General features: G+C 48.0%; 1 protein-coding gene across 1 annotated transcript; it reads left to right on the top strand.

The window, feature by feature from the left end:
* The first annotated feature begins 61,666 nt into the window (after positions 1-61,666).
* Positions 61,667-142,155, top strand: LOC141167394 (very-long-chain 3-oxoacyl-CoA reductase-like). The gene is made up of 12 exons (XM_073654801.1): positions 61,667-61,795; positions 61,953-62,081; positions 62,153-62,228; positions 62,516-62,626; positions 62,987-63,054; positions 64,677-64,721; positions 84,931-84,965; positions 92,573-92,584; positions 118,856-118,937; positions 123,579-123,644; positions 141,803-141,952; positions 142,036-142,155. The coding sequence occupies exons 1-12, from the start codon at positions 61,667-61,669 to the stop codon at positions 142,153-142,155; spliced, it is 1,023 nt and encodes a 340-aa protein (XP_073510902.1).
* Positions 142,156-144,179: the final 2,024 nt, after the last annotated feature.

The following is a 144,179-nucleotide window of genomic DNA, read 5'->3' as shown; positions in this document are numbered from 1 at the left end:
CTACACCACTACCTGTATATACAGCCCAGATCCTGTATATACACTACTACACCGCGACCTGTATATACACACAGCCCAGATCCTGTATATACACTACTACACCGTGACCTGTATATACAGCCCAGATCCTGTATATACACTACTACACCGTGACCTGTATATACACACAGCCCAGATCCTGTATATACACTACTACACCGCGACCTGTATATACACACAGCCCAGATCCTGTATATACACTACTACACCGTGACCTGTATATACAGCCCAGATCCGGTATATACACTATTACACCGTCACCTGTATATACAGCTCAGACCCTGTATACACACTGCTACACCGTGACCTGTATATACACACAGCCCAGATCCGGTATATACACTACTACACCGTGACCTGTATATACACAGACAGCCCAGATCCTGTATATTCACTACTACACCGTGACCTGTGTATACACACAGCCCAGATCCGGTATATACACTACTACACCGTAACCTGTATATACACACAGCCCAGATCCTGTATATACACTACTACACCGCGATCTGTATATACACACAGCCCAGATCCGGTATATACACTACTACACCGTGACCTGTATATACACAGACAGCCCAGATCCTGTATATTCACTACTACACCGCGACTTGTATATATACAGGACAGATCCGGTATATACACTACTACACCGTGACCTGTATATACAGCCCAGATGATGTATATGCACTACTACACCGTGACCTGTATATACAGCCCAGACCCTGTATATATACTACTACACCGTGACCTGTATATACACAGAGCGCAGATCCGGTATGTACACTACTACACCGTGACCTGTATATACACACAGCCCAGATCCTGTATATACACTACTACACCGTGACCTGTATATACACACAGCCCAGATCCAGTATATACACTACTACACCGTGACCTGTATATACACACAGCCCAGATCCAGTATATACACTACTACACCGTGACCTGTATATACACACATGAATAAAGAGAACCACCGAATGATAGGTCCAATTAGACAAAAGTAATTAATTAAATACCTTTATTAGAGTTATGGTTAAAGTGACACTACATGCACAAGGAGAACCGCATAACAGTGACCATACAATGTAGTTACAAAATATGCTGTAGAATATGCAGGTAAATGCTAGAGTAAATAAATACAATGTACTAAAAATGGAAAACGGTACAAAGTAGACATAGATCACCAAATGGGCAATAGAAGGTAACATAAAAATGTCCACATCATGATAATATATAACACTATGGAGAGGAAAATTCCTCTATACTCCATATCAGTGACAATTCATGTATGCCATACCCATCTATGTAGTAATCAAAGTAATCGATCTACTGACTCAAAGCATGAGCGAATATATGAAAGAGTATATACCTGCACGCTAGTCAGCGTATGTAGACAGGCACCAAGCGGCGTAGCCCCGACGCGCGTTTCGGACACACGTCCTTCGTCAGGGGGTAGCGTCCATAAGAACCAGCGTGTATAAAAATACTGATGCGACCAATCGGCAGGCACCGGATATCCTACATGATTAAGGCCACCCGCAATCATGACCTAAATCGAGGCGGGCGCGTACAGCTGTGTGTCCGCCGATGTATACAGGTAGCGTTTGATGTACACGCATGCGCCGGCCGGAGGGACCGGAAGCCGCGGGCATCGCGTCATGCATCAGCTGACGTCGGGAACACACGTGACCCGGGTCACCTGATGCATAGAGACACGTGACCGCAGCCTCACGGAGCACAGACGGCGCATGCGTGTAAACGCCTACCCGTAGCCATGGGCACCAATCTGTCCACTATATCAATTACACAACGGGAGATCGGGAGGACAGGACCAAGAAATGGGCAGGAGACGAGTGGAAGCGCCACAAATGGAATAGAGGTTACATATTAAAAGTTGTATAAAGTGAATAAGTGCAATGCTGCATAAAGTGACCGTGCAATTCATATAAATATAATCTTATATTAAATCCATATATAAACGACATTAAGGAGTATGTATAGAGAGGAGAGAGATTAAACTTACATAATATAGTGGATGTAGTGGACATGTGCAAATGTGTAAGAGACCTGAGATGGCCAAATACACATTATGATGTATATTATAAAGGGTACCACAGAGTATATATATACATACATAGATATGCATGTGTATATATATGTATCCATATCATAAAGTGCTCACGTGCAGAGAAGTGAATGAAAGAAGGGTAAGAAGAAGAATGAAGACCAGATAAAAAAAGTCATATATTTAAAGATAATATTCAAGGGAGATAATATATCCCAAGTATAGGTTTGATCAAATATAGGCAGAGAAGAGAATTAATAAGGTGTAGAGGTAGATAAGAGAGCCCATACCGAACTTGCTTATATATGTACAGATATGCCATATCGCCATGCATATATGTATGTATACATAATATACAGCACATGTGCAAAATATAATAAACCGGAAAAGGAACATAACTCATATTTATACATGTCATCCATGAACATATAATATATGTACATAGACCACATGTATTTCTCTGGCCATGTGATACATTGATTAAGCAGTGAAAACAATTATATAGAAGAACCATGTATAAAAGGACAATGATAAAAGATATATATAGTAATAATAAATAATGACAGACGTGATAAATATATATATATAAGTAGTGATATGTGCCTATCTCCTCATAAAATTACATATATTACAATACATACATACAGAGATCATACGACATAATTAAACGAAAAAAGGGGCAATTGTAATGGCGACTTCCAATCTTCAATCCCGAAATATATCATGACACTAGAATCCCATTCAGGTGTTAGATCAAATGTCGCATCAGAAATGAACTATAAAGGGAAATAATTAAAGTAAAAATTAATATCATATGGAAAATTAAAACTGTTAAAAACAAACAAACAAAGCAGGTTCAAGGACTAAAATGGTCACAGGAATGGAACGTAACTGATGTTTTCGTTGAGCCCCAGAGGGTAGACCGTTTTCAGTGTCCAGATCCATCTGGTTTCTAACTGGGCCAAGAATTTACTTATCTTACCCCCTCTAATGTTAAATGGAACCACATCAATCCCGATTACCTTAAGTGATGAGGCATCACACCCATGAAATACCTTAAAGTGTCTCGGTAGTGTCTTCAAGAGGGATAGGTCATTGACTTCTTTTGCTGCTATGATACCGAGGACATGCTCACGTACCCTAACTTTCAATTGGCGGGTTGTTAATCCCACATAGATTAATGAGCATGGGCAAGTGGCATAATATACCACAGCAGTTGTGGTACATGTAATGTAGTGTTGGATATTATACATTGTTAGTCCGTCCGAACTTTGAAATATGTCAGATCGCCCCACATTTGGACAGGCCACACATTTTCCACAGGGTCTACAGCCTTTTAATGGTTTTGCTTTAGACAAAAAAGTTGTTCTTTCATTAATGTAGTGACTTTTCACTAAATCATCCCGTAAGTTACGTGACCGACGAAACGTAATATTTGGTTTCGGGCTCAGATATCTCGAGAGCACAGGATCAGAATGTAGAATGGGCCCAGAGCCCAGAGGAAGCTTGAAGGTAATTAATCTAAGCTCTCATTCCTTTTCTCAGAAGGAGATCTCTTTGTTGAACAAGGGTTTGATGTTTTGCCCCTCAGCGCAATTTGATAGATTTACGGCCATCAAGGATCTCCACCTTTTTGCGCGAAAATTACTATTTAAACGACACTTCCATGATGAGGCCGCCTTTTGTTTATTTCCTACAGAGACGGAACAGGAGGCGTTAGCCAATCTGGAGGAACTGGCGGAGGAACACAACAGCCAGATTGAGGGTAAGATCCCTTCTTCTATTAGGCCTCGTTCTCAGAAATTCCCACCCCTGTCCACCTGTCCCACCATTGATGTATTTGTCAAAATGGTGAGCAAAGACTTTGAAAAAATTCCACGTTACCCAACACTGGATAACCTGACTAGGGATGAGAGACAGTGTCTCCAGCGGCTGCGTAAGTTGTCAGATGTGGTGTTTAAACCGGCTGACAAGGGTGGGAATGTGGTGATCTGGCCTAAGTCAATGTACGAGGAGGAAGCTTTCCGCCAACTGAGAAATTTGGAATGTTATAAGAAACTAACTTTCAATCCCACAATAAAATACCAGACGGAACTTTCCTCCATCCTACAATTAGCTAGGGACAATGGAGTTATTTCAAAAGAACTACATCTAGCACTTCAGGTCAGTGAACCCTCCATTCCCACCCTCTATTTCCTACCAAAAGTGCATAAAAACTGTCAAATACCACCAGGGAGACCAATTATTTCAGGAAAAGGGAATTACCTGGAAAATGTAAATCGATTCATTGATACCAAACTACAACCATTGGTGGAATCGCTACCTTCTTTTACTAAAGACACCTCTGAGTTCTTGAGGAAAATAGATGGGCTTCACATAGATAGGGATACTATTCTGGTGACGTGTGATGTGGAATCATTATATACTAACATTCCACATGCAGATGGAATACGGGCTACCCAATTCTTCCTGCATTCTTCATCTATTACAACGAATGTGGGTGATCTCATTATTCAATTATTAGAGTTCACCCTATCCCATAATTTTTTCCTATTTAATGAGTCCTTCTACCTACAGCTCCGGGGCACCGCCATGGGCGCGGCATTTGCACCGGCATATGCTAATTTATTCCTGGGGCTGTGGGAGAGGGACCTATTCCTGTCAGATGGATATCCATCTATGGACCGCGTTCTTTTTTGGACGCGGTACATAGATGATATATTCTTGATCTGGCAGGGGACCACTAAAGAACTACACCAATTTATGAACTATCTGAATCAGAACCACCTGAATATCCACCTCACATATCAATATGATACGGATTCCATTGACTTCTTGGATGTGAAGATTTATAGGGATGCCCATAATTGTTTGCAATCCACTCTTTTTCGTAAAGATACAGCGGTGAATTCTTTACTGCTGGCATCTTCGTCACACCCCCCAGCAATGATTCGGTCAATACCGGTAGGCCAATTCCTCAGATTAAGGAGAATCTGCTCCAGTGATGCAGATTTTATACAACAGGCCGATGCACTGAAGATGAGATTTTTGGAGAGAGGCTATAGTCATCGCTCTATCAAAAGGGCATTTAATAGGGCTAAACATACCTCTAGACATAACGAACTGTATTCAAACAAAACACAGGCAACGAACAGAACTGTTAGATTTATCACACAGTACCATGGTCAAACTAATCTGATGCGTTACTTTCTAGACAAATCTTGGCCCATTCTACATTCTGATCCTGTGCTCTCGAGATATCTGAGCCCGAAACCAAATATTACGTTTCGTCGGTCACGTAACTTACGGGATGATTTAGTGAAAAGTCACTACATTAATGAAAGAACAACTTTTTTGTCTAAAGCAAAACCATTAAAAGGCTGTAGACCCTGTGGAAAATGTGTGGCCTGTCCAAATGTGGGGCGATCTGACATATTTCAAAGTTCGGACGGACTAACAATGTATAATATCCAACACTACATTACATGTACCACAACTGCTGTGGTATATTATGCCACTTGCCCATGCTCATTAATCTATGTGGGATTAACAACCCGCCAATTGAAAGTTAGGGTACGTGAGCATGTCCTCGGTATCATAGCAGCAAAAGAAGTCAATGACCTATCCCTCTTGAAGACACTACCGAGACACTTTAAGGTATTTCATGGGTGTGATGCCTCATCACTTAAGGTAATCGGGATTGATGTGGTTCCATTTAACATTAGAGGGGGTAAGATAAGTAAATTCTTGGCCCAGTTAGAAACAAGATGGATCTGGACACTGAAAACGGTCTACCCTCTGGGGCTCAACGAAAACATCAGTTACGTTCCATTCCTGTGACCATTTTAGTCCTTGAACCTGCTTTGTTTGTTTGTTTTTAACAGTTTTAATTTTCCATATGATATTAATTTTTACTTTAATTATTTCCCTTTATAGTTCATTTCTGATGCGACATTTGATCTAACACCTGAATGGGATTCTAGTGTCATGATATATTTCGGGATTGAAGATTGGAAGTCGCCATTACAATTGCCCCTTTTTTCGTTTAATTATGTCGTATGATCTCTGTATGTATGTATTGTAATATATGTAATTTTATGAGGAGATAGGCACATATCACTACTTATATATATATATTTATCACGTCTGTCATTATTTATTATTACTATATATATCTTTTATCATTGTCCTTTTATACATGGTTCTTCTATATAATTGTTTTCACTGCTTAATCAATGTATCACATGGCCAGAGAAATACATGTGGTCTATGTACATATATTATATGTTCATGGATGACATGTATAAATATGAGTTATGTTCCTTTTCCGGTTTATTATATTTTGCACATGTTCTGTATATTATGTATACATACATATATGCATGGCGATATGGCATATCTGTACATATATATGCAAGTTCGGTATGGGCTCTCTTATCTACCTCTACACCTTATTAATTCTCTTCTCTGCCTATATTTGATCAAACCTATACTTGGGATATATTATCTCCCTTGAATATTATCTTTAAATATATGACTTTTTTTATCTGGTCTTCATTCTTCTTCTTACCCTTCTTTCATTCACTTCTCTGCACGTGAGCACTTTATGATATGGATACATATATATACACATGCATATCTATGTATGTATATATATACTCTGTGGTACCCTTTATAATATACATCATAATGTGTATTTGGCCATCTCAGGTCTCTTGCACATTTGCACATGTCCACTACATCCACTATATTATGTAAGTTTAATCTCTCTCCTCTCTATACATACTCCTTAATGTCGTTTATATATGGATTTAATATAAGATTATATTTATATGAATTGCACGGTCACTTTATGTAGCATTGCACTTATTCACTTTATACAACTTTTAATATGTAACCTCTATTCCATTTGTGGCGCTTCCACTCGTCTCCTGCCCATTTCTTGGTCCTGTCCTCCCGATCTCCCGTTGTGTAATTGATATAGTGGACAGATTGGTGCCCATGGCTACGGGTAGGCGTTTACACGCATGCGCCGTCTGTGCTCCGTGAGGCTGCGGTCACGGGTCTCTATGCATCAGGTGACCCGGGTCACGTGTGTTCCCGATGTCAGCTGATGCATGACGCGATGCCCGCGGCTTCCGGTCCCTCCGGCCGGCGCATGCGTGTACATCAAACGCTACCTGTATACATCGGCGGACACACAGCTGTACGCGCCCGCCTCGATTTAGGTCATGATTGCGGGTGGCCTTAATCATGTAGGATATCCGGTGCCTGCCGATTGGTCGCATCAGTATTTTTATACACGCTGGTTCTTATGGACGCTACCCCCTGACGAAGGACGTGTGTCCGAAACGCGCGTCGGGGCTACGCCGCTTGGTGCCTGTCTACATACGCTGACTAGCGTGCAGGTATATACTCTTTCATATATTCGCTCATGCTTTGAGTCAGTAGATCGATTACTTTGATTACTACATAGATGGGTATGGCATACATGAATTGTCACTGATATGGAGTATAGAGGAATTTTCCTCTCCATAGTGTTATATATTATCATGATGTGGACATTTTTATGTTACCTTCTATTGCCCATTTGGTGATCTATGTCTACTTTGTACCGTTTTCCATTTTTAGTACATTGTATTTATTTACTCTAGCATTTACCTGCATACTCTACAGCATATTTTGTAACTACATTGTATGGTCACTGTTATGCGGTTCTCCTTGTGCATGTAGTGTCACTTTAACCATAACTCTAATAAAGGTATTTAATTAATTACTTTTGTCTGATTGGACCTATCATTCGGTGGTTCTCTTTATTCATGTGTCTTACCGAATGGTCTGCCATTCCATATTGGTCCATATAATAAGCACACGATTATTCATTGGCCTGTTTACTTGCGGGTCTGAATATGGTCAGTGTCTTATACTGCTACATTCAGTGTTGTATATATCTGTATATACACACAGCCCAGATCTGATATATACACTCCTACACCGCGACCTGTATATACACACAGCCCAGATCCGGTATATACACTACTTCACCGCGACTTGTATATACAGCCCAGATGATGTATATGCACTACTACACCGTGACCTGTATATACAGCCCAGACCCTGTATATACACTACTACACCGTGACCTGTATATACAGCCCAGATACTGTATATATACTACTACACCGTGACCTGTATATACACAGAGCGCAGATCCGGTATGTACACTACTACACCGCGACCTGTATATGCACACAGCCCAGATCCGGTATATACACTACTACACCGCGACTTGTATATATACAGGCCAGATCCTGTATATACACTACTACACCGTGACCTGTATATACACACAGCCCAGATCCAGTATATACACTACTACACCGTGACCTGTATATACACACAGCCCAGATCCGGTATATACACTACTACACCGTGACCTATATATACACACAGCCCAGATCCGGTATATACGCTACTTTACCGTGACCAGTATACACACAGCCCAGATCCGGTATATACACTACTACACCGCGACTTGTATATATACAGGCCAGATCCTGTATATACACTACTACACCGTGACCTATATATACACACAGCCCAGATCCGGTATATAGGCTACTTTCCCGTGACCAGTATACACACAGCCCATATCCGGTATATACACTACTACACCGCGACTTGTATATATACAGGCCAGATCCTGTATATTCACTACTACACCGCGACTTGTATATATACAGGACAGATCCGGTATATACACTACTACACCGTGACCTGTATATACAGCCCAGATGATGTATATGCACTACTAGACCGTGACCTGTATATACAGCCCAGACCCTGTATATACACTACTACACCGTGACCTGTATATACAGCCCAGATACTGTATATATACTACTACACCGTGACCTGCATATACACAGAGCGCAGATCCGGTATGTACACTACTACACCGCGACCTGTATATGCACACAGCCCAGATCCTGTATATACACTACTACACCGTGACCTGTATATACACACAGCCCAGATCTGATATATACACTCCTACACCGCGAACTGTATATACACACAGCCCAGATCCGGTATATACACTACTACACCGCGACTTGTATATATACAGGCCAGATTGTGTATATACACTACTACACCGTGACCTGTATATACACACAGCCCAGATCCAGTATATACACTACTACACCGTGACCTGTATATACACACAGCCCAGATCCGGTATATACACTACTACACCGTGACCTATATATACACACAGGCCAGATCCGGTATATACGCTACTTTACCGTGACCAGTATACACACAGCCCATATCCGGTATATACACTACTACACCGCGACTTGTATATATACAGGCCAGATCCTGTATATACACTACTACACCGTGACCTATATATACACACAGCCCAGATCCGGTATATAGGCTACTTTCCCGTGACCAGTATACACACAGCCCATATCCGGTATATACACTACTACACCGCGACTTGTATATATACAGGCCAGATCCTGTATATACACTACTACACCGTGACCTATGTATACACACAGCCCAGATCTGATATATACACTACTACACCACGACCTGCATATACACACAGCCCAGATCTGGTATATACACTACTACACCGCGACCTGTATATATACAGGACAGATCCGGTATATACACTACTACACCGTGACCTGTATATCTGCAGGCCAGATCCGGTATGTACACTACTACAACGCGACTTGTATATATACAGGCCAGATCCGGTATATACACTACTACACCGTGACCTGTATATACACAGGCCAGAGACCTGTATATATACAGCCCAGATCCGGTATATACACTACTACACTCTGACCAGTATATATACACAGCCCAGATCCAGTATATACACTACTACACTGTGACCTGTATATACACACAGCCCAGATCCGGTATATACACTACTACACCGTGACCTGTATATACAGCCCAGATCCGGTATATACCCTACTACACCATGACCTGTACATACACACACAGTCCAGATCTGGTATATACACTACTACACCATGACCTGTATATACACACAGCCCAGATCCAGTATATACACTACTACACCATGACCTGTACATACACACAGCCCAGATCCGGTATATACACTACTACACCGTGACCTGTATACACACACAGCCCAGATCCAGTATATACATTACTACACCGTGACCTGTATATACACACAGCCCAGATCCGGTATATACCCTACTTCACCACTACCTGTATATGCACACAGCCCAGATCCTGTATATACACTACTACACCGTGACCTGTATATACAGCCCAGATCCTGTATATACACTACTACACCGTGACCTGTATATACAGCCCAGATCCTGTATATACACTACTACACCGCGATCTGTATATACACACAGCCCAGATCCGGTATATACACTACTACACCGTGACCTATATATACAGCCCAGATGCTGTATATGCACTACTACACCGTGACCTGTATATACAGCCCAGACCCTGTATATACACTACTACACCGTGACCTGTATATACAGCCCAGATCCTGTATATATACTACTACACCGTGACCTGTATATACACAGAGCGCAGATCCGGTATGTACACTACTACACCGCGACCTGTATATGCACACAGCCCAGATCCTGTATATTCACTACTACACCGCAACTTGTATATATACAGGACAGATCCGGTATATACACTACTACACCGTGACCTGTATATACAGCCCAGATGCTGTATATGCACTACTACACCGTGACCTGTGTATACAGCCCAGACCCTGTATATACACTACTACACCGTGACCTGTATATACAGCCCAGATCCTGTATATATACTACTACACCGTGACCTGTATATACACAGAGCGCAGATCCGGTATGTACACTACTACACCGCGACCTGTATATGCACACAGCCCAGATCCTGTATATACACTACTACACCGTGACCTGTATATACACACAGCCCAGATCTGGTATATACACTCCTACACCGCGACCTGTATATACACACAGCCCAGATCCGGTATATACACTACTACACTGTGACCTGTATATACACACAGCCCAGATCCGGTATATACACTACTACACCGTGACCTGTATATACACACAGCCCAGATCCGGTATATACACTACTACACCGCGACCTGTATATACACACAGCCCAGATCCGGTATATACACTACTTCATCGTCACCTGTATATACACACAGCCCAGATCCGGTATATACACTACTACACCGTGACCTGTATATACACACAGCCCAGATCCAGTATAGACACTACTACACCGTGACCTGTATATACAGCCCAGATCCGATATATACACTACTACAAAGTGACCTGTATATACACACACAGCCCAGATCCGGTATATACACTACTACAACGCAACCTGTATATGCACACAGCCCAGATCTGGTATATACACTACTACACCGTGACCTGTATATACAGCCCAGATCCTGTATATACACTACTACACCGCGACCTGTATATGAACACAGCCCAAATCCTGTATATACACTGCTACACCGTGACCTGTATATACACACATCCCAGAGCCTGTATATACACTACTACACCGTGACCTGGATATACAGCCCAGATCCGGTATATACACTACTACACCGCGACCTGTATATACACACAGCCCAGATCCGGTATATACACTACTACACTCTGACCTGTATATACACACAGCCCAGATCTGGTATATACACTACTACACCGTGACCTGTATATACACACAGCCAGATCCGGTATAAACACTACTACACTCTGACCTGTATATACACACAGCCAGATTCGGTATATACACTACTACACCGCGACCTGTATATACACACAGCCCAGATCCGGTATATACACTACTACACTCTGACCTGTATATACACACAGCCAGATGCGGTATGTACACTACTACACCGTGACCTGTATATACACATAGCCCAGATCCGGTATATACACTACTACACTGTGACCTGTATATACGCACAGCCCAGATCCGGTATATACACTACTACACTCTGACCTGTATATACATGACGCGCCCCCTGGGCCAGTGCTGTTTGGGGGATACCCGGAGCCGGATCAGATGGGGGTTGTAGTCTCCGAGTGGCGGTGACCCGGTCCGTGCCCAGGGTGTCAAACTCAGTGTGTGGCAGTCTTTACAGATGTTATTAGTTCTTAGTGTCGACTACGCCACCCGTTGATTTGCGGTCAAAAGGCCGCCGCTGCAGCAGGGTCCGCTGAGGCTGGTGGTATGTGTGCAGCTGTGGTAGTATAACCCCCAACGGGAGGGGTATAGCCTCAGGGGGTCAGGTGTAGAGGATGGTGGTAGTGGTGGTGCAGTGTGGATGGCAAGAAGACTCAGAGTCGGGCTGTGCAGTTCAGGGTTTTTACTTACTGCTGTTCTGTTGGTCACTCCGGCCTTGAGTGACCGCCCGAGCCGTGCTGCGTCCACCAGGTCCTGGACTCGGCCAACCCCCAAGCAATTCTGGAGCGTGGTCCTGAGCTCCCTTTCTGACTGTCCTCTCTACTGGCCTTTCTCACCAGGGGTCCACTTATGTCCGGCTCCCTCGGGCCTCTTGGTGGGTGCACCTCTTCGGGGTTCCCTGACCCTATACCTGGTGTGCCTTCTTAGTGGACTTGGTGAGGGGCTGCTCCACATGTAATGTCGCAGCCTCCGGTTCTTAGCTGAGGGTTGTTTCTCTCCTCCACTAATTTGGGATCCGGTTCCCTTGCGTGCCAACCCTTCACCCTTCTGGTTGTATACTGGGTTCTTGGGGTTCCTTCTTCTCCCCCTCTGGGTCCTTCTCTTCTCCTCTCTCTCTTCTCTCTGCAGGCGCTCCTGGACCTCTCTCAGGACTGACTAACCCTCTACAGAAGACTGACCCTGATCTAAGATGGTTCCCACCTTATATACTCCCTCTATGTGTGAGCTCAGGTGACCAGCACCCAATGAGCTCCTAGCATTACCCAGACTGCTCCCCCTATCTGCCCCTACACTACTGGGATGTTCCACCCCCTCCCACTCCAGCCAGGGACAGACACTGTCGTACCTGCACATATACCTGGTGGGAGTACCATCGGTCTGTCCCTCGGAAATGGGATGTATGTAGTGTATGCAGCTAACTGAGCTCAGTTCCACGCTCCATCCTTACCCGGGAGTGGAATATCACACTTCTGGGTTGAGGTGCAATACCCCTGTAGCAGCCGAATCCTCAGGGTGCTACATTCCCCCCTGGTAAATCACAGCACGTCCTCGGGCTGTAAGAAAACAAAACATCCACAAACATACAAATTTTCATAACAACATAAACATATAAAACATTATATATATATCATAAACTTTCTTGTTCCTCCGGCCACGGTGCAAATTGTGACCGGGTAAGTGCCACAGTCTCTTCTGGAAGAAAAACAGTTTCCTATAAAACCGGTAGGGGGCGCCTTAGAAAGCGCAACTATATACAAGGGGAGATATGGCCGCTCTCAGTCCTCGGCCAGGTATTAGGGAGGAATGACCGCTCTCAGTCCTCGGTCAGTGGGAATAGGGACACACTGGTTTCAGTTCAATTTGCTGGTCCCAACGGGGACTATATTTTAACTAGCAGCAGTAACAGTTCACTGTACCCCGACGGGTAACTATGTACAGTCTCTTTACCGTACTTTAACGACGGCGTCCTCCTGCTCCTTCTTTGTCTTCAGACCCGTCCGGGTCCTCTTGCTCCTCCTCACACCGCAGCTCCTCCTCCGTCAGGCGATGTACATGGAGGGCGTAGGGTCCTTTGGCACACTTGTGCCGGGTGAACGTGACCTCGTCCCCTACGTACAGGTCACGACCTCTGTGTCCCTCCGGCAGATGGCTTTCTACGTCTCTGCGAGTTACAAAGACGTCGCCGGGGGTATGATGGTCTTTTATGAAGCCCCACCCATGCTGCAGGTTGAATTTAATCACAGTCCCGGTGGTACGGGGACCATGAGCTGCACGGGGGTTCCTCCTGGTCCGGCTCTTCTGCCCTGCGCTCTGTTCCTGCAGCCGCTGCTCACGGATCCGCCTCTCTTTCCGCTCTTGCTCGAAGGCTGCCAACTGCTGGCGGCAGCACTCCACTCGCTCTGCTGCGGCTGCCCGCGTTTCTTGAGTGAACCCCATGAGGTCTCCTCCGGTGGGGTCCCACTCGAATTGTGCTTCTTCTAGCGGGAGCGGGGTTCTCCTGACGGGCTTCGGAGCCGGAATCAGGGGCTCGCACAGGGGCCTTGCTCTTTGGAGTTCCAGTTGGTAGTACTCCTGGGGCCATACAAAGGGCTGCCCATCCGGGCACGTGTGCTGGGCAAATAGATCTTCGCCCAGGTGCGGCACTCGAGATGTTGAGGGCGCGTTGATGGTAGCGGCGCCCAGGTCGACCAGGCCTTGCGACCAGGCTTGGGGCACCCTAAAGGTAAAGGGCACCGTAAGGACGGCGGCGCCCGGGGGTACTCGGCCCTGCGACCAGGCCGGTGGCTTCGCGGAGGTAGGGGGCGCTGTTGGAATTGCGGCGCCCGGAGGTACTAGACCTTGCGACCAGGCCGATGGTATTTCCTGCTTCGCCGCGCTCAGGGTTGAGGCGCGTGACGTCACAGGGGTCGCGGCCGCGGCTTCTGCTTGAGGCCTAGTCTGGCACGGTGACGATGCAGCGACGGGCACGGCAGGGGGAATTTCGGGCTCTGCGACGGGGAGCTGGGACAGGTACACGGTTTCTCGGCTCGGGGTAGAGACGTCCCCTTTACCTGCCTCCGTCCGTTCAGCTCCCTCCTCGGCGCCGTCTCCGGCCTTCATTCCTCCTGCGCCATCCTCAGAGGCGGTCTGTCTCCTCGTCTCGGGCGGCGTGCTCCGCTGACGGGTTCCGGTCTGCTGGGCCATCTCACGGCTCCACTCCGTCAGCGTGTCTTGCTGCACCTGGGCTATCCTCCGTGCGAGGCCCTCCAGCGCGGTCTGTGCACACTCCCGGTCTCGGGGGAGCTGTGCTAGGATCTCCACTAAGCCTAGTGGGGTTGTTGCTTGCAGCAGGCTCCTGACCACTGGGTCGGTGCTGCCTGTCTCTCCCTCCATCTCCAGGTACGCTTTCTCTGGACTCCTCTCCAGACTTCTTGTCTCCGGGTGCGCTCTCTCCAGACTCCTCCAGGCTGCACCCATCTTCGTTCTTTTTTTCTGTCTCCGCCCACATTGAGGGTGGTCCAAGGGCAACTTCGTGATTGTCAGTTCCAGGGGCAGTTCTCTCACGCTGATGGACACTTCCAGCATCACAGTCTCTGTTGGTGGGCGCGGTTTCCGCTTTTGGCGCCATTCTTCGACCTGGCCCACGATGGGAGGTGGCCTTTTGCCACCCTCTGGCACGCCCATAATGGCGTCCGCTCTTCCAAGGCGGGAAATCTTTGGAAATGGCGGGAATCGTCTCCCAGTGGCGGGAAACTCCATGGATGGCGGGAAAAAGCTGCAAATGGCGGACAACCGGCGGGAAACGACCTGTGATGGGGTCCGTTGGCGGGGACCCTCCGGAACCGGCGGGAGACTTCTTTTTGAGGTAACGGTGAACTTTTCTTCAGGCACGCAGTACCCGGTTGTTGCGGGCACGTTATCCTGCCGACTACGCCAAAGTTGACGCGCTCCCTGGGCCAGTGTTGTTTGGGGGATACCCGGAGCCGGATCAGATGGGGGTTGTAGTCTCCGAGTGGCGGTGACCCGGTCCGTGCCCAGGGTGTCAAACTCAGTGTGTGGCAGTCTTTACAGATGTTATTAGTTCTTAGTGTCGACTACGCCACCCGTTGATTTGCCGTCAAAAGGCCGCCGCTGCAGCAGGGTCCGCTGAGGCTGGTGGTATGTGTGCAGCTGTGGTAGTATAACCCCCAACGGGAGGGGTATAGCCTCAGGGGGTCAGGTGTAGAGGATGGTGGTAGTGGTGGTGCAGTGTGGATGGCAAGAAGACTCAGAGTCGGGCTGTGCAGTTCAGGGTTTTTACTTACTGCTGTTCTGTTGGTCACTCCGGCCTTGAGTGACCGCCCGAGCCGTGCTGCGTCCACCAGGTCCTGGACTCGGCCAACCCCCAAGCAATTCTGGAGCGTGGTCCTGAGCTCCCTTTCTGACTGTCCTCTCTACTGGCCTTTCTCACCAGGGGTCCACTTATGTCCGGCTCCCTCGGGCCTCTTGGTGGGTGCACCTCTTCGGGGTTCCCTGACCCTATACCTGGTGTGCCTTCTTAGTGGACTTGGTGAGGGGCTGCTCCACATGTAATGTCGCAGCCTCCGGTTCTTAGCTGAGGGTTGTTTCTCTCCTCCACTAATTTGGGATCCGGTTCCCTTGCGTGCCAACCCTTCACCCTTCTGGTTGTATACTGGGTTCTTGGGGTTCCTTCTTCTCCCCCTCTGGGTCCTTCTTTTCTCCTCTCTCTCTTCTCTCTGCAGGCGCTCCTGGACCTCTCTCAGGACTGACTAACCCTCTACAGAAGACTGACCCTGATCTAAGATGGTTCCCACCTTATATACTCCCTCTATGTGTGAGCTCAGGTGACCAGCACCCAATGAGCTCCTAGCATTACCCAGACTGCTCCCCCTATCTGCCCCTACACTACTGGGATGTTCCACCCCCCTCCCACTCCAGCCAGGGACAGACACTGTCGTACCTGCACATATACCTAGTGGGAGTACCATCGGTCTGTCCCTCGGAAATGGGATGTATGTAGTGTATGCAGCTAACTGAGCTCAGTTCCACACTCCATCCTTACCCGGGAGTGGAATACCACACCTCTGGGTTGAGGTGCAATACCCCTGTAGCAGCCGAATCCTCAGGGTGCTACATACACACAGCCCAGATCCAGTATATACACTACTACACCGTGACCTGTATATACACACAGCCAGATCCGGTATAAACACTACTACACTCTGACCTGTATATACACACAGCCAGATCCGGTATATACACTACTACACTCTGACCTGTATATACACACAGCCAGATTCGATATATACACTACTACAACGCGACCTGTATATACACACAGCCAAGATCCGGTATATACACTACTACACTCTGACCTGTATATACACACAGCCAGATGCGGTATATACACTACTACACCGTGACCTGTATATACACATAGCCCAGATCCGGTATATACACTACTACACTGTGACCTGTATATACACACAGCCCAGATCCGGTATATACACTCCTACACCGCGAACTGTATATACACATAGCTCAGATCCGGTATATACACTACTACACTGTGACCTGTATATACGCACAGCCCAGATCCGGTATATACACTACTACACCGCGACCTGTATATACACACAGCCCAGATCCGGTATATACACTACTACACCGTGACCTGTATATACACACAGCCCAGATCCGGTATATACACTACTACACCGTGACCTGTATACACACACAGCCCAGATCCAGTATATACATTACTACACCGTGACCTGTATATACACACAGCCCAGATCCGGTATATACCCTACTACACCACTACCTGTATATGCACACAGCCCAGATCCTGTATATACACTACTACACCGCGACCTGTATATACACACAGCCCAGATCCTGTATATACACTACTACACCGTGACCTGTATATACAGCCCATATCCTGTATATACACTACTACACCGTGACCTGTATATACAGCCCAGATCCTGTATATACACTACTACACCGCGATCTGTATATACACACAGCCCAGATCCGGTATATACACTACTACACCGTGACCTGTATATACAGCTCAGACCCTGTATACACACTGCTACACGGTGACCTGTATATACACACAGCCCAGATCCGGTATATACACTACTACACCGTGACCTGTATATACACGGACAGCCCAGATCCTGTATATTCACTACTACACTGTGACCTGTGTATACACACAGCCCAGATCCGGTATATACACTACTACACCGTAACCTGTATATACACACAGCCCAGATCCTGTATATACACTACTACACCGCGATCTGTATATACACACAGCCCAGATCCGGTATATACACTACTACACCGTGACCTGTATATACAGCTCAGACCCTGTATACACACTGCTACACCGTGACCTGTATATACACACAGCCCAGATCCGGTATATACACTACTACACCGTGACCTGTATATACACAGACAGCCCAGATCCTGTATATTCACTACTACACAGCGACTTGTATATATACAGGACAGATCCGGTATATACACTACTACACCGTGACCTGTATATACAGCCCAGATGATGTATATGCACTACTACACCGTGACCTGTATATACAGCCCAGACCCTGTATATACACTACTACACCGTGACCTGTATATACAGCCCAGATCCTGTATATATACTACTACACCGTGACCTGTATATACACAGAGCGCAGATCCGGTATGTACACTACTACACCGCGACCTGTATATGCACACAGCCCAGATCCTGTATATACACTCCTACACCGCGACCTGTATATACACACAGCCCAGATCCGGTATATACACTACTACACCGCGACTTGTATATATACAGGCCAGATCCTGTATATACACTACTACACCGTGACCTGTATATACACACAGCCCAGATCCAGTATATACACTACTACACCGTGACCTGTATATACACACAGCCCAGATCCGGTATATACACTACTACACCGTGACCTATATATACACACAGCCCAGATCCGGTATATACGCTACTTTACCGTGACCAGTATACACACAGCCCAGATCCGGTATATACACTACTACACCGCGACTTGTATATATACAGGCCAGATCCTGTATATACACTACTACACAGTGACCTATATATACACAGCCCAGATCCGGTATATAGGCTACTTTCCCGTGACCAGTATACACACAGCCCATATCCGGTATATACACTACTACACCGCGACTTGTATATATACAGGCCAGATCCTGTATATACACTACTACACCGTGACCTATGTATACACACAGCCCAGATCTGGTATATACACTACTACACCGCGACCTGTATATATACAGGACAGATCCGGTATATACACTACTACACCGTGACCTGTATATATGCAGGCCAGATCCGGTATGTACACTACTACAACGGACTTGTATATATACAGGCCAGATCCAGTATATACACTACTACACCGTGACCTGTATATACACAGGCCAGAGACCTGTATATATACAGGCCAGATACGGTATATACACTACTACACTCTGACCAGTATATATACACAGCCCAGATCCAGTATATACACTACTACACTGTGACCTGTATATACACACAGCCCAGATCCGGTATATACACTACTACACCGTGACCTGTATATACACAGACAGCCCAGATCCTGTATATTCACTACTACACAGCGACTTGTATATATACAGGACAGATCCGGTATATACACTACTACACCGTGACCTGTATATACAGCCCAGATGATGTATATGCACTACTACACCGTGACCTGTATATACAGCCCAGACCCTGTATATACACTACTACACCGTGACCTGTATATACAGCCCAGATCCTGTATATATACTACTACACCGTGACCTGTATATACACAGAGCGCAGATCCGGTATGTACACTACTACACCGCGACCTGTATATGCACACAGCCCAGATCCTGTATATACACTCCTACACCGCGACCTGTATATACACACAGCCCAGATCCGGTATATACACTACTACACCGCGACTTGTATATATACAGGCCAGATCCTGTATATACACTACTACACCGTGACCTGTATATACACACAGCCCAGATCCAGTATATACACTACTACACCGTGACCTGTATATACACACAGCCCAGATCCGGTATATACACTACTACACCGTGACCTATATATACACACAGCCCAGATCCGGTATATACGCTACTTTACCGTGACCAGTATACACACAGCCCAGATCCGGTATATACACTACTACACCGCGACTTGTATATATACAGGCCAGATCCTGTATATACACTACTACACAGTGACCTATATATACACAGCCCAGATCCGGTATATAGGCTACTTTCCCGTGACCAGTATACACACAGCCCATATCCGGTATATACACTACTACACCGCGACTTGTATATATACAGGCCAGATCCTGTATATACACTACTACACCGTGACCTATGTATACACACAGCCCAGATCTGGTATATACACTACTACACCGCGACCTGTATATATACAGGACAGATCCGGTATACACACTACTACACCGTGACCTGTATATATGCAGGCCAGATCCGGTATGTACACTACTACAACGGACTTGTATATATACAGGCCAGATCCAGTATATACACTACTACACCGTGACCTGTATATACACAGGCCAGAGACCTGTATATATACAGGCCAGATCCGGTATATACACTACTACACTCTGACCAGTATATATACACAGCCCAGATCCAGTATATACACTACTACACTGTGACCTGTATATACACACAGCCCAGATCCGGTATATACACTACTACACCGTGACCTGTATATACAGCCCAGATCCGGTATATACCCTACTACACCGTAACCTGTACATACACACACAGTCCAGATCCGGTATATACACTACTACACCATGACCTGTACATACACACAGCCCAGATCCGGTATATACACTACTACACCGTGACCTGTATACACACACAGCCCAGATCCTGTATATACACTACTACACCGTGACCTGAATATACAGCCCAGATCCTGTATATACACTACTACACCGTGACCTGTATATACAGCCCAGATCCTGTATATACACTACTACACCGCGATCTGTATATACACACAGCCCAGATCCGGTATATACACTACTACACCGTGACCTGTATATACAGCCCAGATGCTGTATATGCACTACTACACCGTGACCTGTATATACAGCCCAGACCCTGTATATACACTACTACACCGTGACCTGTATATACAGCCCAGATCCTGTATATATACTACTACACCGTGACCTGTATATACACAGAGCGCAGATCCGGTATGTACACTACTACACCGCGACCTGTATATGCACACAGCCCAGATCCTGTATATTCACTACTACACCGCAACTTGTATATATATAGGACAGATCCGGTATATACACTACTACACCGTGACCTGTATATACAGCCCAGATGCTGTATATGCACTACTACACCGTGACCTGTATATACAGCCCAGACCCTGCATATATACTACTACACCGTGACCTGTATATACACAGAGCGCAGATCCGGTATGTACACTACTACACTGCGACCTGTATATGCACACAGCCCAGATCCTGTATATTCACTACTACACCGTGACCTGTATATACACACAGCCCAGATCTGGTATATACACTCCTACACCGCGACCTGTATATACACACAGTCCAGATCCGGTATATACACTACTACACTGTGACCTGTATATACACACAGCCCAGATCCGGTATATAAACTACTACACCGTGACCTGTATATACACACAGCCCAGATCCGGTATATACACTACTACACCGCGACCTGTATATACACACAGCCCAGATCCGGTATATACACTACTTCACCGTGACCTGTATATACACACAGCCCAGATCCGGTATATACACTACTACACCGTGACCTGTATATACATACAGCCCAGATCCAGTATAGACACTACTACACCGTGACCTGTATATACAGCCCAGATCCGATATATACACTACTACAAAGTGACCTGTATATACACACACAGCCCAGATCCGGTATATACACTACTACAACGCAACCTGTATATGCACACAGCCCAGATCTGGTATATACACTACTACACCGTGACCTGTATATACAGCCCAGATCCTGTATATACACTGCTACACCGTGACCTGTATATACACACAGCCCAGATCCTGTATATACACTACTACACCGTGACCTGGATATACAGCCCAGATCCGGTATATACACTACTACACCGCGACCTGTATATACACACAGCCCAGATCCGGTATATACACTACTGCACTCTGACCTGTATATACACACAGCCCAGATCTGGTATATACACTACTACACTCTGACCTGTATATACACACAGCCAGATCCGGTATAAACACTACTACACTCTGACCTGTATATACACACAGCCAGATCTGGTATATATACTACTAAACTCTGACCTGTATATACACACAGCCAGATTCGGTATATACACTACTACACCGCGACCTGTATATACACACAGCCCAGATCCGGTATATACACTACTACACCGTGACCTGTATATACACACAGCCCAGATCCAGTATAGACACTACTACACCGTGACCTGTATATACAGCCCAGATCCGATATATACACTACTAGAAAGTGACCTGTATATACACACACAGCCCAGATCCGGTATATACACTACTACAACGCAACCTGTATATGCACACAGCCCAGATCTGGTATATACACTACTACACCGTGACCTGTATATACAGCCCAGATCCTGTATATACACTACTACACCGCGACCTGTATATGCACACAGCCCAGATCCTGTATATACACTGCTACACCGTGACCTTTATATACACACAGCCCAGATCCTGTATATACACTACTACACCGTGACCTGGATATACAGCACAGATCCGGTATATACACTACTACACCGCGACCTGTATATACACACAGCCCAGATCCGGTATATACACTACTACACTCTGACCTGTATATACACACAGCCCAGATCTGGTATATACACTACTACACTCTGACCTGTATATACACACAGCCAGATCCGGTATAAACACTACTACACTCTGACCTGTATATACACACAGCCAGATCTGGTATATACACTACTACACTCTGACCTGTATATACACACAGCCAGATTCGGTATATACACTACTACACCGCGACCTGTATATACACACAGCCCAGATCCGGTATATACACTACTACACTCTGACCTGTATATACACACAGCCAGATGCGGTATATACACTACTACACCGTGACCTGTATATACACATAGCCCAGATCCGGTATATACACTACTACACTGTGACCTGTATATACGCACAGCCCAGATCCGGTATATACACTACTACACTCTGACCTGTATATACACACAGCCCAGATCCAGTATATACACTACTACACCGTGACCTGTATATACACACAGCCAGATCCGGTATAAACACTACTACACTCTGACCTGTATATACACACAGCCAGATCCGGTATATACACTACTACACTCTGACCTGTATATACACACAGCCAGATTCGGTATATACACTACTACACCGCGACCTGTATATACACACAGCCAAGATCCGGTATATACACTACTACACTCTGACCTGTATATACACACAGCCAGATGCGGTATATACACTACTACACCGTGACCTGTATATACACATAGCCCAGATCCGGTATATACACTACTACACTGTGACCTGTATATACACACAGCCCAGATCCGGTATATACACTCCTACACCGCGACCTGTATATACACACAGCCCAGATCCGGTATATACATTACTACACCGTGACCTGTATATACACACAGCCCAGATCCGGTATATACCCTACTACACCACTACCTGTATATGCACACAGCCCAGATCCTGTATATACACTACTACACCGCGACCTGTATATAAACACAGCCCAGATCCTGTATATACACTACTACACCGTGACCTGTATATACAGCCCAGATCCTGTATATACACTACTACACCGTGACCTGTATATACAGCCCAGATCCTGTATATACACTACTACACCGCGATCTGTATATACACACAGCCCAGATCCGGTATATACACTACTACACCGTGACCTGTATATACAGCTCAGACCCTGTATACACACTGCTACACCGTGACCTGTATATACACACAGCCCAGATCCGGTATATACACTACTACACCGTGACCTGTATATACACAGACAGCCCAGATCCTGTATATTCACTACTACACCGTGACCTGTGTATACACACAGCCCAGATCCGGTATATACACTACTACACCGTAACCTGTATATACACACAGCCCAGATCCTGTATATACACTACTACACCGCGATCTGTATATACACACAGCCCAGATCCGGTATATACACTACTACACCGTGACCTGTATATACAGCTCAGACCCTGTATACACACTGCTACACCGTGACCTGTATATACACACAGCCCAGATCCGGTATATACACTACTACACCGTGACCTGTATATACACAGACAGCCCAGATCCTGTATATTCACTACTACACCGCGACTTGTATATATACAGGACAGATCCGGTATATACACTACTACACCGTGACCTGTATATACAGCCCAGATGATGTATATGCACTACTACACCGTGACCTGCATATACAGCCCAGACCCTGTATATACACTACTACACCGTGACCTGTATATACAGCCCAGATCCTGTATATATACTACTACACCGTGACCTGTATATACACAGAGCGCATATCCGGTATGTGCACTACTACACCGCGACCTGTATATGCACACAGTCCAGATCCTGTATATACACTACTACACCGTGACCTGTATATACACACAGCCCAGATCTGATATATACACTCCTACACCGCGACCTGTATATACACACAGCCCAGATCCGGTATATACACTACTACACCGCGACTTGTATATATACAGGCCAGATCCTGTATATACACTACTACACCGTGACCTGTATATACACACAGCCCATATCCAGTATATACACTACTACACCGTGACCTGTATATACACACAGCCCAGATCCGGTATATACACTACTACACCGTGACCTATATATACACACAGCCCAGATCCGGTATATACGCTACTTTACCGTGACCAGTATACACACAGCCCAGATCCGGTATATACACTACTACACCGCGACTTGTATATATACAGGCCAGATCCTGTATATACACTACTACACCGTGACCTATGTATACACACAGCCCAGATCTGGTATATACACTACTACACCGCGACCTGCATATACACACAGCCCAGATCTGGTATATACACTACTACACCGCGACCTGTATATATACAGGACAGATCCGGTATATACACTACTACACCGTGACCTGTATATATGCAGGCCAGATCCGGTATGTACACTACTACAACGCGACTTGTATATATACAGGCCAGAGACCTGTATATATACAGGCCAGATCCGGTATATACACTACTACACTCTGACCAGTATATATACACAGCCCAGATCCGGTATATACACTACTACACCGTGACCTGTATATACAGCCCAGATCCGGTATATAACCTACTACACCGCGACCTGTACATACACACACAGTCCAGTTCCGGTATATACACTACTACACCATGACCTGTATATACACACAGCCCAGATCCAGTATATACACTACTACACCGTGACCTGTACATACACACAGCCCAGATCCGGTATATACACTACTACACCGTGACCTGTATACACACACAGCCCAGATCCAGTATATACATTACTACACCGTGACCTGTATATACACACAGCCCAGATCCGGTATATACCCTACTACACCACTACCTGTATATGCACACAGCCCAGATCCTGTATATACACTACTACACCGCGACCTGTATATACACACAGCCCTGATCCTGTATATACACTACTACACCGTGACCTTTATATACAGCCCAGATCCTGTATATACACTACTACACCGTGACCTGTATATACAGCCCAGATCCTGTGTATACACTACTACACCGTGATCTGTATATACACACAGCCCAGATCCGGTATATACACTACTACACCGTGACCTGTATATACAGCCCAGATGCTGTATATGCACTACTACAGCGTGACCTGTATATACAGCCCAGACCCTGTATATACACTACTACACCGTGACCTGTATATACAGCCCAGATCCTGTATATATACTACTACACCGTGACCTGTATATACACAGAGCGCAGATCCTGTATATTCACTACTACACCGCGACTTGTATATATACAGGACAGATCCGGTATATACACTACTACACCGTGACCTGTATATACAGCCCAGACCCTGTATATACACTACTACACCGTGACCTGTATATACTGCCCAGATCCTGTATATATACTACTACACCGTGACCTGTATATACACAGAGCGCAGATCCGGTATGTACACTACTACACCGCGACCTGTATATGCACACAGCCCAGATCCTGTATATACACTACTACACCGTGACCTGTATATACACACAGCCCAGATCTGGTATATACACTCCTACACCGCGACCTGTATATACACACAGCCCAGATCCGGTATATACACTACTACACTGTGACCTGTATATACACACAGCCCAGATCCGGTATATATACTACTACACCGTGACCTGTATATACACACAGCCCAGATCCGGTATATACACTACTACACCGCGACCTGTATATACACACAGCCCAGATCCGGTATATACACTACTACACCTTGACCTGTATATACACACAGCCCAGATCCGGTATATACACTACTACACCGTGACCTGTATATACACACAGCCCAGATCCAGTATAGACACTACTACACCGTGACCTGTATATACAGCCCAGATCTGATATATACACTACTACAAAGTGACCTGTATATACACACACAGCCCAGATCCGGTATATACACTACTACAACGCAACCAGTATATGCACACAGCCCAGATCTGGTATATACACTACTACACCGTGACCTGTATATACAGCCCAGATCCTGTATATACACTACTACACCGCGACCTGTATATGCACACAGCCCAGATCCTGTATATACACTGCTACACCGTGACCTGTATATACACACAGCCCAGATCCTGTATATACACTACTACACCGTGACCTGGATATACAGGCCAGATCCGGTATATACACTACTACACCGCGACCTGTATATACATACAGCCCAGATCCGGTATATACACTACTACACTCTGACCTGTATATACACACAGCTAGATCCGGTATAAACACTACTACACTCTGACCTGTATATACACACTGCCAGATCTGGTATATACACTACTACACTCTGACCTGTATATACATGTAGCACCCCGAGGACTCGGCTGCTACAGGGGTATTGCACCTCGATCCAGAGGTGTGGTATTCCACTCCCGGGTAAGGATGGAGTGTGGAACAGAGCTCAGATAGCTGCATGCACTACACTCATCCCATTTCCGGGGGACAGAACAACGGTACTCCCACCAGATAGATGTGCAGGTACGACAGCGTCTGTCCCTGGCTGGAGTGGGAGTGGGGGAGGAACATCCCAGTAGTGTAGGGGCAGTCATGGGAGGGACTCTGGGCATAGGAAGGAGCCCATTGGGTGCTAGTCACCTGGTCTCGGGTGTCAGAGGGAGTATAAGAGGTGGGCACCATCTTTAGACAGGGTCTGTTCGGTGCAGAAAGGAGTTCAGCCAGAGAGGGCTGACAGGGAGCTGTGGCTCCGGCTGGGCCCAGCTCCAGGGCCAGGCCTGAAGCAGAGAGAAGGAGGCAGAAAAGCCCAGAGACGCAAGGAGAGAGGGAACCCTGAGATCCCACAGGAGAACGAAAAGGGTGAAGGGTTGGCAGAGAAGGGTACCGGATCCCAAACTGGTAGAGGCTAATCATCCTCAGCCAGGAACCGGAGGTCGTGGTCAAGCTTGGGCACGACCCTCACCACATCCACCAGGAAGGCACACCACGCATAGGGCCAGGGAAGCCAGGAAAGGTTTCACCACCAAGAGGCCCGAGGGAGCCGGACATAGGTGGGTCCCTGGTGAGAACGGCCAGTAGGAAGGAAGAGAGGGGAGCTCTGGACCACGCTCTGGAACTACCTGGGAGTTGGCCGAGTCCCTGACCTGGTGGACGCAGCATGACTCGGGTGGTCCTTACTGTGCACAAGCGACCGGGTAAAGAACAGTGAGTAAAGCTTTTGAAACTGCACTTCAAGCCTCCGTGTTTTGTGGTCACACCTGCACCTTCAGTACTGGGACACCCACACCATCACTCCCCTCATCCAACTCACAATAGCTGCCCTGAGGCCATACCCCTCCCGTTGGGGGTTATACCATCCACGCTGCTCAATCCTACCACCGGCCTCAGCGGTCTGCCCTGCAGCGGCAGCTCCATAGCTGCATTCAACGGGTGGCGTAGTCGAACAATACAGTATCATCTGCCAAACACTGCCTCCTAGTTTGACACCCTGGGCACGGACCGGGTCACCGCCACGAGGACTACTACTCCTATTCAGATCCGGCTCCGGGTATCCCCTGAACATGGCCCAGGGGGTGCGTCAACTTTGGCGTAGTCGGCAGGATCTCGTGCCCGCAACTACCGGGTACTGCGTGCCTGAAGAAAAGTTTACAAGTACCGTAAGAAGAAGTCTCCCGCCAATTCCAGAGGGACCCGCCATCGGACGCCATCTCGGGTCGTTTCCCGCCGTTTTCCCGCCATCTGCAGCCTTTTCCCGCCATCCGCAGAGTTTCCCGCCATCTGAGACGATTTCCCGCCCTGGCAGAGCGGACGCCATTATGGGCGTGCCAGAGGGTGGCAAGAGACGACCTCCCATCGTGGGCCTGGTCCCAGAAGAGCGCCAAAAGCAAAGACCGCCCCCACCAGCAGAGGCTGCAATGATAGAAATGTCCATCAGCGTGGGGGGACTGCCCCTGGAACTCTCAATCACCAAGTTGCCCCGGGACCACCCTCAGTATGGGCGGATCAAGAACAAAAGAGAGAGGATGGGTGCAGCCTGGAGGAGTCTGGAGAGATCGCACCCGGAGATGGAGGGAGAGTCAGGCAGCACCGACCCTGTGGTCAGGAGCCTGTTGCAGGCTGCCACCCCAGAAGGCCTGGTGGAGATCCTGGCACAGCTCCCCAGAGAAAGGGAGCATGCACAGACCGCGCTGGAGGCCTTGGCCCGGAGGATGGCCCGGGTGCAGCAAGAAGCACTGGCCGAGTGGAGCAGGGAGATGGCCCAACAGGCTGGAACCTGCCAGCAGAGGACACCACCCACAACGAGGAGCATGCCTGCCCCTGAAGATGGTGCAGGAGGGACGAAGGCCGGAGACGACGCCGTGGAGGGAGCCACAGAGATGGAAGCAGGTAAAGGGGACGTCACCACCCCGTGCCCCGTGGCCGTAAGCCTGTCCCAGCTCCCCGTCGCAGAGCCTGAAGTTCTACTCACCGCGCCCGTTGCTGCACCGCCACTGCTCCCAGCTAGGCCTCAAGCGGCAGGAGCCGCAGCCACGCCCCCTTCCGCGCCACGCTCCTTGACTCTGAGTGCGGCGAAGCAGGAGATACAACCGGCCTGGTCGCAGGGCCGAGTACCCCCGGGTGCCGCCGGCTCTAAAGTGCCCTTCACCTTCAGAGTACCACCGGCCTGGTCGCAAGGCCTGGTGAATCCGGGCGCCGATGCCCCCACCGCGCCCTCGACCTCCACAGTGCTGTCCCTGGGTGAAGATCTGTTTGCGCAGCATACCTGCCCGGATGGGCAGCCCTTTGTGTGGCCCCCGGAGTACATTAACCCCCGACTCCGGAGGGAACGGCCCCTGTGTGAGCCCCTGATCCCGGCTCCGGCGCCCGCCAAAATCGTTCCGCTCCCGTTGGAGGAGGCTCAGTTCGCATGGGACCCCACCGGTGAAAATCTCATGGGGTTCACCCAGGAGACCCGGGCGGCCGCAGCCCAGCGTGCGGAGTGCTGCCGACAACAACTGGAGGTCTTCAACAGAGAACGGCGAGAGAGGCGGGTCCGCGAGGAGCGGCTGCAGGTTCAAAGCGCGGAGCAGAAACGCCGGACCCGACGAAACCCCCGTGCGGCCCACGGTCCCCGCGCCACCGGGACCGTAATAAAGTTTCAACTGGAGCACGGTTGGGGCTTCATCCGGGATCACAGAACCCCCGGCGACGTCTTTGTCACCAGCAGGGATGTCGAGAGCCATCTGCCGGAGGGACACCGCGGACGTGACCTTTACCCGGGTGACGAGGTCACCTTCACCCGGCATCAGTGCGCCAAAGGACCGTACGCCCTTCACGTGCACCGGTTGACGGAGGAAGAGCTGCGGTATGAGGGAGATCAAGAGGACCCGGATGGGTTTCAAGACTACCCTCAGGAAGGAGCAGGAGGGCATCGTCACCAATAAGAGGTGAACAGGACTGTGCAAAGTTACCCGTCGGGGTATGAGAACTGTTGTGAATTAAGAGTATGGTCCCGTTGGGACTAGTGAACTGTTACCTGTGTGTCCCTATCCCTAACCAGGCTGAGGACTGTGAGCAGCCATTCCCCTATTCCCCACTGGCCGAGGACTGAGAGCGGCCATACCCTGTAAATAGTTGCGCTTCCTAAAGCGCCCCCTTCTGGTTTTATAAAGAACTGTTTTTCTCTAGTGACTGTTGCGCTTTACCTGGTCCCAAGTTGCACGGTGGCCAGGGATTGAGGACGTATTAGTCAAGAATGTTTTATATGAAAAGGTTTTATATTATGCTAAAAAAGTTGATATATTTTATATATGAGTGCACTTTAAAAATTTGTATGTTTTATATTGTTTTATTCTATTCCAGCCCGAGGACGTGCTGTGATTTACCAGGGGGGAATGTAGCACCCCGAGGACTCGGCTGCTACAGGGGTATTGCACCTCGATCCAGAGGTGTGGTATTCCACTCCCGGGTAAGGATGGAGTGTGGAACAGAGCTCAGATAGCTGCATGCACTACACTCATCCCATTTCCGGGGGACAGAACAACGGTACTCCCACCAGATAGATGTGCAGGCACGACAGCGTCTGTCCCTGGCTGGAGTGGGAGGGGGGGAGGAACATCCCAGTAGTGTAGGGGCAGTCAGGGGAGGGACTCTGGGCATAGGAAGGAGCCCATTGGGTGCTAGTCACCTGGGCTCGGGTGTCAGAGGGAGTATAAGAGGTGGGCACCATCTTTAGACAGGGTCTGTTCGGTGCAGAAAGGAGTTCAGCCAGAGAGGGCTGACAGGGAGCTGTGGCTCCGGCTGGGCCCAGCTCCAGGGCCAGGCCTGAAGCAGAGAGAAGGAGGCAGAAAGGCCCAGAGACGCAAGGAGAGAGGGAACCCTGAGATCCCACAGGAGAACGAAAAGGGTGAAGGGTTGGCAGAGAAGGGTACCGGATCCCAAACTGGTAGAGGCTAATCATCCTCAGCCAGGAACCGGAGGTCGTGGTAAAGCTTGGGCACGACCCTCACCACATCCACCAGGAAGGCACACCACGCATAGGGCCAGGGAAGCCAGGAAAGGTTTCACCACCAAGAGGCCCGAGGGAGCCGGATATAGGTGGGTCCCTGGTGAGAACGGCCAGTAGGAAGGAAGAGAGGGGAGCTCTGGACCACGCTCTGGAACTACCTGGGAGTTGGCCGAGTCCCTGACCTGGTGGACGCAGCATGACTCGGGTGGTCCTTACTGTGCACAAGCGACCGGGTAAAGAACAGTGAGTAAAGCTTTTGAAACTGCACTTCAAGCCTCCGTGTTTTGTGGTCACACCTGCACCTTCAGTACTGGGACACCCGCACCATCACTCCCCTCATCCAACTCACAATAGCTGCCCTGAGGCCATACCCCTCCCGTTGGGGGTTATACCATCCACGCTGCTCAATCCTACCACGGGCCTCAGCGGTCTGCCCTGCAGCGGCAGCTCCATAGCTACATTCAACGGGTGGCGTAGTCGAACAATACAGTATCATCTGCCAAACACTGCCTCCTAGTTTGACACCCTAGGCACGGACCGGGTCACCGCCACGAGGACTACTACTCCTATTCAGATCCGGCTCCGGGTATCCCCTGAACATGGCCCAGGGGGTGCGTCATACACACAGCCAGATTCGGTATATACACTACTACACCGCGACCTGTATATACACACAGCCCAGATCCGGTATATACACTACTACACTCTGACCTGTATATACACACAGCCAGATGCGGTATATACACTACTACACCGTGACCTGTATATACACATAGCCCAGATCCGGGATATACACTACTACACTGTGACCTGTATATACGCACAGCCCAGATCCGGTATATACACTACTACACTCTGACCTGTATATACACACAGCCCAGATCCAGTATATACACTACTACACCGTGACCTGTATATACACACAGCCAGATCCGGTATAAACACTACTACACTCTGACCTGTATATACACACAGCCAGATCCGGTATATACACTACTACACTCTGACCTGTATATACACACAACCAGATTCGGTATATACACTACTACACCGCGACCTGTATATACACACAGCCAAGATCCGGTACATACACTACTACACTCTGACCTGTATATACACACAGCCAGATGCGGTATATACACTACTACACCGTGACCTGTATATACACATAGCCCAGATCCGGTATATACACTACTACACTGTGACCTGTATATACACACAGCCCAGATCCGGTATATACACTCCTACACCGCGACCTGTATATGCACATAGCCCAGATCCGGTATATACACTACTACACTGTGACCTGTATATACGCACAGCCCAGATCCGGTATATACACTACTACACCGCGACCTGTATATACACACAGCCCAGATCCGGTATATACACTACTACACTCTGACCTGTATATACACACAGCCAGATGCGGTATATACACTACTACACCGTGACCTGTATATACACATAGCCCAGATCCGGTATATACACTACTACACTGTGACTTGTCTATACACACAGCCAAGATCCGGTATATACATTACTACACCGTGACCTGTATATACACACAGCCCAGATCCGGTATATACATTACTACACTGTGACCTGTATATACACACAGCCCAGATCCGGTATATACACTACTACACCGTTACCTGTATATACACACACACAGCCAGATCTGGTATATACACTACTACACCGTGACCAGTATATACACACAGCCCAGAGCCCATATATACACTACTACACCCCGACCTGTATATGCACACAGCCCAGATCCTGTATATACACTACTACACCGTGACCTGTATATACAGCCCAGATCCGGTATATACACTACTTCACCGCGACCTGTATATGCACACAGCCGAGATCCGGTATATACACTACTACACTCTGACCTGTATATACACACAGCCAGATCCGGTATAAACACTACTACACTCTGACCTGTATATACACACAGTCAGATCCGGTATATACACTACTACACCGCGACCTGTATATACACACAGCCCAGATCCGGTATATACACTACTACACTCTGACCTGTATATACACACAGCCAGATGCGGTATATACACTACTACACTGTGACCTGTATATACGCACAGCCCAGATCCGGTATATACACTACTACACCATGACCTGTCTATACACGCAGCCAAGATCCGGTATATACACTACTACACTGTGGCCTGTATATACACACAGCCCAGATCCGGTATATACACTACTACACTGTGACCTGTATATACACACAGCCCAGATCCGGTATATACACTACTACACTGTGACCTGTATATACACACAGCCCAGATCCGGTATATACACTACTACACCGTGACCTGTATATACACACAGCCTAGACTCGGTATATACATTACTACACCGTGACCTGTATATACACACAGCCAGATCCGGTATATACACTGCTACATCGTGACCAGTATATACACACAGCCCAGATCCGGTATATAAACTACTACACCGTGACCTGTATATACTGCCCAGATCCGGTATATACATTACTACACCGTGACCTGTATATACACACACAGTCCAGATCCGGTATATACACTACTACATCGTGACCTGTATATACACACAGCCCAGATCCAGTATATACACTACTACACCGTGACCTGTATATACACACAGCCCAGATCCACTATATACACTACTACATCGTGACCTGTATATACACACAGCCCAGATCCGGTATATACACTACTACACCGTGACCTGTATATACACACAGCCCAGATCCGCTATATACACTACTACACCGTGACCTGTATATACACACAGCCCAGATCCAGTATATACACTACTACACCGTGACCTGTATATACACACAGCCAGATCCGGTATAAACACTACTACACTCTGACCTGTATATACACACAGTCAGATCCGGTATATACACAACTACACTCTGACCTGTATATACACACAGCCAGATTCGGTATATACACTACTACACCGCGACCTGTATATACACACAGCCCAGATCCGGTATATACACTACTACACTGTGACCTGTATATACACACAGCCAGATGCGGTATATACACTACTACACCGTGACCTGTCTATACACACAGCCAATATCCGGTATATACACTACTACACTGTGACCTGTATATACACACAGCCCAGATCCGGTATATACACTACTACACTGTGACCTGTATATACACACAGCCCAGATCCGGTATATACACTACTACACTGTGACCTGTATATACACACAGCCCAGATCCGGTATATACACTACTACACCGTGACCTGTATATAAACACAGCCAGATCTGGTATATACACTACTACACCGTGACCAGTATATACACAGCCCAGATCCGGTATATACACTACTACACCGCGACCTGTATATACACACAGCCTAGATCCGGTATATAAACTACTACACCGTGACCTGTATATACTGCCCAAATCTGGTATATACATTACTACACCGTGACCTGTATATACACACAGCCCAGATCCGGTATATACACTACTACACCGTGATCTGTATATACACACAGCCCAGATCCGCTATATACACTACTACATCGTGACCTGTATATACACACAGCCCAGATCTGGTATACACACTACTACACCGTGACCTGTATATACACACAGCCCAGATCCGCTATATACACTACTACACCGTGACCTGTATATACACGCAGCCCAGATCCAGTATATACAGTACTACACCGTGACCTGTCTATATACACAGCCCAGATCCGGTATATACACTACTACACGGTGACCTGTATATACACAGCCCATATCCGGCATATACACTACTACACCGTAACCTGTATATACACACAGCCCAGATCCGGTATATACACTGCTACATCGTGACCTGTATATACACACAGCCCAGATCCAGTATATACACTACTACACCGTGACCTGTATATACACACAGCCAGATCTGGTATATACACTACTACACCGTGACCTGTATATACACACAGCCCAAATTCGGTATATACATTACTACACCGTGATCTGTATATACACACAGCCCAGATCCGGTATATACACTACTACACCGCGACCTGTATATACACACAGCCCAGATCCGGTATATACTCTACTACACTGTGACCTGTATATACACACAGCCCAGATCCGGTATATACACTACTACACTCTGACCTGTATATACACACAGCCAGATGCGGAGTATACACTACTACACCGTGACCTGTATATACACACAGCCCAGATCCGGTATATACACTACTACATCGTGACCTGTATATACACACAGCCAGATCTGGTATATACACTACTACACCGTGACCTGTATATACACACAGCCCAGATCCGGTATATAAGATAAGATAAGATAAGATAAGATAAGATATACTTTATTTATCCCGGAGGAAATTGCGGTATCACAGCAGCAGAACACAGATCTCGAACATGACACATATAATAACATAACATTTGGAATGCTTTAGACATTGCTTTTCAGACATTTGTTAAACACCCCCATAGCTGTTGGAACAAACGATCTCCTGTATTTTTCCTTTTTACACCTTAGTTGTATTAGGCGATTGCTGAATGTGCTCTTCTGTTTCGCAAACAGTTCATAAAGCGGGTGTGTGTTGTTGCCCATTATAGCTCTGCACTTCTTCTTAATCCTATCCTCTACCACCTCTTCAAAAGTCCCAAGCTGTAGGCCCACTGTCGCGCTAGCCTTCTTTATAAGTTTGTTGAGCTTGTTGGCGTCAGCAACACGCACACTGTTACCCCAGCAAATTATTGCCGCAAAGGTGACACTAGCCACAATGGATTGGTAGAACACCTCAAGCATTTTGCCACACACATTAAAAGACCTTAACTTCCTTAGGAAGTACAATCTACTCATCCCCTTCTTGTAGACCTTCTCCATGTGGCACTTCCAGTCTAGCTTGCTATCCAGGTAAACCCCCAAATATTTGAAACTGTCCACCATCTCCACATCCTGACCGTCAATGGTAACAGGTAGGCATACCTTCTTGCACCTTCCATAGCTCATCACCAACTCCCTGGTTTTCTTAACATTTAGTTCTAGATGGTTAGCCTGGCACCATACTACAAAGTCCGCAACCACCCTTCTATATTCCTCTTCATCCTGGTCCTTCCCAATACCGCCAACTATCACAGAGTCATCCGAGTACTTCTGGAGGTGACAATGGTCTGATTTATACTGAAAGTCAGCTGTGTACAATGTAAAGAGGAATGGCGACAGCACTGTTCCCTGCGGGGCTCCGACACTGCTCAGTACACTATCTGATGTAGCCGTCCCCCACCTAACAAACTGTGGCCTATCCGACAGGTAGTCAATTATCCAATTCACAAGTCCCTCATCCACCGCCATTTTAATCAACTTTCCACGCAGTAAGAGTGGCTGTAATGTGTTGAACGCACTAGAGAAATCAAAGAACAAAGCACGCACTGTGGTTCCATCATTGTCCAAAAAGGAATGTACTGTTTGTAGCAGATACGCTACAGCATCGTCCACCCCCATTCCCTGCCGGTACGCAAACTGAAGAGCATCAGTATGCGCCATCACCCTCGGACACAAGTGAGCAAGTACTATTCTCTCCAAGGACTTCATCGCATGCGATGTTAAGGCCACCGGTCTATAGTCCCCCGGGGAAGCCGGGAAGGTAGTCTTGGGAATCGGCACCAGGCAGGAAGTCTTCCATAGCACTGGTACTCTCTTTGATTGTAAGCTCTGGTTAAAGAGATGCTGGAAGACAGTACACAACTCATTTGCACACACTCTGAGGACACGTGGACTGAGACCGTCAGGCCCTGCTGCTTTGCCAATGGCCAGCTTACTAAACTGGTCCCTCACGTCATTTTTGGAGACCGAGAAATGATCTATTTCACCCCTTGTTAATTTAGCTAGTTGTTCCCCGGCCTCCTCCCCCTTCCCTGCTGCTACCGCACCTTTATTGCTGAATCTATTGAAGAACTCATTCATTTCACTAGCCATTCTATATACTACTACACCGTGACCTGTGTATATACAGCCCAGATTCAGTATATACACTACTACACCGTGACCTGTATATACACACACAGCCCAGATCCGGTATATATACTACTACACCGTGACCTGTGTATATACAGCCCAGATTCAGTTTATACACTACTACACCGTGACCTGTATATACACACAGCCCAGATCCGGTATATATACTACTACACCGTGACCTGTGTATATACAGCCCAGATCCGCTATATACACTACTACACCGTGACCTGTATATACACACAGCCAGATCTGGTATATACGCTACTACATTGTGACCTGTATATACACACAGCCAGATCTGGTATATACACTACTACACCGTGACCTGTATATACACACAGCCCAGATCCGGTATATATACTACTACACCGTGACCTGTATATACACACAGCCCAGATCTGGTATATACACTACTACATCGTGACCTGTATATACACACAGCCAGATCCGGTATATACACCACTACACCGTGACCTGTATATACACACAGCCCAGATCCTGTATATACACTACTACATCGTGACCTGTATATACACACAGCCAGATCCAGTATATACACTACTACACTGTGACCTGTATATACACACAGCCCTGATCCGGTATATATACTACTACACCGTGACCTGTATATACACACAGCCCAGATCCAGTATATACACTACTACACCGTGACCTGTATATACACACACAGCCCAGATCCGGTATATACACTACTACACCATGACCTGTATATACACACACAGCCCAGATCCGGTATATACACTACTACACCGTGACCTGTATACACACACAGCCCTGATCCGGTATATATACTACTACACCATGACCTGTATATACACACGCAGCCCAGATCCGTTATATATACTAGTACACCGTGACCTGTATATACACAGTGCCCAGATCCGTTATATATACTACTACACCGTGACCTGTATATACACACAGCCCAGATCCGGTATATACACTACTACACCGTGACCTGTATATACACTACTACACCGTAACCTGTATATACACACAGCCCAGATCCGGTATATACACTACTACACCGTGACCTGTATATACACTACTACACCGTAACCTGTATATACACACAGCCCAGATCCTGCCCCTATTATGTCCCCAGTAACAGTATCAGTCAGAGCCTGCCCCTAATATATTATAGTCTATTATATCTGCAGCATCTTGAAGTGCAGCTTTTCAATTGCACCTCAGAAATATACCAGGAATGTCCCAGAAGTGACCGGAAGTGACAAGTAACCACTGCTTATTAGATGTACTTAGCTTTTCTTTCTCCCCACTCTTACTCTTCCACCATGCTTACATATGGCTTTACAGTTTTCGCTCCCCTACTCCTCACTCTCCTTCGCTATGCCCAAACCCCAGCAACCTCTAGCCAAATAATCATCTCTCCTTCCCTCTTACCTACCAACCTGTCCTCATCTGCGAACCTGCTCCACAACCTCAGATCTGTCCTACTAAAACATAAAACAAGCCAATCTATGTCCTTCTCCCACCTGCTCTCCCTCTCTCTGCTTCTCCTCACTGCTGGCGAAATATCTCCCAATCCTGGACCCCCACAGCTGACACTTCCCATTTATTCCCCCTCCTATCTCTCACAGCCTAATATGAACTACCGCAACCTCTCCTACATAAAACCCGTGCCCTTAATGTCCATCCCCTCCTGTTTAAGTTCCATCTGCTCCATGACCTCTTTACCTCTTCTAATCTTTCCTTCCTGGGCATCACCGAAACATCAAAAAAAAGGATGAGGAAATCCAGCTTCCAAAAATCCAAAAGTTTTGTGTAAAAATAACTTCACACAGTTAAAAAAAGATCCATGGCAAGCAGGAAAATCTCACATAATGAAACAGAGCGACACGTTTCAAACACACACTGGTGTTTTTTCTCAAAGCTTTGAAAAAAAACACCAGTGTGTGTTTGAAACGTCGCTCTGTTTCATTATGTGAGATTTTCATGCTTTTGGATTTTTTGAAAGCTGGTTTTCCTCATCCTTTATTTGCTGTGTACCACATGTGGCCACACGTTTCTCGTGCTTCCATGCACCACAAGCCGTTCAGGTGAGCTGACTGATTTTTTTTCTTCTATATCACCGAAACATGGATGACACCCTCAGACACTGCCTCCCCTTCTGCACTGTGCTTCGGTGGCCTACACTTCACCCACACTTCTCCCCCTGGCAACAGACATGGTGGAGGAGTAGGTCTCTTTTCTACGAACTGCACTTTCAAGCCAATCCCACCTCTGCCCTCCCTTATCCTCCCTTCTTTTGAAATCCACTCTGTCCGTATCTATTCTCCCTCCAACCTCCAAGTGGCCATCATATACCGACCCTCAGGCCCAATTCTCCACCTGACTTCTTCACTTTCTCTCTGCTGGCATTTCCACCATCATCATGGATGACTTCAACATCCCCACTGACATCCACCAGTCAGTAGCCTCCAAACTCCTATTACTTATGTGGCACCCCAGGGGTCTGGTTTCCACAGTAATGTAATGTTATGTCTGAGAGCAGGTGGGAGGTCCTTTGGTCAGGGATCCTGTGCATGCCACACCTCCTGCCCAGTCTTGGGAGGGGAAGAACTTCCCCTATATAAACCCGGGGCTGAAGCAGGGTTAGTGAGTCAAGGAGAGTAGAGACAGAGAAGCAGCATAGGAGGAAACAGCAGAAGCTCAGTGGGAGCAATACTACTACGAGTCAGGGGCTGGCAGCTGCAGAGCTCGCCCTGACTGAGAAGATTTCTTACCGGACCCGGAGTCCGAGGCTGTGGGGACTAACTCCTACCCAGCAGCAGAATCCGTCAGGCAGGGGATTTCAGGTCCTCTGGCCAAGAAGCCCGAAGGCACGGTCACACGCGTGGGACCAGCACCGCCATCGTGGAGCGGAAGCCACTAGAAGGCCCCGAGTCACCGGCCATACGGGTGAGCACCACACGGTACACTCAGGGACGTGGGCTACTTATATCCGCTTCTAGCAAGGTAGCCAGAAGAGTACAGTCAGTTTGGGAGGCCTACAACTCCGCCTGGCCAGGGGAGATCCCATCTGCTCAAGGACTGACCAGGCCCCGTTCGCTAGCAAGTACTCCGGGAGGGTCTATCGTTGTTACCAGTAAAGACCCTGAATTACACCGCACCGTCTCTGAGTGGTTCCTGCTACCCCCATCTTCCACGTCGGCTGCCCTGAGGCCATACCCCTCCCGTTGGGGGTTATACCATCCACGCTGCACCATCCTTTCACCGGCCTCAGCAGTCTGCCCTGCAGCGGCAGCTCCATAGCTGCATTCAACGGGTGGCGTAGTCATCCACCATCTACTGCTAATAGACTGCCACTTAGTCTGACTCCCTGGGCACGGACCGGGTCACCGCCACGAGACTACTACCCCCATCTGATCCGGCTCCGGGTAGGCTCCCGCGTGCGCAATGCTGCGCGACTCAGGCCCAGGGGCGCGTCAACTTTTGGCGTAGTCGGCAGGATTTCGTGCCCGCAACCACCGGGTACTGCGTGCCTGAAAAGCAAAGACTGTTCAAACTTACCAGTGGTGAAGTTTTCCCGCCATCTTCTGCCTTCTTCCCGCCGTCCGCGAAGTTTTCCCGCCATCTGGCGCCATCTTCGGCCTTCTTCCCGCCATCCGTGGAGTTTTCCCGCCATTGGACGCCATCTTGAGGACGCCGCGCGGGAAGAAGAGGGGCGTGGACTTCGAAAGCGCGCGAGAACTGAAGCCCCGCCTCACGTCCGGACGTTGCGTAAGGTCCTGGAAGGAGCCCAGCAGACGCCGACGTCACCGGAGCGCGACGGAAGGTCCTCAACCCTGACGATCTACTGCGGAGCCGCGGCCTACGGAACAGGATCATCGCAAGGTAGGCCACGGTCCACTAGGGGGGAGGAAGATGTCGGATACGGAGGAGAGCTTCACTGCCTCAACCCCCGCCAGCGCCACCGCTGCTGCAGTTATGCCCTTCACCATGCCCTATATCCCGGGAGCAGCTTGGCTACCCCAGTACTCAGGGGAGTCACATACCCTGCATGACTTTAGAGAAAAGCTGGATAGCCTCTTCCAGGTGTACCCCCTCACAGAAGAGCAAAAAGTGAGCATCCTGGTGGCCCAACTAACCGGGGCAGCTAAAAGGGAAGTAAAATCCTGGCCACCTGGGAGGAAGACTGTCGCAGGGATACTAACCCGGCTGAAGGATACCTTTGATACGCGCACCTCAGCCGAGATTAAGCTTAGATTCTACGGGTGCAAGCAGCGAGCGCATGAGAGTATAAGGGACTATGCACTAAACCTACAAGAGGCCCTGAGGGCCATTAAGCAGACCGACCCTGATGGAGTGGGAAACGAGGACAGGCTGTTGACTGAACAATTTATAGAGGGACTGTATTGTAATGCCCACCGAACCCAGTTGCGGGCGATGGCCTTACAGGATCCCCATCTGGGCTTTGCACAGTTCAAGGACAGAGCCATCCGGGTGCTCCGAGAACCGGCACCGGGTGGCGTTATGACCCACAGGCGCCCAGCTATTACTTACCACCAGGAGGCGGCGCCCTTGTCGGCAGGGCCTGTGGGAGCTGATGCGCAGGCTTTGGACAATGACCCGGCTCCAGACCTACACCATCAGGTCCAAGAGCTAGTTAAGAGCGTTGCTGCGCTAACCCGAACTGTGCAGTCTTTACAGGTTTCCACCCCAGGGAAGATCCAGCTGGCATCCGGACCGGAGGACATCCCGTGGCGTCGACCAAGGAGGACCCCACCGGCCAGAGGAAGACCCAGTGACCGATACAGCGAGGACGGACGACCCATCTGCCGCCGCTGCAATCAACCCGGACATATGGCAAGGTACTGTTCTTTAAACGGGCACAACCTGGGGTAGAGGGCCAACCCCCAGGAAAAAGATCACCAGGCCCATCGAACTGGCGCGACAGATATGTGGGAGGACGTCCAGTCTTGCCTGTGGTACTGGATGGCATTCCCATGAGTGCCCTACTGGACACCGGGTCACAGGTCACCACCATCCCGTACGTGCTCTTTAAGCAGTACTGGAATGACTCGGATATTACCCGCTACCCTGACGACGACTTGAGTATCATCGCCAGCAATGGCCAGCCCGTGCCACAGATCGGATTTAAAGAGGTGACCATCAAAATCGGTAGAGTCGAACTGGCAGCACAGGGACTGATCATTGTAGATATTGACAAACATGAGAGTCACCCAAAAATAACTCTAGGAACTAATGTAATTGAAAATTGTCTTGCAGAGGTGATTTTCCTTTTACAGCAGGTTGCCAAGAACGCCAGCTCCGGCGAGCAGCGGGTGCTCCAGAAAGAGATCCGGGCACTGATGCGACGGCAACAGGTGGAACTCTCCGGCGGTGAGATTGGTAGCGTAAGAATGTGTGACCCTTTTCCTATTGCCATGCCCCCAAAAAGTGAAATGATGATTTGGTGCCGGGCAGCTATTGGTCTGAGAGGTAGGGATTACCAGGCAATGGTAGAACCAGTTTACTCGGACAGTAGGCCCACCATTTTGACAGCACGGGGGGTGGTTGATGTACGCCATGGGAGGGTGCCCGTTCGCATAATAAATATCGGGGAGAGGGAAGTGTATCTGCCCCGGTATGCCACGCTAGCTAAATTATATACCATTAACCAAAATTCTATACAATCTGTGGAACCCTTGCCTCCATCTCACCCGGAGGAAGGTAACGGCTCTAAGAAAAACATGGAGGACTGGTGTCAGCAACTACATCTGGGTACTGACTCCACTCCCGCACACCAGAAACAAGGAGTCTATTGGGTGGTTCAAGAGTAGGAGAGAGTGTTCAGTAAACACCCGTTAGACTTCGGGCGAGTCAAGGGGGTAGAACACCACATCCCCACGGGAGACCATCCTCCTATAAAAGAGAGGTATCGACCCGTACCCCCTGCCCACTACCAACACGCCAAGGGGATGCTTAGAGACATGAAGGAGGCTGGGGTGATCAGGGATAGCTGTAGCCCCTGGGCAGCTCCACTAGTCTTAGTCAGAAAAAAAGACAACACCATGAGGATGTGTGTAGATTACCGGAAAATCAACCGTATCACACACAAGGATGCGTACCCCTTACCAAGGATAGAGGAGTCATTGGCTGCTTTAAGATCTGCTAACTTCTTCTCTACCTTGGATCTCACTAGCGGGTACTGGCAGGTTCCTGTAGCAGAGGCGGACCGGGAGAAGACCGCATTCACCACCCCGATGGGACTTAGCGAGTTCACCTGCATGCCGTTCGGACTCTGCAACGCACCAGGAACCTTCCAACGACTAATGGAGTGTTGTCTGGGCCACAGAAACTTCGAGACGGTCTTGTTGTACCTGGACGATGTCATCGTATATTCCAAGACGTATGAGGACCACCTGAAACACCTGGCAGAAGTGTTCGAAGCTCTGGCGAGTTACGGCCTAAAGGTGAAACCCTCCAAGTGTCACCTCCTGAAACCAAAGGTGCAGTACCTGGGACACGTGGTGAGCGCTTACGGAGTGGCTCCCGACCCTGATAAGATCACCGCAATTAAGGAATGGCCAAGCCCCTCCAGCGTAAAAGAAGTGCGGCAGTTCCTCGGGTTGGTAGGCTACTACCGAAGGTTTATTCCCGGTTTCACCAAAAAGGTAGCACCTATGCAGGACCTCCTGATAGGCCAGTCCCGGAAGGCCAAGAACCAGAAGCCGCCCTTCAAATGGGAGGAGCTGGAAGAAGAGTCCTTCCGCCAGCTGAAGATGGCCCTCACGGGGGACGAAATCCTGGCGTACCCGGATTATAGCCAGCCCTTTATCCTCTACACCGACGCCAGTAACATCGGGCTAGGAGCCGTACTGTCCCAGATCCAGCAGGGGAAGGAACGAGCAATCGCCTACGCCAGCCGAAAACTGCGACCCACCGAAAGGAACCCCGAGAATTACAGCTCATTTAAGCTAGAGTTCCTGGCCGTAGTATGGGCAGTCACCGAGCGCTTTAAGCATTACCTCGCTTCTTCCCGGTTCACCGTGTACACGGATAACAACCCGTTGACACACCTGGACACGGCAAGACTCGGTGCCCTGGAGCAGAGGTGGATGGCCCGTCTGTCCAACTACGAGTTCACAATCAAATACCGGGCCGGACGCTCCAATACCAACGCGGATGCCCTGTCCAGGATGCCCAACCTGCCGGACGAAGGAGAAGATCCGGAGGGACTGGAAGAAGTTGAACTCCCTGCGTTCCACCGTCATGGGACTATCCAGTATTCCCACCGGGTAAGGAGTAAGCAGGCTGCTACGTTGAACCCCTTACCTCACTACAACTGGGCGGAAACGCAAGACAGCGACCCTGCCGTCCGACTGGTGAAGGAGATGCTGACTCGCCCGGAGGCTTGCCTTGAACCAGACGCTCCGGAGGAAGCCAAACAACTATGGGCAGAGAAGAGTCGACTGTTCCTTTACAAGGGGAAGTTGTGCCGCAGAATGGTTAACTCCCGGACGCATGAACTACTCTGGCAAGTAGTGGTGCCACGAAGAGACGCAGCCATGGTGATGGAGGCATACCACGACGGAGCTGGACACTTCGGGTGGAAGAAGCTGGAGTTCCTGCTGCGCGAGCGATTCCACTGGGTAGGCATGAGGGGAACCATTGAGAAGTGGTGCAGAGACTGTGGCCCGTGCAACCTGAGAAGGAAGGACCGTGCCAGCCAGAAGACTCCCCTGCAGTCCATCGTCACCCGGCAACCGTTGGAACTGGTAGCCTTGGATCATGTAAAACTGACCCCAAGCAGAAGTGGCTACGTCTACGCGTTAACCATCGTGGATCATTACTCCCGGTTCTTGGTTGTCGTCCCCGTCAAGGACTTAACGGCTCAAACAGCAGCTAGAGCCTTCCAGCAGCACTTTTGCCGTCCACACGGGTACCCGGACCAAGTGCTGACGGACCAGGGACCTGCCTTTGAAGCGGAGGTCTTCCAGGAATTCTGCAATCTGTATGGCTGCCGGAAGATAAGGACGACACCCTACCATCCGCAAACTAATGGACTTTGTGAGAAAATGAACCAGGTGGTAATGGATCTTTTAAAAACGTTGCCCCTGGAAGAACGCAGTCTGTGGCCTGAGAAGTTGCCCGATCTGGTGGACCTATACAACCACATCCCGGTAGGTTCCACCAACTGTACCCCGGCTTACCTAATGAGGGCAAGACCTGGTAAGTTACCTGTTGACCTGGAAATGGGAGTCCTGACACCCGAGGACACTTCACCAGAAACAGACTGGGACACAGAGAGGCAGCAGCAGTACCGAGAGTACAGGAGAGCGTGGAGCGAAGTCTCTGTCAGGCTAGGGAAAGACAAGAGAAAACTTACAACCAGTATGCTCCCGCTGTTCCCCTGGTACCCGGAGAGCAGGTCTTGAAGAGGAAGAGACGGCTCCACAAGTTGGACGACCAGTGGGAAAAGGACCCGTACACCGTACTGCCCTCAAGCCACGAGAACCCGAAGGTTTGTACCATCAGTAAAGACGGAGGGGAAACCACAGCTATTGTATCCCGGGACCACCTGAAGAAGTGTCCCGAACAACTAAGGAACCCTGAAGAGGAACAAGAAGACCATCGACCCGTAGAGGAAAGGGAAGATATGGTTAGTACTGTGCTCGGGGACTTCCCTCGGTCTTGGACTCAAGTCAATGGTGCGGTTGTGGTACCCGTACTCACCTTCCTCCAACCAGCCTCCCAAGCACCTACGGAGCAACAGGTAGAGCTGGAAGAACAGCCGGTCCAGGAGGCAGAAGACCCCACACCCGCAGACCAGGAGGATCAACCCTCTGCTTGCAGTGAGCCTGCCATATCCCTAGTGAGCCAAAGAGCCGGTAGACAGCTGCCCAGTTTACCCTTGACAGCTCCTACACCCTGTACTTCAGGGCTAGGCAGTCAGCTCCGTAGGTCCACTAGGGCCACTAGAGGCCAGTTACCCGCACGGTGGAGGATTTGAAGAGTATAAATTGTTTTATTTATGTTTACCTGTGTATTGTTGCTTGTGTATAATTTTGTGTTTCTAGTTATTTGTAGGAGTCCTTGGCGGATTTACCGGGAATCCTTGTACATAGTTGGAGCGTAACCCAGGACGGACTAAAGACTGTTAAGGACTCGGGGTAGGACAAACCCCTACCTGGTTACGTCTCCCTGTTTTGGTGAAATGGACACCTTGCTTTTCTTCAAAGACTGCACCCGGTTACGGACATGCCGTAACCATCTTTATATGTTTTCCTTATTGTACTACTATTGTTTATACCTTGTTATGTTTTTTCTAAAATATGTTTAGTCCCGGAGTACTAAATTTCACTAGGGGGGAATGTGGCACCCCAGGGGTCTGGTTTCCACAGTAATGTAATGTTATGTCTGAGAGCAGGTGGGAGGTCCTTTGGTCAGGGATCCTGTGCATGCCACACCTCCTGCCCAGTCTTGGGAGGTGAAGAACTTCCCCTATATAAACCCGGGGCTGAAGCAGGGTTAGTGAGTCAAGGAGAGTAGAGACAGAGAAGCAGCATAGGAGGAAACAGCAGAAGCTCAGTGGGAGCAATACTACTACGAGTCAGGGGCTGGCAGCTGCAGAGCTCGCCCTGACTGAGAAGATTTCTTACCGGACCCGGAGTCCGAGGCTGTGGGGACTAACTCCTACCCAGCAGCAGAATCCGTCAGGCAGGGGATTTCAGGTCCTCTGGCCAAGAAGCCCGAAGGCACGGTCACACGCGTGGGACCAGCACCGCCATCGTGGAGCGGAAGCCACTAGAAGGCCCCGAGTCACCGGCCATACGGGTGAGCACCACACGGTACACTCAGGGACGTGGGCTACTTATATCCGCTTCTAGCAAGGTAGCCAGAAGAGTACAGTCAGTTTGGGAGGCCTACAACTCCGCCTGGCCAGGGGAGATCCCATCTGCTCAAGGACTGACCAGGCCCCGTTCGCTAGCAAGTACTCCGGGAGGGTCTATCGTTGTTACCAGTAAAGACCCTGAATTACACCGCACCGTCTCTGAGTGGTTCCTGCTACCCCCATCTTCCACGTCGGCTGCCCTGAGGCCATACCCCTCCCGTTGGGGGTTATACCATCCACGCTGTACCATCCTTCCACCGGCCTCAGCGGTCTGCCCTGCAGCGGCAGCTCCATAGCTGCATTCAACGGGTGGCGTAGTCATCCACCATCTACTGCTAATAGACTGCCACTTAGTCTGACTCCCTGGGCACGGACCGGGTCACCGCCACGAGACTACTACCCCCATCTGATCCGGCTCCGGGTAGGCTCCCGCGTGCGCAACGCTGCGCGACTCAGGCCCAGGGGCGCGTCACTTACTTCATCTTATGGACTTACTCAGTGGTCCTCCACAACCACCCACACAGACAGACATACATTGGACCTTATCTTCACCCGACTCTGCTCCCTATCTAACTTCACAACCTCCCCTCTCCCCCTATCTGATCACCATCTACTCATTTTCTCATCCCTGTCCTCCTCACTTGTCACCCACGTCCAGCAACTAGTACACCCCCGCTGAAACCTCGCACATCTAGACACTCACACACTCTCTGACTTTATTCTACCACTGACATCCATATCCTCACTCAATGACACAGACAGCACCACTGCTTTCTACAATGCCACTCTTGCATCAACTATTGAGCCGGTCTCCCCTCTCGTGCATGGCAGAGTGCGACGAATCAATAGACAACCCTGGCACAATAAACTCACTAAAAAGCTTTGAAAAGTGTCCAGGGTAGCAGAGCGGAGTTGGAAGAAAACACATTCGCAAGGTGACTTCACTGCACTCAAACAAGCAACACTCACATTCAAATCAGCCCACACCTCTGTTAAACAGTCCTACTTCACAAGACCAATGTGAATAACCCTTGACTTTGCCTTGTCCTTCAATCCGCAGATTCAAGCTGTTCACACCTCCTGTTGCCTCCAGCACAAAAATATTTCCAGAATCTGTCCTTTCCTCAACCCTCAATATATTAAAATGATTGCGCATGCCCTCATCATCTCCCACCTGGGATACTGTAACATTCTCCTGTGTGACCTACTGCTAACACTCGCACTTCTCCAGTCCATCCTTAACTTCGCTGCCCGACTAATCCATCTCTAATTGCCTCACTATTCCTCCGCTTCTCCACTTTGCAAATCCCTTCACTCTCTCTCAATTCCCTAGCGTATCCAGTTTAAACTACTAACATTAACCTACAAAGTCATAACCTGTCTCCTCCGTATATCAATATCATCAAAAAGTTAATTTATTTCAATTCTTAAATACAAAAGTGAAACTCATATATTATATAGAGTCATTACACGCAGAGGGATCTATTATATAGAGTCATTACACACAGAGGGATCTATTATATAGAGTCATTACACACAGAGGGATCTATTATATAGAGTCATTACACACAGAGGGATCTATTATATAGAGTCATTACACACAGAGGGATCTATTATATAGAGTCATTACACGCAGAGGGATCTATTATATAGAGTCATTACACACAGAGTGATCTATTATATAGAGTCATTACACACAGAGGGATCTATTATATAGAGTCATTACACACAGAGGGATCTATTATATAGAGTCATTACACACAGAGGGATCTATTATATAGAGTCATTACACACAGAGGGATCTATTATATAGAGTAATTACACACAGAGTGATCTATTTCAAGAGTTTATTTCTGTTAATGTTGATGATTATGGCTTACAGTCAATGAAAACACAAAAGTCATTATCTCAGTAAATTAGAATAATTAACAAAAAACACCTGTAAAGGCTTTCTAAGCATTTAAAAAGGTCCCTTAGTCTGTTTCAGTAGGCTCCACAATCATGGGGAATACTGCTGACTTGACAGATGTCCAGAAGGCAGTCATTGACACTCCACAAGGTCCCAGAGTTACAATTTTCATTTGGAAATCGAGGTTCCAGAGTCTGGAGGAAGAGTGGAGAGGCCACAATCCAAGCTGCTGGAGGTCTAGTGTGACGTCTCCACAATCAGTGATGGTTTGGGGGGCCATGTCATCTGCTGGTGGAGGTTCACTGTGTTTTATCAAGACCAAAGTCAGCGCCGCCGTCTACCAGGAGATTTTACAGCCCTTCATGCTTCCCTCTGCCGACAAGCTTTATGGAGATGGAAATGTCATTCTCCAGCAGGACTTGGCCCCTGTCCACACTGCCAAAAGTACCAATACCTGGTTTACACACAACAGTATCACTGTGCTTGATTGGCAGCAAACTCGCCTGACCTTAACCCCATAGAGAAAATATTATAGAGAATCTATGGGGTCAAGAGGAAGATGAGAGAGACCAGACCCAACAATGCAGACGAGCTGAAGGCTGCTATCAAAGCAACCTGGGCTTCCATAACCCCTCAGCAGCCACAGGCTGATCGCCTCCATGCCACAGGCTGATCCCTCCATGCCACAGGCTGATCCCTCCAGGCCACAGGCTGATCCCTCCATGCAACAGGCTGATCCCTCCAGGCCACAGGCTGATCCCTCCATGCCACATTGCCGCATTGATGCAGAAATTGATGCACAAGAAGCCGACCAAGTATTGAGGCATTTACTGAACAGACATTTCAGGTTTTAAAATCATTTTCCAAGCTGTTGTTATAAAGTATTCTAATTTACTGAGATAATGACTTTCGTGCTTTCATTGGCTGTAAGCCATAATCATCAACATTAACAGAAATAAACACGTGAAATAGATCCCTCTGTGTGTAATGACTCTATATAATAGATCTCTCTGAGTGTAATGACTCTATATATTAGATCCCTCTGTGTGTAATGACTCTATATAATAGATCCCTCTGCGTGTAATGACTCTATATAATAGATCCCTCTGCGTGTAATGACTCTATATAATAGATCCCTCTGCGTGTAATGACTCTATATAATAGATCCCTCTGCGTGTAATGACTCTATATAATAGATCCCTCTGCGTGTAATGACTATATAATAGAACCCTCTGCGTGTAATGACTATATAATAGATCCCTCTGCGTGTAATGACTCTATATAATAGATCCCTCTGCGTGTAATGACTCTATATAATAGATCCCTCTGCGTGTAATGACTCTATATAATAGATCCCTCTGTGTGTAATGACTCTATATAATAGATCCCTCTGTGTGTAATGACTCTATATAATAGATCCCTCTGTGTGTAATGACTCTATATAATAGACCCCTCTGCGTGCAATGACTCTATATAATAGATCCCTCTGTGTGTAATGACTCTATATAATAGATCCCTCTGTGTGTAATGACACTATATAATAGATCCCTCTGTGTGTAATGCCTCTATATAATAGATCCCTCTGCTTGTAATGACTCTATATAATAGATCCCTCTGCGTGTAATGACGCTATATAATAGATCCCTCTGTGTGTAATGACTCTATACAATAGATCACTCTGTGTGTAATGACTCTATATAATAGATCCCTCTGCGTGAAATGACTCTATATAATAGATCCCTCTGTGTGTAATGACTCTATATAATAGATCCCTCTGTGTGTAATGACTCTATATAATAGATCCCTCTGTGTGTAATGACTCTATATAATAGATCCCTCTGTGTGTAATGACTCTATATAATAGATCCCTCTGTGTGTAATGACTCTATATAATAGATCCCTCTATGTGTAACGACTCTATATAATAGATCCCTCTGAGTGTAATGACTCTATATAATAGATCCCTCTGCGTGTAATGACTCTATATAATAGATCCCTCTGTGTGTAATGACTCTATGTAAAAGATCCCTCTGCGTGTAATGACTCTATATAATAGATCCCTCTGTGTGTAATGACTCTATATAATAGATCCCTCTGTGTGTAATGACTCTATATAATAGATCACTCTGTGTGTAATGACTCTATATAATAGATCCCTCTGTGTGTAATGACTCTATATAATAGATCCCTCTGCGTGTAATGACTTTATATAATAGACCCCTCTGTGTAATGACTCTATATAATAGATCCCTCTGCGTGTAATGACTCTATATAATAGATCCCTCTGTGTGTAATCACTTTACATAATAGATCCCTCTGCGTGTAATGACTCTATATAATAGATCCCTCTGCGTGTAATGACTCTATATAATAAATCCCTCTGTGTGTAATGACTCTATATAATAGATCCCTCTGTGTGTAATGACTCTACATAATAGATCCCTCTGTGTGTAATGACTCTATATAGTAGATCCCTCTGTGTGTAATGACTCTATATAATAGATCCCTCTGTGTGTAATGACTCTATATAATAGATCCCTCTGTGTGTAATGACTCTATATAATAGATCCCTCTGTGTGTAATGACTCTATATAATAGATCCCTCTGTGTGTAATGACTCTATATAATAGATCCCTCTGTGTGTAATGACTCTATATAATAGATCCCTCTATGTGTAATGACTCTATATAATAGATCCCTCTGTGTGTAATGACTCTATATAATAGATCCCTCTATGTGTAATGACTCTATATAATAGATCCCTCTGCGTGTAATGACTCTATATAATAGATCCCTCTGTGTGTAATGACTCTATATAATAGATCCCTCTGTGTAATGACTCTATATAATAGATCCCTCTGTGTGTAATGACTCTATATAATAGATCCCTCTGTGTGTAATGACTCTATATAATAGATCCCTCTGCGTGTAATGACTCTATATAATAGATCCCTCTGTCTGTAATGACTCTATATAATAGATCCCTCTGTGTGTAATGACTCTATATAATAGATCCCTCTGTGTAATGACTCTATATAATAGACCCCTCTGTGTGTAATGACTCTATATAATAGATCCCTCTGTGTGCAATGACTCTATATAATAGATCCCTCTGCGTGTAATGACTCTATATAATAGATCCCTCTGTGTGTAATGACTCTATATAATAGATCACTCTGTGTGTAATGACTCTATATAATAGATCCCTCTGCGTGTAATGACTCTATATAATAGATCCCTCTGCGTGTAATGACTCTATATAATAGATCCCTCTGTGTGTAATGACTCTATATAATAAATCACTCTGTGTAATGACTCTATATAATAGATCCCTCTGTGTGTAATGACTATATAATAGATCACTCTGTGTAATGACTCTATATAATAGATCCCTCTGTGTGTAATGACTCTATATAATAGATCACTCGGTGTAATGACTCTATATAATAGATCCCTCTGTGTGTAATGACTCTATATAATAGATCCCTCTGTGTGTAATGACTCCATATAATAGATTGCTCTGTGTGTAATGGCTCTATATAATAGATCGCTCTGTGTGTAATGACTCTATATAATAGATCACTCTGTGTGTAATGACTCTATATAATAGATTCCTCTGTGTGTAATGACTCTATATAATAGATCCCTCTGCATGTAATGACTCTATATAATAGATCCCTCTGTGTGTAATCACTTTATATAATAGATCCCTCTGCGTGTTATGACTCTATATAATAGATCCCTCTGTGTGTAATCACTTTATATAATAGATCCCTCTGCGTGTAATGACTCTATATAATAGATCCCTCTGTGTGTAATGACTCTATATAATAGATCCCTCTGTGTGTAATGACTCTATATAATAGATCCCTCTGTGTGTAATGACTCTATATAATAGATCCCTCTGTGTGTAATGACTCTATATAATAGATCCCTCTGTGTGTAATGACTCTATATAATAGATCCCTCTGCGTGTAATGACTCTATATAATAGATCCTTCTGTGTGTAATGACTCTATATAATAGATCCCTCTGCGTGTAATGACTCTATATAATAGATCCCTCTGTGTGTAATGACTCTATATAATAGATCACTCTGTGTGTAATGACTCTATATAATAGATCCCTCTGCGTGTAATGACTCTATATAATAGATCCCTCTGCGTGTAATGACTCTATATAATAGATCCCTCTGTGTGTAATGACTCTATATAATAAATCACTCTGTGTAATGAATCTATATAATAGATCCCTCTGTGTGTAATGACTATATAATAGATCACTCTGTGTAATGACTCTATATAATAGATCCCTCTGTGTGTAATGACTCTATATAATAGATCACTCGGTGTAATGACTCTATATAATAGATCCCTCTGTGTGTAATGACTCTATATAATAGATCCCTCTGTGTGTAATGACTCCATATAATAGATTGCTCTGTGTGTAATGGCTCTATATAATAGATCGCTCTGTGTGTAATGACTCTATATAATAGATCACTCTGTGTGTAATGACTCTATATAATAGATTCCTCTGTGTGTAATGACTCTATATAATAGATCCCTCTGCGTGTAATGACTCTATATAATAGATCCCTCTGTGTGTAATCACTTTATAAAATAGATCCCTCTGCGTGTAATGACTCTATATAATAGATCCCTCTGCGTGTTATGACTCTATATAATAGATCCCTCTGTGTGTAATCACTTTATATAATAGATCCCTCTGCGTGTAATGACTCTATATAATAGATCCCTCTGTGTGTAATGACTCTATATAATAGATCCCTCTGTGTGTAATAACTCTATATAATAGATCCCTCTGTGTGTAATGACTCTATATAATAGATCCCTCTGTGTGTAATGACTCTATATAATAGATCCCTCTGTGTGTAATGACTCTATATAATAGATCACTGTGTGTAATGACTCTATATAATAGATCCTTCTGTGTGTAATGACTCTATATAATAGATCACTGTGTGTAATGACTCTATATAATAGATCCTTCTGTGTGTAATGACTCTATATAATAGATCGCTCTGTGTGTAATGACTCTATATAATAGATCCCTCTGTGTGTAATGTCTCTATATAATAGATCCCTCTGCGTGTAATGACTCTATATAATAGATCCCTCTGTGTGTAATGACTCTATATAATAGATCCCTCTGCGTGTAATGACTCTATATAATAGATCCCTCTGCGTGTAATGACTCTATATAATAGATCCCTCTGCGTGTAATGACTCTATATAATAGATCCCTCTGTGTGTAATGACTCTATATAATAGATCCCTCTGTGTGTAATGACTCTATATAATAGATCACTCTGTGTGTAATGACTCTATATAATATAGGAGTTTCACTGTTTGTATTGAAGAACTGAAATAAATTAACTTTTTGATGATATTCTAATTTAGTGAGAAGCACCGGTATATCTTGACTTCAGCAAAGCATTTGACAAAGTATATAATACCATCCATATTGAAAAAACTACCAACTATGTAATGGACAAGGCAACTGTTAGGTGGATTCATAACTGGCTTAGTGGTAGGAGCCACTAACAGAATGATATTTAACAGGGAGAAATGCAAAGTCCTACATCTGTGCAAGAAAAATGAAAAAAGCATATACAGAATGGGAGGAATAGAGCTAAGCAACAGCAGGTGCGAAGGAGACTTGTGTAAACTAATAGATCACAGACTACACAGGAGTCAACAGTGTGATGCAGCAGCAAAAAAGGCAAATACAATTCCGGGATGTATTAACAGAAGCATACAGTCTAGATCACGTGAAGTCATTATCGGACTTTACTCCTCTTTGGTCAGACCTCATCTGGAATACTGTGTACAGTTTTGGGCACCACATTTTAAAATACATCGAAAAACTGGAGCAAGTTCAGAGAAGAGCAACCAGAATGGTGGCCGGTCTGCAAACCATGTCCTATGAGGAACGGTTACAGGATCTGGGAATGTTTAGCTTGCAAAAAAGAAGACTGAGAGGAGACTTAATAGCTGTCTGCAAATATCTCAAGGGCTGTCACATTGTAGAAGGATCATCTTTATTCTCATTTGCACGAGGAAAGACTAGAAGCAATGGGATGAAACTGAAAGGGAGAAGACACAGATTAGATATTAGAAAAATAATTGACAGTAAGGGTGATTAATGAGTGGAACAGGCTGCCACGAGAGGTGGTGAGTTCTCCTTCAATGGACGTCTTCAACCAGAGGCTGGACAGACATCTGTCTGAGATGATTTAGTGAATCCTGCATTGAGCCACGGGTTGGACACGAGGACCCCGGAGGTCCCCTCCAACGAGAACATTCTATGATTTACCTGTACGAGACAGAGCATGCTCCTATTGTGTTCCTAGTACCAGTGTAAGTCAGAGTATATCCCCAGTAATAATAGGGGCAGGCTCTGTCTGGTACTGTTACTAGGGACATAATAGGGGCATGCTCTGGCTGGTACTATGTCCTCAGTAACAGTACTAGACAGATCATGCCCCTGTTGTGTTACTAGTACTAGTGTCAGCTGAACATGCCCCTAATATGTCACCAGTAACAGTACCAGACACAGCATACTCCTATTATGTCCCAATTAAGGCTATTTTCACACTTGTTGGGTTTTTCAACATCACAAATCTGCAGCAAAACCTAATCTCTAGCAGGAAATCAGCTGCGTCAAAAACAGAGGTTTTGCTGCGTTTTTTTATGCGTTTTTTTTTAATGTTTTTTTCTGCATTTTTTTCACTGTCCTCCTGTCTCTATTTATGCATGTACATAAAGTTATGTGAAAAAAAGAACCCCATTCTATTTTGCTATTAAAAACACCGAAAAAACGCTGATGCAGATTTTGCTGTGTTTTTTATGCGTTTTTTTCAGCTGAAGGAAGTGACATGCTCTATTTTCCAAAAACCCAATCAAGGCACAAACTACGCAACAACAAAAACCATGATGTGTGAACAGAGAATTCTGGTTTCTCAGACTTTGCTGGTACTTCAAAACGCAGCTGAAAATTTGCATAAAAATCTGTAGCAAAAATCGCTGAAAAACCCAACATGTGTGAAGATACCAGCCAGAGCCTGCCCCTAGTTTGTCCTCAGTAACAGTATCAGACAAGCATTCCCATATTATGTCCCCAGTAACAGTACCAGACAGAGCACGCCCTTAATATGTCCCCAGTAACAGTACCAGACAGAGCACGCCCTTAATATGTCCCCAGTAACAGTACCAGACAGAGCACGCCCTTAGTATGTCCCCAGTAACAGTACCAGACAGAGCATGCCCTTATTATGTCCCCAGTAACAGTACCAGCCAGATCATGCCCCTAGTTTGTCCTCAGTAACAGTATCAGACAGAGCATTCCTATATTATGTCCCCAGTAACAGTACCAGACAGAGCACGCCCTTATTATGTCCCCAGTAACAGTACCAGACAGAGCACACCCTTATTATGCCCCTAGTAACAGTACCAGACAGAGCATACCCCTATTATGTCCCCAGTAAGGTTATGTTCACACATGTTGGGTTTTTCAGCATCACAAAACTGCAGCAAAACCTAATCTCTAGCAGCAAATCAGCTGCGTCAAAAATGCAGGTTTTGCTGAGCTTTTTTATGTGTTTTTTTCAATGTTTTTTCTGCGTTTTATTCACTGTCCTTCTGTCTCCATTCATGCATGTACATAAAGTTCTGTGAAAAAAAGAACCCTATTCTATTTTGCCATCAAAAACGATGAAAAAAGCTGATGCAAATTTTGCTGCGTTTTTGCTGTTTTTTCAGCTGAAAGAAGTGACATGCTCTATTTTCCAAAAAACACAATCAAGGCACAAAATACGCAACTGTGGCGCCCCTGCGGGTCCAGTTGCCACAGAGGTACTGTAACATACCTGGCAGCGTCCTTGCATGGTGGTCCATCTCCCACTGTGCAAGAGCGCGCACTTGATCTCCAGTCCAGAATGTCTCTCTGGCTTCCCTCCATGCTGTCTGTTTGTGTCTGTTTCTGCTGCTTAAGGGCGGCGCCCGATCACTTCCTGCTTTTTGTACCTGCTGTGGGTCACACCCCTTGTGCGTCCTCAGCCTATTGCTGTCTGTCACCTGGTATATAGCTCAGCTGCTCCCATCTATCCCTGCCTGAGCATTGTGTTTCATTCAGTGTGTGCTTGCACTCTGAAGGTGCCAGGTCCCGTTCTGTGTTCTCTTGTCTGCCTATCCTGGAGGCTGTATTTCCAGGCCTGTCTGAATACGCTCCTAGCCTGTTCCTCCCGCCTTCTAGGGGCCGATTACCTAGACCCGCTCCTGTATCTTGTCTGTCCTGTCTGAACACGCTCCTTGCCTGTTCGTCCTGCCTCTCTGGGGGCCGTATTCCCAGACCCGCTCCTGTATTCCGCTGCAGTGTCGGTCTCCTCCGTACTCTCAGTTCCAGTCTGAACTCTCTCCTATCCTTTACCTGTTTTGCCTCTGTGTCCATTCCCTTCCTTTTTCTGCAGAGTCTGAACTCGTACCTAACTCCTGCTTGTTGTCTCTGTACTCCCGTTTGTGAGTTTGTGGTCCACTCGCTACTTCTCTGCTAGTACCCTGTGGGTGTCTGGCTCTGCCTTTCCCTTCCTGTCTGTTCTGTGTGAACAGAGCCCTGTCCCCCCTACTCAGCCTAGCCTGCTCTGACTCCTTTGCTCACCGCTCCGGCGGTTCTAGTCTGCTCTGACTCCTTTGCTTACCGCTCCGGCGGTTCTAGCCTGCTCTGACTCCTTTTGCTCACTGCTCCGCAGCCTTGCTCCACTCTGACCCTTTTGCTCACTGCTCCGCAGCCTTGCTCCGCTCTGACCCTTTTGCTCACTGCTCCGGCAGCCTTGCTCCGCTCTGACCCTTTTGCTCACTGCTCCGGCAGTCCTGTCCTGCCCTGCTTCTGCCCGCTGCTCCGGCAGTCCTGTCCTGCCCTGCTTCTGCCCGCTGCTCCGGCAGTCCTGTCCTGCCCTGCTTCTGCCCGCTGCTCCGGCAGTCCTGTCCTGTCCTGCCCTGCTTCTGCCCGCTGCTCTGGCAGTCCTGTCCTGCCCTGCTTCTGCTCGCTGCTCCTGCAGCCCCGTCCTGCTCTGTTCTTGCCCACCGCTTCGGGCGTTCCCTCTCTACTGTGGTTGTCTACCGCATCTGCGGTTCTGTGACCCAGTCTGTACTGGGTCTTAACCTTTCTGTGCTCCAGCCCGTCCTTTTGGCCAGTACCTCCCTGCCTGCATACTCGCCTGTATCCACCCATCTGCATACCTGCCGTGTTTGCTTACATCCACCAGTCTGTGCCAGCCTAACCTGCCTGTTCCTGAGTCCCAGTGTGTACTGGGTCCTATCCCGCCTGTGTTCCTACCTGCTAGTGCCTCCCTGTCTGCACTCTAGCTGCGCTTGCCTTTACCCGCCTGCCTGCATACCAGTCGTGCCTGCCTATACCCTCCAGTCTGTGCGCCAGCCTAACCAGCCTGTTCCAGTAATCCCTGTGTGGGTCAACCCCCGTGTCCGGAGTTTGACCTGGAGTAGCACCTGGTCCCTCTGCCCGGTTTCTCCCTGGTGCACTGGCGTCGTATGCCGTCGTGCCATCTTGGTCGGATCGGCCAGATACTTAGTCACGCCCCTCCAGGCACTCTCCGGTTCATGGTCCAGTGGAACCACAACACCCGCACACGCCAGTCAGTCCGGGCGTGTGCATAACAGGTACTGCATCTCAGCCAGAGGTACCCCACTCCCAGGCAATGAGGGAGCACTACCCGGGACCCACACACCCACATCCAACACTACATCACTCCATAAGGCAAGGTCCAGATTGCTCCTGAGGGAGAGCACAGGCCCAGGCCCTGTCAGGGGGATGGAACCAAGTAGAGGATGTAGGTGAAGGAAGTAGTTTAGGGGAGCACACCAGTAAGGACTGAAGGTAAAAGGGACCACGTAGAGTGACAGTTAGTGATGTGGGTCACATGACAGACAGTATAAAAAGATGGGTAGAAAGATCTAGAAAGTTAGTTAGTCACTTGGTCAGTCAGAGGAGTTGGTGACAGGAGGCTGTCACAGGGAGTGAAGAGAGAAGACCGGAGCAGTGAGGGGCTCCAGCAACAAAGAGGGGCTCCTAGGGGCACGGAGAGTTCGGAGTCCACCCGTGCGCCCGAATTCACGCCGACCGGAGTCGGGAGGAGGGACCAGGCCACAGTAGGGGACCGGCCCCAGACTAGTGGAGGACTGCTAGCAAACCGAAGGCTGCGGTATCTCTAAGTGCCGTAGCCAAAACCACACATCATTCGCTGAAAAGGTGGCCATATAGGACCAAGGGGACAGAGAGGATGTCGCCAGACAAGGCCCGCGGCCACTGGCTCGGGACACTCTGTGTGAGGCACAGGGCTGGAGGGCGAGAGGCAGCGCAGAGAGACAACCCGGGAAGGGACATAAGAAGGGGGTCCCGATCAAGTGCACCCAAGTTATCTGAGAGTTGGCTGGATCACTTCCCCGGAGGACACAGGACTCGGTGGGCTGTTATAACCTGCTGGCAGTTGTAACCTGGAGCACCGTAAAACTGTGAGTAAACACTTGAAGACTGCACCCCGCTGTTTCCTTGACTTAATTGCTGCCTCACCTGCCTTGCACTACACCAACAACATCTAAAATTATCTCTTTAACTGTCCTGGAGCTTAGCTCTACCCGTGGAGAGCTGAACCATCTCTGCTGCATCACCAACAGCCCCAGTGGATCAGAACAGCAGCGGCGGCCCCTATAGCCGCATACCATGGGTGGCGTCACAAAACTTTATCCCCAAAACATTATTCCCCTCTTTGTTATTGACCGCCCGGGGCCACCGACCGGGTCACGCCGCCGTGACTATCCTAAAAGAACCTACTGGCCCGGCTACCGAGTAAGAATAAAAAACCATGATGTGTGAACAGAGAATTCTGGTTTCTCAGACTTTGCTGGTACTTCAAAACGCAGCTGAAAATTTGCATAAAAATCTGTAGCAAAAAACGCTGAAAAACCCAACATGTGTGAAGATACCAGCCAGAGCCTGCCCCTATTTTGTCCTCAGTAACAGTACCAGACAGAGCATTCCCATATTATGTCCCCAGTAAAAGTACCAGACAGAGCCTACCCCTATTGTGTTCCCAGTACCAGTGTCAGAACATGCCTCTATTATGTCCCCAGTAACAGTTCCAGACAGGGCACGCCCTTAATATGTCCCCAGTAACAGTACCAGACAAAGCATGCCCTTGTTATGTTCCCAGTAACAGTACCAGACAGGGCACGCCCTTAATATGTCCCCAGTAACAGTACCAGACAAAGCATGCCCTTGTTATGTTCCCTGTAACAGTACCAGACAGAGCATTCCCATATTATGTCCCCAGTAACAGTACCACACAGAGCCTACCCATATTGCGTTCTCAGTACAGTGTCAGAACATGCCTTTGCTATGTCCCCAGTAACAGTACCTGTCAGAGCCTGCCCCTATTATGTCCCCAGTAACAGTACCAGTCAGAGCCTGCCCCTGTTATGTCTCCAGTAACAGTACCAGTCAGAGCCTGCCCCTATTATGTCCCCAGTAACAGTATCAGTCAGAGCCTACCCCTATTATGTCCCCAGTAACAGTACCAGACAGAGCCTGCCCCTATTATGTCCCCAGTAACAGTACCAGACAGAGCCTGCCCCTATTATGTTCCCAGTAACAGTACCAGACAGAGCCTGCCCCTATTGTGTTCCCAGTAACAGTATCAGTCAGAGCCTGCCCCTGTTATGTCCCCAGTAACAGTACCAGACAGAGCCTGCCCCTATTGTATTCCCAGTAACAGTATCAGTCAGAGCCTGCCCCTGTTATGTCCCCAGTAACAGTATCAGTCAGAGCCTGCCCCTGTTATGTCCCCAGTAACAGTATCAGTCAGAGCCTGAACCTATTATGTCCCCAGTAACAGTACCAGACAGAGCATGCCCTTAATATGTCCCCAGTAACAGTACCAGACAGAGCCTGCCCCTATTGTGTTCCCAGTAACAGTACCAGACAGAGCCTGCCCGTTATGTCCCCAGTAACAGTACCAGACAGAGCCTACCCCTATTATGTCCCCAGTAACAGTACCAGACAGAGCCTGCCCCTATTATGTCCCCAGTAACAGTACCAGACAGAGCCTGCCCCTATTGTGTTCCCAGTAACAGTACCAGACAGAGCCTGCCCCTATTATGTCCCCAGATACAGTACCAGACAGAGCCTGCCCCTATTATGTCCCCAGTAACAGTGTCAGTCAGAGTATAAGTAGCAGTGCTGGCATCAATAACAGATCTGTTGTGTTAGTGCCGGTAGTCCTCATTGTGACAGTCCATGCAACCCCACACATCAATACTGAATCAGATCTGGTCCTGGACGCCACCTTCTGGTTGGTTCGGGTAATGACTGTCCTCTCTCGTGTCTTCACTGAACAGCTTTCTCACCTCCAATCACCAGTGTCACAACTGGGAGGTCACATAATATCTCTTAAGGTACCAGAATTCCACAATTATTACTTTGGCATGAGCCGGGTAAGATCCGGGCAAGAGATGTCCTCTCTACCCATAAACCCACCAGTCACGTGACACCTATCCAAGGGCGGAGAACCCAAACATTCCCCTGGTATTGTAGGGCGGCCATATCCAGGTAATAGTAAGAGACTTGACCACAGAGTGTTTCCTTTCCCAGACATTAAGCAGAGACCATGATAATGGTAAAGAACTGAAACAATGTATCGTATGCAACAACGGAGCCTTCATTCCTCCCACAGTGGTGACTGGAGCCACCGATGGAATCGGGAAGTCCTACGCGCTGGAGGTCAGTAGCTCTAGGTCAGTCAGTCTATCCACAGTTTATAGGGGTCTCACCCTTCTGCGTCTTCTCTGTAGTTGGCCAGGAGGGGCTTCGATATTGTCCTCATCAGTCGGACTATGGAGAAGCTACAGAAAGTTGCCTTGGAGATTGGTAAGTGGCAAAAAGTTCCCACTCAAGGTACCAAGTCAATATCCACAGTAGAGACAATATGGATAACTACTTCCAAAAGTTGGCAAGTGCTCAGACGGTAAATGGAGAGCACTTGACATGCGGCCACCGCTCCACCCCTACAAGAGCACGGTGGGACCCTCTGTCAGGATAGATATGGGACCTGCATGTATCAGATACTCATAGGGGTTGCCATAGATTGACAGCCCTTTAAGACATCCAATGCTGAGAGATTTGACCTAATTCTCCTATATTTCTTCTATCCGTAGAAAAAGAGACTGGACGAAAAACCAAAATCATCCAGCTGGACTTCACGGGAGGATCAGAGATTTATCCAAAGGTGGAGAAGGCCTTGAAGGACCTGGAAATCGGTGTTCTAGGTAAGGCCTGGACGTGCAACCTTACAAAACATGGGGGCGAAAATCCCATGCCCCTACCAATGAGACTATAAACTTCCTACAGACCCCACTCCTGACTGTTCCGTCCACAGAACCTTCTCGCACCACTCAGGAATCATCTGGAAATTTCTTCCATACTGCGGCATCAGTAATGGTTGATGGGACCTGATACAGAAGAGCAGATCACCAGGGTCTATAATTCAGCACAACAGTATATAGGTTAAGGCTGGTATTGCACATCATGAATCCTGGCTGCAATACCTGAGACAACCCATGGACAGGTGGGGCGCTGCCACGTTCCTCTTGCACAACCTCAATAAGCCATGTCCTCTTGTCCTACAGTGAATAACGTTGGGAAGATTTTTTCCACTGAAGAAAACAGATTTCTTGAAGCCTCAAATATCAGCAAGGTGAGCGCGGTGTCACGATTACTGCTCCTGTGTAATACATACAATGCATTACTATTATTCTAGAAGAAGTCTGTACACCCCGGTGCAGAGAAATGCCATACAGAGGATACAGAGATAACAATGGAGTGTGCGCGGGTGCGTAATGACCGTAGTCAATGCCCGCGACCAATCACCGATTTTGGCGCCACATTTAAACACCGCTGTGCTGATTGGTCGCAGATGCTATTTAAATTTGGCGCCCAAATCGGTGATTGGTTGCAGACAGCGTCCGCGACCAATTATCACAGCAGTGTTTAAATGTGGCGGCCAAATCGGTGATCGGTCGCGGGATTTGTGTGCCACATTTAAATAGCGGCCGCGACCAATCACCAATCTTGCAGAGACATTTAAACACCGCTGTGCTGATTGGTCGCCGACGCTGCCCGCCACCAATCACCGATTTGTGCGCCACATTTAAATAGCGTCCGCGACCAATCAGCACAGCCGTGTTTAAATGTGGCGCCAAGATCGGTGATTGGTTGCGGGCAGCGTCCGCTACCAATCAGCACAGCAGTGTTTACACCGCTGTGCTGATTGGTCGCGGACGCTATTTAAATGTGGCGCCCAAATCGGTGATTGGTCGCAGGCAGCGTCGGCGACCAATCAGCACAGCAGTGTTTAAATGTGGCGGCCAAATCGGTGATTGATCGCGGGATTTGTGCGCCACATTTAAATAGTAGCCGCGACCAATCACCGATCTTGCAGAGACATTTAAACACCGCTGTGCTGATTGGTCGCCGACACTGCCCTCGACCAATCACCGATTTGTGCGCAACATTTAAATAGCGTCCGCGAACAATCAGCACAGCGGTGTTTAAATGTTGCGCAAAGATCGGTGATTGGTCGCGGTGAGAGATCGCGACCAATCAGCGAATCGTATTGGTGAGGACCGGGGAGCGCCGCTGCCTGTGCGGCTACTTCCGCTGCGAGAAGCCGGGACATGAGCGGGCGCTCGCAGCAGAAGTATCCCGACCCGCAGCGCCTCTCCCCGGTCCTCTCTTCACACCCTAGCCACATGGAGGTCAGCGGCGCCAGCGGTCGGGAGATGAACTCCTCGCGCCGTTCATCTCCAGGCTGCATCGCCGCTGAGCTCTGTCCCACAGATGAGCCGCTAACGGCCGCCATCTTTTTTCAGAAATCCCGCGGCGCTGATTGGCCGCTGCCGGACCAATGAGCGATGTGAGATTTCCAGGACAGACAGACAGACAGAAAGACAGACAGACAGACGGGATAAAACGATTATATATATAGATGGGGCCCCTTAGAATTTAAAAGGGGTTGTTAGTAATGGACGATCCCTTTAAATTCTTATGGTTATTAGATTTTACAAATGTAGCAAATGTATCACATCTTAATAAAATACGCAGATGATTTCTGCAGCCCTGGTGCTGATGGATGTGAGCAGAAGGCTCTGCTCCTTACACTGCCTGGTGGTTGTTCTCGGTTCTGCAGCTCCGCTCCTCCTCAAATAAAAGGAGTCTGAGGACTGTCTGTAAATGTCTATGTCCTGCACCCCCCCTCCTGGTAATAAAGGTTGTTAATGACAATAAATTATTATTTTTTCCATTTGCTTAAATTTATAGGAAATAGACGACATCCTGAACTGCAATATATTATCCACAGTGCAAGTAAGTGACCTCCTCATAATAAAGCTCAGGCAGACTCATAGCTCCTCCTATCTGTATCACCCTGCAGGGGGAGGAGACTCATAGCTCCTCCTATCAGTATCACCCTGCAGGTGGAGGAGACTCATAGCTCCTCCTATCTGTATCACCCTGCAGGGGGAGGAGACTCATAGCTCCTCCTATCAGTATCACCCTGCAGGTGGAGGAGACTCATAGCTCCTCCTATCTGTATCACCCTGCAGGGGGAGGAGACTCATAGCTCCTCCTATCAGTATCACCCTGCAGGTGGAGGAGACTCATAGCTCCTCCTATCTGTATCACCCTGCAGGGGGAGGAGACTCATAGCTCCTCCTATCTGTATCACCCTGCAGGTGGAGGAGACTCATAGCTCCTCCTATCTGTATCACCCTGCAGGGGGAGGAGACTCATAGCTCCTCCTATCAGTATCACCCTGCAGGTGGAGGAGACTCATAGCTCCTCCTATCTGTTTCACCCTGCAGGTGGAGGAGACTCATAGCTCCTCCTATCTGTATCACCCTGCAGGGGGAGGAGACTCGTAGCTCCTCCTATCTGTATCGCTCTGCAGGGGGCGGAGACTCATAGCTCCTCCTATCTGTATCACCTGCAGGGGGTGGAGACTCGTAGCTCCTGTTATGATCTGCTTAAGAGACTAAGGAAAGGCAGGAGATCTGTCCCTACAATAGAACTAAACTAGATCCCTACGATGTAACGGGGAACCTGATCCTGCGATCAGACCCGCTAAAGTCCTCGGCTAGTCTGAACGCAGACCTATAGATGTGAGGGAGGGATCCCTACAAGATCTAAGGACTGGGATTTAGTTGGACACCTCCTAGCAGAAATAGAAGCAGTCAAAGACAAACACACAACAAAAAGCGAAGAGGTCAGAAGACCTAGCAAAACTAACAGAGTACGGCAATAGAGCAACAAGCTAGCTCAACAGTAGTAAATACAAATGAAGTCCAGCAAAGCCAGGAGGGCGGAGCCGGATTAAATAGGCAAAATGGTCATGTGACCAGCAAACTAAAAAAAAACTAACAGGAGAGTTGTAACAGCTCCTCCTATCTGTATCACCCTGCAGGGGTAGGAGACTCGTAGCTCCTCCTATCTGTATCACCTGCAGGGGGAGGAGACTCGTAGCTCCTCCTATCTGTATCACCCTACAGGGGGAGGAGACTCATAGCTCCTCCTATCTGTGTCACCCTGCAGGGGGAGGAGACTCGTACCTCCTCCTATCTGTATCACCCTGCAGGGGGAGGAGACTCGTAGCTCCTGCTATCTGTATCACCTGCAGGGTGATAGAAGAAGCTGAATCTCCTCCTGCGGGGTGATACAGATAAGAGGAATAATAAGTCTCCACCCCCTGCAGGGTGATACAGATAGGAGGATCTACGAGTCTCCTCCCCCTGCAGGGTGATACAGATAGGAGGATCTACAAGTCTCCTCCCCCTGCAGGGTGATACAGATAGGAGGAGATATGAGTCTCCTTCCCCTGCGGGGTGATACAGATAGGAGGAGCTATGAGTCTCCTTCCCCTGCAGGGTGATACAGATAGGAGGAGCTATGAGTCTCCACCCCCTGCAGGGTGATACAGATAAGGGGAGCCTAGAGTCTCCACCCCCTGCAGGGTGATACAGATAGGAGGATCTATGAGTCTCCTCCCCCTGCAGGGTGATACAGATAGGAGGAGGAGCTATGAGTCTCCTCCCCCTGCAGGGTGATACAGATAGGAGGTATGAGTCTCCTTCCCCTGCAGGGTGATACAGATAGGAGGAGCTATGAGTCTCCACCCCCTGCAGGGTGATACAGATAAGAGGAGCTATGAGTCTCCACCCCCTGCAGGGTGATACAGATAGGAGGAGCTATGAGTCTCCACTCCCTGCAGGGTGATACAGATAGGAGGAGCTATGAGTCTCCACCCCCTGCAGGGTGATACAGATAGGAGGAGCTATGAGTCTCCTTCCCCTGCAGGGCGATACAGATAGGAGGAGCTATGAGTCTCCACCCCCTGCAGGGTGATACAGATAGGAGAATCTATGAGTCTCCTCCCCCTGCAGGGTGATACAGATAGGAGGAGGAGCTATGAGTCTCCTCCCCCTGCAGGGTGATACAGATAGGAGGTATGAGTCTCCTTCCACTGCAGGGTGATACAGATAGGAGGAGCTATGAGTCTCCACCCCCTTCAGGGTGATACAGATAAGAGGAGCTATGAGTCTCCACCCCCTGCAGGGTGATACAGATAGGAGGATCTACGAGTCTCCTCCCCCTGCAGGGTGATACAGATAGGAGGATCTACAAGTCTCCTCCCCCTGCAGGGTGATACAGATAGGAGGAGCTATGAGTCTCCTTCCCCTGCGGGGTGATACAGATAAGAGGAGCTATGAGTCTCCTTCCCCTGCAGGGTGATACAGATAGGAGGAGCTATGAGTCTCCACCCCCTGCAGGGTGATACAGATAGGAGGAGGAGCCTAGAGTCTCCACACCCTGCAGGGTGATACAGATAGGAGGATCTATGAGTCTCCTCCCCCTGCAGGGTGATACAGATAGGAGGTATGAGTCTCCTTCCCCTGCAGGGTGATACAGATAGGAGGAGCTATGAGTCTCCACCCCCTGCAGGGTGATACAGATAAGAGGAGCTATGAGTCTCCACCCCCTGCAGGGTGATACAGATAGGAGGAGCTATGAGTCTCCACCCCCTGCAGGGTGATACAGATAGGAGGAGCTATGAGTCTCCACCCCCTGCAGGGTGATACAGATAGGAGGAGCTATGAGTCTCCTTCCCCTGCAGGGTGATACAGATAGGAGGAGCTATGAGTCTCCACCCCCTGCAGGGTGATAGAGATAGGAGGATCTATGAGTCTCCTCCCCCTGCAGGGTGATACAGATAGGAGGAGGAGCTATGAGTCTCCTCCCCCTGCAGGGTGATACAGATAGGAGGTATGAGTCTCCTTCCCCTGCAGGGTGATACAGATAGGAGGAGCTATGAGTCTCCACCCCCTTCAGGGTGATACAGATAAGAGGAGCTATGAGTCTCCTCCCCCTGCAGGGAGATACAGATAGGAGGAGCTGTGATTCTCCTCCCCCTGCAGGGTGATACAGATAGGAGGAGCTATGAGTCTCCACCCCCTGCAGGGTTATACAGATAGGAGGGGCTATGAGTCTCCTCCCCCTGCAGGGCGATACAGATAGGAGCTATGAGTCTCATCCCCTGCAGGGTGATACAGATAGGAGGAGCTATGAGTCTCCCCCCCCTGCAGGGTGATACAGATAGGAGGTATGAGTCTCCTTCCCCTGCAGGGTGATACAGATAGGAGGAGCTATGAGTCTCCACCCCCTGCAGGGTGATACAGATAAGAGGAGCTATGAGTCTCCACCCCCTGCAGGGTAATACAGATAGGAGGAGCTATGAGTCTCCACCCCCTGCAGGGTGATACAGATAGGAGGAGCTATGAGTCTCCACCCCCTGCAGGGTGATTGTAACGGGTCTGGGAGGCGGAACCTCTGAGCAACTTATACAAGGGGGCGGTCCTTGTACGGAAGCGGGTGGCGACCGGGGCAGGCAGGCAGATAGTCACAGCAGGTGACCGGGACAGTCTCTGGGTAAACGGGCAGGAGGTCACAGCAAGTGACCGGGACAGTCTCTGGGTAAACGGGCAGGAGGTCACAGCAAGTGACCGGGACAGTCTCTGGGTAAACGGGCAGGTACGACCTGTGACGGCTGAGCCTCCAGGTAGGCTAGCAGGCAGATGGCAGATGAGTGCTCCCTGGTGAGCAGGCGAGAGTCTCTGGACTGGCAGGTGGTCACAGCACGTGACGGCAGAGCCTCCAGGTAGGCTAACAGGCAGGTAACAGATGAGCGCTCCCAGGTGAGCAGGCGAGAGTCTCTGGATAAGCAGATGTTCACAGCATGTGACGGCGGAGCCTCCAGGTTGGTAAACAGGCAGGTAGCAGATGAGCGCTCCCAGGTGAGCGGGTAAGAGTCACTGGACTGGCAGATGGTCACAGCACGTGACGGCAGAGCCTCCAGGTAGGCTAGCAAGCAGGTAGCAGGAGGACGCTCCCAGGTGAGCGGGCAAGCTGGTCCATAGACAGACTGACAGGTGTTGGTAGGCAGACCGTCGGACCTCAGGCTAGCAAGCAGGTAAGCGGATAACAGGCTGGAATCAGACAGCGAACGGGCAGGAAACTGGCAGGTAACTGGCAGGTAACTGGCAACGGGACCTGAGGGCTGAAGCAGAGTAGTGAACAGTGCAACAACATTGCTCGGGCACCTCCATTTTGGAGGAGGTGCCTTATATATGGTGAAGTCCTCCGGCCATTGGCCGGGGACTCCTTAGGACGGCGCGCGCGGCCCCTCTAAGAGGGAGGGAGCGCGCGCGCGCGCGCCCTAAGCACAGTGGCCGGGAAGGAGCGCACGCTGCCAGCAGAGCGGGAGGAGGACGCCGGGCTCGGAGCAGAGGGGTGAGGGGAACAGCGTCCCTGCCTAGCAGAGGGCAGGGACGCCGGCGCTACAGTACCCCCCCCTTTAGGCCCCCCCTTTTTTAGGCCAGAGAGAAATTTAGCTAGGATGAGAGGGGCATGGATGTTCTTTCGGGGCTCCCACGTTCGCTCCTCAGGACCAAACCCCTTCCAATCTACTAGAAAAAAGGTCTTCCCTCTTACCCTTTTGGTGGCCAGAATGTTCTCTACCTCAAATTCGTTTTCAGCGGAAACCGGAGCAGGAGGCGTACCTGTAGACTTGGAAAAAGAGTTAAGTACCACAGGTTTGAGGAGAGATACATGGAAGGAGTTAGGGATCCGCAAGTTGGCCGGGAGTTTCAATTTATAGGCCACCGGGTTGATCTGACTGATGACCTCCAGAGGACCGATGAACCGAGGCCCTAACTTATAGGAAGGAATCTTGAGCCGGACATACTTGGACGAGAGCCAGACCTTATCCCCTGGACGGAATTGAGGAGGATCCAGACGTTTTTTGTCAGCATGTCTTTTCATACGCTCGGATGACAGAAGGAGTGCGGACCGGGTACTCTCCCATATGGAGGAAAATTTGTTAACAAGAGATTCCGCAGCCGGATTGTCCACCGAGGTGGAGACGGGAAATGGGATCCGAGGATGCTGACCGAAGACTACAAAAAACGGGGATTTGGAGGAAGATTCGCTCTCGTGATTGTTGTAAGAAAATTCGGCCCATGGCAGGAGATCCACCCAGTCAGAATGGTGGGCATTAACAAAGTGCCGGAAGTAACTGGTCAGGATCTGATTGATCCGCTCCACTTGACCATTGGACTGTGGGTGGTAAGTGTAGCACCCCGAGGACTCGGCTGCTACAGGGGTATTGCACCTCGATCCAGAGGTGTGGTATTCCACTCCCGGGTAAGGATGGAGTGTGGAACTGAGCTCAGATAGCTGCATGCACTACACTCACCCCATTTCCGGGGGACAGAACAACGGTACTCCCACCAGATAGATGTGCAGGTACGACAGCGTCTGTCCCTGGCTGGAGTGGGGGGGGGGAGGAACATCCCAGTAGTGTAGGAGCAGATAGGGGAGGGACTCTGGGCATAGGTAGGAGCCCATTGGGTGCTAGTCACCTGGGCTCGGGTGTCAGAGGGAGTATATAAGGTGGGCACCATCTTAGGACAGGGTCCTGTTCAGAGGAGAGTCTGTGCAGAGAGGAGCTCAGCCAGAGAGGGCTGACAGTGAGCTGCGGCTCCGTCTGGGCCCAGCTCCAGAGCCAGGCCTGAGGCAGAGAGAGAGAGAGAGAGAGAGAGAAGGAAGAAGAGGAACACGGAGAAAGGCCCAGAGACGCAAGCATAGAGGGAACCCTGAGATCCTACGAGAGAACTAAAACGGGTGAAGGGTTGGCAGAGAAGGGTACCGGATCCCAAACTGGTGGAGGTTAATCATCCTTAGCCAGGAACCGGAGGTCGTGGTCAAGCTTTGGCACGACCCCTCGCCACATCCACCAGGAAGGCACACCACATAGGGTCAGGGAAACCGGAGAGAGGTTTTGCCCCCATAAGGCCCGAGGAAGCCGGACAAAGGTGGGTCCCTGGTGGGGACAGCCAGTAGGAAGGAAAAGAGGGGAGCTCAGGACCACGCTCTGGAACTGCCTGGGAGTTGGCCGAGTCCCTGACCTGGTGGACGCAGCACGGCTCGGGTGGTCCTACTGTGCACAAGGGACCTGATAAAGAACTGTGAGTAAAGCTTTTGAAACTGCACCTCAAGCCTCCGTGTTCCGTCGTCGCACCTGCACCATCGGTACTGGGACACCCGCACCATCACTCCCATTATCATCTCTAACATAGCTGCCCTGAGGCCATACCCCTCCCGTTGGGGGTTATACCATCCACGCTGCACATCCGTACCACCGGCCTCAGCGGACTGCACTGCAGCGGCGGCTTCATAGCCGCATTCAACGGGTGGCGTAGTCGGACACTAATACCATCATAACAATAACGCCACTTAGTTTGACACCCTGGGCACGGACCGGGTCACCGCCACGAGGACTACTACCCCTATCGGATCCGGCTCCGGGTATTCCCCGCGTGCGCAACGCTACACAAACATGGCCCAGGGGGCGCGTCAACTTTGGCGTAGTCGGCAGGATTTCGTGCCTGCAACCACCGGGTACTGCGTGCCTGAAGGAAAGTTCACAGGTACCTTAAAAAGAAGTCTCCCGCCAATTCCAGAGGGTTCCCGCCATCGGACGCCATCTCGGGTCGTTTCCCGCCGTTTGCCCGCCATCTGCAGCCTTTTCCCGCCATCCACAGAGTTTCCCGCCATAAGGAGACGATTCCCGCCATCTGAGACGATTTCCCGCCCTGGCAGAGCGGACTCCATTATGGGCGTGCCAGAGGGTGGCAAGAGGCCACCTCCCATCGTGGGCCAGGTCCAAGAATGGCGCCAAAAGCGGAAACCGCCCCCACCAGCAGAGACTGCAATGATAGAGATGTCCATCAGCGTGAGGGGGCTGCCCCTGGAACTGACTGTCACCAAGTTGCCCCGGGACCACCCTCAAGGGGGGCGGATAGAGAACAAAACAGAGAAGATGGGTGCGGCCTGGAGGAGTCTGGACAGATCGCACCCGGAGATGGAGGAAGAGTCGAGCAGCACTGACCCTGTGGTCCGGAACCTGTTGCAGGCTGCCACCCCAGAAGGCCTGGTGGAGATCCTGGCACAGCTCCCCAGAGATCGGGAGCGTGCACAGACCGCGCTGGAAGCCCTGGCCCGGAAGATGGCCCAGGTACAGCAGGAAGCACTGGCCGAGTGGAGAAGGGAGATGGTCCAGCAGGCTGGAACCCACCAGCAGAGGACGCCACCCGCATCGTGGAGCATGTCTGTGTAGCACCCTGAGGATTCGGCTGCTACAGGGGTATTGCACCTCAACCCAGAGGTGTGATATTCCACTCCCGGGTAAGGAAGGAGTGTGGAACTGAGCTCGGTAGGCTGCATGCACTACACACATCCCATTTCCGAGGAGCAGACCGACGGTACTCCCACTTAGAAATGTGCAGGTACGACCGAGTCTGTTCCTGGCTGGAGTGGGAGGGGGGTGGTACATCCCAAGTAGTGTAGGGGCAGATAGGGGGAGCAGCCTGGGTAAAGATAGGAGCTCATTGGGTGCTGGTCACCTGAGCTCACACATAGAGGGTGTATATAAGGTGGGCACCAACTAAGAACAGGGTCAGTTGCAGAGAGAAAGTCAGCGAGCAGAGGAGAAGAGAGACCCAGAGTGAGAGAGGAGAAAGAGAGACCCAGAGGGGGAAACAGAAGAAAAGGACTCCAAGAACCCAACTTAAATCCCCGGGTGAAGAGTCGGCACAGGGTACCGGAACCCAAGCTGGTGGGGGGCAAAAACACTCCCCAGCCAGAGACCGGAGACCGTGGGCAGCGTTTGTCACGGTCACCCACCACATCCACCACGAAGGCATACCACGAGGAGGGTCAGGGAGCCCAAGGCCAAGGGTCTCCCAACAGAAGGCCCGAGGGAGCTGGACCTGGGTGGATCAATAGTGGGGACGGCCAGAGAACGGACAGAAGGAGAGCTCAGGGTCACGCTCCGGACTTATTTGGGGGTTGGCTGGATCCAGAACCTGGTGGACGCAGCACGGCTCGGGAGGTCACTCGAAGCTGGAGTGACCAGAACATCAGCAGTGAGTAAACATCCTAAACTGCATAACCCGACTCTGTCTCTGATTGCCGTCTACACTGCATCACCACAACTCCCATCCTCTGCACCTGATCCCCCTGAGGCTATACCCCACCCGTTGGGGGTTATATCACCAAAGCTGCACCTACACCACCAGCCTCAGCGGACCCTGCTGCAGCGGCGGCCACAGTGACCGCAATACAACGGGTGGCGTAGTCGACATTAAGAACTTAGTAACATCTGTAGGACTGCCACATACAACTGAGTTTGACACCCTGGGCACGGACCGGGTCACAGCCACTCGGAAGACTACAACTCCCATCTGATCCGGCTCCGGATATTCCCCCTAAAGAATATGGCCCAGGGGGCGCGTCAACTTTGGCGTAGTCGGCAGGATTACGTGCCCGCAACACCCGGGTACTGCGTGCCTGAAGAAAAGAACAAGTTTACCTCAAAAAGAAGTCTCCTGCCGGTTCCGGAGGGTCCCCGCCATCGGACCCCATCACCAGTCGATTCCCGCCGGGTGTCCGCCATTAACAACTTTTTCCCGCCATCTGCAGAGTTTCCCGCCACTGGGAAGCGATTCCCGCCATTTCCAAAGGTTTCCCGCCTTGGAAGAGCGGACGCCATTATGGGCGTGCCAGAGGGTGGTGAGAGGCCACCTCCCATCGTGGGCCAGGACCGAAAATGGCGCCAAAAGTGGAAACCGCCCCCACCAACAGAGACTGTGATGCTAGAGGTGTCTGTCAGCGTGAAAGAACCGCCCCTGGAGCTGACAGTCACCCAGTGGCCCCGGGACCGCCCTCGAAGTGGGAGGAGACGAAAGAAAAGAACGAAGATGGGTGCCGCCTGGAGCAGTCTGGAGCGAGCGCACCCGGAGGCAGGAAGCCTGGAGAAGAGTAGCAGAGAAGCTCACCCGGAGATGGCGAGAGAGCAGAGCAGCACCGGCCCGCTGGCCAGGAGCCTGCTGGAAGAAGAGCAGAGCAGCACCGACCCGTTGGTCAGGAGCCTGCTGGAAACCACGACCCCACTAGGCCTAGTGGAGGTCCTTGCACAGCTCCCCCGAGACCGGGAGTGTGCACAGACTGCCCTGGAGGGCCTCGCACGGAGGATGGCCCGGGTACAGCGAGAGACATTGGCGGAGTGGAGCCAAGAGATGGCCCAGAAAACCAAGACCCGGAGCACGCCAGCCAAGATGAGGAGACAGACCGCCTCTGAGGATGGCGCGGGAGGACCCAAGGCCGGAGACGGCGCCGAGAAGGGAGCCGAACGCATGGAGGCAGGTAAAGGGGACGTCTATACCCCAAACCGGGACACCGCTTACCTGCCCCAGCTCCCCGTCGCAGAGCCCGAAAGTCCCCCTGCTGTGCCCAAAAACGCCGTGTCACCGACGCAGACTAGGCCCCAACCGGAAGCCGCCGCCGCGACCCCTGTGACGCCATGCGCACCGACCCCGAGCGTGGCAAAACAGGAAGTAACACCAGCCTGGTCGCAGGGCCTAGAATTACCGGGCGTCGCATCACCAACAGCGCCCCCTACCTCCGCGGAGCCTCCGGCCTGGCCGCAAGGCCAGGTAGCCCAGGGCGCCGCCGTCCTAACGGTGCCCTTCACCTTCCAGGTGCCCCAGGCCTGGCCGCAAGGCCTGGGCAACCCGGGCGCCACCACCACCGCGCCCGCACCCGTAAAACCAAGGGTGCCGCGTCTGGGAGAGGACTTGTTTGCCCAGCACACGTGGCCGGACGGGCAGCCTTTCATCTGGCCCCAGAAATATTATGAACTGGAGCACCAGAGGAGAGTTGGGGCCATGTGTGCACCCCTGATTCCGGCTCCGAAGCCCGTGATAAGGATCTCGCCCCCGCTTGAAGAGACCCAATTTGAGTGGGACCCCACCGGAAAAGACCTAATGGGGTTCACTCAGGAAACCAGGGCAGCTGCAGCGGAGCGTGCTGAGTGCTGCCGACAGCAGCTCGAGGAGTTTGCGAGGGAGCGGAGAGAGAGGCGGGTCCGGGAACAACAGGCCCAAATAAGGAGCGCCGAGCAGAAGAGCCGAACCAGGAGGGACCCCCGTGCAGCGCACAGTCCCCGCACCACCGGGACTGTAATTAAGTTCAATATGCAGCATGGGTGGGGCTTCATCAGAGACCACAACACCCCCGGCGACGTCTTTGTCACGCGCAGAGATGTGGAGTCCCATCTGCCGGAGGGGCACAGAGGTCGTGACCTTTATATCGGGGACGAGGTCACCTTTACCCGGCACAAGTGTGCCAAAGGACCTTACGCCCTCCATGTGCATCGCCTGACAGAGGAGGAGCTGCGATGTGAGGAGGAAGAGCAAGAGGATCCGGACGGGTCTGAAGCTGAGAACCCCAAAGAAGGAGCAGGAGGAAGACGTTGTTGAGTACAGCGGAGTAGGTGCTGTAAATAGTTACCCGATCGGGGTATAAAGAAACTGTTATTGCTAATATAGTCCCCGTTGGGACCAGCTGAGTGAACTGTTCACCCGTTTACCCTTAATCCCACAGGCTGAGGACTGTGAGCAGCCATTCCCTTTCCCTCCTTAACTGGCCGAGGACTGAGAGCGGCCATATCCCTGTATATAGTTGCGCGTCCTAAAGCGCCCCCTACCGGTTTTATAGGAAAACCATTTTTCTAGAAAGACTGTCGCACTTTGCCCGGTCAACAGTTGCACAGTGACCGGAGGAGAAACAAAAGACGACGAGAATGTTTTATATTTATATAATGTTTTATATGTTTTATATGTTTATGAAAAATTTTGTATGTGATGTGATGTTTTTGTCTTACAGCCCGAGGACGTGCTGTGATTTACCAGGGGGGAATGTAGCACCCTGAGGATTCGGCTGCTACAGGGGTATTGCACCTCAACCCAGAGGTGTGATATTCCACTCCCGGGTAAGGAAGGAGTGTGGAACTGAGCTCGGTAGGCTGCATGCACTACACACATCCCATTTCCGAGGAGCAGACCGACGGTACTCCCACTTAGAAATGTGCAGGTACGACCGAGTCTGTTCCTGGCTGGAGTGGGAGGGGGGTGGTACATCCCAAGTAGTGTAGGGGCAGATAGGGGGAGCAGCCTGGGTAAAGATAGGAGCTCATTGGGTGCTGGTCACCTGAGCTCACACATAGAGGGTGTATATAAGGTGGGCACCAACTAAGAACAGGGTCAGTTGCAGAGAGAAAGTCAGCGAGCAGAGGAGAAGAGAGACCCAGAGTGAGAGAGGAGAAAGAGAGACCCAGAGGGGGAAACAGAAGAAAAGGACTCCAAGAACCCAACTTAAATCCCCGGGTGAAGAGTCGGCACAGGGTACCGGAACCCAAGCTGGTGGGGGGCAAAAACACTCCCCAGCCAGAGACCGGAGACCGTGGGCAGCGTTTGTCATGGTCACCCACCACATCCACCACGAAGGCATACCACGAGGAGGGTCAGGGAGCCCAAGGCCAAGGGTCTCCCAACAGAAGGCCCGAGGGAGCTGGACCTGGGTGGATCAATAGTGGGGACGGCCAGAGAACGGACAGAAGGAGAGCTCAGGGTCACGCTCCGGACTTATTTGGGGGTTGGCTGGATCCAGAACCTGGTGGACGCAGCACGGCTCGGGAGGTCACTCGAAGCTGGAGTGACCAGAACATCAGCAGTGAGTAAACATCCTAAACTGCATAACCCGACTCTGTCTCTGATTGCCGTCTACACTGCATCACCACAACTCCCATCCTCTGCACCTGATCCCCCTGAGGCTATACCCCACCCGTTGGGGGTTATATCACCAAAGCTGCACCTACACCACCAGCCTCAGCGGACCCTGCTGCAGCGGCGGCCACAGTGACCGCAATACAACGGGTGGCGTAGTCGACATTAAGAACTTAGTAACATCTGTAGGACTGCCACATACAACTGAGTTTGACACCCTGGGCACGGACCGGGTCACAGCCACTCGGAAGACTACAACTCCCATCTGATCCGGCTCCGGATATTCCCCCTAAAGAATATGGCCCAGGGGGCGCGTCATCTGCCCCTGAGGATGGTGCAGGAGGGACGAAGGCCGGAGACGACGCCGCGGAGGGAGCCGCAGGGATGGAAGCAGGTAATGGGGACGTCATCACCCCGAGCCCAGTAGCCGTAAGCCTGCCCCAGCTCCCCGTCGCAGAGCCCGAAGTTCCACTCACCGCGCCCGTTGCCGCACCGCCGCTGCTTCCAACTAGGCCTCAAGCGGCAGGAGCCGCGGTCGCGCCCTCTGTTACGCCACGCCCCTGGACCCTGAGCGCGGCAAAAGAGGAAGTGCCCCCGGCCTGGTCGCAGGGCCGAGTACCTCCGGGCGCCGCGGTCCCCACAGCGCCCTCCTCCTGGAAGGCGCCATACCTGAATCCAGACAGGATGCCTACGGCCTGGACGCAAGGCCGAGCGCCCCCGGGCGCCGCTGCCCCTAAAGCGCCCTCTACCTCCACCGTGCCACCCCTGGGTGAAGATCTGTTTGCACAGCATACTAGCCCGGACGGGCTGCCCTTCGTGTGGCCACCGGAGTACATCAACCCCCGACTTCGGAAGGAACGGCCCCTGTGTGAGCCTCTAATCCCGGCCCCGGCGCCCGCCAAAATTGTCCCGCTCCCGTTGGAGGAGGCCCAATTTGCATGGGACCCCACCGGTGAAAACCTCATGGGGTTCACCCAAGAGACCCGGGCGGCCGCAGCCCAGCGGGAGGAGTGCTGCCGTCAGCAACTAGAGGTCTTCGGGAGAGAACGGCGAGAGAGGCGGATCCGCGAGGAACGGCTGCAGGTCCAAAGCGCGGAGCAGAAACGCCGAGCCCGACGAAACCCCCATGCGGCCCACGGTCCCCGCGCCACCGGGACCATAATAAAGTTCCAGTTGGAGCATGGCTGGGGCTTTATCCGGGATCACCGAACCCCCGGCGACGTCTTTGTCACCCGCAGGGATGTCGAGTCTCACCTGCCGGAGGGACACCGAGGACGTGACCTTTACTCAGGTGATGAGGTCACCTTCACCCGGCATCAGTGTGCCAAAGGACCATACGCCCTTCACGTGCACCGGTTGACTGAGGAGGAGATACAATATGAGGAAAGCCAAGAGGACCCGGACGGGTCTGAAGACTACCCTCGGGAGGAAACAAGGAGAGGATACCGCTACTGAAGGAAGTAGCATAAACAAAGTACTGTATATAGTTACCCATCAGGGTATGAGAACTGTTGCTGAAACTGTTGCTAATTGAAGTGTGGTCCCCGTTGGGACTAGTGTGGAATTGTTTAAAGGGACTGTTTCCTGTGTGCCCCTAATCCCTTACCAGGCCTGTGTGCCCCTAATCCCTTACCAGGCTGAGGACTGTGAGCAGCCATTTCCCTATTCCCACTGGCCAAGGACTGAGAGCGGCCATACCCTGTAAATAGTTGCGCTTCTTCAGGCGCCCCCTACTGGTTTTATAAGGAACTGTTTTTCTACTAGTGACTGTTGCACTTTACCTGGTCACAAGTTGCACCGTGGCCAGAAGAACAAGAACGTTCTATATGAAAGAGTTTTATATTGAAAGTTTATGCTGCTAAGATTATAATATAAAAAGTTACCTGTAAAGTTATATTTTCTGATAATGTTTTCGTAATGTTTTATACCCGTAAAGTCAAAAGAGAAAAGTACCTCCCATAAAGGGATGAATTTGTAGTTAATGTTTTATATGTTAGCGTATACTTTAAAATTTTGTATGTTTATTATGTTTTGCTCTTTTCCAGCCCGAGGACGTGCTGTGATTTACCAGGGGGGAATGTAGCACCCCGAGGACTCGGCTGCTACAGGGGTATTGCACCTCGATCCAGAGGTGTGGTATTCCACTCCCGGGTAAGGATGGAGTGTGGAACTGAGCTCAGATAGCTGCATGCACTACACTCACCCCATTTCCGGGGGACAGAACAACGGTACTCCCACCAGATAGATGTGCAGGTACGACAGCGTCTGTCCCTGGCTGGAGTGGGGGGGGGGAGGAACATCCCAGTAGTGTAGGAGCAGATAGGGGAGGGACTCTGGGCATAGGTAGGAGCCCATTGGGTGCTAGTCACCTGGGCTCGGGTGTCAGAGGGAGTATATAAGGTGGGCACCATCTTAGGACAGGGTCCTGTTCAGAGGAGAGTCTGTGCAGAGAGGAGCTCAGCCAGAGAGGGCTGACAGGGAGCTGCGGCTCCGTCTGGGCCCAGCTCCAGAGCCAGGCCTGAGGCAGAGAGAGAGAGAGAGAGAAGGAAGAAGAGGAACACGGAGAAAGGCCCAGAGACGCAAGCATAGAGGGAACCCTGAGATCCTACGAGAGAACTAAAACGGGTGAAGGGTTGGCAGAGAAGGGTACCGGATCCCAAACTGGTGGAGGTTAATCATCCTTAGCCAGGAACCGGAGGTCGTGGTCAAGCTTTGGCACGACCCCTCGCCACATCCACCAGGAAGGCACACCACATAGGGTCAGGGAAACCGGAGAGAGGTTTTGCCCCCATAAGGCCCGAGGAAGCCGGACAAAGGTGGGTCTCTGGTGGGGACGGCCAGTAGGAAGGAAAAGAGGGGAGCTCAGGACCACGCTCTGGAACTGCCTGGGAGTTGGCCGAGTCCCTGACCTGGTGGACGCAGCACGGCTCGGGTGGTCCTACTGTGCACAAGGGACCTGATAAAGAACTGTGAGTAAAGCTTTTGAAACTGCACCTCAAGCCTCCGTGTTCCGTCGTCGCACCTGCACCATCGGTACTGGGACACCCGCACCATCACTCCCATTATCATCTCTAACATAGCTGCCCTGAGGCCATACCCCTCCCATTGGGGGTTATACCATCCACGCTGCACATCCGTACCACCGGCCTCAGCGGACTGCACTGCAGCGGCGGCTTCATAGCCGCATTCAACGGGTGGCGTAGTCGGACACTAATACCATCATAACAATAACGCCACTTAGTTTGACACCCTGGGCACGGACCGGGTCACCGCCACGAGGACTACTACCCCTATCGGATCCGGATCCGGGTATTCCCCGCTTGCGCAACGCTACACAAACATGGCCCAGGGGGCGCGTCATAAGCGGAGGAGAAGTCCAGGGTGACGTCTAGCAATTTACAAGTGGCTCTCCAGAAACGTGAGGTGAACTGTACCCCACGATCCGAAACGATGTGGAGGGGCAGGCCATGAAGACGGAAGATGTGGCGGATAAAGTCTTTAGCCAGTTCGGGTGCAGACGGGAGGCCTGGCAGAGGAATAAAGTGAGCCATCTTGGAAAAGCGGTCAGCGACCACCCAAATGACTGTACAACCAGCAGAGACGGGGAGGTCAGTTATGAAGTCCATAGCTATATGCTGCCAGGGGGCAGCAGGTACAGGAAGCGGAAGAAGGCGACCGGCTGGCAGGTGTCTCGGAACTTTGTTGCGGGCGCAGGACACACAGGCAGAAACAAAGTCTATCACGTCCTTGTGCAGGGTAGGCCACCAGTAGTGCCGGGTAATAAGCTGGAGGGTCTTTTTCTGACCGGCGTGGCCAGCTAGTTTAGACGAATGACCCCAGTGAAGGATCTTCTCCCGATCAGGTACCGATACGAACGTCTTTCCGGGAGGGAGACGATTTAGACTCACGGGAGCCACCTGCATTACTCTGGCGGGATCGATGATATGTTTAGGTTCTTCCTCGAGATCAGACACCAGAAAGGATCGGGACAAGGCGTCCGCCTTGATGTTTTTGTCAGCCGGGCGAAAATGTAGAACAAAATCAAAGCGAGCAAAAAACAAGGACCACCGGGCTTGGCGCGGGTTAAGTCTCTGGGCATGCTGGAGGTAAGCCAAGTTTTTGTGGTCAGTGTAAATTATTACCGGGTGAAGAGCCCCCTCGAGCAGGTAACGCCACTCCTCCAATGCCAGCTTGATGGCCAATAACTCTCGGTCTCCTATGGAATAATTGCGCTCAGAGGAGGAGAAGAGTTTAGAGAAGAAGCCGCAAGTTACCATCCTCCCGGAAGATGATTTTTGAGTAAGTACCGCTCCGGCTCCAGAGGAGGAGGCGTCAACTTCCAAGAAGAACTGCTTGTTGCCGTCCGGGTGATGCAGCACCGGGGCGGAAGAGAAGGCCTGTTTTAAGGAAAGAAAGGCCTCCTCTGCTTCGGGCGACCACTCTTTGGGATTAGTACCCTTACGGGTGAGCGCGGAAATTGGGGCAGTCCGGGAAGAGAAGTGCGGTATGAAGAGGCGGTAGTAGTTGGCGAAGCCCAGGAACCGCTGAATGGCCTTCAACCCCTCCGGTCGAGGCCATTTCTCGATGGCAGACAGTTTCTCTGGATCCATTCGTAGGCCGGTCTGAGAAATAATGTAGCCCAAAAACGGAAGCGAGGTCTGCTCAAAGAGGCACTTCTCATATTTAGCGAAGAGGTGATTCTGCCTGAGCCTGAGCAGGACCTGACGAACGTCCCTCCGGTGAGTCTGGAGATCCGGAGAGAAGACCAAGATGTCGTCCAGGTACACCACTACGCAGGAGTAGAGAAGGTCCCGGAAGATGTCATTGACCAACTCTTGAAAGTCGGCAGGAGCGTTACAGAGACCAAAGGACATTACCAGATATTCATAGTGGCCGTCCCGGGTGTTGAATGCCATCTTCCATTCATCCCCCTGACGGATACGGACCAGGTTGTACGCCCCACGGAGGTCCAGTTTGGTGAAGATTCTAGCCCCCCTCAGACGATCAAATAACTCCGGAATGAGCGGAAGGGGGTACTTATTCTTCACCGTGATCTGGTTAAGGCCTCTATAGTCTATACAGGGACGGAGAGAGCCGTCCTTCTTTTTGACGAAAAAGAAGCCTGCTCCCGCCGGGGAGGTAGATTTCCGGATGAATCCCCTGGCCAGATTCTCCTCAATATATTCGGACATCGACCGGGTCTCAGCAGCGGACAATGGATAAATACGCCCACGGGGAGGCGTAGTACCGGGTAACAGGTCGATAGGACAGTCGTATGGTCTATGAGGGGGTAATGTCTCTGCCTCCTTTTTATTAAAGACATCAGCAAATGACCAATAAGGAATCGGAAGTCCAGGTAGATTAGTTGGGGTAGGAGAAGGACGGACGGGATGAACAGGAACCAAACAAGTCTTATGGCAGTCCTGTCCCCAGCGAAGGACCTCTCCGGTCTGCCAGTCAAGCACGGGTGCATGTTTCTGGAGCCAAGGTAGACCTAGTAAGAGGGCGTGAGAGAGTCCAGGCAGAACATGAAAAGAGATGCTCTCAGAATGCAGCATTCCCACCTGCAGAGTTATGGATTCGGTGATGAGTTGGATGGGACGTGGTAAGAGGCCCCCATCCACAGCAGCGACAGATAAGGGTACATCCAGAGGTTTGGTGGGAATGCGGTATTTTTCTACCAGGGACTGTGAAATAAGATTCCCGGCTGCTCCAGAGTCAAGTTGGGCTAGTTCGAAATAACGATTCTCCCCGCAGATAATTGAGACTGACAGCAGCAGAGATGGAGAGGATTTATTCTTGTCTAGGTCGACCTCTCTGAGCGAACCTAGACACAGGCATTTCCCGACCTCTCTGGGCAGGTACGGATCCGGTGCTCCTTACTGCCACAGTAGAAGCAGCTCCCCTCGGCACGGCGTAAGTCCTGACGGGTTTTGACCATCTTGGTCTGGTCGACCTGCATAGGCTCAGGAGAGTGTACCTGTGGAGAAACGGAGGGAGTGACGGGTTTCTGAAAGGTAGGAGCTAGACGTGGAAACCTCCTCTCACGGGTGACCTCTTTGGCACGCTCCTGGAACCTTAGGTCAATCCGGGTGGCAAGAGTTATTAAGTCATCGAGAGTGGTAGGAATGTCTCGACCGGCAAGTTCATCTTTAATACGGCCGGACAGACCCTCCCAGAAGACAGATACCAGAGCGTCGTTATCCCAGGCCAGCTCCGAGGCAAGGGTACGGAACTGTATGGCATATTGGCCCACGGTGAGACTTCCCTGACGGAGACGTAGCAGAGACGATGCAGATGAGGTCTTCCGTCCGGGTTCGTCGAAGACTTTCCGGAAAGCCGTGAGAAAGGCAGGCAAGTCGGACACCAGGGGGTCTCCTCTCTCCCATAGAGGATTTAGCCAGGCCAGAGCCTCCCCATGATGAAGGCTACTTTGGCCCGGTCGGAGTTAAACTGGTGGGACAGGAGTTCAAAGTGCAGGGTACACTGGTTTATGAAGCCCTGAGCCTGAGCGGAGTCGCCTCCGAAGCGAGGAGGTGCAGAAAGCCGGGGTCCGGAGTAGGATACCACGGTATTGGTGGACAGCGGGGCTGCCGGGTTGCGAGTCATGACACTGGCGGTGGTTGCTGGTGGAGCAGTCAGAGTGTCCAGGCGAGAATTGACATTCCGCAGGTGACCCAGGATGGACTCCTGTTGGGACCTCTGACGGGACAGTTCATGACATAGGTCCGAGAGCGAGGGAGCTTGGGTGCCACCGGGTTCCATGGCCCGAGCAAACTGTAACGGGTCTGGGAGGCGGAACCTCTGAGCAACTTATACAAGGGGGCGGTCCTTGTACGGAAGCGGGTGGCGACCGGGGCAGGCAGGCAGATAGTCACAGCAGGTGACCGGGACAGTCTCTGGGTAAACGGGCAGGAGGTCACAGCAAGTGACCGGGACAGTCTCTGGGTAAACGGGCAGGAGGTCACAGCAAGTGACCGGGACAGTCTCTGGGTAAACGGGCAGGTACGACCTGTGACGGCTGAGCCTCCAGGTAGGCTAGCAGGCAGATGGCAGATGAGTGCTCCCTGGTGAGCAGGCGAGAGTCTCTGGACTGGCAGGTGGTCACAGCACGTGACGGCAGAGCCTCCAGGTAGGCTAACAGGCAGGTAACAGATGAGCGCTCCCAGGTGAGCAGGCGAGAGTCTCTGGATAAGCAGATGGTCACAGCATGTGACGGCGGAGCCTCCAGATTGGTAAACAGGCAGGTAGCAGATGAGCGCTCCCAGGTGAGCGGGTAAGAGTCACTGGACTGGCAGATGGTCACAGCACGTGACGGCAGAGCCTCCAGGTAGGCTAGCAAGCAGGTAGCAGGAGGACGCTCCCAGGTGAGCGGGCAAGCTGGTCCATAGACAGACTGACAGGTGTTGGTAGGCAGACCGTCGGACCTCAGGCTAGCAAGCAGGTAAGCGGATAACAGGCTGGAATCAGACAGTGAACTGGCAGGAAACTGGCAGGTAACTGGCAGGTAACTGGCAACGGGACCTGAGGGCTGAAGCAGAGTAGTGAACAGTGCAACAACATTGCTCGGGCACCTCCATTTTGGAGGAGGTGCCTTATATATGGTGAAGTCCTCCGGCCATTGGCCGGGGACTCCTTAGGACGGCGCGCGCGGCCCCTCTAAGAGGGAGGGAGCGCGCGCGCCCAAAGCACAGTGGCCGGGAAGGAGCGCGCGCTGCCAGCAGAGCGGGAGGAGGACGCCGGGCTCGGAGCAGAGGGGTGAGGGGAACAGCGTCCCTGCCTAGCAGAGGGCAGGGACGCCGGCGCTACAGTGATACAGATAGGAGGAGCTATGAGTCTCCTCCTCCTGCAGGGTGATACAGATAGGAGGAGCTATGAGTCTCTTCCCCCTGCAGGGTAATACAGATAGGAGGAGCTATGAGTCTCCTCCCCCTGCAGGGTGATACAGATAGGAGGAGCTATGAGTCTCCTCCCTCTGCAGGGTGATACAGATAGGAGGAGCTATGAGTCTCCTCCCCCTGCAGGGTGATGCAGATAGGAGGAGCTATGAGTCTCCTTCCCCTGCAGGATGATACAGATAGGAGGAGCTATGAGTCTCCAACCCCTGCAGGGAGATACAGATAGGAGGAGCTATGAGTCTCCTCCCCCTGCAGGGTGATACAGATAGGAGGAGCTATGAGTCTCCTTCCCCTGCAGGATGATACAGATAGGAGGAGCTATGAGTCTCCAACCCCTGCAGGGAGATACAGATAGAGGATCTACGAGTCTCCTCCCCCTGCAGGGTGATAAATATCCTTCTGTTTTGCTCTTACCGTTGATTACCTATTTGTGTTTTTTAGATGACCCGGATTGTGCTCCCTAGAATGGTGCAGAGGTACGGGGGTTGGGATGGGGGATGATATTTTGGTGTTGGTGACTGGCAGGGGGTTGGGGTTGTACTTTATTTTTCTGTGCTATTTAGATGTGTTCGGAGTCTCACAAGTTCCCGCGTATATATGAGAAGATGAGAAGTTTTATAACTTTCTACTATACACAGTGACAGTGCAGAAGTGTCGCCGGTGAGGAAACAAAGCTGCACAGTAACAGGACGATAATAGAGATAACCGATTACCAAAATATAAAGTGAGCCAAGAAAAGAGAAATTACATCCCATCAGTATCTGGTGATGGAGGCGACGGGCGGTCACCAGATACTGATGATGGAGGAGACGGGCGGTCACCAGATACTGATCATAGAATCATAGAATCATAGAATGGTAGAGTTGGAGGGGACCTCCTGGGTCATCTGGTCCAACCCCCTGCTCAAAGCAGGATTCACTAGATCATCTCAGACAGATGTCTGTCCAGCCTCTCTTTGAAGACGTCCATTGAAGGGGAACTCACCACCTGATGATGGAGGAGACGGGCGGTCACCAGATACTGATGATGGAGGAGACGGGCGGTCACCAGATACTGATGATAGAGGCGACTGGCGGTCACCAGATACTGATGATGGAGGCGACGGGCGGTCACCAGATACTGATGATGGAGGAGACGGGCGGTCACCAGATACTGATGATGGAGGAGACGGGCGGTCACCAGATACTGATGATGGAGGAGACGGGCGGTCACCAGATACTGATGATGGAGGAGACGGGCGGTCACCAGATACTGATGATAGAGGCGACTGGCGGTCACCAGATACTGATGATGGAGGCAACGGGCGGTCACCAGATACTGATGATGGAGGAGATGGGCGGTCACCAGATACTGATGATGGAGGCGACTGGCGGTCACCAGATACTGATGATGGAGGCGACGGGCGGTCACCAGATACTGATGATGGAAGAGACGGGCGGTCACCAGATACTGATGATGGAGGAGACGGGCGGTCACCAGATACTGAAGATGGAGGCGATGGGCGGTCACCAGTCACTGGTGATGGAGGTGATGGGTGGTCACCAGATACTGATGATAGATGTGACGGGCGGTCACCAGATACTGATGATGGAGGCGACGGGCTGTCACCAGCTGAGAAGTGGATATAGTCGGGGTCAGACTGACACAGATTTTGGTTTTCACATTTTGCCTTTTCAGTGTTTTCGCTCTTTTAGATGAATGTTTCTCTGGTTAGTAACAGACAATTCCCAGCATTACATAAGGTTTCGCTATTGATGAGAGAGCGTGTTTGTAACTGCTCGGTACTCGCCCGAGCATCTCACTGATCAAGATGCTCAGCGCTCAGCGAGTACTTCCGGGTTGCTTGGGCGGGAGCTCGGGTCTCTGCCCCATATGTTTGGTGCTGTTTTAAAGGCGAATAAACATGCGGGGATTGCCTGCCACTCACTGTAATGCTGTAGCCATGTTGGTTGTGGCATTACAGTGATTGGCTGGCCGCATAGCGTCATCAGGTCTGTATCAGACCTGGCGCCGCCATGCTCGTCACAGTCTACCCTTCAGACGGGCAGAGTAGGGAGAGGTGCTGCTGAGCTAGGGAGAGAATTGGTGGTTGATTTAGTCAGGTATTCCACAGCTATATATATATATACATACATCTAAACTAACAGTCCTTCTGAGGACTAATCCATTTGCTTATATTATTGTTGATAGCAGGAGTTAGGCAGGGTTTGTAGAGAGTGTATACAGCACAATAGGGTCCATTGCACGTTCTGTCTTCTGCTGCTGTTACAGATATCCATAGCCTTACATATTAGAGCTAATTTTTTTTGCTCTTAATCCTGATTATTTGCTTAAAAATCAATACAGTACTCCATTTTACTGCTCCATTTGCTTCTTAGCAGAATACAGCCAGATTTTTTTTATTTTATTCGCATTGCTGTATTGTGAAAGCAGAGAAACTTGTCCATCATCAGACGTGATCAGATATTACTGTGGTAATAAGCGTGACATTTTTTGGAATGTGCCAAATATTACACTCCAGTTAAAGTCTTAAAGTTGTGTGTTGTTCAACCTATTCACACTTGGTCGCTGACCAATACCATATCTCTAACGCCATTGCCTAAAATCATGGTCATCAGACAGGATCCCATATTACTGGGGATATAATACAGACATTTTGTGCAGCGGGCCAAATATTATACTGCATTTAAAATGGGCAAGGCGCGTGACAAAGGACGGGGAAGTGGATGTGATGGTGATGGTGCACGCAGAAGCCGAGGCCGTGGGCAAGATGAGGGAGCACAGCAAACACCCACATCATGTCGAACTACCTTACTACTAGGGGGCCGCAGAACACCACTCTTGAAGCCAGAGCAGTGTAAAAAGGTTGTTAGTTGGACAGCAGATAATGCTTCCAGTCAGTTTGCCACCACCACCACCCTGTCTTCCACACTGTCCAGTCTCCGTAGCCGTGAGTCTAGAGTAGAGATGAGCGAATGTTTCAATGTTCGGTGTAGATTATGATCGTCGAATTTGCAATATTCTCCAATTTATTAGTCGAAGATACACCAAACATAGCCAAACACCATTGGATTCAATGGGGCGGCAAAAAACGAACGCATACACAACACCTTCAAATGGGCCCAAAAGATGCCAAAACACACCAAATTAGGGGCAGACACCAGGAAAGTGCATCAATTGACCCAGAGTACAAGTACTATAATTATTATTGTTATTACAGCGACATTTATTCCGTGGTGCTTTAGATGTGAAAAGGGGTCACCGACTGGTACAAGAGGAGCGAGGACCCTGCCCGCGAGGGCGCACAAACAATGCACAAGGGATTCAGTAGGTCAGGGTACAGCTGGTCGTGCGGCGGTATGCTGGAGCGAGGGTTACCACAGATTGTACACTTGTCAGAAGTGGGTCTTCAGCTTCCTTTTCAAGGTTTCCACGGTAGGCGACAGTCTGATGTCTTGGGGTACAGATACATGGGACAAATCTGCTGAGAGCCTAAATGAGGGGAAGTTTCCAGGAGCTCACAAATCAGCAGATTAACCCTTGCACTGATTAATATGAAGGCGAAAGGCTTCTAATGAGTGCAGGAGTGGGAGGTATCAGATGCTACGGTCTTCTGGCTCCTCTCTGTCACGGTAAACCCGTGACACCTTGCAAGCTTCAACACAATGTTTAAAAGGTAGACAGCAGCGGTGGTCGATCTCCTAGACAATGAGCTAACTCCTTTATGATGATAGAGGCCACCATCTCCTTAGCTTGCTGCTGGTACTTTTCTGTGAGAATGAGCTTGTGTCCAACCAGCCTGGAATATTTCCAGTGAATTATGGCATGCCATGGTATTAGCAGTGCACCCAGTACCGGAAGCAAAGCCATCCACAATTTCCTTCTCATGAATTTTATTTGGTAGACTGAATGGCTGCCAAACATTAGTTTCTCACAAAAGAGCTGAAGACACTGAGTAGGTGCAAGTTTCTCCAGCATGTTAGATATCAGAAGGAGAACAGAGAGAGCAGCACGGAGGCTCAGTGGTTAGCACTGAAGCCTTGCAGCGCTGGGGTCCTGGGTTCAAATCCCACCAAGGACAACATCTGCAAGTAGTTTGTTTGTTTTCCCCATGTTTGTGGGGTCTTCCCCCAGGTTCTCTGGTTTCCTCCTCAGTAAAAAAGCAGCCATACAGTTTCCGAGAACCTTCACACAGACTTTACTTAGCCAGGGCTGCTTCTCGGCAGGGTTGGACGAGCCCACCAGAGAATCCTGTGGTGGGCCCTGGCTTCTCCTTCAGGAGAGTTCATAGCGCAAACCTTGCAGCTGCTATGGGGCTCTTGAGCGAGGGAGGAAGGTGGGCCCTCAGAATCAAATCCTCTGGTGGGCCCAATGTTTTTTAGTCTGACACTGCTTCTCGGTAAGAGTTATATTTCATTTCAGCCATATTCTTTAGGTCGGTGAAAGGACTGGCATAGAGGGAAACCATATTTACTCAAGCTGTAGCAAAGCCATGGTTTAGGCTACTAAAGGTCATCATTAAGTGAAACTCATACAGCTTTCCCACAGACTAAAAGAGGGGTATCAAGACTTCCAAGACAGCCAAGACTTCCCTGTCCACACCAAGAGGACATCTGTCCATGTTCTCCTCCTCATTGTCACCCAATCGGCTTTGAGATGAGATGAGGCTAGGCTGTGTAGCATCACATATAGTTCATTGCTCCGCCTGCAATGCCTCCTCTCTAATTGTGAGCAAGGAGCATTTCAGAGATTCAGAGACAGAAAAACGGGATGATGATGCTAGTTATGGCGTCATCGCCGCTTGGAGTCCTCAAAGTTTTGGAAGACAGCACAGATGTCAGACATCCATGCCCACTCATCAGATCTTATGTGTGGAGCCTGACCTAAATTCCAATGGGCGTGTTGTAGCTGGTACTCAAGAACTGCCCTCTGCTGCTCACAAATCCTTCTCAACATCTGCATCATTGATTTCCAATGTGTGGTCACATTGCACACCATTCGGTGAGCTGGAAGCTGCAAACGCTGCTGAAGCACTGCCAGGGTGGCGGAAGCTATAGCTGACTTTCTGAAATGGGCACACACGAGGCATACTTTCACAAGCAACATTGGCAGATCTGGGTAGGTTTTGAGAAACCGCTGAACCACTAAGTTGAGCACATTTAGTGCTCTCTCATCACTAATGTGTACCCCTGTATGGAGAACAATATCAGCACCAAATAATTAAAAGATGAAATATAGCCTGCTTTATATTCCATGGTAGTAAGAAAACCAATTTCGATTATATAATGTGTACCCCTGTGACATATGCACCAAAGAATTAATTTCTGTAGAGTAGAACTAGTATAATGGGGACCGACAACTCTTCCACTACAGCCAACCCAGCAGATGGAAACCCAACCAGGAGTGTTCACATTTCAAAAAATTAGGGACTGACACCTTCATTTCCGTGGCCAACAGATTGGATATGGTGGAGTTCCACCTCTTAGCTTTGTCATGTGTAGGGGAAACAATCTTTTACGTGACCACAACTACAGGACCAAGGGCTGGCTGCTGTGTTGAGAGAGGGCAAAGTACGGTGAATCGGACAAACTGCTGGACCGTGAGTGAGGTGCAGATGGAGAAGTTACAATGGATTGATAAAGTTGTGGTGTGCTCGTTCTCTGAGATCGGTAAAAACCAGCAGGGATGTCTGCTTCCGTTACAGCTGACGGACTCTCACTCAGCCTGACTGGAGTGGGTAAAGAACTGGAGGTTCTGTGGTCAGAGATCTGCATGACAATACTTGACACGGTAACAGAGGAGGAGGAAGAAGCAGCAGATGCGGTTGATGGGGCGGCTGATGGTTGTTTAGGTCCGCATTTTATCGCATTGAGATTGCCAGAGTAACACATGTTGATTGCGCATGTGAAGGTTCCTGCATGTAGTAGTCAAATTATTGCACTTTTTCCCTGTACTGAGCTTTTTCTTGCAAAGTTAGCAGATAACTTGAGTTGGCTCATCCCTTGCGGTATCACAAAAGGCCCAGGCTAGGCAACCCTTGCTGCCCCTGTGAGCAGCAGACCTGTGACTGGTGCTGGTCACTGCCACGGTTGTGGCTAAGGATGCAGTGCTCCTCGCGGTTGCATCACTCCATGTCTGTGCCGTAGGATGCAACATAACCTTCTCGTCTTCCTCCTCCTCCACCTCCTCAGATGAGCTACTCAGCTGTGTGCCTTTGGGTTCACACCAAGTGGGATGCACAACCTCATCATCATCCAATGTGTTATCCCATTCCTCGTCCTGAGAGTCACCCTTCTCTTCTTCTTGCCCTGACAGCACAGTACAGTCGAGGGTCAGGAAGCTGCTCGGACCCAACCTTGTCTAAACAGTATTTGCCCCAAAGAATTTTAAGCTGAGATGTAGTCTGCTTTATATACCAACTTTGAGTTTATCATGTCTGTGTATCCCTGTGTGGAAAACAATATCTGCACCAAAGAATTAAAAGATGAAATATAGCCTGTTTTATATACCACGATAGAAAGAAAACCAATTTCTATTTCATCATGTGTACCCCTGTGAGAACAATATCTGCGCCAAAGAATTAATTTCAATAGAGTATAACTATTATAATATTGATCGACAACTCTCCCACTAAACCCAACCCAGCAGATGGAGACCCAATCAGGATTCCCCACATTTCCAAAAATTAATAGCAGACACCAGCAAAGTGGCATCAATTTCACTAGAGTAAAAGTAGTATAGTGGAAACCGACACCTCTTCCACTACAGGCAACCCAGCAGATGGAGACCCAATCAGCAGTGTTCACATTTTCCTAAATTACGGCCTAACACCACCAAACAGGCATCAATTTCACCAGAGTAGAAGTAATATAATGGAGGTCAGAATCTCTTCCACTACAGCCAACCCAGTAGATGGAGACCCAATCAGGATTCTCCACATTTCCAAAAATGAGTTGCAGACACCAGCAAAGTGGCATCAATTTCAGTACAGTACAAATAGTAGAATTAGGAACGACACCTCTTCCACTACAGCCAACCCAGTAGCTGGAGACCCACCCAGGATTCTCCACATTTACAAAAATTTGTGGCAGACACCAACAAAGGGGCATCAATTTCACTACAGCAGATATAGTAGAATTAGGATCAGACACCTCTTCCACTACAGCCAACCCAGCAGATTGAGACACAATCAGGAGTGCTCACATTTTAAATAATTCAGGCCTAAAACCACCAAAGTGGCATAAATTTCACTAGAGTATAAGTAGTATAATGGGGACCGACACCACTTCCACTACAGCCAGACCAATAGATGGAGACCCAATCAGGAGTGCTCACATTTCCAAAAAATTTTGTTAACACCTGCAGCAGCAGCAGCAGCAAGAGCATGTACACGAGCCATATCACAGACTGCAATTACAGAAGATCAATGCAGCACACTAAAAGCTACAACATCACCTACTCTGTACAGTCTGCGATTGGGATGCAAAAGTCCTTTGAGATCCATGACTTGTTCTACTTGATGAAAGTTAGGCGATCTACACTTTCAGGGGACAGCTGGCTGCGCTTATCCGTCAGGACACCACCAGCAGCACTGAAGAAGCCTTCTGAGAGAACGCTGGCTGCCAGGCATTATAAAACCTCCAAGGTGTGACAGGCGAGCTTAGGCCATTCATTCATTTTTGAAGACCAAAATGTAAAAGGGTCCAAATCCGCCCCGATTTTATTCATATTGAGCTCTAGATACTCCTGCACCATCCTCTTCAGTTGTTCACCATGTGTCAGACTTGTACTCTGTTGTGCTGGTGCAAGAGCTGTTGTAAAAAAATGTGTGGAAGGACTCACAGAAATTGCTTCTGCCACTTACTTTGCTGCTGCTGCAACTAATGTTTTGGCGTTGACTAACTGATGTGCCGGAGGTTGAAAGACTACAGCTGCGAGGCACACTGTGTGCCTCACTCCTATCTTGGGGAAAACCTCTCTTAAGGTTGCTTAAAAGCTTGTTTCGATACTCCAGCATTAGCGGGTCCCTTTCCAGGGCAGGAAGCATCTGGCAAAATTTACTCTGATAACGTGGATCTAACAGAGTGGCAACCCAGTAGCCATCATTATTTTGAATCATAACTATACGGGGATCATGTTGCAGATAGTGCATCAAGAAGGCACTCATATGTTGGGCTCTTCCAGGAGGTCCAAGGCCATGCTGTATTGATGGCTGGGTAACACTGATGCTTGTTTCCTCCGTCCCCTCCTGCCAACCACGTTCAACAGAGAGGGGATGATTATCCTCTTCATCTTCTGATTGTTGCTCTCCTGTCACCTCTTCCTCCTCCATTTGTTCCTAGGCTCTTGCAACTTCACTAACAGTATGTCTGGTATCACCAACCCCCCCCCCATCACAGTAATCCACATTCCCTTGGCACTCGCCTGTGTGACGACAGTCTGGAACTCAGACATTCTTATCATTTCCGCATCCTCCTCTTCTTCTGGGACCACCACCTTCTGCTGCAGGCTATTCAAAGTCTACTCCAGCATGTAGATGACCGAAATAGTGATGCTGATGATGGCATTGTCAGCGCTAAGTATTTTAGTAGCCATTTCAAAACTGTGCAGAAGGGTGCAGAGGTCCTTAATCTGTGCCCACTCCATAAACGTGATATGACCCACGTCTATACTGCGTTGGCCCAGGCTATACAACATGACATACTGCATCAGGGCTCGTTGCTGTTTCCACAGTCGCTGCAACATGTGCAGAGAGGAATTCCACCGTGTCACATATCAACCTGTTAACTGTCACGGACAAAGATCTCTGTATCGATGCAAGTCGATGACCTGAGGGGTGCGAACGGCAGAAGTGGGCACACAGCTTCCGTGCTTTCTGAAGCAGCTCATCCAGGCCGGGATAGTGGCGGAGAAATCGCTGTACCACCAGGTTGAGGACGTGAGCCATGCAAGGCACATGTATGAGCTCACCTCAGCGTATGACCACCAAGTTTGCACCATTTTAGCACACGGCGTTTACCGGCTCCTGGTTTAGCGGAGAAAGCCATTGCTCAAACTCAGCCTGGAAAGCTGTTCACAACTCTTCAGCTGTATGACTGCGATCTCCAAGGCATATTAATTTGAAGACTGCCTGACTGCGGTAAGCCCTGGCTGTGCAGTATGGAGGTGGTGTGGATTCGCTCTGCACTGTTGAAACACGTGTCTCATTAAGGCAGAGGTTGAGTGCGCAGGTGGAGGCGCTAGAGGAGGTGGAGGACGCAGAAGCAGTGGAGGAAGTGTGAAATACAGAGGTTTCTTCTTCAAGTCTTGGGGATTCCAAGACTTGTGGGGCAGCCCCTTCCCCGCCTGCCCCCACAGCCACCAGAGTCACCCAGTGCCCGGTCAGCGAGATGTAACGCCCTTGGTCATGCTTACTAGTCCAGGTGTCTGTGGTGAAATGAACCCTGGCAGATACATATTTAGTCAAGGAATGGGTGATGTTGTCTGTGACATGCTGGTGTAGCGCAGCTTTCTTAGAGAAGTAATTCTCGACTGGGCAACTGGTACTGGGGGACTGTGACGGACATCAGCTTTTGGAAACCGTCTGTATCTACCAGGCAGAAAGGCAGCATTTCTGTTGCCAACAGATTCGAGATGGTGGAGTTCAACTTCTTAGCTTTCTCATGTGTAGGATGAAACAATCTTTTACGTGACCACAACTGCGGACGGAGGGCTGGCTGCAGTGCTGAGAGAGGGCGGAGTACGGGAACTGGACAAACTGCTGGACCGTGAGTGAGGTGCAGGGGGTGGTGTTACAGTGGATTGAGAGACATGTGGTGTGCTCGGTGAAACAAACACAGCTGATGGGCTCTCACTCAGCCTGACTGGCGCAGGTAAAGAACCGGAGGTTCTGTGGTCAGAGACCTGCGTGACAATACTTGGCACGGTAACAGCGGAGAAGCATCAGATGCGGTTGATGGGGCAGCTGATGGTTGTTGAGGTCCGCTGGTCTGCATTTTAACGCAGTGAGATTCCCAGCGTAACGCATGTTTTTTTTTTAAACAATGTGTTTATTGAATTTTGCACAAAAATCAGAACATACAATCTATAGGGCCAACAGATGCCCAAAACTGTGCCCCAACCTCTGGGCTTACAAGTTGTATAAAATGAACAGTATAAAAAATAAATAAAAGGAAAATACATATACATAAAATAAAACAAAAGAAAAAGAATGAATTAATTACGTTAATTTCCCCATATACTGTATTAGATGGTTGTGAGAAATAATTTATATCCGTAAGTGCTGTGAATGTCGCATGGCTCATATTTACACTATTGCAAGATCGGAGGTGCAAGGTAGGGAGAGGGGCCCAGAATCGTCCCGCGCGTCACCCAAACTCAGAACGGCACACAAAATATCCCGCTTCCTCAACGTTCCCCATGTATAGACAATGGGCTGTTTAACCAAGGTTCCCATATTTTATCAGTTTTCTTCTTTGCCTTGAGTGTGTGTGCCAGAGCCCTTTCATATTGACAGTTCGTGTTTAGTCTGGTCACTATGTCCCCCACCGTAGGGATGCCCACTCCTTTCCATTTAGCCGCGATAGCTGATCTAACTGCGATCAGAATATGTGACAAAATTCCTCTAATTTCCCAGGGGACATCCATTAATCCTATATGAAGTATTCCCATACTAGGTGTTATCTCTAGGTGAGTCCCCAGTACATCCCATATCAAACTATCCAGTGCCCCCCATAGTGATTGAAGTTTTGGACAAAACCACCACATGTGGCCCAACGAGCCTTCCCCATTGCATCCTCTCCAACATAAAGATGATGATTCAGGCCCGAAGTGTACCATCTGTGCCGGGTAGTAGTACCATCTCATGTACGTCTTTTTAAGCTGCTCTAGGTGGTTTAAACACGACGAAACTCGCTGGACCTCATCCAAACCATCCCGCCAGTCCTGAGGGTCCGTCAAAATTCTTAGATCCCGTTCCCAACGAGTCATATACGTCAATTTATCGTCCAGATCTGGGTCGTTTAGAGCCCTATAAAGTATAGAAACCCCCTTAGAACTGGTCTTAGAGTGGAGAAAGCAACCCATAGCTCTTTTATCCTTAGGTAGAATAAAAAAGGGGGATGTCTGTGTAGAGTGGAGTAAATGCCTTATTTGCAAATACTGGTAAAACAAGGGCCGCAGGTTCGGGAATCTCATAACTAGTTTATCAAAAGGAATTATTACATTATCCTCCAACAGGTATGCTAGCGATTGAACTCCAGCTGTCACCCAACGTTGAAGGTTAATATATGGAATATGATATTCTAGAGCTCGTAAAGAGATCTCAGTCCTGGGGAGTAACTGCAGTTTGGATGCCAAATTCCTCCAACAGTGCATAGTAGCCTCCGATGTTGGTAACTCGACGACCATAGTGCTTCGCTTAACTTCGGTCTCCAATATCAATCTGGTAGCATGGTTTCGGGCAAGTAAGGACTCTATTTGCAACCATTTGTGGCCGCTGTCCATGTTCCACCAGTCCCTGAGTCCCGTCAAGACCGCCGTTCTATAGTAGGCTATGAGATTGGGCATGCCCATCCCTCCCATGTCATATGGATAATACAGAAGTCTACTAGACACCCTCGGTCTCCTATTGTCCCAAACGTAATTATTAGCCAGTCTTTGAAGGGTATTTATGATTTTAGAAGGGATGTTAATTGGGATACACCTAAAATAGTATAAAATTTTAGGAAGGACCTTCATTTTAAAAATATTTATCCTGGCTATCCACGATGCAACGTTTTGTAATACCGCCAGCTCCTCCCGCACCGTATTTATCAGTCTAGTAAAATTTACTTCCACCAATTGTTTTGAAAGGGTTAAAGTGATACCCAAATACATCATTCCTTCCTGCGCCCACTGAAAAGGATATGCCTCTTCCAGTCTTTGCCTAAGTGACAACAGAACAAGAATCGGCAGGACAACCGTCTTAGCTGCATTCAGTTTATAATACGAGATGTTTGTAAACGTTTTGAGATCGGACATAATGGCAGAGAAGGACCTGTCCACATCAGTGCATGGGATAACCACATCGTCTGCATATAGACCGACTTTGTGGGAGGACCCCCCCACCGAGATGCCCGAAATCTCTGTGTTATTTCTAATCTTTTCAGCCAAGGGCTCCATACATAAAGCAAATATGACTGGAGATAAGGGGCAGCCCTGCCGTGTCCCGTTTGTTATGGGGAAGGATTCAGAGAGGAAACCAGACGTCAAAACCTTAGCGGAAGGAGTGGAGTACAATACGTTAATCGCAGACAGAATAGGTCCTTTTAGTCCAAATTTAAGCAAAACACTTTTAAGGTATCCCCAGTGCACCCTATCAAATGCTTTCTCAGCATCTAGCGACAGGAGTGTGTGGCGCCCCTGCTGCGCATTAGTGCCACAGATCCTAGAGGGTTGCATGGACGGATTCCTCCACAAGAGGCCCTCACAGCATACATACACCTCCACCTTCCACCTCAGACCACCAGAGGGAGCCCAATAGGGATATAAATAGGGAAGGTGGAGCTAGGCAGTTAGTTCCTGCAGTAGATGAGCCGGAGGGAGGTCAGCCTGCAGTGGAGCTCAGTCTAGTCTGAGAGGAGCTCCTGCAGAAGTCAGACTGCAGTGAAGCTCAGTGAGTTCTAGTTCAGTTCCTGCTCACAGTCAGAGCAGAACAGTTATCAGTCAGTTTCTAGTCAGACTCAAGTAGCTCAGGTTAGTGAGCCTAAGGTGTGCCGACGCCATAAGAGCGGTGAAGCGCGGCAAGCTGCCGCTAGTGTGTATAGCCTAGTGAGGGCCTCGAGCGAGGCCGAAGGCTAGAGGAGTGAGTAGCATTGGGGGCAGAGGAGCTGTACAAGCTCACCCCAGAAAACATATACCGGACACCGGGTCCGCGTCTACAGGGCCGTATACACCCTGTAGAGACAACCGGGGACCCCTGGAAGACTTCAGGTCCCAGGATCACCCAAGAGCTGATACGTACCAGAGCCAGGAGTCATGGAGGCCCCGCAAGCTGGGAGCGTGTACTCCAAGAGAAGGCCCTACCACAAAGTCAGCCGTTGCAGGACAGAGACAAAGTTAGGCCTAGCTCCAGGCAGGTCAGAAACTTACTACACAAAGGCAAGAAACAGGAGGCCCTACACCCGCTCACTGGGGAGGATCCTGAAATGCACCCTTCACCCTACAGTGCTCCGGGATGTGACTGAACTTCCATCAGTAAAAGGTACTAAAGTGAACTGTGTGTTTGCCTGTCCTTCTTCAGACCCGGCTGGGTCCCCTCTGTCCTGCATCCCTACATCCACGCTGCCCTGAGGCCTAGCTCCAACTGTGGGGAGCTATACCACCCAAGCTGCCTTAACACCGGCCTCAGTGGGCTGCCGCAGCGCTGGTGATCCTCACCAGACACCACAGGTGGCGTCACGAACTTTCACATAATTATCCACCCTTTTAAAGAGAGGCCCAGGGTACGGCCCCGGGAGCCGACTACCGCGACATCCCCCAAAACCAAATAACAAGGCCCGGGCGCCGAGTGGTCCCCATCCCCTGGGCGCGACAAGTGCACTGGGGAGGCCGCTCAACTCTGCCACTTTAATCAGATCCAACATCCTCCTCATACCATCTTTAGCTTCCCTACCAGCTACAAAACCAACTTGGTCCGAGGATATCAGGGAAGGAACGACACGATTTAGTCTAACAGCCAATAGCTTGGTAAAGATCTTTACATCACTATTCAAAAGTGCTATTGGTCTAAAATTACCTGGAGAATCAGGGGTCTTTCCAGGCTTAGGCAATGTGACGATCGTAGCCTCCAAATTAGGTACTGCTACCTTTCCCGAGTCTCTCCAGGAATTGTATAACCTGATAAGGTATGGGGTAAGAATTTTTTGGATACCACGATAGTACTCGTTTGCTATGCCGTCTGGCCAGGGGTCTTATGACATTTGGATGAATCTATAACATCTTTCAGTTCTACTTCTGTGAAGGGGGCATTCAATAATTGTAACTGTTCCCGGGAAACCGCGTAACGCATGTTGATTGCGCATGTGAAGGTTAATACATGTAGTAGTCAAATTATTGCACTTTTTCCCTCTAATGAGTTTTTTCTTTCAAAGCCTGCAGATAAAATGAGTTGGCTCATCCTTTGCAATGACAAAAAAGGCCCAGGCTAGGCTACCCTTGCCACCCCTGCAAGCTGCAGACCTGAGACCGCTGCTGGCCATAGCCACAGTTGTGGCTAAGGATGCAGTGCTCCTCATGTTTGTATCACTCTTTGTCTGTGGCGTAGGGCGAAGCGTAACCTCCTTGTCTTCCTCCTCCACCTCCTCAGATGAGCTACTCGGCTGCGTGACTCTGGGTTCATACCAAGTAGGATCTTCAACTTCGTCATCTTCCAATGTGTTATCCCATTCCTCGCCCTCAGAGTGCCCCTGTTCCTCTTGTTGCCCTGACTGCACAGTACAGTCCGCATGAGCCTCAGGTATCTGAGTTTCATCAGGATCACCTCCCTCCCCGGTGGTTAACATCTGCCGACGAGGGTCAGGAACCTGCTCAGACCCTACTTCATCCTGCCCCAAATCCAACCGAAAAAAAATTTGGGCATCGGTGCAGATGCTTTCCTCCTCTTCCCTCTGTGAATGTTTGGAGTACACTTCTGATGCACATGGTATAGAACGGGTGAACAGTTCTACAGACTCACCCGTCTGTGGTTCGCTACAGTCAGTTGGACAGTTGTCACGTGGGGGGAAGCAAGAGTAACTGGGGTGCCACCTCTGTGGACTGTAATGTGTATGATGTTGAGGTGGAGAAAGAAGAGGAGAGGGCACTGGTAGCAGCGCTTGCCATCCACTGGAGCACCTGCTCTTTCTGGCCCTAATCAACAAGGTGTATCACTATGCGGCTGCCAAAGAAAGGGAGTGGAGTAGCCCGTCCAGTAACAGAACTTGTCAGTTGTCTTTTGATAGGATGTGACGGTGTTGGTTCACTAGTGCTTTCACTAACATTACCACCTAACCCACGTATACCTTGAACACCAAGCATATTCCCCCTTCCTCCACGACCTCTCTTTTTCCCACTCATGTTGATCAGATAGTGTGGTAGCACACTATTAGCAAAAAAAATTTTGATTTGTTTCCTCTGCAACAGCTCTGCACACAGCTGAATTTCAGCGACACTAAATGACAAGGTAAGATATGGCTTGCTGTATAACGTTAGGAACAGAAGAAAGTATTTTTTTAGTGTGAATGAGGCCTGTATAACATACGAGATATTCTCCAAACTATTTCAAACTGAGATGTCCCCTGCTGTATAACGTTAGGAACAGAAGAAAGTATTTTTTTAGTGTGAATGAGGCCTGTATAACATAATAAATATTCTCCAAACTATTTCAAACTGAGATCTAGCCTGATGTATCACGTTAGTCACAGCAAAAAATAGTTTTTTTTTTACTCTGCATAAGCTCTGCATTTAGCTGAATTTCACCACCACAAAATGACTAGGTGGCTTATGGCAGACTACATCACGTTTGACACAGAAAAAAAAATGTTTTTGGACTAGCAACAAAATATATATATATTTTTACTGTGCATATAGCTGAATTTCACCCCCCCAAAAATGACAAGGTGAGCTACTATAGCTTGCGCTGTCACATTAGCAAGTGAAAAAATAGATTGGAGGGATACTCATGCATAGAGCACAATACAAGCAGTGCACAACACAGTTCTATGACATGGGCCCTGCTGTTTTTTTCTGGACTTCAGTCACTAATAGCACAAGAAAAAAAAACTGCTGCAAGGTCGATTTCACAGACACACAGGACACAAGTTATGTAAACTATCTGACTTCCAAGCAACCGCCTATCTCTCTAGCTAAAATCTCTCAGTACATAGGAGCAGGTGCCAGCAGCAGCGTCTGTGACCAGTGACATGCAAAAAATGGCGCTCAGAGAACATGTCCACTCTTCATATAGAGAGGACATTTGATTTCAGCAGCCAATGCCAGAAGCCCTTGTCTGGACAATGTGAGATTTGCACACATAAAGTTAGAGTGAAAAAAATTGGAAGCATGGCGCTGCTCTCAGCTTGTGTCTGCTCTCCCCCCAAGTCCCTCCTCTCATCAAACACGTCCCCCAGCTCATCATACACAAGCAGTATGCTAGCCAAACTGTTAAAACACTGTAGTTGCACCGCAATAATTTTCCCACACTTGTTCGCCAAATGTTGCCGATTTAAAGAAAAAATGCTCGCGTTTCTGATCACGAATCCAAATGTGCCATACTTGTGTCGAATTTAACATTTGAGATCGGATTTCGAACATATTCGCTCATTACTTGTCTGGACCACATATTCCTCACCCTGATCCTCCTTTATCCCACCATGCCGAGTGCCCGGAGTCAAGTGATCCCACACTTGGACACTCCGAAGAGCTGTTCACTTTTCCATTTATAGATTCGGGCCTCTCGCTCGGTCCGCTTCAAGTGGGGTAAGAGGAGATCGCATGTAGCGATCCCCAAATATTTGAGCAGCCATGGTCTCATGAAGGCGACAGTGGCAAAGTTTAATTAGTGTCACAAGAGGTGGATGATGATGATACAATTGCCACCAAGTCAGGAGTAGGCCCAGGGTGCATATGTGGAAGACGAGGCTGTGGACGATGAAGTCACTGACCCAACCTGGCAAGGTGAGATGGAGAGCGAGGACATCAGCACAGAAGGGGAGGGAGGTGTTCTACCACAACAGGCAGGAACAAGCAGTGGGGTGGCCACAGACACAAGGCAGGCAACTGTTCCCCAAAACACCAACACGAGGGAAGTTGCCAGTCCAACTGTTAAGTCTTCCAGAGTCTGGCTCTTTTGTCAAGACTGTCCAGATAACCCTAGAAAGGTCATTTGCAACCTCTGCCATGGCAGCGGCAGCAGGGGCAGTAAAACTACCTGCCTGACCACCACTAGCATGCTCAGGCACATGACAGCAAAGCATCCAACTAGGTGGGCCGAATGCCAAGGTCCAGAAACAGTGTCTGGGGGTGACACCACTGTCTGTTCCGCTGTTGTGCGTGCACGTCAATCCTCTGTCCATGGCGCAGGCGAAGATGCCTTCCGTCCTGCACCTGTCGTTGCACACTTGCAACCATCACTGTCAGCAACCACGTCCTTGTCCCAGCACAGCACTCAGTTGTCCCTACCCCAGTCATTTGAACGCAAGTGCAAATACGCAGCCAACGCCCCACAGGCCACAATACTAAACGCCCACATTTGTCGAATGCTTGCAATTGAAATGTTACCTTTTAGGCTCGAGGACACGGAAGCTTTCCGCAACCTGATGGCGGGAGCCGTCCCTCGATACTCAGTACCCAGCCGCCACTATTTCTCCCGGTGTGCCGTCTCCGCATTACACGAGCATGTGTCCCACAACATTAGACGTGCCAATTCAGTTACTGGGAAGGGCCACCTAATCACAGACATGTGGACAAGTGCTTGTGGCCAGGAACGGTACATCTCACTGACGGCATTCTGGGTTAATAATATAGTGGAAGCCGGGACCTAGTCGGACCCTCGGATGGAACACGTCCTCCCAACACCGAGGATTGCGGGCCCTGGGTCAATCAAGGTTGCCTCCACATTCTACAGCTCCTGCACCTCCTCCTTCTCCTCCTCTTCAGCCTCCATCTCCAAAATAATGACATCAGTCAGAAGCTGGAAGCACTGCAGCACTGCCTCGGCCAAGCGGCAACAGGCACTGCTGAAGCTAATATGCTTAGGGGACAAACCGCACTCCACTGCAGAGTTGTTGACAGCTGTAACAGAGCAGGCAGATCTGTGGCTGTGTCTGCTGAATCTACAGCCAGGCATGGTTGTGTGTGACAATGGCCAGAACCTAGTGGCGGCTCTGAAGCTAGGAATGCTCAAACACGTACCATGCCTGGCCCATGTGCTCAACCTAGTGGTTCAGCAGTTTCTCAAAAACTACCGGGATCTGTCTGAGCTGCTTGTCAAAGTACGGTGCATGTGTGCCTATTTTTGAAAGTCATCTACAGCTTCCGCCGCCCTCGCTGTGCTTCAGCAGCGTTTGCAGCTTCCAGCTCACCGATTGTTGTGCAATGTCACCACGCGTTGGAACTCAACCTTGCAGATGTTAGGAAGGATTTGTGAGCAGAAGAGGGCAGTTGTTGAGTACCAGCTTCAACACATTCATTGTTATTCAGGTCAGCCTCCGCACATAAGAGCTGATTAGTGGGAATCGATGTCAGACATCTGTGCCGTTCTCCAAAACTTTGATGACTGAGCGGCGATGACTCCATAATTAGTGTCACCATCCCGCTTCTCTGTCTACTGAAACGCTCGCTGCTCACAATTAGAGAGGAGGCATTGCAAGCAGAGCACGATGAGATGGAGGAAGGAACCATACATGGTGATGCCACACAGTCTCATCTGGCACACATGGCTGAGTTTATGTTCCGCTGCCTTTCCCATGACCCTCGTGTTGTACACATTTTGGATGACAGTAATTACTGGTTGGTCACACTTCTAAACCCATGCTACAAGGAGAACTTTCTCTCTCTCCTTCCTGTGGTAGAGAGGTCTAATAAAATGTCACAGTTCCAGTGTTGTTGTGGAATTATTAAAAAAATTCCCATTTAAAAACGCTGGTGGCAAAGGTCACAGTTCGTTGGACAGGCGAGGGAGACACAATTACAATGCTGCAGATCCAGGGGAACACTGTCAAAGGTCTGGGACAGTTTTCTCAGTCCCTCCCAGCGACCAGGCCCTGATGCGCGGGGTACTCTGACAAGGAGGGAAAAGTTTTGGAAGATGCTGAAGGAGTACCTTGCTGACCATACCAACGTCCTCCGTGTTGCCTCTGTGCTTTACAATTATTGGGTATCCAATCTGGACACGTGGCAAGAACTGTTTCTCTATGACTTGGAGGTCCTGGCCTGCCCTGCCACTAGCATTTTGTCAGAGCGGGTTTTTAGTGCTTCCGTGGGCATTATAACTGATAGGCGCATCCGCCTGTCAACTGAAAATGCTGACAGACTGACTCTTATAAAAATGAACAAGGGCTGGATTGGGCCAGACTTCTCGACACCACCGGATGATAGCAGCGGAACATTAAATTCAAATCCAGTGGCTTTTTTTGGGAGGGTCAATTCCCATGCACCTCTTCACACCCAGATATGGGTATACACTTCCTGATTTTGTCTATTTACTGTTGTTCTACTCCTTTTCCTCATCTTCCACCACCATATCACTAGGGTGACCATGATTCAACACCCAAAATTTTTTTAAGGGTGCTTATGATGCCAGTAGGAAATTTTTTTAGAGGCCTACCTCTAACATTCTGTATGTTATACAGGATGTTCATGTATACCCCTAAGGGGTAAATGTTTTTCAGCCCATGCACTTAGTGCATGGGCATTACTAGTATAGGAGACCCACTCTTTAATAATGGGAACAATAAAGCATAGCAGACTGATGGCTCTCTAACAATAGTGAGGGCCATCTGCTGGCCCTTTAACAATAGTAAGGGCCGCTTGATGGTCCTGTAAAACTAGGCTTTGTGACTTTCAGAGTCCCTCCTTCATAAATGAAACAGGATGTGTGTGATCATGTCTCACACACCACATAGGCAGATAAGGTAGTAAAATGTTAAAATGCTATTTACCAGTGAATGTATTTTTCACAGTTGAAAGCAATGCAAAAGTGCAAAAACACATCAAAAACGCTACGTGTGAACATAGCCCAAGGTGTAGAGAAGTATTTTTTTGTGTTTTTTTGCCTTGTATACAAGTCATTATCCTGGAAAGAATGTTCCTTAATGTTTTTTTTCCAGGAAAATCGGAAAATCCATTTTGGCTTCATTTTTGTATGTTTTATTGTGAGTCCATGAAAGTGGCATAATACTCTGACAACATTGTTGACAGCAGTGACCTGGGAGTCAGAGATGCTTCCAGGAGTCTTCCCCATGCTGCTCCCATGTCATTTCAGCACTGTTCCCATCGATTTAATGCTCGAGTTTCCCTTTGACTTACATTGGGCTCGTTGCTCAGGTTGAGCATCCGAGCATTACGATTTGCTAGGCCCGAGCAACGAGTACATGAGCATTTTAGTGCTTTCTCATCACTAGTTTTTACACTTTTATTGACAAATCCATGAAGTTTCAGTAACGCCTCAATATTCCCAGAGCTGCCCCTTATTCTCCAGACTTCTGCCCTTCCCCCAGCAGCTGGATATCGGCTCCTTGGCCAGATCCTGACTAATGGCTGCCCGTTCTTGTCTCATCAGAATTTATCACAATTCCTGTGTTTTTCTTTGACCACCCACTTTTTGATGATTCACCAGAGATTCTCAATGAGATGAGATCTAGGGAGTTTCCGGACATGGACAAAATGTCAATGTTTTGTTCCCAGAGCCACTTATTTCTTACTTTTCCTACGTGACAATGTCTCATTCATGCGTAAAAAGCGGTGACGTCACTGCTTTCTGGGTCTTCTATCCTTGGATTATGATATCGGAGAGAATGAGACACAGGACAGGATGCATGTGTCAAACAAGCTCTAACTTTATTACAAAGCATAGGGTTTATATACACCCTGAAGGCAGGAAACGGATTTACCATATATGGTCCGATTATACAATTTAGCACACAAAGACTGGTTTCTGTTCTCGTGATTCTATGCTTATGTTGAAACATTCAATCGGACACATTTAATTAGACACATTTAATCAGATACATTCTGATGACTAGCAAGGACACGTTAGTCTCTATTGATACAAGGAAGGAACATTTAGGTGTTGTTTTGACCTAAAGTAACTGTCAGACTTATATAGCATAGATGGGGCCTTTAAACTTGAGGGACCTCATCTTCTGCTGCAACATTCCGTCCTTTTATTCCTTCATTTATCAATATGAATTTCTATATTTTCTTTTAGTACAACGCTGAATACACATTAGAAAAAACTTAAAAACCAAATAAACCGCAAGACACATTAGCAAAACCTGAAAAATAGCTTACACTATACCAGCCAACCACCCACCAATACCTTTAAACCAATTAACGGGATTTAGAAAGGAAAAGGTTTTTGCCCACCAGGAATCCTGATTCTTGAGGTTGGCCTCATCATAAAGTCTCCTTAATTTTACCACGTCTTCTAACTTATGTTTCAGCGTCAATACACTAGAATTGTCTATATAATGGCAGCATGCGGGCCCTATTATCTGGCACATTCCTCCTTGTGCCGCTGTTAAATAATCTAGTACAAGGGTATGTTGGTTCGTGACAATAATCAATTGATTCTGTACTGCAAGAGATCCGTTAACTATTTCTAAAATATCCCAAATCTGGTCATCAAGATAGTCCGTAGCTTCTACTAATTTATCCCACATTTGTGTCAACATAGGGTATATAAACAATGCACTGAAAAATTTGTTTACCCCTCCCATTTGAACTATATGGGGTCTCCCACTTGGTCTTTCTTTATTGTCTGCTGATCTCTTATGCAGTGTATGTTTTGGGATAGACAAAGGATCTAGCTGGTCTGGAGTAACAATATAAGTTGCGGGTGTCAATCTGGCTAAAGTACAAGTTCCTGTTACTCCTACTGGGAGCCACTTGAAAGCCTTCTCTCCACATACCCAATACATGGATAAGGGGAGATTCCATAATGCTGAATGTTGCAGTATTAGACGGTGAACTAAATCAACAAACTTAGAAACATTTGACATCATACACCACCCAGGCACTTGACCTATAGGGGAACAATAGCCAGCATCAGGATTGCCACACGTAGGTGCACCTTTCTGATAACTTGAGCTTTCATTACACTGTAGATTGCCAGGTATTTTGGCACAGGTATCATTTGTTCCGTTTTTAAAATAGACATTATTCACCCAATTAGAAGTGTGTAGATATCTTTCCAACAGGGAAGGTTTAAAGGCATCACTGCTTCCTGAAGTGGCATTAAAACTTATTTTTAATCCTTGTTCAGGTATTTTCCCTAGATCAGTAATTTTTGTTTTGTTACGAGGTACCCACTCCCCTCCTTTAAATGCTATATACAACCTGGGAATTATTTGACCCGTCAGGTTCCCTTGCCACCAGGGAAATTTTGTCCACCCTACTACGGGAATCCCAACAGTGGTATTCCACAATCTCTGTGTGGCATTATTGGCCCAAGTATCTGAACAGTTCACCCAAAAGTTTAACTCTTCCCATGAGACTGGAACAGCGAGAAAGGGTATGCTAGTGGATGTCACAGGGGCATGTGTACATATCCAACAATTAGCAATAGTCTGGTTTTGCTCCTTTAGTCCATCGATTAGAGCAAGATGGTGTTTAATGAATCTATTGTCGCCTCCATCCATGGTGCCCAACGTAGTCCATGCACCTATGGTTGTAAGTATGCAGGTAAGTATAAACAATGTCATCATTCTTTGTCCGCTGGTTCTCCTAGTATCTTTTTGCAATGGGACGCGTGGATCCAGGCCTCTTTTCCCTCTAGCTTAACGGCTGTGCTTGTGGTCAGCAGAACTTGAAAGGGTCCGTCAAACCGTGGATCTAGGCTTTTCCTCACGAGTCTTTTTATAACCACCCAGTCTCCAGGTTGCAGCGTATGGCTGCTAGAGTCTTGATCTGGATTTGGAAGAGAACTGAAGACATTATCATGTACTTGCTTAATCTTTTTGTGTAAAGCCCTCACGTAGGAACTTAGCACATGGTTGTTCACTTCTAATGCTTGTGGATAGAAACACCCTAGGCTGGGTACGTTGCCAAACAATATCTCATATGGAGAGAGTCCAGTCTTTTTATTGGGCGTATATCTTATTGAAAACAGAGCAAGCGGTAAACAATCCGGCCATGGTTTTCCTGTTTCAGCCATGGCTTTCTGAATTTTTAATTTCAATGTCCCATTCAGTCTTTACACTTTACCACTACTTTGCGGGTGATATGGGGTGTGGAATGCTTGTTGAATTCCTAGAGCTGACATGACTTCATTCATTATTTCACCTGTGAAGTGTGTAGCTCTGTCACTCTCAATTACCTCTGGTACCCCATACCTGCAGACCACCTCCGCAAGCAGTTTCTTTGCGGTTGCCACAGCCGTGGCTTTGGCAATTGAGAAAGCCTCTGGCTATCCTGAGAACAAATCAATACAGACCAACACATATTCCCATGATCCTGACTTTGGCAGCTGAATATAATCAATTTGCAGTCTCTGGAATGGAGAGAGGGGCCGGGGGGGGTGTTTGGGTGGTGTTTTAACTACTCTACCCTGATTATGTGTAGCACATATCATGCACCCTTTTATTAGTTGTTCAATACAGGTGGAGAATCCTGGTGCCACCCAATGTTTCTGCATCACACTCATCACAGCCGTTTTAGATTGGTGTGTCGTCCCATGTAGCATCTGGGCAGCCGCTGGGTACAGTGCCCTTGGAAGGCATTGTCGTGTCCCTTTCCCCCATACCCCATTTGCTTCATTTAGGCATGCACCTTCCTTTAACCACTTATCAACCTCCTCCTTTTGAGCCTGAGCCTGCATTTGGGATAAGATGTCCTCCGACACAAAGGGGTTTTTAGGGGCACTTAACTGACGTACTGTTGGCCCTTGTTGCGGCTTACAGGCTGCTGTTTTTCCTGCTGCATCTGCCATCGTGTTTCCTCTACTCACCTGGTCGGTGTGTCTGGTATGTGCTCTTACCTTTATGACAGCTACTTTTTTGGGTAGTTGTAGTGCATCAATTAACTGCTGGACCGCATCAGCATTCTTTATGGGGTGTCCTGCTGCCGTCAGGAAACCTCTTGACTTCCATATGGGACCAAAATCATGCGCTATACCGAATGCGTACCTAGAATCCGTGTAAATGTTAACAATACTACCTTCCGCTAGTTTACAGGCCTCGGTTAGGGCCCTAAGTTCGGCCTCTTGAGCCGATTGGTGTGGGAGCATTGGTTCTGCCTTGATTACTGCATTGAGGGAGACAACTGCATATCCAGTATGGAAAGTACCCGAATCGTCCTGATGACGGGATTCATCTACAAAAAATTCAAAATCTGCATTTTGTAATTCATGTTCAAATACAGTAGGTAAACCTGCCGTTTCTTGTGCCATCATTTGTGCACAGTCATGAGGAACTTCCTCTCTTGGATCTTCCTTATAAAGCACAGTACCTGACCCCTCCTTTAGATCCGAGAGAGGTAACAAAGTTGCTGGATTCAGAGTAGTACACCTCTGTAAAGAAACATTGGGAGGTATTAACAGTGCACATTGTAACCTGAGATGACGTGCTGCTGAGAGGTGAGCAGGTTGCACTTGGTTCAATATAGTGTAGACATCATGAGGTGTTAGAACGGTGAGCGGGTGGTCAAGAACAATGTCTGCGGATTTATGGAGTAATAGTCCAACAGCATGCAGAGCACGTACGCAGGATGGTGCACCTCTGGCTACCGCATCCAATCTGCCACTAAAGTAGGCAACAGGTCTCTGATTATCACCGTGTGTTTGAGTTAAAACTCCTGCTGCATGTCCAGCTTGTTCATGAAGGTACAGAGTAAATGGGAGCTCATAATTAGGGGTACCCAAAGCTGGAGTGGCCAAAATACGTTTTCTAAGAGAATAAAAACAGTCTATTGCCTCTGATGTTAGTACAAAAGGTGTTGGGGTAAGACAGTCATAGAGGGGCTGCATTAAAACAGAGACGGCATGAATCCACTGTCTGCAATAGGAAACAAGTCCAAGAAAAGTTCTGAGGGCTGCAACATTAATGGGGACGGTGAATGCCTGTACTGCTTGTTTGCGTGCATTTGTTAAATGACGGGCTCCTGGTGTAATGCAATGTCCCAAAAAGGTGACTGAAGATTTACAAAACTGAAGCTTATCTTTCGATGCCTTGCAGCCAGCGCAATAGAGAAACAACATAAGCGATATAGTTGCACTATGACATTGTTTCCTGGAGGGGGCACAAATGAGCAGGTCATCGACATATTGCAAAACAACGATATGTGGTTCAGACCATCCCTCCAGTATTTCCTGCAGACTTGCAGTGTACATGGTGGGTGAATTCTGGGCACCCTGTGGCAACACTGTCCATGTATATTGACTGCCCTGGAATGTGAAAGCAAACAGGTACTGGCAGTCAGGATGTAATGGATGGTACACTGAAAAATGCATTTGCCAAATCGACCACTGAAAAACAAAGAGAGTTAGAAGGTATCTATGACAGAAGAGTATGCGGGTTGGGCACAACTGGTGTTAGAAGTTCTGTGGCTTTGTTAACCAACCGGAGGTCATGGACCATTCTATATGCGGCTGGTTGTCCTGGCACGCTCTTTTTCTTTACTGGGAACAGGGGAGTGTTGCAAGGGGACTGGGTTTTGACTAGGACTCCTCTGTGTAGTAATTTTTGGACCTGCTGGGCTATGGCATTCTCCTGAGCCGAGCTAAGGGGATACTGCCTCTGTTGAGGTAAGATGGCTCCTGGTTTTAGATTCACCATTACTGGTTGAACTCTTAACCTACCAACATCTGTGTTATCTGAGGCCCAAAAATCATGTAGCACAGCATGCTCCAATATCAGGGGAAACTCATTTGTCTCTTCTATGCTGGCAATATCTAGCGACATAATTTTGCAAAGGGTACTTGGTTTTAAACCTGGGGTCATGGTGACAGTGCCATCGGGATGATACTCAATATGTGCTTGTAATTGGGACAACACATCATTTCCCAAAAGATTACATTGGCCTCGGGGCGATACCATGAGCTGGCTATGTACAGTAGCTCCTTGAATTTGCAGGGGAATTCTCTTGGTGACAGGGAGCAGGATAGACGGGGAATTGAAGGGGGTGGCAATGACATGATGTGAAAAATCAGTGTCAGTGTATGGCCAATCACCTTGCGTAATTACTGAATTGTCGGCCCCCGTATCTACTTGAAAATCGATTTCATGTCCCCCTGGTAGGTTCACCTGCACTATACAACTGGGAGTTGGGGGTAATGAGATGAGGGGGTTCATGTGCAAGCTACCCTCATCCTATGGGGGTGTTGTTTGGTCGGCTGGAGGACCCGTACTCTGAGCATTTGGATACGGGTTGGTCCTACAGTCCTTTCTAAAATGTCCTGGCTTTTTACATCCGTAACACAGTTTCTGTCCTCCTCCTTCAGTCCGTCCTCTGCCTCTGTTGTTTCTGGGGGTCGTCTCTACTATGTGTATTTTGGCAGCTCTTTTTGCCTGCGCTATGTCATGCTGTGCCCCCTGAGCTATTCTAGCCATATCCTCTGCTTTCACTGATCTCCAGTCCGGTCTACTTGCTTTTACCTTCTCTGCAATCTCCTTCTTTAGTCCATTCATGAAAGCACTTGCTAATACCCTCTCACTAGTCTTATTTTCGGGAATAAATCCCATTTCTGACCAAGTTCTCCTTAATGCCCAAAAGTAATTTTTGGGGTCTTCTTCCTTACCTTGAACCCGGTCTTCTAGTGTAACCTGCCTCTCTGCCTGTCTGTCTTTACATGCCTTTACCAACGCTGCTGCGAATAGGACTCCGGCTGCTGCATCATTAGATTCTGCATCTACGGGTCCGGTCCTATTGGCATACTGTTTTTTTGTCTCATCTATCAACCTATCATAGCGGGCTTCATCTGCCAATTTTCCCTTAATTACCCCTTGTAAATCCAACCTAGTTGCATTGTACGTATCCTGTATGGTTCTTATCATTCTGGCAAAACCCATCGGGGACTGGGACGGATCTGGCAACTGGGAAATCAACGCCAATTGTTCTGAGGGACTCCATGGTCTATACATTAACATTGTACAGGTTTCTTGACCTGGAACAACTGCGTCCCCTACTGCTGCTGCTGCTGCTACTGCTCCCGGTGCTCCTGGCACAACTACCGTCCTCATTGGGAATTGTCTAGCTGGGTGAGGTCTCGGTCCACCACATGCCACACAGATGTCTACTGTCAAGGGGTTCTGCTGTCCACATCTGGGGCAAACCCAGCAATTGGGTTCCTGGGAATTCTGGTACTGGGGTGACGTCGGGGGCAGATAGGGAGAAAAAATCTGTCATTCTGTTTTTTTGTCAGTCTGTAACATCCGTCTCCTAGTTCTTCAATCTTTCCTTCAAAATGAGCGCATGCATTCATCCATACATCCACTGTCTTCAACAGACCCTTATCTTTCAGCCATCCATGACAGGAGTTAAAGAAGGATTTCCATTTCTCTCCATTCATCTCTCCATTTTCATTCATTCCCGCTTTACACAATATTTTGTCAATTCCAATCAGTGCTTGTTTCCCTTCTCTGCGTACTACTAAGTCTTTGGCAGTAATGCCTTCTTTGGCATTTTGGTTCCCCATTCTTTCGGTTCTCCTCACTTAGAGTAGACTCCTCAGTCACTTAGACAATGGGCCACAAAGGTTTCTGAACCAGAAAAACAGACCAAAAACACCGATCCCGAGACACACCCACAACACAATCATCGGATCCATACTGTCATTCTTAAGTTTTTCCAAAGGATAGAAGGCAGGACTGACAATTTATCTGAGGGGATTCTACTGGTTCAAAGGGACCTGAGCCAGACAACAATCTGTGAATTACCTGGGAGCCGACCGCTCGGGGGTGAGGGAGTCTCTTCTATGTAGTGATATAATTTAGGTAGAATATAACAGTTATTCTTACCTCAGCGCTGTATATATCACCAACAGAGAGCTTCACTCGTCCCACGTCTCGGACCGGTCGAGCACCCCTGGGTAGATTAACTCAGGTCCCTGTTCGGGCGCCAGCTGACGTCACTGCTTTCTGGGTCTTCTATCCTTGGATTACGATATCGGAGAGAATGAGACACAGGACAGGATGTATGTGTCAAACAAGCTCTAACTTTATTACAAAGCATAGGGTTTATATACACCCTGAAGGCAGGAAACGGATTTACCATATATGGTCCGATTATACAATTTAGCACACAAAGACTGGTTTCTGTTCTCGTGATGTCTATGCTTATGTTGAAACATTCAATCGGACACATTTAATTAGACACATTTAATCAGATACATTCTGATGACTAGCAAGGACACGTTAGTCTCTATTGATACAAGGAAGGAACATTTAGCTGTTGTTTTGACCTAAAGTAACTGTCAGACTTATATAGCATAGATGGGGCCTTTAAACTTGAGGGACCTCATCTTCTGCTATAACAGCGGCATCACCACATTGTCCTGGATGATGGGAGAACTTGTTCTTTGAGGATGATTAGATTTCATTCTTTATTCTTGGCCGTGATCTTAGGTAATATTGTGAATGAGCCGCCCCATGGATGAGAAGCCCCAATACTAGTGGTCTCCCATTCTGCCTCCATTTTTCCATTCTGCTCCAAATGTCCCCCATTCTGCCCCCAATGTCCCCCATTCTGCCATGTTTCCATCCTGCCCCATGTTTCCATTCTTCCCCAATGTCCCCCATTCTGCCCCCATGTTTCCATTCTGCCGCTATGTTTCCATTCTGCTTCCAATGTCCCCCATTCTATCCCCATGTTTCCATCCTGCTCCCATGTTTTCTGCCCCCAATGCCCTCCATGTTTCCATCCTGCCCCCATAGTGCTGGTTTAAGAAAATGGAAAAAAGTTAAAAAAAAAAGTTTCTCCTTACCTTGCAGCGCTCCAGCAGCGCCCTGCTCTGCCATCACCAGAAGCATGATCGCTGGCGCGCGACAGTGACATCATACGTCAGCGACGTGCCCGCTGATGTCAGCTGCCGGCCTGTGATTGGCCGGCGGCTGTTAATTATTGCCGTGTGGGAAGCTTCCCGCACGACAATAGATTTAAAGTGAACACACGTTCACTGAGCTGCCAGAATCCTGCCACTGGGGCCCGGTGAGCAGAAGAACGGGGGCCCGATCGGGCCCCTTCTGCTCACTATGCCCTATACGCCAGCAAGGGCTGTAATGCCCTGATGGTGGCCCTGTAGATAGCTACAAGAAACGTTTGGAGGCTGTCATCAATGCCAAGAGGTGTGCAACCGGGGGTGCCTTTATTGCTGCACATGCTGTTTATTCTGTTTCATCTTTGAAATTGCAGCATGGAAGTTGAAAAACAATGTTTTATTGTTGTATTACTTTGGACCACTAATTAAAAATCTTGAGGATATAACTTTGGTACATTTTCATTTATTTCTGAAGATATTGTACAGTCTATGAAAAAAATGGAGGGGTGCCAATAATGGTGAGTAGCACTGTACCACCCCCAAAGAAAATCCTTTTAAAAAGACCCACTTGGTAAGAGGTCACCAGCTCGACTACTTGAGATGGAGACTGTAACGTCACAGCTTCTAATCTTAATTAGCCAGACGTCTAGATTTGTTAAGCTAAGAGAAATACACTATTATCTTTGTGTTGGCTTATAAATGTATGTGTATTTTTGTGGCTGGTCAAGAAGGACATATGATTATTTGTATAACCCTGATTGTTGTCTTCTCTTGGTTGTGAAACAATGATGATTGTTACTATGCTAATTACATATTATACTAAAGGAAGCTGAATGTTGATTTAAAGAGCCCCCTGCTATACCAACTATGTAAATTGATTAGCTCAAACAATGAGACCTGAGTGAGCCTTGCACCTTTACCTCTGACCTCTGACTGATGAGCTTAGACACATATGTAAATATGAAAAAAGGGTTTTTCTATCCTGCTGGAAAGAGAATTGAAAGAGACGTGACAAGGAGAATCAATGAGGAGACTCTCGGACCATCAGCTTGGAAACATGGCTTTAACCAAAGATTCACAAATTTGGATTCTACATGATTCCGGCCTAAGGGTATATGGCCCTGACTGGAAAGATACGGATCTACTCCATTGACCATCAGAGAGCCCATGGATACATTTGGGGAGACCAGGTTGGGACGATGAAGTCACTTGGCCCAATGGGTATGTTGTTTGGGGTTGCCAGGTGGAACCCTCCGGTCGCCATGGAGACATTTAGAGAAGCCAGTGTTACGGGTGTGTCAGATGTGACAGACAGTCGCCTGCAGTTGGTTGCAGGAGACCTCTTCGTTTGGCATTACAGACACCTTCTTAGATCTTTCTGACTCTAGGACCCAACGGCTACCTTCCTCTTGCTAATTAACAGCCTGGCTTGGGTGTTTAAATACCTTCAGTGTGCAATAGAGGAGCGACGGTGATATTCACATGTTTCCTGGTGAAAGCTTTGAGCTAGTGCAGTCTGCTTATTTCCTCTCTGGTGCTAAGAGGACGTGTGTGTAATCTCTCTGAAGTCGGCTCAAGCTAAGTTACTTTCCCCTGTGTCTGTCTACCTTGTTGTCTTTAGTTGTTAGTGGGGACTGACTAGTGCTCACCCCCTCCTTCCCTGTCCAGGGAATAGCTCTAGGGAGATACAGGGTTTTAGGTTCCTGTTCGGCGATTGGTGAGAAACCAATATAGTGACTGTAGGGAAGACAGGGTGATATTAGATCCCTCCTGTTCCTTAGTGTCTGGGCTCCCTTCCCCTCATCCCTTCGTATTTCACTTTGTCGTTCCTACACTGTGCGTGACATTATCACCGGCCGAGCACATTCAGAGAAATAAAAAAAAACTGACACTTGGGTTTAATTGTGTTGTTTTTTTTGGGGCGTGTTTTTTTTTCTCCTTTCTCCTTGGTATGGGTTCAATTGCAGAGCTCGAAGAACGGCTGCGCAGTCTGTCTCTGGAGGTGAATGACCTCCGCTGTGAGGTTCAGCAACAGCATCAGCGGCTACAGGTCCTAATGTGGGGGTCTCTGCAGGTAGGCCTGTCCAGCCGGAACCCAAGGTTGCTCTCCCAGACAGGTTTTCAGGAGATAGGGACAAGTTTTTTGTATTCATGGAGACCAGCAAACTGTATGTTAAACTTCGTCATTACTCCTCCAGAAGTGAGGAGCAACGAGTAGGAATTGTGATCCCACTGCTGGAAGGAGATCCTCAGTCCTGGGTTTTTTCTTTGCCACAGGATTCGGTTTGTCTACAGTCTATGGAGGTTTTTTTTGGGGCTCTGGCCCTCATCTATGAAGAACCTGACTCAGCCTTGGCTGAGTCTAGGCTATGTCACCTTCAGCAGGGGAATCAGTCAGTGGAAAAGTACAGCTCTGAATTCCGTAGATGGGCAATGGATTTGAAATGGAATGACTCAGCCCTTAGAAACCAATTTTGTGAGTGGCTTACTAAAAGGTTGAAAGATGCTTTGGTAGTATATGAAACCCCTCAGTCCTTGGAGGATGCCATGTCATTGGCCATATGTCTTGATAGACGCCTTCAGGATAGACGGGTGAGACCACCTTCTCCGGGGCCTTCTTGTCGGGGTTATGTACCTCTGCCGGGGGAGCGGTCTAGCAGTGAACCAGTACTGGGGGAGGTGGAGGATCCCATGCAGTTAGGGGATACCTTTGCATCATACATTTCCCTGGAGATTTGCAAGAAAAAAGGCATCTGTTTTTTTGTGAGAAAAAGGGACATTTTATTGGGACCTGTCCTTCAATTCCTAAACAAAAGGAGACTTTATTAACTCTTGGTAGTCTGGAGTTGGAGAGCAGAGGTGGTTCTAGAGAGCAAAACCGAGAAAATTTCTGTGTTTGTTGACAGTGGAGCCAGAGTCAGCATGGTTGATGCTGAGTTTGTGAAAATTCATGGTCTTGCATGTTGTACTTTAACTGAGCCTATTCCCATCTTCGCCATCGACTCGGCGCCACTTGCGCAGAAAGCATTAACTCAGATTGTACATAATGTTAAACTGAGGGTTGGGTCTGTTCATTGTGAAATAATCCCTTGCTATGTCCTGGACAGACTTCCCACCCCAATTGTTTTGGGTCTTCCCTGGATAGTGAAACATAATCCGTTGGTGGATTGGCAAACTGGGGAGATTATTGAATGGGGAGATTACTGCCATGAAAACTGTTTAGATATTTCCCTTGCTACAGTCTCTACGGAAATATTGCCTGCTTTTCTGTCTGGTTTTGAGGACCTTTTTACTTAAAGGGGGTGTCAGGATTTTCCTCCTCATCGTGCATATGACTGTCCTATTAATCTGATTTCCCGGGCTAAACTACCAAAGTCCAGACTGTATAATCTTTCTGGCCCTGAGAGACAAGCCATGAAGGATTTCATTGCATAAAGTCTGGAGAAGGGACATATCAGACCCTCATCTTCGCCCGTGGCGGCAGGGTTCTTCTTCGTGTAGAAAAAGATGGTGGCCTACGTCCCTGTTTAGATTCCCGGGAATTAAATCAAATTACCATCCAAGATCCATACCCTCTTCCTCTGATTCCAGATTTGTTCAGCCAGGTTGTGGAAGCTAAGGCATTCTCGCAGTTGGATTTAAGGGGAGCCTACAATCTGGTTAGAATCAGAGAGGGGGATGAATGGAAGACAGCATTTAATACCCCAGAAGGGCATTTCGAGAGTCTGGTTATGCCTTTCGGTCTGACCGGTGCACCTGCGGTATTCCAGCATTTCATAAATTATATTTTCCATCATTTGGTGGGGAGGTTTGTGGTGGTCTATCTGGATGATATTTTTGTTTACTCACCTGATTTTGTGACACATCGGGGGCAAGTTAAACAGGTGCTTCAGATATTAAGGGATAACAAACTATAATCCAAACTAGAAAAATGTGTTTTTGCTGTTCAGGAGGTGCAGTTTTTGGGGTACTTGTCATCTTCGCGTTTTTGGATGGATCCGGAGAAGATCTGTGCAGTCCTTAATTAGGACCGTCCCAAGAACCTGAAGGCTCTACAACGTTTTCTGGGCTTTACTAATTTTTAGCGGAAATTCATCCAAAATTACTCAGTAATTGTGAAACCCCTTACTGACATGTCTGATTTTTTTCAAATGGTCGGAGGTCTCCCTCCAGGATTTTTCTTCCTTAAAGAATTATTTTGCCACTGCACCTATACTCAGTCAACCCAATGTTTCCCAGCCCTTTATTGTGGAAGTTGATGCATCAGATGTGGGGGTTGGGGCGGTGTTGTCTCAGGGTCCGTCCCCTGGAAAATGGCGCCCATGCGCCTTCTTTTCTAAAAAATTGTCTTCGGCTGAGAGATATTATGATGTGGGTAATAGGGAACTTTTGGCGATCAAATTGGCGTTTGAAGAATGGTGACATTCATTGGAGGGGGTTGTCCATCCTATTACTGTTATTACTGACCATAAGAAACACCCTGGCCTTTGTGTTTAAATACTTTCAGTGTGCAATAGCGAAGCTCTGCTGATATTCACATGTTTCCTGGTGAAAGCTTAGAGCTAGTGCTTATTCCTCTCTGGTGCTAAGATGACGTGTGTGTAATCTCTCTGAAGTTGGCTGAAGCTAAGTTACTTTTCCCCGTGTGTGTCTACCTTGTTGTCTTTAGTTGTTAGTGGGGACTAACTAGTTCTCACCCTCCCCTCTTCCCTAGCCAGGGCCTAGCTCTAGGGAGATACAGGGTTTTAGGCTCCTGTTCAGCGATTGGTGAGAAACCAATATAGGGACTGTAGGGAAGACAGGGTGATATTAGATCAGCCTAGGAGGTCTCCACCCCCCGTTCCTTAGTGTCCGGGATCCCTTCCACAGATCCCTTCGTGTTGCACTTTGTCTTTCCTACGCTGTGTGTGACAGCCAGATTGGGACCAGCCGGTCATCTGGCCCCATGGAAACTCTTGGAGAGAACAGAGTAGGACCCACTGGTCTCCTGGCCTTGTACCTCGATGGACTGTCAGCTTCCTAAGCTTGCCTCTACCTTCTCTCTGTGGGGGCTCGCCAGTAGTGGGGGGCCACTGGTCGAGGTAGTTGGCCCTGGAAGTCCCAAAGTCGTAGCTGTTCTATTCCCATGTGGGCCAGTGGAAGGGTGAGACTGTGTAATGTTGTACCATCTTGGGTATTTGTTTGGACTGTTCTGTTTGTTTATTGGCCATTTGGTGGTTCAATAAAGTATTGCCACACTGTTTTACCCTCACCTTGTGTTGTCTGAGTAGTGTTACGCCCACGGAAGACCCCAGGTCTTCACACAGACCGTTTAGTGTACACAGCACTGCTGCACTATGTACAGTCTGACCTTTCACAATGGTAATTTTTGTCCCATGTTTTAATAATTAACTAAAAAGACAGGAGCCAAAAATAATCAAATTAAAGGAGAAATACCAGAAAAATAAATGGCGCTGTAGTGCAAGTTGTCTCTGCATTGAGCCAAACATTTGGCAGCCTGGATAAAGATGCACTGAGGCCCTTCGGGCAACCTGTCCCCTTTCGATCTCACAGTCCTTGCGTGCATCAGGATGGCCATTACAAGCCTGGGAGGAAGCAGATTGTAGAGCTGATGGACACGGACTGACACTGTCTTCTTCCTCTTCTTCTTTATAGGAAAAAAGGTCTGATCATAAACCTGTCTTCTGCTGCGGGCGCCCGTCCTTATCCAATGCTGACCATGTATGGCGCTACCAAGGTGCGTACTGAATGTCATCTTCATAAATGGCTGACTACTTGTGGCCCAACAACATTGGTGTCAGCATAGGTGATGCCGCCATCCACGTGCCCCAGCATGTGAATAAGTGTGAGCCTATCCCAGACCAAAAAACATTCACATTCCAAGAGCCGCTGTGTGACAACGAAGTGCCACCATCACTGGGACACACCGCCATTATTACACAATCATCCCTCCATCCTCCTCACACTGATCGCCATCATAATCCCCAACATCACTAACGTCATCTTTATCACTACAACCTTCAACATCACTGTGGTCATCATCATCATTACAAACCCCAACATCACTGTCATCATCATCATTATCACTGCAACCCCCAACATCACTGTCATCGTCATCATTACAAACCCCAACATCACTGTAATCATCATCACTGCAACCCCCAAACATCACTATTAACATCACTGCAACCCCCAAACATCACTGTCATCATCATAATCATTACAACCCTCAACATCACTGTCATCATCATCATCACGGCAGCTCCCAACATCACTATCATCACCGCAACCACAAACATCAGTAATGATCATCATCATCACCGCAACCCCCAACATCACTGTCATTATCATTTCAACCGCCAACATCACTGTCATCATCACTGCAACCCCTAACATCATTGTCTTCATCATCACTGCAACCCCCAACATCACTGTCATCATCATCACTGCAACCCCCAACATGGGGGTGTTGGGAGTCATGATCACCGCAACCCCCAACAACACTGCCATCATCATCACTGCAACCCCCAACATCATAGAATGTTAGAGTTGGAGGGGACCTCCAGGGTCATTATATCCAACCCCCGGCTCAATGTAGGATTCACTAAACCTTCTCAGACAGATGTCTGTCCAGCCTCTGTTTGAAGACTTTCATTGAAGGAGAATGTGAAGACCCAGGGTCCTCCGTGGGCATAATAGAACTCAGACCACACAGGGTGCGGGTAAAACAGCGTGGCTATACTTTATTGAACCACAAATCGGACAATAAACATAGAGAACAGTCCCAGCAAATACCCAAGACAGTCCAACATTACACAGTCTCACAGAACAGCTGCGACTTTGGGACTTCCAGGGCCACTGTCAAAAAGTTTTTTCTAATATCTAATCTGTGTCTCCTCCCTTTCAGTTTCATCCCATTGCTTCTTCGTGTGTGCAAATGGGAATAAAGATGATCCCTCTACACTGTGACAGCCCTTGACATATTTGTAGACAGCTATTAAGTCTCCTCTCAGACTTCTCTTTTTCAAGCTAAACATTCCCAGCTCCTTTAACCGTTCCTCGTTGGACATAGTTTGCAGTCTGCTCACCATCCTGGTAGCTCTTTTCTTAACTTGCTCCAGTTTTTCAATGTCTTTTTTAAAATGTGATGCCCAGAACTGGACACGGTATTCCAGATGAGGTCTGACCAAGTTGTAGAGGGGGATAATTGCTTCACGTGATTTAGACTCTGCTTCTCTTAATACATCCCAGAACTGTGTTTGCCTTTTTTGCTGCTGCATCACGCTGTTGACTCCTGTGCAGGCTGTGATCTATTAGTATACACAAGTGTTTTTCACACGTGCTGTTGCTTAGTTCTATTCCTCCCATTCTGTAGATGTAATTTTCATTTTTCTTGCCCAAAGGTAGAATCTTGCATTTCTCTTTGTTAAATACCATTCTATTAGTCGCTGCCCATTGTTCAAGATTATCTAGATCCTTCTGGATCCTTTTTCTGTCTTCTGTATTGTTAGCTATCCCTCCTAGCTTTGCATCATCTGCACATTTGATTAGTTTACCTTCAGTTCCCTTATCTAGATCATTTATAAAAATGTTGAACAAGACTGGGGCCAAGACACAGCCTTGAGGTACCCCACTTGAAACACTCTTCGAATTGGATGTGCAACCATTTATTACCACTCTTTGCGTACGATCACTGAGCCAGTTATGAATCCACCTAACCGTAACCTTGTCAATCCTATACTTGGTCATTTTCTCAATAATGATAGTATGAGATACTTTATCAAATGCTTTGCTGAAGTCGAGATATAATATGTCTACCGCATTTTCCTGATCTACCCAGTCAGTGTTTCCATGACAGAATAAAAATTAGATTAATCTGGCATGACTTGTATGCTACAAACCTATGCTGGCTCTGGTTATTTACTATATTCTTATCCAAGTACTTACAGTTGTGCTCAAAAGTTTACATACCCAGGCAGAATTTTTCCTTTCTTGGCCTTGTTTCAGAGAATATGAATCATAACGAAAAAACTTTTTCTCCACTCATGGTTATTGGTTGGGTGAAACCATTTATTATCAAACTACTGTGTTTTCTCTTTTTAAATCTTAATGACAACCAAACACATCCAAATGACCCTGATCAAATGTTCACATACCCTGGTCATTTTGGCCTGATAACATGCACAGAATTTGACACAAATGGGTTTGAATAGCTACTAAAGGTAACATCCTCACCTGTGACCTGTTTGCTTGTAATCAGTGTGTGTGCATAAAAGCTGAGTGAGTTTCTGGGATCCAGACAGACTCTTGTTTCTTTCATCTAGCCACTGGTGTTTCTGGATTGTGAGTCATGGGGAAAGCAAAAGAATTGTCAACGGATCTACGGGAAAAGGTAGTTGAACTGTATAACACAGGAAAGGGATACAAAAAAATATCCAAGGAACTGATAATGCCAGTCAGCAGCGTTCAAACTGTGATTAACAAATGGAAAATCAGGGGCTCTGTAAAAACCAAACTATGGTCAGGTAGCTCAACAAAAATTTCGGCCACAACTGCCAGGAAAATTTTTCGGGATGCAAAGAAAAACCCACAAATAACATCATCTGAAATTCAAGACTCTCTAAAAACTAGCAGTGTGGCTGTTTCAAGATGCACAATAAGGAGGAACTTGAAGAAAAATGGGCTGCATGGTCGAGTCGCCAGAAGAAAGCCATTACTGCGCAAATGCCACAAAGTATCTCGCCTACAATACGCCAAACAGCACAGAGACAAGCCTCAAATCTTCTGGAACAAGGTAATTTGGAGTGATGAGACCAAAATTGAACTTTTTGGCCACAACCATAAACGTTACATTTGGAGAGAGGTCAACAAGGCCAATGATGAAAGGAACATCATTCCTACAGTAAAGCATGGAGGTGGATCGCTGATGTTTTGGGGATGTGTGAGCTACAAAGGCACAGGAAACTTGGTAAAAGTTGAAGGAAAGATGAATTCAGCACGTTATCAGCAAATACTGGAGGCAAATTTGCACTCATCAGCCCAGAAGCTGTGGATGGGACGTACTTGGACGTTCCAACATGACAACGACCCAAAACACAAGGCCAAGTCGACCTGTCATTGGCTACAGCAGAACAAAGTGAAGGTTCTGGAGTGGCCATCTCAGTCTCCTGACCTCAATATCATTGAGCCACTCTGGGGAGATCTCAAGCGCGCAGTTCATGCTAGACAGCCCAGGAATTTACAGGAACTGGAGGCTTTTTGCCAACAAGAATGGGCAGCTTTACCATCTGAGAAATTAAAGAACCTCATCCACAACTACCACAAAAGACTTCAAGCTGTCATTGATGTTAGAGGGGGCAATACACTGTATTAAGAACTGGGGTATGCAAACTTTTGATCAGGGTCATTTGGATGTTTTTGATTGTCATTAAGATTTAAAAATAGAAAACACAGTAGTTTGACAATAAATGGCTTCACCCAACCAATAACCATGAGTGGAGAAATTTTTTTTTGTTATCATTCATATTCTCTGAAGCAAGGCCAAGAAAGGAAAAATTCCGCCTGGGTGTGTAAACTTTTGAGCACAACTGTACATACATGCTGTTTAATAATTTGTTCAAAGATCTTTCCTGGTATAGAAGTAAGGCTCACAGGCCTGTAATTACCTGGTATAGAAGTAAGGCTCACTGGCCTATAATTACCTGGTATAGAAGTAAGGCTCACTGGCCTATAATTTCCTGGTATAGTAGTAAGGCTCACTGGCCTGTAATTTGCTGGTTCCATCTTCTTTCTTTTTTTGAAGATAGGGAAACTTGCCCTTCTCCAATCTTCAGGAACTTCTCCTCCTGTTCTCCAGGGTTTTTGCTGCTGCATCACACTGTTGACTCATGTGCAGTCTGTGATTTATTAGTATACCGAAGTCTTTTTTATTACTGTAATATCATCATCATCATCACTGCAACTCCCATCATTATCATCATCACTGTAACTCCCAACATCACTCTCATCGTCATCACTGTAAAGCCCAACATTACTCTCATCATCATCACTGCAACCCCCAACATCACTGTCATCATCATCATTGCAACCCCCAACATCAGTATCATCATCATCAGCAGCACTGCAACCCCCAGCATCACTGTCATCATCACTGCAATCCCAATCATCACTGCCGTCATCATCACAGCAGCTCTCAACTTCACTGTCACCATCATCATCACTGCAACCCCCAACATCACTATCATCATCACTGCAAGCCCCAACATCACTGTCATCATCACTGCAACCCCCAACATCACTGGCATAATTAAAACTAATTCCCAGTGTCACCATCACTGTTATTGTTACTTTGACTATTACTCTCATTTCTCTTTTTCAGGCCTTCCTGAACTTTTTCTCGCGCTCGCTGTACACTGAGTACAGATCTGATGGGATTATAGTTCAGGTACCAGTCCCCGAATCCTCCCCCATACTTCCTATGTCCTGGACCCCCGGATGTGGGGTTCTGTCAGCTCGGACGTCCTCCTGGACTCCCACTCTTCTATAATCTGCAGTAATAATGAGTATTATATTCCACACACATCCAGAGCTGCAGTCACAATGCAGCTGAATGCTTCCAACTGCCAGACAAGTCTACATGCTTCTGCCCCCCACTGGGCATTCCCTACACTGCTCACTATGGGAATTACAGGAGTATGTGCAAACAGAGCTGACAGCAGAGAGGTGACCGCAGCTCTGGAGGTGACTGGAGGATACGACATGATGTAACAGCAGAATAGTGACTGCAGCTCTTGAGGTGACTGGAAGATAAGACTTGATGTAATGGCAAAATAGTGATTACAGCTCTAGAGGTGACTAGAGTGTCAAGGATAACAGCCTGGGGGGTCGCGCAGATCTCATCGCTGACACCAGTTTGTCAGGAAACGCAACTCTGCTGCCTCCCGTCGTCAGGACACCATTGGCTGACAAGTGTTGGACGAGGTCGTGACTGCTTCCACTACTAGGCCGGTTATTGGGGAAGTCACAGTGAGCGTATGGTATGTACACCTCCAATTCCAACGCATGGAAATTGTATATACCCACTGTATGTTCACTGCCAACTCCACAATAACAAAAAGAACTACAGAGCTGTTAAATTTTATATATTTCATCCAGAAAGCTAGGCAGTGTTTATAAAACTATACAAAGATGATACAAAATGGGAACAAAACACTACAATATATACAAATAACGTAAAATAAAAAGGAATAACAAAAGAGAATTACTAAACCTGATGTTGCAGTGATGCCTCTGTGGCGCCCCTGCGGGTTCATTTGCCACAGAGGTACTGCATCTCACCCAGAGGTGTGGTACCCCACTCTCAGGTAAGGATAGAGTACTGCCCGGGACCCACACACTTGCATCCATTACACTCCACTTCAGACGGAAGGGCGAGATTGCTCCTAAGGGAGAGCACAGTCCCTGGTCCCTAGCTGGAGTGTGGAACCATGTAGTGGGTGTGGGTGGAGGAAGAAGCACAGGGGAGAACTTGAGAAGGAGGAGTATATAAAGAGGGAACCATCTTGGAAGAGGGAGTTGAGACCAGTCAGACAGAGGAGAAGGAGTGGGAGCAGGAGCTCTGTAGGAGCTCTGATCAGAGAAGTGGGCCTAGAGTGAGAGGCCCAGGAGGAAAGACTGAGAAAGGAAGGGAGCAGAGGAAGGCTCCAGAAGTGAGGGGATCTCAGGGGCATGGGAAGTGCGGATGCCACCCATGCGCCCGAATCTGCAGGAACGTGGAGGGATCAGGCCGTAAAGGGGACCAGCCCCTAACTAGTGGAGAAATACAAGGCTCAGCTAGAAACCGGAGGCTTCTGTATTTTCAGGGTGCAGCTGCTCACAACCGCAACTACATCGCTAAAATGGTAGCCAAATAGGATTCAGGGGACTGCAGGTTGCTCGCCAAAATCTGAAGTTACCGGCTTGGGACACTGGTTGCGAGGCGCAGGTCAGGAGGGTGAGAGCCAGCGCAGGAAGACGACCGAGGAAGGCACACAGAATGGGGTCCCGTTATGTACTCCAAAAATACCTGAGGGATTGCTGAAACCCTTCCTTGTTAAACACAGGACGGCGTGGGAGGTTACCCTTGTCCTGGTAGCCTGGAGCTCAACAACTGTGAGTAAACCTTGAAGACTTCACCCCACTGTGTCCTAGAATTATTATCTGCACCATCCCCTGCACCACTCTACACAGCAACATCTACCTCATTAATCATCACTGAACCGCCCTTAAGCTTAGCTCTACCTGTGGAGAGCTGAACCAACTCTGCTGCGTCACCATCAGCTGCAGAGGACCTGCTCCGCAGCGGCGGCTCCATATAGCCACATACCACAGGTGGCATCACGAACATTTAACTATAAAAAAACTATAATCCCCTTTCATTAATTCCTTTCATTGACCGCCCTGGGTCACGGACCGGGTCACTGCCACTGTGACATCCCCTGCACCGACCGTCCCGGCACTGAGTACTCCACAGCCCAGGTTGGCTTGTCACCTTTTATCTTTATGGAGGGAAGCACTCTGATTGGGAAAATGGGACACTCTCACTGCGAACTATGTCTTCCAGAATGAACAATGACAGAAACCCAAACTCTGCTTTTTATTAGATCTAGGTTACGCCCATATCTCTCCCCTTGGTGAGCTTATGTAGAGGTTGGTTGTGTTGTGTAGTAGGTCTTTTAGAAGTTTATGAGATTCAAAACTTTTAGGATATCTTCACACCTGGAGGTCCCAGGCAGAAGATATTGTCATCATGTTTCCTATTGCGATTTTACCTTTCTATAGAGATGAAGCATGGCATAAATAGCCTCAGACCAATATTAAGTTGGAGGGGTTAGAATGGTATTATGATGATGGGAGTGAATGCATTATGTTCGTCCTTTCGCTATGACACTGAAAATATTTCTTCCATAAATATTGGATTGATGCAAACCCCAATATTCATCATTGACCACTGGCTCTAAAGTGTTTCAGAACAGTGCTTTGATCAGCGGAAGATCCCGTACTTATCCGCCTCTAAGTAAACAAACCTCCAAGCTCAATGTATGTTGTAATTACCTTGTCATTGAAGGAGGTCACTACTTCAATGGAAGTTGAGGTGTCATTTCTCTCTCACTTCCCAGTTATAATTAATCCCATATGTTCAATGTGAGGGTGATATGTCCCCTGTCCAGAGATGTCTTTATAGATTTTTTATTTTTCTCTATGATATGGAAGACAAGATGTAACAGCAGAATAGTGTCTGTAGCTCTGGATGTGACTGGAGTAAAAGACATGATGTAATTGTAAAGTAGTGATTGCAGCTCTGGAGTTGACTGGAAGATAAGATACGATCTAATGTCAAATAGTGGTTGCAGATCTGGAGGTGACTTGAAGATAAGACATGATGTAAATGGAAGAACAGTGACTGAAGCTCTGGAGGTGACTGGAGGATAAGACATGATGTAACAGCAGAATAGCGACTGCAGCTCTGAATGTGACTGCAGGATAAGACATAATGTAACAGCAGAATAGTGACTGCAGCTCTGGAGGTGACTGGAGGATAAGACATGATGTAACAGCAGAATAGCGACTGCAGCTCTGAATATGACTGCAGGATAAGACATGATGTAACAGCAGAATAGTGACTGCAGCTCTGGAGGTGACTGGAGGATAAGACATGATGTAACAGCAGAATAGTGACTGCGGCTCTGGATGTGACTGGACGATAAGACATGATGTAACAGCAGAATAGTGACAGCAGCTCTGGATGTGACTGGAGTAAAAGACATGATGTAATTGTAAAGTAGTGATTGCAGCTCTGGAGTTGACTGGAAGATAAGATACGATCTAATGTCAAATAGTGGTTGCAGATCTGGAGGTGACTTGAAGATAAGACATGATGTAAATGGAAGAACAGTGACTGAAGCTCTGGAGGTGACTGGAGGATAAGACATGATGTAACAGCAGAATAGCGACTGCAGCTCTGAATGTGACTGCAGGATAAGACATAATGTAACAGCAGTATAGTGACTGCAGCTCTGGAGGTGACTGGAGGATAAGACTTGATGTAACAGCAGAATAGCGACTGCAGCTCTGAATGTGACTGCAGGATAAGACATGATGTAACAGCAGAATAGTGACTGCAGCTCTGGAGGTGACTGGAGGATAAGACATGATGTAACAGAAGAATAATGACCACAGCTTTGGAGGTGACTGGAGGACAAGGCATGATGTAACAGCAGCATAGTGTCTGCAGCTTTGGGTATGACTGGAGTATGCAGAGGTGTAGCTAGTGGTTTGGTTCAGGGGTGCGAAACTTCTGAGTGGACCCCTAATCAGGTAACCCTGATTACAACTATAGTGGTGCACCCTAATTGTGGGCAAAGGGGAACCTCAGCAGATGACCGCGCTGTTACTAAACAAAATCTCTGTACAAAGACCAGCACTGATATTACCGCCATATGGTGACCATATAGTGGTAGATACCGGTGCTGCAGAACATGTAAGAGATTACAGCACAGTTATAGATAATGACTTTACAGCTGATGTTCTTTCTTATGGAGTCGTTCAGTTTTCCTGTCTTCTCCATCTGGCCCAGACCGACACGACAACCTCTCCAGCTAGGACTCGTCTTCAGAGATTACAACAAAGACACATCTGACTCCTCACATTTCAATCACCGTCCACATCTGTCCCCAACCTGCACAAACTCCTCATCCTGCTGATACCCCAACACTGAACCCTTGCTGCCGTATGTGTCCCTATTACTGCTCCTGATGTGTGCCCTCTAGATGGTAAAATAACCCTCTAAAATATTGTAATGCCGTGTGCAGGTGCCCTAGAAAACAGTGCCCACAATTTGCCCCGTAGAAAATAATAATGCCCCCTGTGTGCCCCTTTGACAGTTACAATAACCCGAGTTCCCGTATAACTATAAGAGCCCACTTAACATTTAAAGAAGTTGTACAATACTTTATATCCCCCCCCCCCAATGTATTCCCCCGGGGCCCCTAAGACTTTTTGTAAATACCTTATGTTGCAGATAATGCCTGTGAGCGGAGCTATCGGTGGCTGCTCACAGGCATCACGTGACCCCGCGCTGATGTCACGACAAGTGAAGCGTGACTCGGCACAGGGGATACATTAGGGAGGTAATATAAAGTAGTGTACAACCCCTTTAATAATGTCCCGAATCTCCCCCCTGTACAGCTCCCCTATACACAGCATAATGCACTCCCCATAGTCCTCCATATAGTATAATGCACAGCCCATAGTCATCCATGTAGTATAATACATAGCCCATAGTCCTCCATACAGTATAATGCACTCCCCATAGTCCTCCATATAGTATAATGCACTCCCCAAAGTCCTCCATATAGTATTATGCACTTCCCATAGTCCTCCATACAGTATAATACACTCCCCATAGTCCTCTATAAAGTATAATGCACTCCCCATAGTCCTCCATACAGTATTATGCACTCCCCATAGCCTTCCATACAGTATAATGCACTCCCCATAGTCCTCCATATAATAGAATGCACTCCCATAGTTCTCCATACAGTATAATGCACCCCCCATGGTTCACCATAAAGTATAATGCACTCTCCATAGTCCTCCATACCGTATAATGCACTCCACGTAGTCCTCCATACAGTATAATGCACTCCACGTAGTCCTCCATACAGTATATGCACTCCCCATAGTCCTCCGTATACTATAATACACGCCCCATACTCCTCCATATAGTATAATGCACTCCCCATAGTCCTCCATATAGTAGAATGCACCCCCATAGTCCTCCATACAGTATAATGCACTCCCCATGGTTCACCATAAAGTATAATGCACTCTCCAAAGTCCTCCATACTGCATAATGCACTCCACGTAGTCCTCCAGTCCTCCATACAGAATAATGCACTCCACGTACTCCGCCATACAGTATAATGCACTCCCCATAGTCCTCCGTATAGTATAATACACTCCCCATATACCTCCATATAGTATAATGCTCTCCACATAGTCCTCCATACAGTATAATGCACTCCCCATAGTCCTCCATGCAGTATATTGCACTCTCCATAGTCCTCCATATAGTATAATGCACTCCCCATAGTCCTCCATACAGTATAATGCACTCCCCATATTCCTCCATATAGTATTATTCACTCCCCATAGTCCTCCATACAGTATAATACACTCCCCATAGTCCTCCATATAGTATACTGCACTCCCCATAGTCCTCCATATAGTACACTGCACTCCCCACAGTCCCCCATGTAGTATACTGCACGCCCCATAGTCCTCTATATAGTATACTGCACTCCCCATAGTCCTCCATATAGTATACTGCACTCGCCATAGTCCTCCATATAGTATACTGCACTCCCCATAGTCCTCCATATAGTATACTGCACTCCCCATAGTCCTCCATATAGTATACTGCACAGCCCATAGTCCTCCATATAGTATACTGCACTCCCCATAGTCCTCCATATAGTATACTGCACTCCCCATAGTCATCCATATAGTATACTGCACTCCCCATAGTCCTATATGTAGTATACTGCACTCCCTATAGTCCTCCATGTAGTATACTGCACTCCCCATAGTCCTCCATATAGTATACTGCACTCCCCATAGTCCTCCGTATGGTATAAAACACTTCCCATACTCCTCCATATAGTATAATGCACTCCCCATACTCCTCCGTATAGTAGAATGCACTCCCATAGTCCACCATACAGTATAATGCACTCCCCATGGTTCACCATAAAGTATAATGCACTCTCCATAGTCCTCCATAGTGTATAATGCACTCCACGAAGTCCTCCATACAGTATAATGCACTCCACGTACTCCGCCATACAGTATAATGCACTCCCCATAGTCCTCCGTATAGAATAATACACTCCCCATACTCCTCCATATAGTATAATGCACTCCTCATAGTCCTCCATATAGTATAATGCTCTCCACATAGTCCTCCATACAGTATAATGCACTCCCCATAGTCCTCCATGCAGTATAATGCTCTCCCCATAGTCCTCCATACAGTATATTGCACTCTCCATAGTCCTCCCTATAGTATAATGCACTCCCCATAGTCCTCCATACAGTATAATGCACTCCCCATATTCCTCCATATAGTATTATTCACTCCCCATAGTCCTCCATACAGTATAATGCACTCCCCATAGTCGTCAATACAGTATAATACACTCCACATAGTTCTCCATATAGTATAATGCACTCCCCATAGTCCTCCATATAGTATACTGCACTCCCTATAGTCCTCCATATAGTATACTGCACTCGCCATAGTCCTCCATATAGTAAACTGCACTCCCCATAGTCCTCTATATAGTATACTGCACTCCCCATAGTCCTCCATATAGTATACTGCACTAACCATAGTCCTCCATATAGTATACTGCACTCCGCATAGTCCTCCATATAGTATACTGCACTCCCCATAGTCCTCCATATAGTATACTGCACTCCCCATAGTCCTCCATATAGTATACTGCACTCCCCATAGTCCTCCATATAGTATACTGCACTCCTCATAGTCCACTATATAGTATACCGCACTCCCCAGAGTCCTCCATATAGTATACTGCACTCCCCATAGTTCTCCATATAGTTTACTGCACTCCCCATAGGTCTCCATATAGTATACTGCACTCCCCATAGTTCTCCATATAGTATACTGCATTCCCCATAGTCCTCCATATAGTATACTGCACAGCCCATAGTCCTCCATATAGTATACTGCACTTCCCATAGTCCTCCATATAGTAAACTGCACTCCCCATAGTCCTCTATATAGTATACTGCACTCCCGATAGTCCTCCATATACTATATTGCACTCCCGATAGTCCTCCATATAGTATACTGCACTCCCCATAGTCCTCCATATAGTATACTGCACTCCCCATAGTCCTCTATATAGTATACTGCACTCCCCATAGTCCTCCATATAGTATAATACACTCCACAGTCCTCCATATAATATAATGCTCTCCCCATTGTCTTCCATATAATATACTGCACTCACCATAGTCCTCCATATAGTATACTGCACTCCCCATAGTCCTCCATATAGTATACTGCACTCCACATAGTCCTCCATATAGTATAATTCACTTCCATAGTCCTCCATAGACCATACAGTATAATGCACCTCATAGTCTTCCATACAGTATAATACACTCCCCATAGTCCTCCATACAGTATAATGCACTCCCCATAGTCCTCCATATAGTATACTCCACAGGCCATAGTCCTCCATATAGTATACTGCACTCCCCATAGTCCTCCATATAGTATACTGCACTCCCCATAGTCCTCCATATAGTATACTGCACTCCCCATAGTCCTCCATATAGTATACTGCACTCCCCATAGTCCTCCATATAGTATACTGCACTCCCCATAGTCCTCCATATAGTATACTGCACTCCCCATAGTCCTCCATATAGTATAATGCACTCCACAGTCCTCCATATAGTATAATGCACTCCCCATAGTCTTCATATAGTATACTGCACTCCTCATAGTCCTCCATATAGTATACTGCACTCCGCATAGTCCTCCATATAGTATACTGCACTCCCCATAGTCCTCCATATAGTATAATTCACTTCCATAGTCCTCCATAGACCATACAGTATAATGCACCTCATAGTCTTCCATACAGTATAATACACTCCCCATAGTCCTCCATACAGTATAATGCACTCCCCATAGTCCTCCATATAGTATACTGCACAGCCCATAGTCCTCCATATAGTATACTGCACTCCCCAGTCCTCCATATAGTATACTGCACTCTCCATACTCCTCTATATAGTATACTGCACTCCCCATAGTCCTCCGTATAGTAAAAAACACTCCACACTCCTCCATATAGTATAATACACTCCCCATTATCTTTCATATAGTATACTGCACTCCCCATAGTCCTCCATATAGTATACTGCACTCCCTATAGTCCTCCATATAGTATTCTGCACTCCCCATAGTCCTCCATATAGTATAATTCACTTCCATAGTCCTCAATAGACCATACAGTATAATGCACCTCAGTCTTCCATACAGTATAATACACTCCCCAAAGTCCTCCATACAGTATAATGCACCCCCCCCCACAGTCCTCCATATAGTATAATTGACTCCACATAGACCTACATACAGTATATTGCACTCCCCATAGTCCTCCATACAGTATAATGTACTCCCCATAGTGCTCCATACAATATAATGCACCCACATAGTCCTCCATACAGTATAATTCACTCCCATAGTCCTCCATAGACCATACAGTATAATGCACCCCAAAGTCCTCCATACCGTATAATAATTTAATACACTTTGCATAGTCCTCCATACAGTATAATGCACCCTCCAAAGTCCTCCATATAGTATAATTGATCCCCATAGTCCTCCATACAGTATAATGCACTCCCCATAGTCCTCTATATAGTATAATGCACTCCCCATAGTCCTCCATATAGAATACTGCACTCCCCATAGTCCTCCATATAGTATACTGCACTCCCCATAGTCCTCCATATAGTATACTGCACTCCCCATAGTCCTCCGTATAGTATAATGCACTCCACAGTCCTCCATATAGTATAATGCACTCCCCATACTCTTCCATATGGTATACTGCACTCCCCATAGTCCTCCATATAGTATACTGCACTCCCCATAGTCCTCCATATAGTATACTGCACTCCCCATAGTCCTCCATATAGTATACTGCACTCCCCATAGTCCTCCATATAGTATACTGCACTCCCCATAGTCCTCCATATTGTATACTGCACTCCCCATAGTCCTCTATATAGTATACTGCATTCCCCATAGTCTTCTATATAGTATACTGCACTCCCCATAGTCCTCCATATAGTATACTGCACTCCCCATAGTCCTCCATATAGTATACTGCACTCCCCATAGTCCTCCATATAGTATACTGCACTCCCCATAGTCCTGCGCATATAATTATCCACTCCCCATACTCCTCCATATTGTATAATGCACTCCCCATAGTCCTCCATATAGTAGAATGTACCCCCATAGTCCTCCATACTGTATAATGCACTCCATGTAGTCCTCCATACAGTATAATGCACTCCACGTACTCCGCCATACAGTATAATGCACTCCCCATAGTCCCCCGTATAGTATAATACACTCCCAATACTCCTCCATATAATATAATGCACTCCCCATAGTCCTCCATATAGTATAATGCTCTACACATAGGCCTCCATGCAGTATAATGCTCTCCCCAGAGTCCTCCATACAGTATATTGCACTCTCCATAGTCCTCCATATAGTCTACTGCACTCCCCATAGTCATCCATATAGTATACTGCACTCCCCATAGTCCTCCATATAGTATACTGCACTCCCCATAGTCCTCCATATAGTATACTGCACTCCCCATAGTCCTCCATATAATATACTGCACTCCCCATAGTCCTCCATATAGTATACTGCACAGCCCATAGTCCTCCATATAGTATACTGCACTCCCCATAGTCCTCCTTATAGTATACTGCACTCCCCATAGTCCTCCATATAGTATACTGCACTCCCCTTAGTCCTCCATATAGTATACTGCACTCCCCATAGTCCTCCATATAGTATATAGCACTCCCCATAGTCCTCTATATAGTACACTGCACTCCCCATAGTCCTCCACATAGTATACTGCACTCCACATAGTACTCCATATAGTATACTGCACTCCCCATAGTCCTCCATATAGTATACTGCACTCCCCATAGTCCTCCATATAGTATACTGCTCTCCCCATAGTCCTCTATATAGTATACTGCACTCCCCATAGTCCTCCATATAGTATAATGCACTCCACAGTCCTCCATATAGTATAATGCACTCCCCATTGTCTTCCATATAGTATACTGCACTCCCCATAGTCCTCCATATAGTATACTGCACTCCCCATAGTCCTCCATATAGTATAATGCACTCCACAGTCCTCCATATAGTATAATGCACTCCCCATAGTCTTCCATATAGTATACTGCACTCCCCGTAGTCCTCCATATAGTATACTGCACTCCCCATAGTCCTACATATAGTATACTGCACTCCACAAAGTTCTCCATATAGTATAATTCACTTCCATAGTCCTACATAGACCATACACTATAATGCACCTCATAGTCTTACATACAGTATAATACACTCCCCATAGTCCTCCGTACAGTATAATGCACCCCCCCATAGTCCTCCATATAGCATAATTGACTCCTCATAGTCCTCCATACAGTATATTGCACTCCCCATAGTCCTCCATACAATATAATGTACTCCCATAGTCCTCCATACAGTATAATGCACCCACATAGTCCTCCATACAGTATAATTCACTCCCATAGTCCTCCATAGACCATACAGTATAATGCACTCCATAGTCCTCCATACAGTATAATAATTTAATACACTTCGCATAGTCCTCCATACAGTATAATGCACCCCCCATAGTCCTCCATATAGTATAATTGATCCTCATAGTCCTCCATACAGTATAATGCACTCCCACTAGTCCTCCATACAGTATAATGCACTCCCCGTAGTCCTCCATATAGTATAATGCACTCCCTATAGTCCTCCATATAGTATACTGCTCTCCCCATAGTCCTCCATATAGTATACTGCACTCCGCATAGTACTCCATATAGTATACTGCACTCCCCATAGTCCTCCGTATAGTATAATGCACTCCCCATAGTCTTCCATATAGTGTACTGCACTCCACATAGTCCTCCATATAGTATACTGCAGTCCTCATAGTCCTTCATATAGTATACTGCACTCCCCATAGTCCTCCATACAGTATAATGCACTCTGCATAGTCCTCCATATAATATAATGAACACCCCATAGTCCTCCATACAGTATAATGCACTCTGCATAGTCCTCCATATAGTATACTGCACTTCCCATAGTCCTCCATATAGTATAATGCACACTCCATAGTCTTCCATATAGTATACTACACTCCCCATAGTCCTCCATATAGTATAATGCACACCCCATAGTCCTCCATATAGTATACTGCACAACCCTTAGTCCTCCGTATAGTATAATGCACTCCCCATAGTCCTCCATATAGTATACTGCACTCCCCATAGTCCTTCATATAGTATACTGTACACCCCATATTCCTACATATAGTATACTGCACAGCCCATAGTCCTCCATATAGTATAATGCACTCCCCATAGTCCTCCATGTAGTAAGCTGCACACCCCATAGTCCTCCATATAGTATACTGCACAGCCCATAGTAATCCATATAGTATAATGCACTCCCCATAGTCCTCCATATGGTATACTACACTCCCCATAGTCCTCCATATAGAATACTGCACTCCACACAGTCCCCCATATAGTATAATGCACTCCCCATAGTCCTCCATATAGTGTAATGCACTCCCCATAGTCCTCCATATAGTATACTGCACTCCCCATAGTACTCCATACAGTATAATGCACTCTGCATAGTCCTCCATATAGTATACTGCACTCCCCATAGTCCTCCATATAGTATAATGCACACTCCATAGTCTTCCATATAGTATACTGCACTCCCCATAGTCCTCCATATAGTATACTGCTCTCCCCATAGTCCTCCATATAGTATACTGCACAGCCCATAGTTCTCCATATAGTATACTGCACAGCCCATAGTCCTCCATATAGTATAATGCACTCCCTATAGTCCTCCATGTAGTATACTGCACACCCCATAGTCTTCCATATAGTATACTGCACTCCCCATTGTCTTCCATATAGTATACTGCACTCCCCATAGTCCTCCATATAGTATACTGCACACCCCATAGTTCTCCATATAGTATACTGCACAACCCATAGTCCTCCATATAGTATAATGCACTCCCCATAGTCCTCCATATAGTATACTGCACACCCCATAGTTCTTCATATAGTATACTGCACAGCCCATAGTCCTCCATATAGTATACTGCACAACACATAGTCCTCCATATAGTATAATGCACTCCCCATAGTCCTCCATATAGCATAATTGACTCCTCATAGTCCTCCATACAGTATATTGCACTCCCCATAGTCCTCCATACAATATAATGTACTCCCATAGTCCTCCATACAGTATAATGCACCCACATAGTCCTCCATACAGTATAATTCACTCCCATAGTCCTCCATAGACCATACAGTATAATGCACTCCATAGTCCTCCATACAGTATAATAATTTAATACACTTCGCATAGTCCTCCATACAGTATAATGCACCCTCCATAGTCCTCCATATAGTTTAATTGATCCTCATAGTCCTCCATACAGTATATTGCACTCCCCATAGTCCTCCATGCAATATAATGTACTCCCATAGTCCTCCATACAGTATAATGCACCCACATAGTCCTCCATGCAGTATAATTCACTCCCATAGTCCTCCATAGACCATACAGTATAATGCACTCCATAGTCCTCCATACAGTATAATAATTTAATACACTTCGCATAGTCCTCCATACAGTATAATGCACCACCCATAGTCCTCCATATAGTATAATTGATCCTCATAGTCCTCCATACAGTATAATGCACTCCCACTAGTCCTTCATATAGTATAATACACTCCGCATAGTCCTCCATACAGTATAATGCACTCCCCATAGTCCTCCATACAGTATAATGCACTCCCCGTAGTCCTCCATATAGTATAATGCACTCCCTATAGTCCTCCATATAATATACTGCTCTCCCCATAGTCCTCCATGTAGTATACTGCACTCCCCATAGTACTCCATATAGTATACTGCACTCCCCATAGTCCTCCGTATAGTATAATGCACTCCCCATAGTCTTCCATATAGCATACTGCACTCCCCATAGTCCTCCATATAGTATACTGCAGTCCTCATAGTCCTTCATATAGTATACTGCACTCCCCATAGTCCTCCATACAGTATAATGCACTCTGCATAGTCCTCCATATAATATAATGAACACCCCATAGTCCTCCATACAGTATAATGCACTCTGCATAGTCCTCCATATAGTATACTGCACTCCCCATAGTCCTCCATATAGTAAAATGCACACTCCATAGTCTTCCATATAGTATACTGCACTCCCCATAGTCCTCCATGTAGTATAATGCACACCCCATAGTCCTCCATATAGTATACTGCACAACCCTTAGTCCTCCGTATAGTATAATGCACTCCCCATAGTCCTCCATATAGTATACTGCACTCCCCATAGTCCTTCATATAGTATACTGCACACCCCATAGTCCTCCATATAGTATACTGCACAGCCCAGAGTCCTGCATATAGTATAATGCACTCCTCATAGTCCTCCATGTAGTAAGCTGCACACCCCATAGTCCTCCATATAGTATACTGCACAGCCCATAGTAATCCATATAGTATAATGCACTCCCCATAGTCCTCCATATAGTATACTGCACACCCCATAGTCCTCCATATAGTATACTGCACAACCCATAGTCCTCCATATAGTATACTGCACTCCCCATAGTCCTCCATATAGTATACTGCACTCCTCATAGTCCTCCATATAGTATACTGCACTCCACATAGTCCTCCATATAGTATACTGCACACCCCATAGTCCTCCATATAGTATACTGCACAGCCCATAGTCCTCCATATAGTATACTGCACTCCCCATAGTCCTCCAAATAGTATACTGCACTCCCCATAGTCCTCCATATAGTATACTACACTCCCCATAGTCCTCCATATAGAATACTGCACTCCCCACAGTCCCCCATATAGTATAATGCACTCCCCATAGTACTCCATATAGTGTAATGCACTCCCCATAGTCCTCCATATAGTATACTGCACTCCCCATAGTCCTCCATACAGTATAATGCATCTGCATAGTCCTCCATATAGTATACTGCACTCCCCATAGTCCTCCATATAGTATAATGCACACTCCATAGTCTTCCATATAGTATACTGCACTCCCCATAGTCCTCCATATAGTATACAGCTCTCCCCATAGTCCTCCATATAGTATACTGCACACCCCATAGTTCTCTATATAGTATACTGCACAGCCCATAGTCCTCCATATAGTATAATGCACTCCCCATAGTCCTCCATGTAGTATACTGCACACCCCATAGTCCTCCATATAGTAAACTGCACTCCCCATTGTCTTCCATATAGTATACTGAACTCCCCATAGTCCTCCATATAGTATACTGCACACCCCATAGTTCTCCATATAGTATACTGCACAACCCATAGTCCTCCATATAGTATAATGCACTCCCCATAGTCCTCCATATAGTATACTGCACACCCCATAGTTCTCTATATAGTATACTGCACAGCCCATAGTCCTCCATATAGTATAATGCACTCCCCATAGTCCTCCATGTAGTATACTGCACACCCCATAGTCCTCCATATAGTAAACTGCACTCCCCATTGTCTTCCATATATTATACTGCACTCCCCATAGTCCTCCATATAGTATAATGCACTCCCCATAGTCCTCCATATAGTATACTGCACACCCCATAGTTCTCCGTATAGTATACTGCACTCCCCATAGTCCTCCATATAGTGTACTGCACAGCCCATAGTCCTCCATATAGTATACTGCACACCCCATAGTTCTCCATATAGTATACTGCACTCCCCATAGTCCTGCATATAGTATACTGCACACCACATAGTTCTCCATATAGTATACTGCACTCCCCATAGTACTCCATATAGTGTACTGCACACCCCATAATTCTCCATATAGTATACTGCACTCCCCATAGTCCTCCATGTAGTATACTGCACACCCCATAGTTCTCCATATAGTATACTGCACTCCCCATAGTCCTCCATATAGTATACTGCACTCCCCATAGTCCTGCATATAGTATACTGCACACCACATAGTTCTCCATATAGTATACTGCACTCCCCATAGTCCTCCATGTAGTATACTGCACACCCCATAGTTCTCCATATAGTATACTGCACTCCCCATAGTCCTCCATATAGTATACTGCACACCCCATAGTTCTCCATATAGTATACTGCACTCCCCATAGTCCTCCATATAGTATACTGCACACCCCATAGTCCTCCATATAGTATAATGCACTCCCCATAGTCCTCCATATAGTATACTGCACACCCCATAGTTCTCCATATAGTATACTGCACTCCCCATAGTCCTCCATATAGTATACTGCACAGCCCATAGTCCTCCATATAGTATACTGCACAGCCCATAGTCCTCCATATAGTATACTGCACTCCCCATAGTCCTCCATATAGTATACTGCACTCCCCATAGTCCTCCATATAGTATAATGCACTCCCCATAGTCCTCCGTATAGTATAATGCACAGCCCATAGTCCTCCATGTAGTATAACGCACAGCCCATAGTCATCCATGTAGTATAATGCACAGCCCATAGTCCTCCATATAGTATAATGCACAGCCCATAGTCCTCCATATAGTATAATGCACAGCCCATAGTCCTCCATAAGGAATAATGCACAGCCCATAGTCCTCCATATAGTATAATGCATAGCCCATAGTCCTCCATATAGTATAATGCACCCCCCATAGTCCTCCATATAGTATACTGCACCCCCCATAGTCCTCCATATAGTATAATGCACCCCCCATAGTCCTCCATATAGTATAATGCACAGCCCATAGTCCTCCATAAGGAATAATGCACAGCCCATAGTCCTCCATATAGTATAATGCACAGCCCATAGTCCTCCATATAGTATAATGCACCCCCCATAGTCCTCCATATAGTCTACTGCACTCCCCATAGTCCTCCATATAGTATACTGCACAGCCCATAGTCCTCCATATAGTATACTGCACAGCCCATAGTCCTCCATATAGTATAATGCACAGCCCATAGTCCTCCATATAGTATACTGCACCCCCCATAGACCTCCATATAGTATAATGCACCCCCCATAGTCCTCCATATAGTATAATGCACAGCCCATAGTCCTCAATAAGGAATAATGCACAGCCCATAGTCCTCCATATAGTATAATGCACAGCCCATAGTCCTCCATATAGTATAATGCACCCCCCATAGTCCTCCATATAGTCTACTGCACTCCCCATAGTCCTCCATATAGTATACTGCACAGCCCATAGTCCTCCATATAGTATACTGCACAGCCCATAGTCCTCCATATAGTATAATGCACAGCCCATAGTCCTCCATGTAGTATAATGCACAGCCCATAGTCCTCCATGTAGTATAATGCACAGCCCATAGTCCTCCATATAGTATACTGCACTCCCCTTAGTCCTCCATATAGTATAATGCACAGCCCATAGTCCTCCATATAGTATACTGCACTCCCCATAGTCCTCCATATAGTATACTGCACTCCCCATAGTCCTCCATATAATATACTGCACCCCCATAGTCCTCCATATAGTATACTGCACCCCCATAGTCATCCATATAGTATAATGCACAGCCCATAGTCCTCCATATAGTATAATGCACCCCCCATAGTACTCTATATAGTATAATGCACACCCCATAGTCCTCCATATAGTATACTGCACTCCCCATAGTCCTCCATATAGTATACTGCACTCCCCATAGTCCTCCATATAATATACTGCACCCCCATAGTCCTCCATATAGTATACTGCACCCCCATAGTCCTCCATATAGTATAATGCACAGCCCATAGTCCTCCATATAGTATAATGCACCCCCCATAGTCCTCCATATAGTATAATGCACAGCCCATAGTCCTCCATAAGGAATAATGCACAGCCCATAGTCATCCATATAGTATAATGCACACCCCATAGTCCTCCATATAGTATAATGCACCCCCCATAGTCCTCCATATAGTATAATGCACAGCCCATAGTCCTCCATATAGTATAATGCACCCCCCATAGTCCTCCATATAGTATAATGCACAGCCCATAGTCCTCCATAAGGAATAATGCACCCCCCATAGTCCTCCATATAGTATACTGCACTCCCCATAGTCCTCCATATAGTATACTGCACTCCCCATAGTCCTCCATATAGTATAATTCACTCCCTCGTTGCCCTGCTCCGGTCTCTGCAGTGAGCGCTCTGAAGCGTCCGCACATCTTAGCACAGCAGGTGCCATGTAGTGACGCCATCGCGCACGCTGCGCTGAGACGTCAGACACCGAGGGAGAATGATGGAGGTGGAAGCGTCAGTTGATGCTCCCTCTTTCATCATTGCTTTCAACTGTATCAGCACTCAGGATGCCGATACAGTTGACCTTGCAATGATGGGCGGGGTCCCGGTGGTCCCTCCTCCACCAACCCCCACCTGGCTCATCTAACTGTATCAGCGCACTGCTGCAGCTCTGGATGTGACTGGAGGATAAGACATGATGTAACAGCAGAATAGTGACTGCAGCTCTGGAGGTGACTGGAGTAAAAGACTATATACCAGTAAAGCACTGAATACAGGTACGGTGCAGCAGCTGTGACCTCCGCTCCTCTCTCCCCGCAGTCTGTTCTGCCGCACTTTGTGTCCACAAGTATGACGCTGAATGTGCAGCCCAACATTCTGGTGAAGTCCAGCGACGACTTTGTCCGGGAGGCTCTGAACACGGTGGGCTACACGCACCGCACCAACGGCTGCCTCTCCCACTGCGTCCAGGTACCAGACCACCCTCCCTGCATCCTGCTCCAACGCTGCGCTCCGGGGGTTCACTTACTTACAGCTGTCTTTTTTCTTTTCAGAGTTATTTCCTAGACCTGATACTGATGGAAACCTTCATGAATTCCCGAATTTGTCTCTTTATTGGCGGATGTGTCGTAAGCGGAATTGCCAAAATGATGAAAAACAGCAAAAGCCGTTAATAAATGATGAGGGAAGTCGTACAGTGTACTGCGCCTGTGTGCAAAATATACCGCCATACGGGGGAAATCAGGGGTACTGTGCGGTGTATATACAGGGGGAGATCAGGGGTACTGTGCGGTGTATATACAGGGGGAGATCAGGAGTACTGTGCGGTGTATATACAGGGGGAGATCAGGGGTACTGTGTGGTGTATATACAGGGAGGAGATCAGAGGTACTGTGCGGTGTATATACAGGGGGAGATCAGAGGTACTGTGCGGTGTATATACAGGGGGAGATCAGAGGTACTGTGCGGTGTATATACAGGGGGAGATCAGAGGTACTGTGCGGTGTATATACAGGGGGAGATCAGGAGTACTGTGCGGTGTATATACAGGGGGAGATCAGGAGTACTGTGCGGTGTATATACAGGGGGAGATCAGAGGTACTGTGCGGTGTATATACAGGGGGAGATCAGGGGTACTGTGCAGTGTATATACAGGGAGGAGATCAGAGGTACTGTGCTGTGCATATACAGGGGGAGATCAGGGGAAGTGTGCGGAGTATATACAGGAGGGGAATCAGGAGTACTGTGCGGTGTATATACAGGGAGGAGATCAGGAGTACTGTGTGCTGTATATACAGGGGGGAGATCAGGGGTACTGTGCGGTGTATATACAGGGGGAGATCAGAGGTACTGTGCAGTGAATATACAGGGAGGAGATCAGGAGTACTGTGCGGTGTATATACAGGGGGGAGATCAGGGGTACTGTGTGCTGTATATACAGGGGGGAGATCAGGGGTACTGTGCGGTGTATATACAGGGGGAGATCAGAGGTACTGTGCGGTGTATATACAGGGAGGAGATCAGGAGTACTGTGTGCTGTATATACAGGGGGGAGATCAGGGGTACTGTGCGGTGTATATACAGGGGGAGATCAGAGGTACTGTGCGGTGTATATACAGGGGGAGATCAGAGGTACTGTGCGGTGTATATACAGGGAGGAGATCAGGAGTACTGTGTGCTGTATATACAGGGGGGAGATCAGGGGTACTGTGCGGTGTATATACAGGGGGAGATCAGAGGTACTGTGCGGTGTATATACAGGGGGAGATCAGAGGTACTGTGCGGTGTATATACAGGGGGAGATCAGAGGTACTGTGCACTGTATATACAGGGAGGAGATCAGAGGTACTGTGCAGTGAATATACAGGGGGGAGATCAGAGGTACTGTGCAGTGAATATACAGGGAGGAGATCAGGAGTACTGTGCGGTGTATATACAGGGGGGAGATCAGGGGTACTGTGTGCTGTATATACAGGGGGGAGATCAGGGGTACTGTGCGGTGTATATACAGGGGGAGATCAGAGGTACTGTGCAGTGAATATACAGGGAGGAGATCAGGAGTACTGTGTGCTGTATATACAGGGGGGAGATCAGGGGTACTGTGCGGTGTATTTACAGGGGGAGATCAAGGGGACTGTGCTGTGTATATACAGGGGGAGATCAGAGGTACTGTGCGGTGTATATACAGGGGGAGATCAGGGGTACTGTGCGGTGTATATACAGGGGGAGATCAGAGGTACTGGGCGGTGTATATACAGGGGGAGATCAGAGGTACTGTGTGGTGTATATACAGGAGGGGAATCAGGGGTACTGTGCGGTGTATATACAGGAGGGGAATCAGGAGTACTGTGCGGTGTATATACAGGGGGGAGATCAGGGGTACTGTGCGGTGTATATACAGGGGGGAGATCAGGAGTACTGTGCGGTGTATATACAGGGGGGAGATCAGGGGTACTGTGTGGTGTATATACAGGGGGGAGATCAGAGGTACTGTGCGGTGTATATACAGGGGGGAGATCAGGAGTACTGTGCGGTGTATATACAGGGGGGGGATCAGGGGTACTGTGCGGTGTATATACAGGGGGAGATCAGGAGTACTGTGCTGTGTATATACAGGGGGAGATCAGGGGTACTATGTGGTGTATATAGAGGGGGAGATCAGAGGTACTATGCGGTGTATATACAGGGGGAGATCAGG

This window comes from Phyllobates terribilis, unplaced genomic scaffold (genome assembly GCF_046119375.1).
Source record: "Phyllobates terribilis strain yellow unplaced genomic scaffold, ASM4611937v1 Scaffold_11__3_contigs__length_659146591, whole genome shotgun sequence".
NCBI lineage: Eukaryota > Metazoa > Chordata > Amphibia > Anura > Dendrobatidae > Phyllobates > Phyllobates terribilis.
Note: the sequence above shows the minus strand (reverse complement) of the source record. Positions and strands in the feature narration are given on the sequence as shown.

What these genes read in the sequence shown, in the direction of transcription:
- LOC141167394 (XM_073654801.1), top strand. Translation starts at nt 61,667, where the DNA reads ATGACTGTCCTCTCTCGTGTCTTCACTGAACAGCTTTCTCACCTCCAA. An exon ending in AAGCCTCAAATATCAGCAAG is followed by an intron (nt 63,055 to 64,676) that starts GTGAGCGCGGTG and finishes TTAAATTTATAG; the next exon opens with GAAATAGACGACATCCTGAA. An exon ending in CCATGTATGGCGCTACCAAG is followed by an intron (nt 118,938 to 123,578) that starts GTGCGTACTGAA and finishes TCTCTTTTTCAG; the next exon opens with GCCTTCCTGAACTTTTTCTC.